We start from the raw sequence: 103,967 nt of genomic DNA, 5'->3' as shown, positions 1-103,967 counted from the left end.
CTGAGTTGAAATCAAGAGTTGGACACTTAACCATCTGAGCCACCAGGTGTCCCAAAAGTTAGAGGTTTAAAACAAAATACCGCATGGTGCCTGTTGGTCCAGTATCTGGGAGTAGCTTGAACTGAATGCTTCTAGCCCAGGTTCTCTCATGAGGTTATAGTCAAGCTATCAGCTGGTACTACTGTCATCTGAAGGCTGAACTAGAGCAGGAGGAATGATTTCCAAGGTGGGTTACTCACATGACTGACACATTTTGCTGGCTTTTTGACAGCCTTAGTTTCTCACCACATGGTTCTCTCTTCAGGGTTACTTGCTTTCCCTAGAGCAACTGAGCCAGAAGAACAACGTGGAAGCCACAATGATGTATACGATCTAGCTTGGAAGTTGCACACTGTCTTTTATGCAGTATTTTATTTGTTACAGAGTCAGCCCTATTCATTAGGAGTTTACACAAGGATTTGAATATTAGGAAATAAGGATCATTGGGAACCATCTTGGAGGCTAGCTACCATAGTGTTCATCCATCAAGAAGTTCACAAAGTTTGTTCCTCTCTTTGTAAAGTGAGAAACCATTGACACTTGGTGCCTAAGTTCAGTGCTTCATTAGGTTTTGCAAAATGGTTATATTCTATTTTTCCTTTTTCATATACTAGTTGAATACTTCTAAAAGTAGAGAAAAAAGAGTATAAGGAGGCAAGGGAAACTTGTCCCATCTACTCTCTGATTACCAGTAGCTCAGTTGCTATAGAAAAGTCAGGATAAATGCTTGATTCTTTCTCTTTATTTACCAGTTTTCAAAAGAGTTGACTTCTTAGCATCATCTAATGATTAATTAGGCTTTTTAAAAAATATTTATTTATTTTAATTTATTTATGATAGTCACACACAGAGAGAGAGAGGGGCAGAGACACAGGCAGAGGGAGAAGCAGGCTCCATGCACCGGGAGCCCGATGTGGGACTCGATCCCGGGTCTCCAGGATCCCGCCCTGGGCCAAAGGCAGGCGCCAAACCGCTGCACCACCCAGGGATCCCCGATTAATTAGGCTTTAAACAACTTTTGAGCCCAAGACACCTGGGTGGCTCAGTTGATTGAACGTCTGACTCTTGGTTTCAGCTCAGGTTGTGATCTCAGGGTTGTGAGACTGACCCCACATTGGGTTCCACACTCAGTGAAGAGTCTGCTAGAGATCCTCCCTCTTCTCCATCTCCCCCTTCCCTGGCTTGTGTTCATTCTCTCTAACTCTCTCTCTCTCTCTCTCTCCCTCTCTCTCTCTCTCTTTTAAATAAAGACTTTATTTATTCATGAGACACACACACACACACACACAGGCAGAGACAGGAGGCTCCATGCAGGGAGCCCAACGTGGGACTCAATCCCGGGACTCCAGGATTATGCCCTGAGCCGAAGGCAGATGCTTAACTGCTGAGCCATCCAGGCATCCCTCTCTCTCTCAAATAAATAAATAAAATCTTTTAAAAGATTATGACCTCATACTTTTGAATATATTTGGTGTATTTCAGTTCATTGTAGTTACTATCTGGATGTTTATATAGTCTATAGGTAGGCTGAATAATGATTCCTCAAGATGTTCATGCCTGGAAACTGTCACATTAAATGGCAAAAGGTATTTTATAGATAGATCTTGAGGAGATTATCTTGGATTAGCCCAATGGTTTTAGTGTAATCACAGAGTTCTTATAAGAAGGAGGCAGCAGGTCAGAAGAGAAGGTGATGTGCTGACGGAAGCAGAGATGGGAGTGCTGAACTTTGAAGATGGAGGAATACAAGTGTTGCAGCTCTCTAAGATGAAAAAGGAAACAGTTTCTTCCCCCAGAGTCTGCAGAAGGAACTGGCTCTGCCATTGATGATGTGATGCCATGCAATAAAATACAGTGAGTACACTGCAACATAATACAATATAATCCTCTAATTATTGGATGTAATTTCCTCCAAGAAGGCCTCCCTGACTCCTCACTGAATTAGTGGTTAGTCATTACAGCAGCCATAGGAAAGCCATCTTTGGTCAGTGGGGAATGTCTTCTTATTGGTTATCTAATATGCTAAGATGTTCCAGGCTCCATCCTGCACATTTTTCTGCCCCAGACCTGGAATCAGCAATTTCTCCAATCTTTCTTCCTTTTAGTGGGAAATAGTATTTTTGAGACCACTAGGGGCATTCATAGGCTTTCCTTCTTCTTTTTCACTTTTTAAATGTAAAAAATATATAAAATTCCCCATCTTAACGAGCCTCAAGCACAAGTTCAGTAGTGTTAACTATATATTTATGTTGCTGTGCAACATATCTTGAGAACTTTTCATCTTGCAGACCTAAAACTCAATACCCATTAACAACTTTCACTTCCCTATCCTCCCACAGACTTTTTTGCCTTTTTAAAAATGGGAAAGTAGCACAGTTCTTTAGTGGAAGCTTTCACCAACATATGATTATTTTCCTCTAAACTTGTAGATTTTTAAGCCCTGACTCCATGCTATTTTTATTTTTTGGCTACTAATCCTAAACTATGTCCTACAAAGGATTTTAAGTAGCAAAGTATCTAAAAGATGAGCTATTTTTCTAGAACAGAGTGAGAGTTTTGAAATACATGCCACATGCAAAATATTGATCATTTCCTTATCAAGGCTCAAAATATTCCCTGGAGAAACGAACTAGGGGTGGTGGAAGGGGAGGAGGACGGGGGATGGAGGTGAGTGGGTGACGGGCACTGAGGGGGATACTTGACGGGATGAGCACTGGGTGTTATTCTGTATGTTGGTAAATTGAACACCAATAAAAATTATTTTATTAAAAAAATATTCCCTGGAGCTGTACTGGTATGCTCCAGTATAATACTTAAGTATAATACTGGTATGCTCCCTCCCACAATGCAGAACTACAGCTAATATCCCATGTCTGTGGTCTCATCTCATCTGGCTCTGCCCTGTGGCTGCACCTTTTGCAGAGCAGAAATAGTTTGCATCAGACCATTCAGTTCAGACCTATAGGTCCAGCTCCCTGGGCCATGAGACGTTACTACATAAAGAAACCTGTGGGAGAGAATAACAATGCAGATACAGAAGGGCTGGCAGTCTGTTGGGATTCTAAAGGAGACCTACAGACTGGTTTTGTTACTATTGACCAGGAAGTACCTTGTCTTGCTTTTAAAGTTCTGTGCTCTCATTTGCATTAAGTGTTCTAGAAGAGTATATTCTAAATCATTTTCCTCTCCACTGGCCGGAAGTGCTCAAATACTAAATATACACGAAAGAGGAAACTCAGGAGAGAAACTCAGAAATCATGTGACCAATGACTAAGTTAAATTTTTCTGCTTACTGAAAGGGACGAGTCAGAGTCTCCCTGTATTTTTAAAGTTTTGAGGATACCAAATCATGTTTCCGTTTATGCTTTTTTCTACTCTGTTTTCTTCCATATTCACTGAACCTGGGGAGCAATATTGGATCTGCAACTCCTCTGATGCCAGTGTTTGGTATACCTATTGTGGTAAGTAAAACAGCAACAAGTGGTACAGGGGTTAAGTTTTCATAAGAACTCCCTGCTGCTGTCTCAGGGACACAGGAAACGACGGTGTATTCCAGCTGCTGTTTGCAGCAAAGGTGATGGCTGCCCTGTGTGGATTTTCTCAATCCTTCACAGACCTTACCAGTCTCTAAACTGTGTTGTACTTAACCTCCGGCTGCTTCTGTTGTTCCCTGTAGTCAACTCTCTCCACCTTGAGCCCAGTTTCAAATTCTTCCCAGTTTTGGCAGAACTCTTTGCTTCTGAGCTTTTTGCCTCAGCCTTGAGAAGGTAGCCTTTTGGAATTGATTATTGCTCTGGTATGTGATATTTTTTCTTCTTCAGTACAGCAGTAGGAACATTAACAGGTGCTTTATAAGTACTTGTTCGAGGCTGTGACTTTTTTTTTTTTTTAATTTTTATTTATTTATGATAGTCACACACAGAGAGAGAGAGGCAGAGACACAGGGAGAGGGAGAAGCAGGCTCCATGCACCGGGAGCCCGATGTGGGATTCGATCCCGGGTCTCCAGGATCGCGCCCTGGGCCAAAGGCAGGCGCTAAACCGCTGCGCCACCCAGGGATCCCGAGGCTGTGACTTTTGAGGAGTCTTGGAGTCACCTCCTAATTTGGATGTTAGCCTAGTTCTGTCAGTTACCAGCTGTGTGACCTCGAGTAAAAAATACTTAGTCTCTCTGTGTCCCAGCTTTTTTGACTGTAAAATGAAAGTGATTTTATAAGTTTTATTTATTTATTTATTTATTTATTTATTTGCTTATTTAAAGAGAGATTGTGGGGGGTGGGGCAGAGGGAGAGAAGAGAGGGGATCTCATGCAGGCTCCATGCCCAGTGTGGAGCCAAGGTGGGCCTTGATCTCATGACCCTGAGGTCATGACCTGAGCTGAAATCAAGAGTTGGATGCTTAACTGACTGAGCACCCAGGTGCCACCAAAAGTGATTTTTAAAATACAATTATTATTATTTTAAAAGATTTTATTTATTTATTCATGAGACACACAGAGAGAGAGGGAGAGAGAGAGAGAGAGAGGCAGAGACACAGGCAGAGGGAGAAGCAGGCTCCATGCAGGGAGCCCGACGTGGGATTCGATCCCAGGTCTTCAGGATCACACCCTGGGCTGAAGGTGGTGCTAAACCCCTGAGCCACCTGGGCTGCCCACCAAAAGTGATTTTAAAGCTGTTTTACGAGGATTGTTGAGTTTTCAGCACATAGCCACATACAAACAAGTATTGATTACTTAAAAAATCAGCCATACCCTAATGTTAACTAGCTGCATCATGGTTTTTTGTTTTTCCTCCCTATTTCTCTACAAATATCTGCCAGTCTGAAAGCACAGCATCAGGGCTAGACTGCAGTTTTGGTTTGGTATTTTCCACTGGTTTGCTCATCATGGGTTGACTGGTCTTTTCTACGCATTAGCCATATCAGGAAGGTTTGATGCTTCTGCAAATGCTGGTTCTTTGAAATTCTGTTGGGAAAAAGGATTGGTGGTCTAATCATTTGAGGGAGACTTACAAATGTACTTTGAGTTCTGAAAAATTCTGAACCCTATTTAATCCAGATTTTCAATTTTATTTTATTTTATTTTTTGAGCATGTGTTGATTGTCTTGAGAAACACAGTCTGGCAAATACTAATACAAAGCTACTTACAGAGAATTAGAGTAATTGCCAGGTGTGAGGACAAGATTTAACTGTGTGACCAATCTTTTATTGTGGCTTTTTTTCCTATGTGTGGATTGCACTAAATTCCCTTGCAACTTATCTCTGAAATTTTTCTTTTTCTTTTTTTTTTTTAAGACTTTATTTATTTATTCATGAGAGACACACAGAGAAAGAGAGGCAGAGACACAGGCAGAGGGAGAAGCAGGCTCCATGCTGGGAGCCCAATGTGGGACTCGATCCCCAGACTCTGGGATCATGCCCTGAGTCAAAGGCAGATGCTCAGCTGCTTGAGCCACCCAGGTGTCCCTATCTCTGAAATTTTTCCATCCTACAAAGTCAGTTTACCTCTCCGCCTCTGGAAAGCCCCCCTAGTCCACTCTACTGCCAAGTTTCTCCTCTCCTTTGGCTTCTGGGTATCACACGTTGATTATGTCACCTTTAAAAAAAAAAAAAAAGATTTTACTTTTAAGTAATTTCTACATCCAACATGGGGCTTGAACTTACAACCTCAAGGTCAAGAGTCACATGCTGGGGCACTAGGGTGGCTCAGTCAGTAGAGCATCTGACTCTTGATTTCGGCTCAGGTCATGTTATCATGGATCATGGGATCAAACCCCACATCTGGGTTCTGCATTCAGTGGGGAGTCTGCTTGAAGATTCTCTCCCTCTGCCCTTTCCACGAGTGCATCTTTGGACTACCTTCATTTATTTTTGTCCATGCCCATCTTCTACCTCAGGCAACCACCAATCTCTTCTCTATATCTATAAATTCAGTGTTTTATTTTGTAGATTCTGCATGTTACAGAGATTATACAGTATTTGTCTTTCTCTGCTCCTCATAGGCCATCCATGTTGTAAATTGGGCTTTTTTTCCTTGGTCATAAACTATTTAGTGATGAACATCTTTTGGTCAAATATTTGTGAACATCCGTGATTAAGTGAAATGACTGTTAATATAATTCATTCTATAAGAATTTTGTTGCAGGTAAACTCAATTAATTGAATGAGAGGTGTTAACATTAATTTTTTAAAGGTTATTAATTAATTACTTTATTTATTTATTTATAGAGTATGAGCAGGGGATAGGGGCAGAGGGAGAGGGAGAGACAATCTCAAGCAGATTCCACACTGACCCGGAAGCACATGGTGGGGCTAAATCCCATGGCCCTGAGATCACGACCTGAACCAAAACTGTTAGAATCTGATACTAACAGACTGAGTCAACCAGGTGCCCCTAACATTAATTTTAAGAGTTGCATTCAGGGGTAAATCCGCAAACCCTACTATCGTCTCTCTCCCCTACTTCTCAGTGCTTTTTATGAACTTCTCTTCTATACCTTTCTTGAAACTCTTTCTTCAGGAAGACTATTCATTAGCTTATTCATTCATTTATTTACCCATTTAACATTTACCATATCCCTAAGTACTTGATGTATATTTTCTATTTTGAACCAATGGAATATGCATAAAGTGAAGAGAGTGGAGAGCCATGTTGACAGGAAAAGGTTAAAACATTCCAAAATAGAACAAGTAATTTTTATGAAAAAATTTTTATGAATTTTTTTTGTTTTTTTTCCTCCACACAGTTTAAAGTAATTCAGTATCTTCAGCTTCCACTTTAACAATATTAGGGAATTAAAACAATATTTATGTTATGGGAAAGTTTCTTTTCTGTATTTGTACAGTATTTTAAAATCCATTTTATGGTAGTAGGAACACTCTACACGAGATCTCACCTCTTCAGTATTTAAGTATACAACACAATATTATTGACTATAGACACACTGTCATACAGCAGAGGTCTAGAACTTATTCATCTTGCTTGACTGAATCTTTATGCCTGTTGGTTAGTAATTCCCCATCTCCTCCTACCCCCAGGCCCTAGCAACCACTATTCTACTCTTTGATTCTATGAATTTGACTATTTTAGATACTTCTGTAAGTGGAATCTTGCAGTATTTGTCCTTATGACCAGCTTATTTCCCTTAGCAAAATGTTCATAGGATTCATACATGTTATAGCATATTGCAAAATTTCCTTTTTTAAAAAAATATTTTATTCATCTATTCATGAGAAACATACAGAGACAGGCAGAGACATAGAGGGAGAGGAAGGCTCCCTCCAGGGAGCTTGATGCAAGACTCGATCCCAGGACCTCGGGATCACGACCTGTGCCAGAGGCAGATGTTCAACCACTGAGTCACTCAGGTGTCCCCCAAATTTCCTTTTTTTCTTAAGGCTGAATAGTATTCCACTGTAAGTATAGACCACATTTTCTTTATCTATTCATCTATCTATAGACATTTAGGTTGCTTTCATATCTTGGGTATTGTGAATAGTGCTGCAGTGAACACAGAATATAGTTATCTCTTTGAGATCCTGATTGAAGTTCTTCTGGATAAATACCCAGAAATGGGATTGCTGGATCGTGTGGTAGTTCTATTTTTAATTTTGCATTCATTTTACACCATTTTACATTCCCTCCAATGGTGTATAAGTGTTCCAATTTCCCTATATCCTTGCCAGCACTTGCCTTTTGCTTTTTTGTTAATAGCTATCCTGACAGGTGTCAGGTGATATCTCATTGTGATTTTGGTTTGCATTACTCTGATACTTAGTGATGTTGAACATTTTTTCATATACCCATTGGCCATTTGATTGTCTTCTTTGGAAAAAATGTCTTCAGCCCATTTTTAAATCAGGTTATTGTTTTTTTTAAAAATAGTTGAATTGTTAGAATTCCTTATACATTTTGGAGATTAACCCCTTATTGTCTATCAGTTTGCAAATATATCCTCCCATTCCATATGTTGCCTTTTCACTCTGTTGATTGTTTGCTGTGCAGAAGCTTTAGAGTTTGATGTAGTTCCACTTATCTCTGTTTTTTCTGCCTGTGTTTTGGTGTCATATTTAGAAATCATGGTCAAGATTGATGTCTTGAAACTTTTCCTCTGTCTTCTTCTAGGGCTTTTACAGTTTTGAATCTTATATTTAAGTCTTTAATCCATTTCGTGCTGATTTTTGTATATGGCATATGATAAGGGTCCAATTGGATTCTTTTGCATGTAGAAATCTAGTTTTCCCAACACCATTTGTTCAAAGGACCATCCTTTCCCTATTATGCATTTTTGGCATCCTGTTAAAGATAATTTGACAATATATGCATGAATTTATTTCTGGATACTCTGTTCAGGTCCACTGGTCTCTATGTCTGTCTTTATGTCAGCATCACATTATTTTTTATTACTGTAGTTTTGTAATATAGTTTGAAATTAGGAAGTGTGATGCCTTCAGATTTGTTCCTCTTTCTCAAGTTTAATTTGGCTATTTTGTAGTTCCATATGAATTTTAGAGTGGTCTTTTCTATTTCTGTAAAAAAAAATGCTGCTGAGGGGTGTCTGGGTGGCTCAGTTGGTTGAGCCTCTGACTCTTGACTTCAGCTTAGGTTGTGATATTGGGGTTGTGAGATTGAGCCCTGCTTTGGGCTCCACATTCAGTGTAGAGTCTGCTGGAGATTCTCTCTCCCTCTCCCTCTGCACCCCCACCCCCCACCTGCATGCTCTCTCTCTCTAAAATAAATAAATACATATTTTAAAAAATGCCACTGAGGTTTTGGTAGGGAACACATTGAATCTGTAGATTGCTTTGGGTAATATGGACATTTTAAGAATTTTAATTCTTTTAGGGCATCTGGCTGGCTCAGTCGGTATAGCATATGATTCAGTCTCGGGGTTGTCGGGCAGCCCGGGTGGCTCAGCGGTTTAGCACCGCCTTCAGCCCAGGGCATGATCCTGGAGACTTGGGATCGAGTCCCACATCGGGCTCCCTACATGGAGCCTGCTTCTCCCTCTGCCTGTGTCTCTGCCTCTCTCTGTGTCTCTCATGAATAAAAAAAAAAAAAAAAAAAAAAAAAATCTCGGGGTTGTCAATTCAAACCACACACTGGGTGTAGAGAATACTTAAAAGTAAAATCTTAAAAAAAAGAAAGAATACTATCTTCCAGTGAATGAACACAAGATGTCTTTCCATTGTGTCTTGTTGAATCTCTTTCATCAGGTTTTGTTGCTTTCAGTATATAAATCTTTCCCCTCTTTTATCAAGTTTAATCCTAGGTATTTATACTTTCAGGTATTTATTCTTTTAGATTGTTTTCTTAATTTCCTTTCAGGTAGTTCATTGTTAGTATATAGAGATTTTGTATGTTGACTTGGATCCTGCAATTTTCCTGAATTTGTTGATTAGTTATAATAGTTTTTTAATGAAGTCTTTAGGATTTTCTGTGTATGAAATTGTGTCTTGGGGAGCCTGGCTAGCTTTATCAGTGGAGCATATGACTCTTGACCTTGGGATTGTGGGTGTAAGCCCCACATTGGGTGTAGAGATTACTTAAAGATAAGATTTTTTTTTTTAAGATTTTATTTGTTTATTAGAGAGAGCGAGAGAGAGAGAGAACACAGGTAGTGAGGAGTGGTAAGGGAGAAGTAGACCTCCCACTGAGCAGGGAGCCAGTTGCAAGGCTTGATTCTAGGACCCAGGGGACATGGCTTGAGCCAAAGGCAGATGCTTAACTGACTGAGCCACCCAGGTGCTTCAGAAATAAAATCTTTTAAAAAAAGAAATCATGTCTGCATACAAGGAAAATTTTACTTCTTTCTTTTCAATCTGGATGCTTTTTACTTATTTTTCTTGCCTAAGTGATCTGACCAGGTCCTCTGGTGCTATGTAAGAAGGGGCTATCCTTGCTTTCTTGCTTTCTTTCTAATCTTAGAGGAAAACTCAGTTTTTTGTCATTGAGTGTAATGTTAGCTATGGGATTTTCATAAATGGTATTTATTATGTTAAGGCCATTTCCCTAGTTTGTTGAGAGTTTTTATCACAAAAGAGTGTTAAATTTTGTCAAAAGCATTTTCTGCATCTGTTGAAATAATCATGTGATTTTTATACTTCATTCTATTAATGTGGTATATTGCATTAATTAATTTTCTTATGTTGAAAACTTGCATCTAAGGGATTAAATCCCATTTGGTCATGGTGTATGAACCTTTTAATTTGTTGTTGAATTTAGTTTGCTAGTAGTTTGTTGAGATTTTTTATATCTATATTCACTAGAGTTATTGGCCCATAGTTTTCTTTTTCTGCAGTGTCTTTGTCTGGTTTTAGTATCAGGGTAATGCTGGGCTCATAAAATAAGTTTGGAAATGGCTGAGAGCTTTCAATTTTTTGAGAGCTTGTGGATTGGTATTCATTTTTATTTAAATGTTTGGTGGTAGAATTTACCCATGAAGCCATCTGGTCCCAGGCTTTTCTTTTTTGGGAAATTTTTGATTACTTATTCAATCTCTTTATTAGTTATAGGTCTGTTCTGACTTTCTAATTTGTTATTCCTTTGGGTATTTTCCTTAGAAAACTTGGGGCTCTGAATATATGAATCAACCTCTTGCTTCCTGAGTGAAGCTAGGGACTATAGGGGATCTTTTCCTGATTGTGCTGTTCCAGATGCAGGGGTTCTGGTAAAAGGATGTCCTCTACTGATCTTGGTGAGTCTGATTTAACATTCTCCTGGAATACAGGAAATTTCAATTAATTTCTGATTTTTTGCAAAAGGAATTTGTCCATGGGTTGTTGCTAAATTGCTATGTTTGTGAGGAGAAGGAGGGTCTTGGACTTCTTACTCTGCCATTTTGCTGATGTCACTCCTCTAGGGAGTGAGATGTTTTTAACCACCCTCGATTTTTCTCATTACACAATTTTAATGGCATCTTTTGGAGAATGATGGTCAGAATACTCTGCTTACTAGGAATGATTTATAATATTTTATTGACATTATATTTATTCTTCCATTTAGATTACATGAAAGCCCCTATTTCAATAGATCTTAATCCCTGTATAGCAATGAAGGGAAGCAAGGGATATTTGCATCTTTACTACATTCCAAGTAAGTTCAATGTTTTGTTTTTGTAATTCAATGAAGAATGTTCAAGAAGTATTAATGATAAATTATTGTGTTCCAAATGTGCATGTATTAGTTTTCTATTTCTATGTGATAAATTACCACATTTTAGCGGCTTAAAACAGAACACATCTATTATCTTGCAGTCTTTGGGTGTCAGTAGTCTAGGCATGGCTACGTTTTGTCTGCTTCAGGATCTCCCACAAGGTTTCAATTAAGGTGTCAGCCAGGACTGGAGCCTTTTCTGAATGTTCAAGTAGGGAAGAAGCTAACAACCACTTCTAAGCTCATGTGGTTGTTGACAGTATTCAATTCCTGTCTGGCTGTTGGACAGCATTCTGTGCCTTGCCATATGGGCCTTTTCAACATGGCTTTTTGCTTCATCAAAGCCAGCAGGAAGGACAGTCAGCTAACAAGATAGAAGTCAAAATCTTCTTATGTAGCCTAATCATGGAAGTGTCACTCTATCACCTTTGCTGTATGCTATTTGTTAGAAGCAAGCCACGAGGCTAACTCACACTCATGGGGAAGGGGATTACATATGGCATGAGGGTAAAATGTAAATAACTCGAGACTCCTAATAATCTAATAGGTATATCCTTTGTCAACCATTAACTATTCAGCTCATTAATAAGTAAAGCCGGGTTTCCACTAATCAAAGATCTGTAATAAGCAAGCCACAACTTTTTTATTTTTTAATAATGATGATCTTTCTAAGAAAAACTATGATGATGATGGGATGAAAGAAGGCAATGATTTTTTGTTTTATTTTGTGGTGTGTCTTGTTTTTCCTCTCTATGATTTTATGTGTCATCATCAGCTTAGTAAAAATGAAACTGAGTGCTGGTTACAGCATTAGGATGGATGAGTATCTGTGGAAACATACAAAATGCTCTTCCTCTTTTCCTCGTCAGCTCTGTTGCCTCTAAGTCCTAGGATCCTAGGAAACTTCAGTTCTAACCATCATCATTATCATTATTGTCTTAATCATCACTAATATAATTTATATCCTAACTTATATTTATTTAATAAATTTCATTGCTGGTAATTTGTTCAAATTTTCTATTTCTCTGATTCAGTTTTGGAAGTTTACATGTTTCTAAAAATGTATCCATCCCTCTAGGTTGTCCAATTTGTTGGCATGTAATTTTTCATGATGTTCTCTTATAATCATTTGGATTTCTGTGGTATCGGTTGTTATTTCTCCTCTTTCATTTCTGAGTTTATTTATTTGAGTCCCTTCTCTCTCTCTCTCTCTCTCTCTCTCTCTAATGAGTCTAAGAGTCTGACTAAAGGTTTATCAATTTTGTCAAACTTTTCAAAGAATCAGCTCCTGGTTTCATTGATTATTTAGTCATATTTTCCCTGAGCTTCCCTAGAATGTATTGGAATGTCTGTATAAAATGTGGGGCCATATTCATAGAAATCAACCTTATTTTTATGGGCCTATAGCTACTTAAATTCAATAAGAGCTAAAACAACTTGAAGCAAAAATAAGTTGGGGATGGAAATTATTTATTTTGAGACTATAGCTTTGCTAGCAAATTATTTGTGTACTATTAACTGATTAATAAAAAAATAAATAAAGCTGGACTTTAACCCTCCTTCAAAGTTATATCTGAAAGTTCTTGGAGTTGTCTTAGCTGAGCTCAGAAACAGTCTTTTTTGTCACCGTGTAAAGCTACTGTGTTTCTTATTTCTCACTATGACACCTACATTGGTATCCCTGGCCTACTGAGCCATACACGTGGTATCTCACTTTGTCTATTGTTCGTGTGCCTAAAATGACCACAGTGATGCCCAGGAGCAAGGAGCTTCTCAAGATGTATACTGTTGAGATGTCAAAGCAGCATATCCTTTCTTGAATCATGCTGTGTTCCGTGCAGAAATGAAAGAAGTTTTATTGTCTTGAATCGTCATTGGTACCACAACAGTACCACCATCTACTCATGTCTCAAGGAATTCCCTGTGAGAACAGCCCATCAACTTCTACACATATTCCTGCTTTTGGAGTGGTGCAGGCCGTTCATGGAGTGAACCATGGAACTATTATTTAAAACAGATCCTATGATGTTCTTTTCTACACTTTGCCATGAAAGTAGAGATATAGAGACAAATTAGGTAGTTTGGTGATATTTTAGGCTCAGAGTAATGAGGGCCTGCATTAAGAGAGTGATGATGAGGATAAAAAGAAGACTAGTAAGATTTACTAGGACCGGGAATTCTAATGCCTATATAGTGATGAAGACAAAGAAGTCAATTTTGGATCTGTTCAGTGAGACAATGAGCAACATTTGAGTAGAGATACTGAACGCATATGTGGGACAGGTGCTCAGGAGAAAGGTTGAGACTAAAGATGATGAGTTGGGAATTAACACCCTATGTGGTACTTAAAGCCAGGGTGTATGTGCAACGTGAAAATTGAGAACCCAGGACGCAACTCTAAGAAAGAGAAGCCAATGAGGAGAAGGAATCAGAGAGGTTGGAGGATAACTAGAAGAGAATGGTAGCACCAAAGCCAAAGGAAGGAGTTTTGAGGAAGTAACTGGCATTTCTGTTAAGCATACCAAGTTCAGGTTAAAGATGGAAAAGTTTTCTTTTGATTTTGGCTCTAATGAGTCATGGGGACTTTATTAGGAAAATATTTTCAGAGAGGTAGTGGTTATAATAATTTTTTAAAAAGTAATCTTTATACCCAATATGGGACTCAAGGTCATGACCCTGAAATTGAGAGTTCCATGCTCTATCTACTGAGCCAGCCATGAGCCCCACAATAATTGTTTTTATCATAAAAAAAGATTGTACGTATTTTCCAGTTGGGCCAACTGAATAAATTAGAAGAGTTGAGCAAAATGCAGTGTTTAATGGAATTTTCCATGTTAAACGGTATTAGGGAGACCATGAGGAAATCATAAGATAACTTGTGTAATTTTTAATAAAAAGGTTGTTTTATTCTTCAAGAATTCTTTCATCAAAACTCCTAAAAAAGTGGGCATGAGTTGATTATTCTTATTTCTTTTCCTTCCCCTTTCTTTTTTCTTGAACCTCCTAGCACAACTGTAACTAGAACTGGAAATTTTACATCTCCGTTTGATAGTTTTCTCAGAAACATAGGCTCCTCTTTTCAGGCATAGCATACATAATTCTTCCTGTAGAATATTCTGTTTGGTTACAGTCTACTAATTATTCTCTTAGAACTTCAGTTTTCTCATGTGTTACACAGGAATAGCAAGAAGTTTTTGTGATGATTTAATGAAGTGATGTAGCAATGCCCACATGGTAAGTTGTTGTGATGATTAAATGAAACAAAGTGTCAGGCAAGTGTAAGTGTAAGGTACACATTAATTACTATTTATAAAAGAATCTATTATTTGAAGGACTAATGGTATTTTTTCTTTTTAAGGAAGAGATATTAAAAAACTATATTTCAATCTCTATATATCTTTTAACTCCATGAATTTACCAATGCGCAAAGAAGTTATTTGCCGAGGATCTGATGATGTTTATTCTTTTTGCAGAGCTCTGAAGGGAGGTAAGCATTTAATTCGTATTATTTTCATAATAGAACATAATAGTTTATGAGAATGTTCTGAATATTAAATGCACTGAAAATGTGCCATTCCTTTTCTGATAATTTTTTCATCCAAAGTTTTTACTTTAAACAGCTTAAGTATTTTACAATTATGTTACTGAATTATTATGAAGATGGTACTTATTTAAGTGTGTTTGAAGGTATATTAAAATTTTTACCTTGTTTAGTTTAATGTTGTACATTTGCCCTTGGTTATGGATCCCTTTTTCTAAACATTACGTTTGTTATAGAATCTCACTGAACCGCAGTCAAGGGAACAGGATTGGTGGAATCAGTAGGGAAAGAAAAAAAGGAATTAAAAAAAAAAGTTATTAAAAACAAACCTCACTAGATTTTTCTACCATGTTTTCTTCAATATCTTTCTCCACTTCTTTCCATCCTGTTGTTATTCACAGAATCACAAAATTTCAGAGCTTAGAACCTTAAAGGTCACTTACTGCAAACTCATGAATTTTTCCTTAATAATTTTTAACTAGTATTTTAAATAGCTTAAATGTTTATAAATATTATACTATCACATTTTACCAAAAATTGGGAAGTATAAACAAGAATGTCACAGAATAATATTTCTAAAAACATTTTGGAGTATTTCCTTCTGATTTTTCAATGAATGTACATTGCTGCTGTACTTTTAAGTATACCACACTATAATACTTTTCCTTTATGTTTTTTTTTAAAGATTTTATTTTTAATTAATCTCTACAGCCAACATGGGGCTTGAATTTACAACCCCAAGATTACGAGTCACATGTTCTACCAACTGAGACTGCCTGGTGTCCCAGTAATTTTCTTTTTAAAAATTATTGTATTTAATTTTTTGACTAGATAATCCATGTGATTCAAAAACCAAAGTATAAACATTACATGTGAAACATCTCCCTTAGTGGGTATGCTGTGGTTTTTTTAACCATAATCCATGGGGCACCTGGGTGGCTCAGTGGTTGAGCATCTGCCTTTGGCTCAGGTCCTGATCTCAGGATCCTGGGATTGAGTGCCACATCAGGCTCCCCTCAGGGAGCCTCCTTCTCCCTCTGCCTATGTCTCTTTCTCTCTCTCTGTGTCTCTTATGAATAAATAAATAAAATCTTAAAAAAAAAACCATGATCCTGTTGGATATTAGTTTCCTTCTGATATTTTTTACTATTATAAATAATATCGCAATAAATATATTTCTGTATATAATCTTCCTTATATTTTATATTTGAATATGTTTGCAAGAAGTTATATATAACTCCTAGGGAAGTATCTGAGCATAATTGGGTTAACTACATTAGTGGTTTTGTCTACGTAGGCCAAATCACTTTTCTAAAGGAATGTATCAACATATACCTTACATCACCAGAAATGTGTATGTACAGTAGTTTAATCTCTGTCTTGTTAATCTCTGTCTGTCTTGGACATCATCATCTAAAAAAGAAGAAGTTTAAAAAAACCTATTAGGTTAAAAAAAACAATTGTTTTATTGACATTTAAAAATTACTATTGCAGTTGAATATTTTCCTTTACAATTAGTTACCATTATAACCTGTGCCATCTCTTGTTTAAAAAAAAAGATTTTAGGTAGGGGCTCCTAGGTGGCTCAGTCAGTTAAGCGTCTGACTCTTGATTTTGGCTCAGGTCATGATCTCAGGGTTGTGAGATCAAGCCCTGTCTTAGGCTCCCTGCCCAGGGGGGAGTCTGCTTGGGATTCTCTCTCTCCCTTTCTCTCTACTCTCCCTACCCCCAGCTCTCTTTCTCTCTCTCTTAAAAAAAAAAAAAAAAAAAAAAAGGATTCTAGGTAGGTTACATGCATACATCAAATTTAGCAACATAGCATCAGTTAGATACAGATGGGACAAAAAATGATAAAGATTGGGAATTAATGGAATGAGGGTACTATAAAAATTCATAACAGGCTTATACTGGCTTTGACATTTACATCAATTTGATTATACATTTTCTAGCGGTCATTAAGAAAATTGTTTCTAAGTACATCAATTTTTTATTGTGTTAGTGAAGCTTTGAGATGTATCCCCTAGCCAACCATCTCTCCACAGTCCTGACTTGTCTGCCACCCCCAAAACATATGCAAATAATGGAGCTGGCATTGCTTCTAAGTCTGGGCTCAGAGTTGGAAAGACCGGAGTCTCTGTCCCACCTTTTCCACCTACCAGCAATGTGGCCTTGGGTGTGTTATTTAACCTTTATCAGCCTCATTTTCCTCATCTGTAAAATGGGGACAGTGAAGCCTATTGGACTCATGATTTTAAGGATATAATTAGAGAATGCATAAAGAAAGGGTTAGTACTGTGCTCAGAATAAGAATTCAAGATGTCTGGTTCTTGAATAATAAATATTCATATGGGTAATAGGAGGCCTTTTATTACTGATTTTATAGTCCTGTCATTTTTACAAGTAAGGAGGCCGATGCCTGGAGTGATTCAAAAATGTATCCTTGGCCATTTGGAGCTAGTAACAGAGTAGCCTCATGACTCTTAAGGCTCACTCTTCCACTGTACAATGCTTTCTCTTTGAAAGAAAAAAAACTCTTAGAAGATTATTGTTTTTTTTTTTTTAAACAACTGTTCCACAATCCCTCCTAATCTCTGCGAGATTATGTTGACATTTTATATGAATTTTTAAAGTTTCACTTTCTTGAGATTTAAGATGTGTCAGACTCAGCCCAGTCTGTTGGCTCTCCCTCCCTCCCTCATTTCCTTTCACAAACATCTGTTGAACCTAATTTGAGCAAGTCATGATTTAGGCTCTGGTGATCCAAAGTTGAATGATAGGTTCTCTCTCCTCAGAAGGTCCCTCTGTACTGGGAAAGACAGTCCCGGGAACAAAAATTATAATGAAATGTCATAAACGTTGATAGATTTATATGCTCCTGGTTTTAACTATATAGTTATCAATTTGCTGTGGTAGAACTCAGATACGGTTTCAGAGAGTTATTTTATTAAAGTCTTGAATCTGAGAACATCAGAGAGGAGGAGGAAGGACATTCCTTGGAGAGGAGACAGCATATGCAAACGCATCTAGCCATGAAAGAATATGGTTTGTTTGGAGAGTAGTTTTGTAGTTGGAGCAGAATGTGCTGTGGGCAATTGCTGGAGATGAGCCTGGGAAAGGGGGCAGAAGCACACATGTAAGTCATGCACAAAATATTGGCCTGCATCTTGTCATCAGTGGGTAGAGATGACCCACTGAGATTTTCAGTGTTGCAGCTAACTAGTGTCCATATGGAAGGAGGCGGGGGTTGGCTGAGACAGGAAAATGGGATGGAAGGAGGAGCAGCCAGGAGGCTGTGTGAGAGACTAGGACAGCTGAACAAAGATGGTGGCCTTGGAGCAGAGGGGAGGAGAAGAAAGAGGGCATATTTGGAGGTAGAATCGGCAGGACAATCGCCGATTGATTTGATGTGGCAGCCAGAAATTAGGTAAATTCAAGGACTAGTAGAGGGCCAGTGACGGGGATTAATGGAAGTGGTATTATCTGAAATGATGTGTACAGAAGAAGGGGCAGATTTTTAAAGAGAAAGCAATGGGTTCTGGTTTGGGCATATTGAGCTCAAGGTAATTTTGGAACACTCAAATAAACATGTCCATCTGGTAGCTGAGTATATGGGCTCAGAGCTCAGGGCATTCTGATTTAAGAAGCACTGATGCTATCAAGAGACCCTTGAAAATTTGGGAATCAAATTAGTAAGTACCATACGTATCTACTTTTAAAATAATTTTCCTTTTTGTATTTGTTACAGAAGTCATATATTTTTAGGATATGGTATTTAGAAAAAAATAGGCAAGCAAAAATAAAAATTACCCACAATTTTACGACTTCTTATAAGCACACGCGCACACACACACACACAGACACACACACACACACTGTTTCTTTTAAAAACATGTTTGAGGGGAACCTGGGTGGCTCAGTCAGTTAAGTGTCTGCTTTTGGCTCAGGTCATGATCTTCAGGTCCTAGGACTGAACCCCACATTGGGCTCCCTGCTTAGTGAGAGGTCTGCTTCTCTTTATCCCTCTCCCCACCACCCCTGCTCATGCTCATGCTCTCTCTCTCAAATAAAGACAATTGTATTTTATTTTTTCAGTAAGCTACACTCTCAGTGTGGGACTTGAACTCATAACCCTGAGATTTAGAGTCATATGCTCTATAGACTGAGCTTCTCTCTCTCTCAAATAAACAGATAAAATAAAATCTTAAAAAAACACATTTGAAAATAAATAAATGGATACTTCAAAGGCATCTTAAATTTAATTATCTGTTAGCCCTGTTTCCAGAATCTTCCAGAAAGGTTGCTGTAACAAAGTACCACAAACTGGCTGGCTAAGAACAACAGATATTTAATGTCTGACAGTCTGGAAACCAGAAGTCCAAAATCAAAGTATTGGTGGGGTTGTGCTCCCTCTGATGGGGTGAAGGACAGATCTACTCCAGGCCCATCTCCCAAGATTCTGAAGGCCCAGGTGCTTCTTGCCTTGTAAATGGCCATCTTCTTCCTGTGTCCCTTCACAGTCTTCTCTCCATGCATTTCTGTCTGTGTGTCTAAATTTCCCCTCTTTATAAAGACAGGCGTATGAGATTAAGGCCCACCTTAATGACCTCATCTTGACCATCCTGCAAAGGTGCTGTTTCCAAATAATGCCATGCCCACAGGTACTGGGGGTTAGGACTTCAACATCTTTTTGAGGGACACAATTCAACCCATAACACCATCTAAGGCTTAGGTCCTGTATTTTGCATGATTGTCACGAAAAGCGTGCTGGACCACAAGTGAGCTGCATGGGAAGAATAGAGAGGAAGCCTAAGCAGGGGTTCTATCTTCCTTTCCTCTGGCTCTGCCTCAATTCTCCCCTGGCTTCTTGAACGTGGGGAGAAGCTTCAAGCTAACCTCCCCTAAGAGTAGAATGGGCTATATGAGCAACATATGAGCTTTCTAAGAGAGACAAAACAACGGAAAAAGACTACCCCCTTCAGAGAAGGTTAGTGCCCCTTCTTCCCACCTGACCTGGTGAACATTTGGACAGTCTCCCCAGATAGAAATCTCAGAGTTACCCTTGATTTCTTTCTCAAATCCTCAAGTCTTGTCCATCTCCTTTCCTTTCTCTCTCATACAAAGTTTTCAGGATTGGCTTCACAACCAGGGCCTCATATTCAGAGGGCTTCATATTTAGAGTTTAATATGTTGTGATAATAGTCTTGAGATTCTTAATAATTTTATCTTTGAGTGTGTGTTTTGTAAGTGTAGTCTGATAGGACAATGAGGCATGCATGCAACTCCCCCAGATGGGTTCTTGGCTCCCTGCTACCCACTGCTCTGCTGGCACCCTGGGCCCTGCTTGATAACCCCTTCCCAGTTACAACCAGTGATCCCTGCCACCTGGTGGGGGCCTTGGATGCAAGGAGAGTCAGGATCAGGTGAAGGGGACCTGCAGTGTCTGAAGTGGGATGTGGCCACTCCACCAGGGCTGGCACTGTTCAATGGGTGACTAGTTGGGGGCAAGGCTGCCTCCCCACCAATGGGTAGCTCATGCAGGTATTACATGGAGGTTGCAAAACCCCTGAGGGTCACTCGTGGGACAGCAAGCCAGTGGGAAGGAAAGAAGTCTGATTTGTCTTCTCTGCTCCCATGTGAATCATGAGGCAAATGGCAGCATAGGGGAGGGGGACCTTAGGCAGCTGTCAGGCCCACACTTGGCACAGGTGCCCCGTCATGAAGCAAAGATACCCTGGGTATCTTTGAGCTTCTATACTCCCCTTTCACTCAGTGCCAAGAGAATATTCCCTTGGATCATTCCATGCCTGGGGAGATCTTCTCTTCCTTTTTTCAAATTTCCTGAGTCAAGCTTATATGAATTTTCTCTCTGGTCAGCTTGACATACCTTCTGGGGATGAGCTACCAAATACAAATTGTGTAAATCTGTGATTCTACCTCAGAGTTGAAAGCTCTGATATTTGTGTTTTAAGCTGTCATTGTGCAATATAAAGATGAATGGTAATTTAAAATTGTGTTTGACTTCAAATGATATTACATAGCAAATATATCATGGCAAGTCTAGAGAAAGACTGTGGAAGAAAGGAAAAAGCTTTATATTTCCATACCTTGAATAGGATGTCTCTCCTGCTTTTTGAATAAGAGGCCCCCATTTCCATTTTACACTTGGCCTTGCAAATTATGTAGCTGAGCTGGAGACTCAGGGACCAGATACTAGGGAGCTGGAGATTCAGAAGTGATCAAAGCAAAGCCCCTGTCCTCATGGAACTTGTAAACTAGTAACCAAGCTCATAACTTAGTCATGACGGATCCCTGGGTGGCGCAGCAGTTTGGCGCCTGCCTTTGGCCCAGGGTGCGATCCTGGAGACCCGGGATCGAGTCCCACGTCTGGCTCCCAGTGCATGGAGCCTGCTCCTCCCTCTGCCTGTGTCTCTGTTTCTCTCTCTCTGTGTGACTATCATAAATAAATAAAAATTTATAAACAAAACAAAACAAAACAAAACTTAGTCATGAAATTACATAAAAATGAAATAAGATTCGGTTTATGAAAAGTACTCTCAAGGAAAGCAGCAGGCTGATGAGATAGACCAGATTTATCCACACAGGAAGGCACCTGAATTGGTGGGCATGGAGGCATTTACTTCTTCTCCTCACCTCTGTCACTACCCCCTGGCCTTTCACTGGTCTCCCTGAGTCTTAGTGCCCCCTTAAACCCATATCCACAACATGGTAACCCATGTTTCTAATCACAATCTGACCATTTCACATCCTTGGATGTTCTTTCATTGCCTCCATTCTCTCAAATGGAACCTGAGCCCATTTATGTTTACTTCTTCAGATTTACTTCTAAGCATTCCTAGTCTTTGTTGCTTTAATAATGCTGAGCCACTTGCAGGGTGTATGTGTTAGTCACACTGATTTTCACTTTCCTGCCTTTGCTCCTCTTTTTCATCCCTTTGGAATGTCCTTCTGTTCCTTCCTCCCCATCCTTTAAGACAATTCAACTCACTTCCTTCTTTTTTCTAGAATCTCTTCCCACGCCATCTTGTGAATAACAGTAATTATAATATCAGTGGTAATATTAATGACATCATTATTATTCACAAGATGCCCCGGGAAGAAGGTCTAGAAAGGAGAAGGAATAACATTTAATGTTCTATTAAATAACATTTTCATGTTAATAAAATATAAGGAGTGCTACATTCCAGGCATTGTTCTGAGCACCTACAAGTGTTAAGTCGTAGAGCCTCATGTTATCCCTGTGAAGTAGGTGTTATTATCCATTGCCATTTTACTAAAGCACAGAGTAGTTAAATGACTTGCCTAAAGCCACACTCCAAGTAAGTAGAGGAGCTAGCTGGGATTCAGATCCAGAACCATCACTCTCATAAAAAAATGCTACACTGCCTTTATTCTTGCTACATCTTTTTATACCATTGTATCTGTATCTTTGTATCTTTACACGCCTATGTCCCCAATAGACTTCAACTATTTGAGAGAAGGAACAGTGTGTACTAGCCTATTGTCTCCTCAGTCCCTGGTACATAGTTTTTTTCAATAAATACTTGTTGAACTATTAAATTTGAAATGGAGTGGCCTTGAATAAAAAATCATGGCATCATGAAAATATGATCACTTGTGCTAAGCTCAAGAACTAATATCTCAGTGTCTTAATACCCTGAATAAGGATATACTCTGAAGCAAATAGATGTTTTTTTTATGAAAATAGAAGTACATATATGTAGAAAAAGTCTATTCATTTGCCATTAAGGATTGTCTTTAGCTAGTTAGGAGAATTATAGTTTGCGTTTGACTATATTACTTCAAAAGAGATTTTTGGCCACTATTGCTTTTGTTAGAGATTCAAAACATTTCTACTTTTCTTTTTTCTTTTTTCTTTTTTTCATTTCTACTTTTCTATCCTCATCCTGTAAATTCACTCCTTTGGAGTTCCTGATTAGGTCAGTGGAATGTGGTGTGTCCTGCACTCCCGACTCTGTGTTCCACAGCATCTGTGGGGCCAGGCCCATGGCCTTGCATTTCAACAGTGACTACTCACGCTTCTCAGTGGTGGAATTGGAAGGAGATTTGGTATCCTGGCTGCTTCCCAACTCTCTCCTCCACCTTTAGGAAGACCTATTATTTCTTTGCTGAAGGAGCAGCAGTATTAAATATGTACATATATAATTTGGAATGAAACATATGAACACTAGCTTGTTCATTCATTCACTATTGAGACCAGTAGGCCTTAAAATTTTGCATCTCTTGAGGGATGAAATTTGGGCTGATACTGAGAGATGCGTGGGGTGGCAGAGGAAGCCATAGGAGAATCATAGGATGTAAAATTCATTACTTCTACAGTTTGCTTGGGATTATCTCTGCCAGTAGAAATGTAAAAGGTGCAGTCCATACTACATTTAAAAAAGAAAATCACCTAATGATGACCAATGTAACTTTTTGTATTTTGTATTTTGCTTGTAGAGACTGTGGATACAAGAATACCCTTCTCCTTTAGGGGAATACGATTTTCTAAGGTATTGTTTAAGAGTCATTTGTACTGTCTTAAGAATCTTTTGCAGTAACGAATATGTTAAAAATTTGAAACAAGCCATTCACAACTTCAGGAATAGTTATTGAACATTAAGGTGTTTAAACTTGTGTTTTTCACTTTTATTTAGTTTTTTTTTTTTTTTTTTACTTTTATTTAGTTTTGAAGGTATTTTGCTATTCTTTCCATAGAATATGGAAATATGGAAAAGTAACACGAAATCTTTTTCACTTTATGTTTTTCCTCTAAACCTAAATGGCTAAAAGTAATATGAATGCTCATTATTAATATGTTGAATGATCTTTGGGTAAAAGCACTGTCCGACCGCTGTGTATAACTCAGTAACTGCCTCCATGAATAGTAATGATGTAATTTTAGATATTTGTATTTAGTTATCTGGCAATGAAATTTTGTACATGTTTCGCTTTGGATGACTATTTTATTTTTATTTATTTATTTTCTAAGATTTTATTTATTCATTCATGAGAGACACACACACACACACACACAGAGAGAGAGAGAGAGAGAGAGAGCGGGCAGAGACACAGGCAGAGGGAGAAGCAGGCTCCATGCAGGGAGCCCGATGTGGGACTGGATCCCAGGTCTCCAGGATCACGCCCTGGGTGAAGGCAGCCACTAAACCACTGAGCCACCCAGGGATCCCCCTGGATGACTATTTTAAAATAAACTTCAACAATGCATATTCCTTACCTATTTTGTTCTAAAGGATATTGATTATTTGAAAATCTCACAGGCTAATTGCAAAAAACATCCTTTTATAATTGGGAAATAAATAGGTTTATGTTTACTGAATTCAAAGGCATTCAAAATTTCATCCTATTAGATTACAGAGATAATGATAACCAATTTAATTTAAAGGGCTTCTTCCTACTAAGACAAAATTCTTATAAAAATCTTACAAAATGGGGGCACCTGAGTGACTCAGTCAGCTAAGCCTTAGGGGTCTGCCTTCCGCTCAGATCATGATCTCAGAATTCTGGGATTGAGCTCTGAGATTTGAGAGATTCCAACTCCCAGAAGGCAGTCTGCTTCTCCCTCTCCCTCTGTCCCTCCCTCCCGCTCACATGTGTGCCCGCTCTCTCTCTCTCTCAAATAAGTAAGTAAATAAATAAATAAATACAATCTTTTTCAAAAAAAAGTCTTACAAAATAGAAGCATCTAACATTTTATTTACTTCTATTTCTTATTTCTCATTTAGGGACAATACAATTGTGTTGCAGAAGCCATCTCTGGAGATACTGAAGAAAAGCTCTTTTGTTTGAATTTTACCGTCATACACCACCCTGATTTCAATTAGAATAAATAGAGTATATTTTTATTTTTCAGAGGTTTATTGTTCACTTAATTTTTTTTTCAGAGTGTATTAGTGTGCTAGGGCTGCTAGTGTATTAGTGTGCTAGTGTACAAAGTCAAATAGCACAGACTGGGTAGCCTGAACAATTAGAAATTTGTTTTCTCACAGTTTTGGAGGCTAAAAATCAGAGATAGAAGTGTGGGTGGGTTTGGTTCCTTTTGACTCCCTTCAGCTTGTAGATGGCTGCCTTGTAGATGGATGTGTCTTCACATGGACTTCCCTCTATGTGTGTATCTTAGTCTCTTCTTATAAGGATACCATCACATTGGTTTAGGGAACCACTCTAATGACCTCATTTTACCTTAACTACCTTTTTAAAGGCAATAACTACAAATCCAGTTACATTCTGAGGCGCTGGGGGTTAGGGTTTAAGCATATGAATTCTGGAGGAGCAAAATTCAACCCATAACACACAGGTAATGAAATCTCTTGAACTGGTTGACTCCTCCCCATTTCCTGCCTCTCTACCCGGGGGCAAGTTACCAGCATTGCTCTCCTGGACAGTGCTTGCTTCGGCAGCACATATACTAAAATCTCCTGGACTACTCCCCCTGCTTCCTGTCTCATCTTTCTGCACCTGGTCAGGTGCCTCTGGTAAAGTATTCTCCACAAAGGCAGTTTCAAAAATACTTTCAAAATACAGGTCCAGTAATGTCACCACAATGCAAATGAAACAAAATGAAGTGAAGCCAAACAAGGTCCTGTCTCTTTTGATTTCTTTTAGAATAAAGTTGGAGTCTTTTTGAGAACCTGCCAGACCTTGGTCACTCTTTCCCCTTCCAGGCCCTTCTCCCTGCACCCTCCCTTTGCTTTTTGTGTTCCAGAATGTGCCATAGTCCTTCCCCTCTAGAATCTTTAGCCATAGTTTTCTCTGCCTCTACACTACTCCTCTACTCTGCCCTGCCCTTACCCCTTCACCTCTGTAATGGGTGTGGCTCTTTCTTGGCTCAGGTGCTACTTCCTCAGGGAATCATCAATGAGTAGTATGGAGTGCAACTTTTGCACTTTTGATGCTAAACAGTGGCACTCCTGAGTGAAATCACAGAGAAATCATGTAACAGAGAGCCTAGCTACCAGTCTCCTATGGTTTTCTCTCTCCTCCCAGTTCCTTTCGCTCCACCCACTTTTATCTGGTCTAGATAGGGCTAACTTTCTTCGTGATATGCTTTTGTAGACTTGTGGCCCTTCCTTCCAGTACTTAACACTCATTTGTTATTATTTCAAAAATCTATCACTAGATTAACCTCCATGAGCCCAGGTAGTGTAGTCAGCCTAGGTATGCTCATTACTCTTGACCCAGCATCTAGCATAGTGCCTGGGCTTGGGTTTTTTCTGAATCTATATTTGTTGAATGAATAAGTGAACATTTTATTCTTGTAAAATATTCAAACAATGCATAACTATAGAAAGCAAATACTAACACAATCATTTGGCTGATATTTATTGAGTACCTGTCATATATCAGGCTCTGTTCTAGATGCTGGGGATATAGCATTTAACCCAGACCCCCCCCACCCCCAAAAAAAAAAATCCTTGCCCTCATGGAGCTTGTATTTTTGTGGGATGAGACTGGCAAATAAGTAAATGATAGACTACCATAGAAACAGACATGCCATGTGTGTGCTATGAAGAACAAAACAGGGGAGGGGGGGAGGGCCTGCTGAAAGCGGTGAGAATTGCTGTTTTAAATGGGGTGGTCAGGGGACACCTGGGTGGCTCAGTGGTTGGGTGTCTGCTTTTGGCTCAGGGAATGATCCTGGGGTTCTGGGATCAAGTCCCACTTCGGGTTCCCTGTATGGAGTCTGCTTCTCCCTCCGCCTACGTCTCTGCCCCTCTCTGTGTGTCTCTCATGAATAAACAAATGGGGTGGTCGGGAATAGCTTCACTGAGAAGATGATATTTGAAAGAATTGAGGGAGCAAGCCATGCAGCTTGTTGGGAATAAAGGCATTAGAGGTTGAAGGAATAGCTCGTCTCAAGGCCCTGGGGTCAGAGTGTGTCTGGTGTGTTTAAGGAAGAACAGGGAGCTGTTCAAATGAAGTAAGTGAGGGGAGACATGGTCAGGGGGGTATGTATATGCATTGGGGGGGGGTTAAGTATGTGTGTGCATTGGGGGTTAGGTAGGTGTGTGCTGATGAATATGATAGGCCACTATTAGGACTTTGGCTTTTGCTCTGAATGGGATGGAGGGTTCTATGTAGGAGAATGACACCAGCTCATATTTTAAAAAGGATTATTCTGGTAGCCAACTGGTCATGCATGGAAAAAAACCAGGGAACTTCTTGTGATAATCTAGGTAGAAAAGGAAGGAGAAAGTTGGGAGGCATTTAAAGTAATCAGGTAAAAGATTATGGAGGAGATGGTGAGAAGTAATCTATGCTGAATATATTTTGAAAGCAGAGACAATGGCAAAAGTACCTTTGCTGATGGGTTGCAAGTAGAATATGAGATAGAGAAAGGAGTCAGGGATGATTCCAACTGCTTGAGCAGATGGAAGGATGGAGTTGCCATTACTTGAGATGAGACAGTCAAGGAAGAGCAGGTTTATATGGAAAAATTGGAACTTGTATTTGCACATGTTGAGATATCTATTAGATATCTAAGTGGAGGCTTTGAAAAGGTAGTGGATATATTAGTCTGAAGAGAGTTCTGGGCTGGAGGTGAACATTTGGAAGCTGTTAACATATAGAGAGGATAAGTGTAGGTAAAAAAAAAAAAAAAAAAAGAGGTTCAAGGAATACTGGAGGTTTCAGAGCCCTGGAGTACTCTGTCATCAAGGAGTTGGTGGGTCAGGAGGAGCCAGGAATAGAGGAGTGACTATGAGGGTTGGGGGAAAACCTGGAATGTTGGTTTATGAGAAGGGAGGTGAAGAAACTGTTTCAACTGCTGATATGTTAAGTAAGGTGAAGATTGAGTATTGATGTTTGATGAGCGGAGGTCATTTATGATTTGATGTTACCAATAAAGAGACTTCTAGGGCAGCCCTGGTGGCTCAGCGGTTTAGCGCCGCCTGCAGCCCAGGGCCTGATCCTGGAGACCCAGGATCGAATCCCATGTCGGGCTCCCTGCGTGAAGCCTGCTTCTCCCTCTGCCTGTGTCTCTGCCTCTCTCTCTCCTCTCTGTGTATTCTCATGAATAAATAAATAAAATCTTTAAAAAAAAAAAAAAGAGACTTCTACATTTTGTAAGCTTCCAAGTTTTGTTGGCCACCCAAATGTAGAGGTGATATATTAAGCACCTTGAGTAGCCCCGTGGAATCCCTCCTCACTAAGGTTTGAAGTAGGAGGGCAAGTCCTTAGCAGCTCCATTTCACCCTTTAAGGGGAGGAGTTTGGGGAGGCAGCTCACAACACAGCTTTCTCCTAAAGCACCCTCTATAAATCTTTTCCCTTAAGATATTCCTTTGGGTTAAATGGTCTCTTGACCTTTTAATTTACTTGATGCAGATAATTTTTCCTACTTGTTGTAAACACATTATATGTCTAATGTAAATACCATTTATGTACTCAATGTCTGATAACCCATTCCACATCTCTTGAATTCTTGCAGGGGTTCTTCCTATTTCCTGATTTTGTTCTGGTGTATGCTGCATCCCTCACTCTAGGAAAGGATCCTGACTTGCTAGATTAGCCAGTGTGAGGTATTCCCCAGGGGATTGTTATTGATCCAGATTGGATGCATGCCTAATGCCGGCTTACTCAGACTACCATGTAGGACTGAAATTTTCTGGTTGTCTCACTGGATGTAATCAAAGAGCGATGTTGCCTCCATTTCTGCTGACAGTCATCTGATGACAGGAAGGGGAACTGGATTTGGGATGAATCTGATGCTGTGGACAGAAGAATAGAGAATTAGGGCAGCCTGGGTGGCTCAGCGGTTTAGCACCACCTTCAGCCCAGGGCGTGATCCTGGGGACCCAGGATTGAGTCCCACGTCGGGCTCCCTGCATGGACCCTGCTTCTCCCTCTGCCTGTGTCTCTGCCTCTCTCTTTCTCTGTGTCTCTCATGAATAAATAAATAAAATCTTTAAAAAAAAAAAAAGAATAGAGAATTAGAAAGAACCTGAAATTTGCAGACAGTGTTGAGTTATTGAATCAACTAAGCCCAGCCCTTGCCATATCTCTGTGCTTTCCTGTTATGGTTTAGGGAATTGGACTCAGGAATCCATTACTTATAGATAAAAGCCTTATAGTTGAATCACAGTTACATTGTCTACTGCATCTCAGAAGTCAAGCTAATTTCCGATTCTGGCCCTCTCTCTACTCCCTTCTGACTTTTTCTGTTGCTTTTAACTCTTCTGTTGCTGATGCTTGTGGGCTGACTTACTTATTATGCACAGTGGACACAGTGCTTATATTTATAAATGTATATATTTATGCAGGATAGGGCCCATGAAAGTCATAATGTGGCCCTGGGAGCTCGGTTACTACATTTTCTTATTTTTGCTAATATTACAAATTTGCTAGGTGAACTGATTTCTTTAATATCTATTTAATGTCTACCTGTTTTCCAGGTACAATGGTAGGCCTTGAGGATACAGGGGTGAACAAAACAAACAACTGTTCTTTTCTTCAGGTTTTGATCTAGTAGGAAAATCAAACAAAACAAGTGATTATTGGAAATTATGATGGGGGTAACTACTGGAGGTAAGTATGGAGTGGTGGGTCAAGAGACAAGAAGAGAATTGAATCTCATTTATGGGATCAGAAAAGGCCCCCTAGAGGCGGTAACATTAAGGTAGGGAGTTGGAGGGTGAGTTTGGAATTAATTAAACAACATACATTCCAGGTGTAGTAAGAACAGGTGCCAAATTTAGAGGTGAGAGAGAGAGAGATACAACATTTTAAGATGTTGAAAACATTTGCAATGATGTGAATGGAACTAGAGAATACAATGCTAAGTGAAATAAGTCAATCAGAGAAAGACAAGTATATGATCTCACTCATATGTGGAATTTAAGAAACAAAATAGGGTCATAGGGGAAGGGAGGGAAAAATAAAACAAGATAAAATCAGAGAGGGAGACAAACCATAAGAGACTTTTAAAAAAGATTTTATTTTATTATTATTTTTTAAAGATTTTATTTATTTATGCATGAGAGACAGAGAGAGAGACAGGGACAGGAGAAGCAGGCTCCATACAAGGAGCCTGATATGGGACTTAATCCCAGGAGTCCGTGATCACGCCCTGAGCCGGAGGCAGATGCCCAAACGCTGAGCCACCCAGACATCCCAAGAGACTCTTAATCATAAGAAACAAACAGGGTTGCTGGAGGAGAGGTGGGTGAGGGATGGGGTAACTGGATGATGGACATTAAGGAGGGTGTGGGAGGTAATGAGCACTGGATGTTATGTAAGACTGATGAATCACTGACCTCTACCTCTGAAACCAATAATACATTATATGTTAATTAATTGAATTTAAATTTTTAAAAGGGAAAAATAAAATAGATTTTAACAACAAGAAAAGAGGACATCACTAGATTACTGATAAAATTGGAACATGGATAGCAGTTGAAAGGAAAGCCTTGTATCAATTAAAGAAGTAAATGACTGTATGGTAGGCATTCATAGGAAAACCACTAAAGAATTTAGGTGCAAAGGGCCATAATGTTTGTAACTTACCCTTAAATAATTCAGGAAAAAATACAGAGAGAGAGAGAGATCAAGGAGTACAAATTATAAAGCAAATGGTGTAAATGTTAAATATAAGCGAATCTGGATAAAAGATCGAAGATTATTCCTTACAACTCTTATTTACTTTGCAAACCTTTTTGTAAGTTTGAAACTATTTCCTTTTTTTTTTTAATTTTTTTTTAAATTTTTATTTATTTATGATAGTCACAGAGAGAAAGAGAGAGAGGCAGAGACATAGGCAGAGGGAGAAGCAGGCTCCATGCACCAGGAGCCTGATGTGGGATTCGATCCCAGGTCTCCAGGATCGCGCCCTGGGCCAAAGGCAGGCGCCAAACCGCTGCGCCACCCAGGGATCCGAAACTATTTCCAAATAAAAGCTTTAAAAAAGAAAAAAAAGGATGTTGAAAACATCTAGTAATATTATTAGGTATCATTTATTGATACTTATGTCAGGTGGTGGATACTATTCTAGGCACTTTGCATGTCAAAAATCTAAGTGATAAATACTATTATTTATTATTATTATTCCCATTTTATAGATAATGAAGATAGAGAAGATGAAACACAGAAAATTAACTTATTCAAGTTCATATTACACAAGCAAGTGGCAGAACTAGGGTTAGATCTTGACAGTCAGGTTCCAGGCTTAGATATTTCATGTTCTTTTCAGGTACAGGTGGAAGGCAGAGGTGAGAGAGTTTTTGGAAGTGAGGCAGGGAACAGAGCTGCATTGCTGGGTACTCTTACTCCTGAAATCCAGCCTCTGAGTGTGAGCCTTGATTCTTGACCTTCACATTCATCGCACCATATTCACCATACCCTCTCTTCCTGGACCACTGCAATTGCTCTCTTAGTGACATCTACTCTTCTACTTTTACCTCTCATTCCCCAAACCCTCCATTGGCCTAGGTAATCATCTTAGAATGAAATCTCTCAGTCTGGTCCATTAGACCTGACACCACCTAGTCCCAAAAGACAACTTTTCAACCTTATGTCTATTTCTCTTGACATCTGTTATTTGGTTCCAACCACATGATCTCTCTTCTCCTCCGTCAGTATGTTTAGTATATTCTTATGTACTAAAGACTCTTGCAGTAGTCTTACCTTGAGCATGGAAGGTGCATCTTCCAGATATTTTACATAATTTGTTTCTTTTTCATTCAAGTTTCTGCTCAGATATAAGCTCTTCAGAAAATCCTTCCCTGATAGTCTACATAAAGTAGAATTCTTTTTACTTTGTCACTTTCTCTAGTTTATGTACCTATTTATTTGTTTATTTTCTAATCCCCTCATTAAAATGCATTCCCTGAGAGCAGGGACTTTACTTTGTTTATTGTTCTATGCCCTGAGATTATATCACTGAATAAAGCATTAGTACTTCTACCTTGCTTCAGGTTCTGTTTCCTAGGCTAAGGCAAACACAAAAGGTGTCAGAGAGGAGGCACCATCTTTCAAGCTCTATGAAAATCACGTGCTAAGATTGGTAGAAGTGAGAACTAGGGGCCTCTCTGATATTGTTTTGAATTGGATGCCATTCCAGCTCTAAATTGCCTACTACTGTCTTCTGGTTTTGAGGGAAAATATACTTTTATTTAGTTAAGCTGCCTTACAGTTGGGTTCCTCTTACATGCAGCCAAACACAGTCCCAACAAATGTAGCCACTGCTTATTATAGCAGGTAAGGAGAAGAATTCAAAGATAACTCAGATTTCAAGACTATATAGAGGAAGGATCACGGTACCACAAACACAAATGGGACATTCTGAAGGAGGAGCTAACTTTGAAGGAATAGTAAGGAATTTTATGATGTATAGTAGTCCCTTTTATCTGTAGTTTTACTTTCTATGGTTTCAGTTACCCACAATCAACCATTGTCCAGAAGCAGTTGATCTTCCTAATATATGGTCAGAAGATCAACAGTAGCCCACCACTATGTCATGACGTCATGATGTTTAAGTCATTCCCCTCACTTCATGTCATCACTTAGGCATTTTATCACCTCACATTGTCACAAGAAGGGTGAGTATAATACAATACAATATTTTGAGAGACGAGGAGAGAGAGAGATCACATTCACATAACTTTTATTACAGTATATTGTTATAATTATTATATTTTATTATTAGTTCTGGTTAATATCTTATTGTGCCTAATTTGTAAATTAAACTTTATTATAAGTATGTATGTGTAGGAAAATACATAGTATATATATAGGGTTTGATACTATCTACAGTTTCATGTGTCCACTGGGAATTTTAGAAGGTATCCCCCACAGATAAGTGGGGACTATTATACATATAAATGCTATTTCTCATTAGCTATATTTTAGTTTGATTTTTGAATGCTGGGATCCATCCTAATTTCATTTGACAGCACACTTACAAGCATTTCTTGCAGTGTGGGAGATGACTTCAGAAAGAAAAACATCCAAGCAGAAGGATACCACTTGACTGGATTGTAATGTCTTGATGGGATTACCACATTCTAGGGGTATGAGCTTTCATTTAGTAGATAAAAAAGCCAAACCAAACTAAACCAAACAAACCCCCCCAAAATGAACAAAAACCTCAATTTTTTTTTCATTTCAATCAGACTTCAATATTTGTTAGGACACCAAATTTGGCAACTAAGGCAAAGACCCTATATAGTGGTGACAAATAAAATAGAAGCTTATTTCTCTCTCATCTGGGACGGATATGGTACCTTGAAGATCCAGGAACCTTTTACCTGGGCTTGCTCGGACGGGTCCAAAATGGTCCTATGCTTCACTGGAGATGCCCCACTCATCCAAGTTGTGGGTGGGTGGACTTCCAGCAAGGCTGTGCTAAGACTTTGTACCACTCAGTCCATGAAAAGATCTTCACACTTCCAGAAGAATGTCTGATCTACCCTGCTCATGATTACCTTGGGCTCAAGTGTCCACTGTGGAGAAGGAGTGGACTTTGAACCCATGGCTCACTCTCAGCTGTGAGGAGTTTGTCAAGGTCATGGACAACCTGAATTTGCCAAAGCCTCAGCAGATAGAGTTTGCTGTTCCAGCTGACGTGTGCCCTGGGATCCAGACTCCCCCTTCCTGACCTGGCTTTACGTTAAGAAGGCACTAGGTGGGGTAAAGAGAGAGGTGCCACCGCCAAGCCTCTCTTCCCCTCCCTCACCAGTTCCTGAGCTTCATAAACAAACAAACAAACAAACAAACAAACAAACAAATAAATAATTGGGAGAAAAAATCCATGACCCAGATAGCACTTTTCCGTTAACAATATCACTTAATAGACAATTTTACAAAATTATCAGACACCACGCTTATTCATTCTTGTTTATTACTGGTCTTTGCTTGTTCAAAAAGAGTTAACTTATAAAAATATTGCTTAGATGTTGATCTTGTACCTTTCTCTTGGAGTTACTTTTAGGATTTTCAGCATAATCACACATTGAATTTCTTCACAGTATATTACAATATCCTAACTGGTTTAGTTTATCCTAGATATAAATTCATCTCATAATGTCTCATTATTAAGGAGAAAAAGTTTATGGAGCTGGACATTTCCTTTGGCCTGATCTATTTTATGATCTTGTATCTCTCCCATCAGTCTGTTTCCCTGCCCCACCCCCAACCCTCAAATAACTGGTTTCACCCTTCAGTGAATTCCTCAACTGAACTTTATGAGAATTGTTCCTAGAGACATCTGCATTGACATGGGAAATTTCATTTGTGGAGGTATAAAGTAGTTTGTGGCTATCACATTATGCTAGCTTTCTGAAGCTATTTTAAAATTACACCTTTTGTTCTTCCTGGTTCTCATCTCTTTTAAATATGTTTACAGAAATTATTATAGTAAATGTGTTTTTATTTTTTTTATTTTTTAATTTTTTGTAAACGTGTTTTTAAAAAGTTCTTGCGGCACCTGGGTGGCTCAGTGGTTGAGCGTCTATCTTCCGCTCAAGTCATGATCCCGGGATTCTGGGATCAAGTCTCTCATCAGACTCTTCACAGGGAGCCTAGCAGGCTCCCTCTACCTATGTCTTTGCCTCTCTACGTCTCTTATAAATAAATAAATGAAATCTTAAAAAAAAAATAAAATAAAAAGTTCTTCTTGATCTACAAACATGATTCAAGGATATCCTGAAAATAGCAAATCTTATATTTTGATTAGTTTATGACATCATCATGAGTATATAATGTAAAGCCCCACAGTTTGTGGAAATAGGCTTTTCCCTCACTGTTGATTTCCTTTGGGAATTAAGAAAAGACCATGGTTGTAATGGTTTACTTGTATGGCCCTGGGCAGCTGAGGCTAAAAGATTTATATGGATTGCTATTCTGTGTAAAGAAAGCTGGTGTGGCCAATTTTCAAATGAGCTAGGAGGCTTAGATTAATGAAAGCCAGGGGAGACCTAAAATATGCTTATTTTATCTGAGAGTGATCCTTTGAGGCCAGAAGGTTCAGATTGATCTCACAAGTCCTGCAGAACTGCACTAATGTAAACCTTTCCTGATATGTTTTCAAGATGAACATAGTTGGAAGGTTTTAGGTGACCTATTTGCTTTCGCTATTTTTAATTTGAAATTATTCCTCACAAGGTGTTAGGTTTAAAAAAAAAAAACAGGTGGAAGTTTCTGTAAAGTAGTTCTGTAATTTAAAGTTATTTTTCCTTTTAAAAAATTCAAATTTCTTTTTAGATTAAAAAAAATCTTTGCTAGCCTCTTAATTACAAAATGATGCATTTCATTTTAAAGATTTCACACAGTGATTATATGCAAAAAGCAAATGAAATGCTTTTCATTTTTTTTTTTTCTACCCTGCTCCTCAAAACCATTTTAACAGTTTGGTATGTGACTGTTCAGACTTTTGTTTCATAGGTATGTCATGCTATACATGCTATTTTTATGCACATGTATATGCAAATGTACATGAACATTTTTTAAATGTGAAAATACTTGTATTGCTTTTTAATTTAAATCTGACAAATATTTCCAAGTGAGTGCATATCGATCTACCTCATTATTTTTAATGGCTATATAAATTTTTATTGTTTGATGACACTATAATTTAGTTACCCATTTCCCTGGAGAATCTGTAGCATAGGTATAGAATATAGTGCTACACACTATCCTAAGTATTATCTCATTTGATTCTCACAAAACCTCCAAGAAGTAGATATTATTGTCTTTATTTTTTAGGTGAGAAAACTAAAGTTAGTGAAATGAAGTAACTTGCCTAGGGTCACACAGTTAGTGGAGGACCCAGGAGTTAATTTCTGTAATATATATACCCCCCTAATCTGTATATGTTGCCTATCATTTTGGCAGGATCATAGAGATTTTAGATTTAGTCCTTGTATTTTTCTGCATTGGCTTTTTTACAATTAATGTGTATTGATTTTTATAGTCCACTAAAATGACATTAAAAAGACTGCTCTCAAAAAAACCCCCAAAGAAACCACACAAAAAAAAACAAAACGTTTTTGGGGCAGCCTGGGTGGCTCAGTGGTTTAGCGCCACCTTCAGCCCAGGGAGTGATCCTAGACATCTGGGATGGAGTCCCACATCTGGATCCCTGCATGGAGCCTGCTTCGTCCTCTGCCTGTGTGTCTCTGCCTCTCTCTCTCTGTGTCTCTCATGAATAAATAAATAAAATCTTATAAAATCTTATAAAATAAAATAAAAAAGTAAAATAAAATAAAATAAAAAGACTGCTTTCATTATTAATCATTTAGAGGAACATTTAAGCAATCCCAATCAAGATCAGTGAAAATTGGGAACAATGTAAGAGATAATCATTTTGGATAATGTTCAAGGGAAATTGTAGTACTGTTAATACACATTATTCAGCAGTTTAAAAGAATGAGGTAGATGTAGATGTATTTGTACTAATATGGATAAATAAAGCAATATTACTGAGTTAAAAAGTTACACTACGAAATTCATCCTAATATTAAATGGCATCTCAAGGGACCTTGGATTGCTAAAACAATTTTGAGAAAGAACAAAGTTAGAGAACTCACAGTTCCTGGTTTCAAAACATATTACAAAGCTACAGTAATCAAAGCAGCGTGGTATTGGGAAAAAGACAAACAAATAAACCAGTGGAATGAAATAGCCTAAGGAATAAATCTTTGTGTATATGGTCAAATAATCTGCAACAAGGGTGATGAGATCACTCAATGGGGAAAGGACAGTATTTTCAACAAATAGTGCTGGGAAAACTGGATATCCACATGCAAAAGAATTAAATAAGACACTTACTTTACACCATATACAAAAATTAATTCAAAAATATATTAAAGACTTAAATGTAAGACCTAAACTATAAAGCTCCTAGAAGAAAACATATAGGAAAAGCTTCATGACATTGGATTTGGCAATGATTTATTTGGAATGATCCCAAAAACCCAGGCAACAAAAGCAAAAATAGACAAATGAAACTATATCAAACTTAAAAACTTTTTTCCATCAAAGGATATAATGCACAGAGTGAAAAAGCAACCTAAGGAATGGTAAGAACTATTTGTAAATCACTCATCAGATAATAGGTTAATATCCAGAATATATAAAGAACTACTACATCTCAATGACAAAAACAACCAATAATCCAATTTAAAAATGAGCAAAGGATTTGAATAGACATTTCTCCAATGATGATATGTGAATAGCCAATAAGCACTTGAAAAGATTCTCAACATCACTAATCTTTAGGGAAATGCAAATAAAAAACCATCATGAAATATCATCTCATACTCATTAGGATGCCTACTATCAAAAAAATAACAAGTGTTATTTGTGGATGAGGAGAAACTGGAATCCTTGTGCACTATTGTTGGGATTGTAAAATGATACAACTGCTATGGAAAACAGGAACTTCCTTTAAAAAAATTAAAAAATAAAACTACCATATAATCCAGTAATCCTACTACTGGGTATCTATCCAAAAGAATTGAAAGCAAGGCTTCAAAGAGACATTTGCATACCATATTTATAGCAGCATTATTCAGAATAGTCAAGAGGTGGAAGCAACGAAATGTCCATCAACAGACGAATGGATAAACAAAATGTGATGTATACATACAGTGGCGATTATTCAGCCTCAAAAATGAAAGAAATTCTGCCAAATACTACACTGATGAAACTTGAGGACAAGCTATGTGAAATAAGGTACACAAAAGGACAAATATTATATGATTCTGCTGTAGAAGGTATCTAAAGTAGTCAAGAAACAGAAAGTAGAACAGTGGTTACTAGGAGCTTGGTGGGAGGAAAGGGGAATTGCTTAATGCATAGAGTTTCAGATTTATAAAATGAAAGTTCTGGAGATCTATTTCACAACAGTGTGAATATACTTAACTGTACTCTTTTTTAAAAAATATTTTGTTTATTAGAGAGAGAGAGAGAGAGAGCACAAGCAGGAGGAGTGGCAGAGGGAGAGGGAGAAGCAGGCTCCCTGCTGATCAGGACGCCCCATGTGGGGCTGGATCCCAGGACCCTGGGATCATGACCTCAGCCAAAGGCAGATGCTTAACTCACTAAGCCCCTTAACCGTACTCTTAAAAATGGTTAAAATGATACATTTTATGTTTTGTGAGTTTTGCCACAATAACAAGTTTTTAATCAAAACATTAAAAACTCTGTTGATTCTAAGTGTATAGGGAAATGGAAAGCTTTAAAACTAATATTTAGGGCAGCCCTGATGGCTCAGTGGTTTGGCGCCACCTTGGGCCCAGGGCCTGATCCTGGAGTCCTGGGATCCAGTCCCACATAGGGCTCCCTGCATGGAGCCTGCTTCTCCCTCTGCCTGTGTCTCTGCCTCTCTCTCTCTCTATGTCTCTCATGAATAAAAATTTTAAAAATTAAAAAAACCCTAATATTTATTTAGTATACTGTAATTTAAAAAGCTAGAAACAAGGACGCCTGGGTGGCTCGGTGGTTCAGCATCTGCCTTTGGCTCAGGGCGTGATCCTGGGATCCAGGGATTGACTCCCACATCAGGCTTCCTGCATGGAGCCTGCTTCTCCCTCTGTCTATGTCTCTGCCTGTCTCTGTCTCGCATAAATAAATAAAAATCTTAAAAAAAAACAATAAAAAACTACTGGAAACATTGAGGCATTAAAGTGTTTTACTTCTTTGTAAAAAAAAGACAAAAAATAAATGTTAAGCCATAGATATACATAATATGATATACTGGAAAAAAATAAAAGTAAAAAATCAAAACATACCAAAGCATATACTATGTGTTCTACAGGGACATGTATTCATATATCAAGACATTAGTTAAGAACTAGAAGGATAGGGACGCCCGGGTGGCTCAGGGGTTGAGCATCTGCCTTCCGCCCAGGGCATGATCCTGGAGACCTGGGATGGAGTCCCACATCGGGCTCCCTGCATGGAGCCTGCTTCTCCCTCTGCCTGAGTCTCTGCCTCTCTCTCTCTGTGTGTCTCTCATGAATAAATAAATAAAATCTTAAAAAAAAAACTGGAAGGATATACATCAAATTGATTACAGTAGTTATTCTTGGGTATGGGAAAAGGGAACCAGATGGTGAGTGATGGTTAAAAGGGACTTATACATAGTGCTTCAAGTTTTTATGAAGAGAATCAATTCATAAATTTAAAATAGCCTCTAAACATATAAAAAGATGTTCGGCCTCACTCATAAGAAAAATTCAAATTAAAACTACAATGAAGTTTCATTTCTCTTCTTTCAAATTGGCAAAGATTTGAAAGCTTGATGATATATCCTGTTGGCAAGGCTGTGAGGAAACATTGCTGCTGGGAAAGCAAGTGATACCATGACTACAAAGGGGAATTTGGCAATATCAACCCCAGCACTCTACTTCTAGAAATTCACCAGGAACATACGCCTCTAACAATACAAAAATAAAAGCCCAAGGTGATTCATTGCAGCATTACTTATAATTGCAAAATATTGGAAAGTACCTTAATGGCCAAACATAGAAGACTGGTTGAATAAATTTTATCACATACATAGTATCAGGTTCTAGGTAGAATGATCTCTATGAACTGGTAGGAGTGATTTCTAGAACATAGTAAGTGATAAAAGGAGTTTGCAAAAGTATATATGCAGTGTGCTACCTTTGTAAGACAGGAGAAATTTAAGAAAAATGCATATAGCTGCTTATTTCACAAACCAAAATTTAATAACTTAGTGACCAACTGAGCCACCCTGGCGCCCCATTATTTAAAATAATTAAATGTAATATTTTCACAAAGTAAAAAAAAATTCACAGCATACAAAGTAAATTAGGTGTAAAGCTATTTACCTCACAAAAGTGGTGCAAAGGTGAGATGAGAGAACTCAGAATGTGGCAGGTTTGCCATAAATGACATTTATCTCCCCTGACCTTGCTTTTCTATATTTTCTTTTCATGCTAAACTGTTCAAAGATGGAGATTTCCAATGCTTTTGAATAAATATGAGGGCCTGGCCCTCCATGCCCCTTCTTTATCTTGGTGGCCTTTGACTGTCACTAACTAATCACAACTGCTTCTTTTGTGGCAGCTTTACTTGTCATTCTCCAGAGTTTGGCCAGTCTCTGTCAGCCAGTTGGGTGGACTTTAGAAGATGACTGGAGAGTGCCTACCTAGGCACTGGACTCTATCACTCTATCACTGGACTAGTCTAGGTGCCAAGAACCCTCCTTTTGTAGTTGTTTTTCTGGTGGAAAGCCAGGGAACATTGGTCCCAGACCTAGATCTATCACCAATCTGACCTCAGGCTTTACTGTCCTTATCTGCCAAGGGAAGGGTTTGGACTGGATCATCTCTAATGGCCATGGCTTGACGAAACAGGAAAACCTACACATAATTTATTCTGTCACAGAATTCTAGTATTTTCTAATTTGGCCTTGAGTGTTATATGCCCTAACAACCTAGTTAGAGGTAGGTTGTATAATGTGAGTTAAAAATTAGGGATGAATTCAAATCCTCACTTTCCATCTTGAAGTAAATTTTTGTTCCTAGAGAATAGTGGATTATTAGGAATGTAAAAAGAAATCTTTCAACTTGACAACTCCCTGAGTACAAGATAGCTGAAATGTATGAGACAGAAACCATTACTCTTTTTGTTAGAAGTAAGTTGGTGTGGCTAATTCATGAATGTTTAAATGGGATAATTTGCTCAGAGAAAAGGAATTGGTCATCTCTGATTTTCTGAAGAAGAGAATTATAAGACAGTGTAAGTGGGTGAACTACTCAGCTGCTGATTGCATGCTCCTAACTAAGATTTCCATATGCTTTGCCCTCACTGCAGACACAGCTCTCTGACTTGATTACCAAGTGTTGTTTACTTTTCTCATGTTTGCTTTCTCAGGAGACTGCTGTCTGATGATTATGTTCCCTAATAACTGAGATCCAGAAGTGACATCATTCTCCATTCATTCAAAATGTCTGTCCTGAGTTCCATTCTATGCCAGGCTCTGTGAATGATGCAGAGGATACAAATAGAAAAACACTTCCCTGTCTTTGAGGCCTTCACAGGCTTCTGAGTCCAGAGGTGAGAGGATAAAAAGCGAATCAAGCAAAGATCAAATGAGAGGGAGCAGTTTCATGTCTTGGCATTATATAAGTATAAAGACTTCTCAGGGAACAACAGATGGAAATAAAAACACAAAGGCTATAAATGCCTGTGACAAGAACAAAGAGATCGTTCAGTTCTACTTACAGCAGAGTGACTAAGAATCAAACATGGACACTTGCATTTCTAGGTCTGTTGTTTAAAAAAAACTTGAAAAAGTGCTATCCAAGTACAAATAAATTAATGAGAAACTGTAAAAGCCTTTAGCTGTAAGGTATTATTACTGTGTCGGTCAGGGTCTCAGCAGAAAACAGATGACACATTGAAAGTAGGATAATTTAAGGTGAGTTTAATAGAGAACTGTTTGCAGAGGACCAAATGTAGGGAAACCATGCAAAATAGTGCAATACCCAGGGCTAGTGTCAGTGGGCTCCAGATTGCTCCAGAGTAAGGGTAAGGGGCCACGTACAGGAACTGGAGACAGAGAGGGTCTATCTGAGAGACACTGAGACCCCCAACCTCCTTTATGCAACTAGACCAGCTGGAAGTAACCTCACAGCTTGCCCTCTGCTACCTCTCTCAGATCTCCTGCTGGGCTCCTTGCAGGCTGAACCCAGTGAAACCTGAAGGTGAGGAGTTAGCTGTCCTAGTTTCTACCATTCAACCTTCCAGGGCATAGAGGAGGGTAGAGAAGACAGGGGTGAATGGAAGATGTCCAGAAAAACTATATAACCAGGAACTTGAAAGTCAGTGTTCACAATGACATTGGTGTCACCTTCCCAGCCAATGTTTGACAAGCATCCTACAACTGGTCACTTAGTGGTTACACTATGGATGACTAAACTTGGTAGCACGTCTACAAAAATGTTTGCAATTTGTGAGGGAAATATTTTCCAAGTAGGTAAGGCAGTGTAATCTGAAGAAAAAGGAGCTTCTGCACATGAGAAAGAATACTTCTTTACTAACAATAGACAGAAAGTTGGCCTAATGTATTTTTGGGGAGTATATGATCAATAATAAAGACAAAGCTTTACCAGGAAAGTCAGGCTCTTCTTAAAGAAGGCTCTGCAAAATTGTGAAGGGAAAATTATGAATTTGTCTTCACAATCCTTCGCCTTTTCTTCCAGCAATCCCCCTACTATTTTTTTTTTTAAAGATTTTATTTATTCATGAGAGACACAGAAAGAGAGGCAGAGAGAGGAACAGGCTTCCTGTGAGGAGCCTGATTCAGGACTCGATCCCAGGACCCCAGGATCATGACCTAAGCCAAAGACAGAAGCTCAACCACTGAGCTACCTAGGTGCCCCCCCTTCTACTTCTTATATACTTGTTTTTGTTTGTTTATCCTTTATTAGAATTTATCTCTTAAGGTCTTTTTGGGGGAGATGAGCATATTTCCTGACGCACTCATTCTATATGGATTTTCTACAGGAAATATTTGGTTCTCATTTCATAGAAGAACCAGTTCCTCACATCATTTCCTTCTTAATGAGCCTCCTGGATCAATAGCACAGAATCAGAAAGTTCAAACACCATTTGACTTCAGGGTAGAGTGACTGAAGGATAGAAGATCTCAGAGCATTAAGTTGCTTGCTTCACTTTGAAAGTTGGGTAAAACATAGTGCCCAGTAACACAATCTTTGTGCACACGACACAAGTGAAAAGCTACTCTGCTATTTGAGTCCAGTGATAGGGGACTGGTAAATAAATGGTGGGAGTGCTGGTCAGGTCTGGCTTTGTATCCTGGCTCAGCCACTAACCGTGTGACTTAAGCTCAGTTTTCATCTTTCAAATACTGTTGACAATAATATTTAACACTTCAGATGGTTGTGAAGATTAAGATCACAGCATGTGCAAAATGCCAGTGCCTGAAATGTAGTAGTAAGCTCTCCCCAGATGATGGTATGAAGATGGTAAGGATAATCAAGATTATGCCAATGTAACCATCATCCAATCAACGAATATATCTAGTCAGTTCCAAGACCATGTTATTTTAAATTCCAAGCATCTTTCTCCCTTTTGCTCCCTTTCTTCAATACTCATGCTGCTACCTTGGTCAGGCTTACATACCTCTTGACTGGTCTTCATGCTTGCAGCCTTGTTCTCCCTTATCTGTCCTTCATTCTGCAGCCTCAGGTCTTTTGTCCTCACACCCTCCCTTAGCACATCTGAATCAGCCAGTCCCTCACAATCCTCAGTATGGCATGCAGAAAAGTGTACAAAACCTGCAAGCACAGTTTAGGGAATAATCATAAACTACTTACTCTCTAAGTTAAGAAATTAAACCCTGCTGTTCTCCAGAAACCTCTCCACTCCTGTGTGCCCTTTCTTGATTACACAACCATCCTCTCTCCAAGAAGTAACCACTTACCTGATTTTTGTAACAGTGTTTTTGCTTTAAAATTTTACCTGCTATGTATGAATCTCTAAGCCATATGCCTCATTTTACCAAATCCAAGAAATACTCTTTTTCATATTTTAGCATATCTTTTTTTAAAAAAGATTTTATTTATTTATTCATGAGAGACACAGAGAGAGAGAGAGAGGCAGAGGGAGAAGCAGGCTCCTTGCAGGGAGCCCAACGTGGGACTTGATCCCGGGTCTCCAGGATCATGCCCTGGGCTGAAGGCAGCGCTAAACCGCTGAGCCACCCGGGCTATATTTTAGCATATCTAAAGTTGAGATATGCTTATGATGATGGCTTGCTACGGTTTAATTTGCAGCATTTTTCTTTATTATAAAAAATATAAATACAGAAATATAAGATAATGATGTGTTTTGCAATCAATGGCACCTTAGATTTGATGCAGGCTAGTTTTGATTGTTTCTGAACCATATGAATAGAATTATACTGCATCTATAGTGCAGAAGAGGAGCACCTTCTATAGAGGTGTTCTTTTACCTCTGTCTTTTTTCTGGTCAACACAATGTTTGTGAGACTCATTCATTTTGCAGTCACACGCAATTGTTCATATTGCCTACTATAAACAATGTTGCCGCAAACAATCTTTTATGTATACCCTGTGTGCACAAGGCCTGCAACAGTAGACTGAGGCATTGTAAATTTCTCTGGACTTCTACAATATTATCCAAATACCAACCCTAGCCTTAATCAAAAGTAGAGCAATGTATTTAAAACACAAACCTGGTCATCTTATTTCTCTGGGTAAAACATTTGAATAGTTTCCTGCTGTTCTCAGAATGAAGATCCACATCTCTCATAAAGTCTTTGAGCTCTTCAAATCCAGCCATCAGATCCCACAATTATTTTTACATATTCTTTCTCTAGGCTGATTAACCACAGAGCCCTTCTTTTCAGTTCTTTAAACAACTTCCCTGCAGGACTCCTATCCATCCACCTCAACCTCCAGCCTGGTTAAATCCACCCATCCATCAATCCAAACTCTAGCTTCAACTACTCAGATAAGCCCACCTTCTTGCAGATATGTGTCATGACTCTTCAGTATGTCTTCCTAAAGAATGCTCTTCTTTTTAGAACATAGATCTGCTGCTGAAACAGAGACCCTGGTGACTTTAGTAAGACAGAAATTTATCTTTTGCTTACAACACAGTGTTGGCCTAAGCAGCCCAGGACTTGTCTGGAATCTCTCTGATGTCGGGAGCCCTGAATCCTTCTGCCTTATTGTGTGGACATCTCTAAGATGTTACCCTCACCAGTATGCTCTAAGACAATTCACCACCATATTCCTATTTCAGTCAGTAGAAGGGGAACAATCTTGTATGTGTACCCTATGTGCACAAGGCCCACAACAGTAGACTGACACTATAATTTCTCTGGACTTCTACAATATTATCCAAATACCAACCCTAATCCTAATCCCAACTAGAGCAATGGGAGGGAGGAAAGGGAAGGCATAACCACTCCTTCTAAGGGCATGATTCAGGAATTGCACTGACTACTTTTACTCACCCCTCACTGATCAGAACTTGGTCACATGGCCACATCTTACTGCCAGGGAAGCTAGGAAAAGTAGTCATTATTTTGGGTGCCATATGCCTAGCTTTGAATCTGATCATTTCTATAGATGGAGAGAATGGATATGGGGACACCTAGTGGTCTCTGTAGCAGTAAATCCAACCCAGATTGCAACGAAACATTAATTAGTATGATTATTTGATGGATGTTTTCCCCACTAGACTGTAATGTCTACAAGCACAGGTAGCATATCTGTTTTTACTCACCAATATGTCTTCATCATCTATCCCAGTGCCTGGTACATAGTGTGTATGCATGAATATTTGTTGAAAGTATGAATGATTAGATTGGGTCTTCGACTACGTCCTATTATCCTGACTCATGCTTGACCTAGACCTCCACCTAGACCAAACCACTTGTGGTTACCTAGTAATGTGTTTCTTATCCGTTAAAAAAAAATCATCTCATTATTTAAATTTCTTTGATGACTTTTGAGATTACACAAATTTTCACATATTTCCATTTATACTTCTTGTTTTGAGATGTGTTTGGTATGACCAATTCTATCAACATCCCTAAGAACACAACATAGTAGATTTCAGTCAAAGTCCAAGTTAAGCAGCATGCTTAGGGACTTGCTTGATGGAGGAGAAAAATATAAAATAATGCTGGAATTAGGGCATTCATGCAATTTTATGTGAACACTATTTCTCAGACTTGATCTTTCCATAAGGTTTGGGAAGTAAAGAGTTAAAGGTTATATGCTCTCTTTAGATCTACAGGGACGGTATGATATTGTGATTTGTAATGAGAAATATATATTTGGTCTCTGTCCCTATTTCTGGTACAGAACTCCTAAAAGTCTTGGAATTTCCTAAATGATAAGAACAGTAAAGTTTCTTGATTTCCTAATAAGAATCTTTCAACCACACCAGAGATTATGATAATGAATGACTTTGGAAAGCACTTAAAGATGGGGATGGTTGCCAGGGGAACCAAACTTGTGATTGGTTCAGTACCACCCCCTGACCTCTGGGGAAGGGAGAGGGTTTTGAGGTCAAATCAATTGCCAATGGCTAATAATTTAACCAATCACACCTGTGTAATGAAGCCTCCATAAAACCCCAAAAGGCCAGGGTTCCAAGAGCTTCCAGGTTGGTAAACCAAAATACGTCTACATATCAGGTCTCAAACTCCACAGGGACAGAAGCTCCTGCATTTGGGACCTCTTGCTACATATCTCTTCATTTGGCTGTTCATTTGTATCCTTTGTAGTAAACCAGTAATCTGGTAAGTAAAGGATTTTCCTGAGTTCTGTGAGCTATTTTAGCAAATTAATTGAACTTGAAGAGGGAGTTGTGGAACTTCCGATTTAAAGACAGTGGGTCAGAAGAATAGGAGATAACTTGGATTTTTGATTGGCATCTGAAGGTGGAGCAGCCTTGTGGGACTGAGATAGTAACCTGTGGAACTGGTACTATCTCTATGTAGATAGTGCCAGAATTGAGTCAGATTTGTGGGACACCAATCAGTGTCCTTGGAAAATTGAATTAGTGTGGAAAAACACATCTGAGGTATTTTTAAAAATTGCCGTTTAAGTAAACGTCCATAAGGTTTAGCAGCCAATAAATATTTATGTTGTACTGATAAATGATTAAGTGTAATTGAGACTTGGTGAGAATGATGACCATCCTACCCACAAGCACCCAATATACAACCACCACCTTGCATATTGTATATTAAACCTTGCATATTGTATATTAAATGACAAGAATACAAAAAGCATAAAATAATATACTTAACATGGACACACTGAATGAAGCTGTATGAAAAACCAGAAATATGTGAGGATGGTGGCATTTAGACGTTATTACTATTTTAACATTTAAAATTGTTGCTAATTAAACTAAATCACAGCACCTGCACCATCACTAAAACATAACCACCACCAATAATTCTGTTTGCGATGCCCTTTTAAAAATACATAAGATCTAGGAGATATAACTGGTAAATGAGGAAAATAGAGGGTGCTATTGGCCAGTGTGCAGAAGACACATTTTCCTGTATAAGATTCAATTTACAATTCTGAAAGCCAAGAGAGGAAGCAATAATTCAAGGCAAAGGAAGTCAAGAGCTTCTGTTTCCTTAGTTTTCATGAGCAGGCCCGATATGGACATGACTGCTGATGAGAACAGCATGCTTTCAGACAAAGAACACATGCCAGGCTTCCATGCATAGGTAAACCCAGGATCAGCAGAATATCAGCAACAGGGAACACAGCTGTTTTCCTCTTGGCATGAGTTGCGCGTAACTGAGAATAGCTTCATAACCTCTTAACTGTAGATGCTCCAATGTATACAACTTCCCGTGAATCATGTAGGTTAGGATTTCTCTTTCCTAATGCCAGAATCTTTAGCAGCATTCAGTTTTACTCACTTCTCAATTCAAATTACTGAGCTATCAAGTCCAACTATTGTCTGAGTTAAGTTTACTCATATAGATGTTTAGAGATGCTAAGTGTGCAAAAAAGTGAAAAGAAAGGAAAAAGAAGTACTTGGTAATATGGTTGAGGAGGGAAGGGGTTATTTTGGAGAAAGGGAGGAGATTTTGGTGAATGGGTAATTTTGGCCACAAGAGGGTACCATGTGAGCATATTCATGTGAGTGTGTATGGGGGTGTAGATACTAGGAGCAAAGAAAAAGTAGAAGTGTGACATAACTGCCTCCATTGCCATTTCAGTTAAAGTGGCAGCCTGGGTACTTTAGCATGTGAACCTGGAAGGCTGTAACCTTTAGCTTCCTCCAGTTTAGCTCAGTTTGTCCTGACCAGGCTGATCCATTTCTGACTCTTCCTTCTCTATGCTGACAGAGGTTTACTCCTCTGTTATTGAAAGGAAGAAGAGCTAAAAGGACAAAGGCAGGGGAAAATGCTAGATGGGAGCTTAGAGCTTAGGGACCATGGGACCTGGAACCAGACACTCTTTGAGACAGAGTTGTAGCAGCAAACCCAACTATAGAAGAAGGTGATGGAGTATGATAACCAGAGAGTTTGTTGCTAGAAGGGCTTCAGATGCTACTAGAAATGTACCTACAATGTGAGGTACATGAGAGTGATGGGAACTTGATTTAGGGTTATACTCATTCCCATGACATTAATGGCATCAGTATCAGGGATTGCAAATTCAGATCCCTATGGGAGCCAGATAGAAGAGGCTGGGTGTAAGACAATGGGGAAGTGTACTATTATAGTGAGTGGAAGGGCACATGCATGATTTAAATCTACTGTGTGGGAAAACTGGTCCAGTATGGTTAGATCTTCTGATTTTTCAAGAGAAGGCATAAATTTGGATTTTTATGTAAAAAATGTAATCACAAAATGTTGGCAATTGATTTTAAAAACCTAAAAGTGCCATGCAGGACATTATTGTACCTGTTAAACGACACTTGCATATCTGAAACTCAGTCTGTCAAAAATGGAACTCATTAGTTTGTATTCCTCATTTCAGTGAATGATGCCACCAACTGCCAGGAAACTCAAGCTAGAAAGGTGAACATAAGCCCTGATTCCTCCCTTTCCTTTACTCCTCACATCCATTAGGTGACCTAACTATGTGGGTTAAGCCTTCTGAATTCTTAGATTAGTTATCCCAATTTGTGTCTTTCCTCTGTCTTTGTTTAGGTTCTTATAATTTCTTTCCTGGCTAAGCCATTTTGAATCTACTGGTGACCTGTCTAAAATAAAAACTGAAGCAACTGCCTTGCCCCCTCAAGTTTAATTTTAGCCCACTACCTGTAGGATAAAATCAATGTGTTTTGGGATGGCACACATTTAGTCTCCTATTCTGAACCCTGTCCACATCTTCAGCCTCATTCTGTCTATGCCTTCCTCCTTTTCTATGCTCAGATACTGCAACGCCTGTAGTTCCCCTAAGTGTTAGGCTGTTCTACTCCTCTCTACCTTTGCTCTTACTAATCCTCTTACCTATAGTGAATGCCCTTGCCTTTTTGTACCAGGGTGTATTCAGTTCTAAGAAACACAAAACCCAACTCAAACTGGCTTAAAAGATAAAGATTTATTGACTTGTGTAAGTAGTAGGTCAGGCTTCAGGGTTGGTCTGATTCAGCGGCTCAGCGATGTCACAAAAAACCTGTATTTCTCCTTTGCCATGTTCTATTGTGTCATCTCCATTCCAAGGCTGACATTACAAGAGAGCTGCTGACAACCCCTGGGATATCTGCTTCCTTGTCCACATCTGAGGTGAAGGTGGTTGTACAGTGGAGAGAGGAACAGATGGTTTCCAAAAGAGTTCTCGAAAGAGCAAGAAAACCTCTGAAGGATTCAGTTAGTGTTTCCCTCAATCTCACTAGCTGACACTGGGTTAAAATAGCTATGGCCAGAAGATAGGATCATATGGTTGAGATTACGCAGCCTGACCTCACCTTCAGAGGGGTGCTTCACCTTGACAGGGTACCTTACCTTGAGAAGGGTGGAATTGGATTCTTCAGTAGTTCATAGGCTTCACTGGGTACATGTGGATACTGAATCTGAAATTGGGATGGTTTCAGATACAGGGGATTAGATGTGAGGAAGGAAATTGTAATATTCTTAGTACTTTTTTAAGACAAAGTATTAGAATTATTTTTTTTATTGAGGTATAATCGACATTACATTATTTTAGGTGTACAATATAATGATTCATATTTGTATATATTGCAAAATGACCACAGTAAGTCTGGTTAACATCTATCATCATAGTTATAATTCTTTTCTTGTGATGAGAACTTTAAAGACTTACTCTTGGCAATTTCCAAATATGTAATGTAGTACTATTTTTTTCCCTGAATAATAAAAGCTGACATTTGTTGAACATGTGCTATATTCCAGGCATTATCCAACATACTTTATTTTAATAAATTTAAATTCAAGTTAGTTAGCATAGTGTAGTATTAGTTGCAGGAGTAGAATTTAGTGATTTAGCACATATAATACCCAGTGCTCATCCCAACAGGTGCCCTCCTTAATGCCCATCAACCATTTAGCCCATCCCCCCACCCATATCTTCTTCAGCAACCCTCAGGCTATTCTCTATAGTTAAGAGTTTCTTATGGTTTGCCTTCCTCTCTGTTTTTATATTTTTTCTCCCTTCTCTTTCTCTATGTTCACCTGTTTTGTTTCTTAAATTCCACATATGAGTGAAATCATATCATATTTGTCTTTTTCTGACTGACTTATTTTACTTAGCATAATAAATTCTAATTCCACATCATTGCAATGGCAAGATTTCATTCTTTCTGATAGCTGAATAATATTCCATTGTGTATATATACCACATCTCCTTTATCCTTTCATCAGCCAATAGCATGATGTATTGACTATAGTCATCATTCTGTACATTAAACCCTCAGGACTTATTTTATAATTGGAAGTTTATACATTTTGACTCTTTTGATCTATTTTGTCCACCCCTACCCCACCCATGTCTGATAACTATCACCTTATTCTCTGTATCTCTGAGCTTAGACTTTTCTTTTTCTAGGTTCCACATTGAAGTGAGATAATATGCTATTTGTTTTTCTCTGGTTGATTTCACTTAGCATAATACCCTCAAGTTCATCCATATTGTTACAAGTGGTGAGATTTCCTTCTTTTTTATGGCTGAAAAAATATAAAACCTATATACATACTACATCTCCTTTACCCGTTGATGTACCCTTAGATTGTTTTTATATCTTGGCTATTGTAAATAATGCTGCATTGAGCATGGGTGTGTGCCTATCTTTTCAAATTAGTGTTTTCATTTTCTTTTATTTTTTAAAAGATTTCATTTATATATTTGAGAGAGAGAATACAAGTAAGGTGAAGGGGAAGGGCAGAGGGAGATCTATTCCAGGACCCTGGGATCATGACCTGAGCTAAAGGCAGATGGTTAACTGACTGAGCCACCCAAGCACCTCTGTTTTCATTTTCTTTAGGTGTATACCTGGAAGCAGAATTGCTGGATCATATGGTAGTTCTATTTTTAATTTTTGGAGGAAACTCCACACTATCTTCCATAGTAGCTGTGCCAATTGATATTCCCACCCACAATGCACAAATTTCCCTTTTTTTCACATCTTCACAAGCACTTCTTATTTTTAGTCATTTTGATGGCAGCCATTCTAAGAGGTGTGAGGTGGTATCTCATTATGGTTTTGATTTGCATTTCCCTGATGATGAGTGATGCTGAGCATCTTTTCATGTAACTGATATTTCTTTTTAATCTTCCTTTATTTTACAAGTGTTTATTAAGCACCTCTATGTGTCAGGGATTCATTCTAGGCACTTGAGATTCAATGTTGAATACAACAAAGAACTTGGTTCTACTGAGAACAGGTAGAAATTAAGCAAGTAAAATTAACTTATAAGCAAGATAACTTGAATTCAAAGGAAGGAGTTTATAGACTAGTAGATTTAGGACCCGTTATGAGTGAGGTGTATTGAGGTTCCCTAGGCAGCAAGTTTATGACTCAGTAGGTGTGAACCAAGTGTTCATTTTGCTGAGTAAGTTTTGATTAGCTATTATCTTGTAGAGCAGGAACGAAGGGATTTTTTTAGTGAAAGTGTGGGGGAGAAGTAGAAAAAAATTTTATATTTAGTTTTATCTTTATGTGAAGACATAGGAGAAGAAAAAAATGAAGCAACTGTCATGAGAAGAAAGAAAAAAGATATTTAAGAAGGATTCCTTTGGGGGGAGGGTTCACTTTATGTTACATAAGAGCTTACATCTTTCTTTCTTTTTTATTTATTTATTTTTAAAGATTTTATTTTATTTTAAGATTTTATTTATTTATTCATGAGACACACACACACACACACACACACACACACACACACACAGAGGCAGAGACAGAGGCAGAGGGAGAAGTAGGCTCCATGCAGAGAGCCTGACCTGGGACTTGATCCTGGGTCTCCAGGATCACCCCAGGCTAAAGGCGGCGCTAAACCACTAAGCCACCTGGGCTGCCCTAAAGATTTTATTTTAGAGGGAGAATGTGTGAACAGGGGCAGGGGCAGACAAAGAGAGAGAGAATCTTAAGTGGACTCTGCACTGCGAGTGCAGCCCCACATGGGGTTTAATCTCACAGCCCTGAGATCATGACCTAAGTCAAAGTCAAGAGTTGAATGCTTCACCAACTGAGCCACTCAGATTTATTTTTTAAGAAATAAATACCTTTATTTCTTAAAAAAAACCTTGGGTGAAGTCTTCATTCCATGAACAGGCACTTTATTTACAAAAGGGCATAACTTAATGGCAAAGTAAAACAAAAAAATGCTCTACATCATCATGAAAAATGGAAATTAAAACCAGAACAAGGCATTACAATATCTCTACCAGAATGGTTAAAATGAAAAGACTGACAATAACAAGTGTTTGGGAACCATGTGGAACAATTGCAGTTGGAATTCTCCTGTATTGCTGATGGGAGTGTAAATTGGTAGAACACATTTAAAACTTACTATGCATCATTTATAACCCAACTCTACTCCTAGGTATATGCCCAACAAGAATAAACAGTGTACATCAAAAGGCATGTGGAAGAATGTTCATTGCTAATTTATAATAGTTCCAAACTGGAAATAATCCAAATACTCATCAACAGCTGAATGGAAGAATTAATTATGACATTCATATTATAAATACATACTCATACAATGGAATAATACCTCACAACAATAAAAAACTACTTGTAACTACATAGGTGAATCTCATAGGTGAATCTCACAATCTCACTTGTAAACATAAGTGAAAGAAGACACAAATTATATGAACTTCAAGAATAAATAAATATAATCTGTGGTGATATAAGTCAGAATACTGGGTTTCGTGTTTTGAGGAGGGAAAGGATTAACTAGGGTATATGAAAACTTTTGGGATATTGAAATTGTTCTGTATTTTGATCTGGGTAGTGTTTATAAGGGAGTTAACATATAAAATCTTTTGAGCTATACCATTAAGATATGTGCCCTTCATGATATATGTTATAACAATAAAGTAATTTAAAGAAATTCTCTATTACATATCAATACCTTCTTAATTAAATTTGTGTTGGTGCTTTTGATTAGATACTCCTGAGACTAAGCAGATGTAGCCTAATAAGGCAGAGTCATATGTGCATTTTATACATAATTATAATAAAATTACCTTTCCAGGTTTATCTCTAGCACTTCCTGACATATACATTATATTCCAGCCAAATTGGGTTACTCATTCTTCCATGAACACCCTATCCTTTTCACTTTGTCTTTGCTCATGTTCTCTGTATATTAATTTTTCATAAGTGAAATCACATTTTAAATGAACCAGAAGAGTTTTCTTTTGAAAGGAATCAAGTCGTGCTAGACCTTTTGCAAAATGAAGAATCTCAAAATCTTATACCATTTATTTTTTGAAAAAACTCAGATTTTCATATATTGAGCTTATATAAAATGCAAATCACATGATCCACAAATATTCACTAAAAATCGCTAGTAAAAGTTATTTGTAACAATGAAAACAGTTAAAAACAATAATTCTGTGAGGCAGTGTGAGGTTGAGGAGTGAACATGGTCTTTGATGTCAGTGGATAAGATTTTGATTTGTTTTTGCCACTTGTGAGATGTGAATTCACTTATGTCAGTTAGGTCTTTTTTTTTTTTTTTTTTTAAGATTTTATTTATTTATTCATGAGAGAGAGAGAGAGAGAGAGAGGCAGAGGGAGAAGCAGGCCCCATGCAGGCAGCCCGACATGGGGTTTGATCCGGGGACTCCAGGATCACGCCCTGGGTGGAAGGCAGGCACTAAACCACTGAGCCACCCAGGGTTCCCCTAGTTAGGTTCTTTATGATAAATAGCGGTAGCTTCTAAAAATTAATGGTAGTAATGGTTTTATGTCTCCTTTCAACGCTTCTCTCAGTTTACAATGATAATAAATTTTAGACCAATTTCAATCACAGAGAAGAGAGTTACTTTGTTCTAAGGACAGGCAAGCAGCTCTGTGGAGAGGCCTATATGGTGAGGAGCAGAGGCCTCCTAGAACTGCCTTGTGAATGAGCCATCTTGGGAAATGTTCCTTCAGCACTGGTCAAACCTTCGGATAACTGAAACCCAGGCTGTCCCTCAACACCAACCTCATGAAAAACTGAGCCAGAACCACCAAGTTAAGCCTCTCCTGGATTCATGACCCATAGAAAAAATAAATGTATATATTTTAAAGCTGCTAAATTTTAGGGTTATTTGTTACTCAGAAATAGATAACTAAAGCAACTAGACTAATATTCCACTAAAAAGACATCTAGTAATCTCTTTTAACTATATATAAATCTTGGACACTAGAAACAGATTCTTTAACTTTTGGGGAGTCATATTACAGACAATATATATAATGTTTTTAAAAGCCAAATTTTATAATCTCTTTACAATCAACACATTGAAATATATTTCTTAGCAAATTGCTTTTTTATTTAGGTAAATGGTTGACTTTAATTTTTAATAAATGCCCTCCTGGGCAAGTTGGTTATTCTCAAATGTAAGATTGATATAGGTTTAGTTAAGTATTCGGAAGAATTTTGTGGAAAATGTAGTTTTGTTGAATATAAAAAGAAAAAACAGCCAAGCATTTATATTGGCTGAGCCTGGGATAATTTTGACAATCTGAACCATCCACGTGTTCCTCTGACATTTTGTGACAACACATATTCTTGGCTGCAGAAACAGTCCTATAGAGGGACTATGGTGTACCAGTAAAGAGCACAGATGTGGGAGCCAGAGCCCCTGGGTTACAAGCTGTGAAATTTTGGAAAGCTTATTTCACCTTTTTTGTTTTGGTTCCCATCTGCAAAAAAAGTTATGATATTTGAAGTACCAAATCAGATTTTTGTGAAAATTAAATCAGTTGATGTAAAGCACCCAGGACAGTGTGTTGCATGAGTATAAAACACACCATACATGGTAGGCAGATGATCCTCCCAAAGATGTTCACACCCTAATCCCTGGAGCACATGAATAAGTTATATTACATGGCAGAAGGGGCTTGGCAGATATAATTAAGATGTCAGACCATAAAATAGGGGAAATTACCCTGGATTGTCCATATGGGTCCAAACTAATTATATGAACTCTTAAAAGCAAAAGGCTTTCTCTGGCTGGAGGCAGAAGAGATGCAGAAGAATGAGAAGTCAGAGCATTCCCAAGCATGAGGACTAATGGTACTGCACTGTTGATCCTGAGAGGTAAGGGGCCATATGACCATGTACAAGAACTAGAGAGAGGCCCCTAGGAGCTAAAAGGTAACACTGGCTGACAGCCAGGAAGGAAATAAGAATAAGCTTAGAAGCAGATTTGCCCCCAGAATTTACAGATAAGAGCACAGGCTGGTTGGCAACTTGATTTTAACCTTGCGAGACCAGAGTAAGGGAACAGTTGAGCTCACCAGACTTCTTTGACTTCCAGAACTGAGAGGGGATACATTTGTGGTACTAGAGCAAAATGTTCTTTATATTAAGCAACGGAAATTTGGCATCTGTTTGTAACCACATCCTAGCTTACCATAACTAACATAGCAGTTCTGTAAATATAAATAGTTACAAATTGGGAGAAAAATAATGCATGCCTCAAAATGCCATCTACTTTTTTTCTTCCCATGAAAACATAAATGAACGTGTGTGGGAAATGTTCTTGGCAGAAATACATGGAAATCAGTATGTGTTCATCATTTCAATTCTTTAAACATATATTGAATATCTGACAAAAATGTGTTGGGCACACTGGATAGAGAAATACATTGTGTAGTTCCTACTCTTTTTTAAATTTTTTTTTTAAAGATTTATTGCTTTGAGACAGAGTGTGTACCTGCATGGGCAGGGGAGGAGCAGAGGGAGAAAGAGAATCTCAAGCAGACTATCGGCTGAGCGGGAAGCCCATGTGTCCCATGGAGTCCTTACTCTTGATGAGCTTGTGGCTAATGGCGAGGCATAAAAGCAAGGGTGAACTGACATCTGGGCTATGTTTATAGATAAGAGAGTGGCATAAAACCTATAACAGAATGCTGGATTTTGTGATACCAATCACCTGTGCTATCAGTATTTAGAGAAGAGAACTATTCAGTGCTGGTGGTATTGCAAAGATTTATGGAGAAAGTACAGAGGTATAGACAGGAGGAATGTGTTCTTGGCTCCTCCTTCTCGTTTCTACTTCTCTCTCTTCCCGGTTTTTATTTCTGGGTTTAATATTCGTATCATCACAGAATTATGAAGTCATAAAGGAACTTAGAGATTACCTAATTAAGGATAAGGAAACAAGGTAGGTGTATAAACACAGCTAACTTCAGTAGGTGCATAGTGAAAAATATTGATCATTTGGAGGTCAGCTATGTGAAAATATAGGGGTGCCTGGATGGCTTGGCCAGCTAAGCATCTGACTCTTGATCTCAGGTCTTGATCTCAGGGATGTAAATTCAAGCCCTGAATTGGACTCTATGCTGGTTGTGAAGCCTACTTTAAAAAGATGTGATAATATATATTAATAAAAATGTAATTATTGATTAATAACTATAAAAATTAAATTTATTGTTGATTAGTAGTTTCAGTCCAGTAAATCATCAGTTTCTTAAATATTTTCTGTCCCAAAAGATGTGAAGGAGTACATGTATGTCATGGGCTTGTCTAGTAAACACCTAGAACATTCTTCATTTTGACCGTGTCAAAACTTTCCATTCTCCTCCAGCCTGACCCAAATCCCATACTGTGGACTCAAAATCACTGGAGGTCCCAGCAGGAAACAGACAGTACTCTGAAACTGACTAATTTGAGGAGAGTTTAATAAGAGGATTATTTTACAAAGAGATGCGCAAGATTTAAGGAAGCCAAAGGTATCCTAGAGGTAGTGACAACACGGGGGGCTATTACCACCTTCATCCTGAAGACACACAGGAAGGGATGCTTAGCAGAACACCCGGAGGGTAGTAACATGAAGACCTGACCTGGAAGCACCTGTGATCTCGGGTATTAATCAGCACATAGCCAAGCTGTGGTTTTTAATAGCGACTTTGGGAAAAACACCCAACCTCAATCTCCTCCATGCCCTGATCTATCAAGGTCTCCCAATGGTGAATCTCCTCCTGATTTGGAGGCAAGGGTCTTATTGGCTCATCAGTTCAGCTTCTCAGGCTCAGAGAAGGATAAAGTTTGGGGGTCCAATAAGATATCCAGGATACTTTCTCTTGATACAAAGATACCTATTATTTAAAAAGATTAAGACTTCTTAAATTTGTATGTTTCAAATTCTTTCTTCAATTCTTTGGGTATTTTTGTCCATCCTTTTCTCTTTCACTCCTATCTAGCAGGAAGGGTTTCTTTTCTCAAAGCTAAAATAATTCCCTTCATCTAATCTCTTATATAGTATGGAAGATGGGAGGGTAAATAGTGGCTGCAGAAATTTTCAGTGTTCTTCTAGTAAATCCTAAAACTCAAAAAAGAATCCCAGAATGTAAATGTCCCAGATAGCATTATTGGGACAAATTTGGATATATTCTAATTTATGTTAAATAATAACATCTATGATGCTCATCTCAAGTGATTAATGACACAAGATTGAGATTGGTGGCCTCCAGCAGTGATTTATTTATTTATTTTTAATTTTTAAAAATTTATTTATTCATAGAGACAGAGAGAGAGAGAGAGAGAGAGAGAAGCAGGCACCATCAAGGGAGCCCAATGTGGGACACTATCCCCGGTCTCTAGGATCACACCCTGGGCTGAATGAAGGCAGTGCTAAACTGCTGCGCCACCAGGGCTGCCCTCCAGCAGTGATTTAGAGGAGAGTGATAGTCTGAGAAGACTTTCATTTTAGAGCAGTTTCTGGCCGTGTTAGTGCAGATTAAACATCAGTAAATTAATTGGAGGAGCACCTGGGTGGCTCAGTTAAGTATCTGACTCTTGGTTTCAGCTCAGGTCATGATCTCAGGGTTGTGGGATTGAGCCTTGTGTCTGCTTGTCCTTCTTCTGCTTCTCTCTCTCTCTCTCTCATAAATAATAAATAAATAAATAATAAAAACCTTAAAAAAAGATCAGTGAGTTGAAGAGGTAGGGCAATCTGAGGCTACTTTTGGTCATCCGGGTGAAGGCCTTGGCAGTAGGGGTGAAGTGAGGGACACAATGTGGAGATTTCAAAGAGGCACAAGGATAGGCCTAAGGGAGTGAAGGATGAGAGTGAGTGCAGGACGGCCCTTGGGTTTTTAGGCTGGGGGGCCGAGTGGGCCGTGTGTTAACTTAGTTATCAGCCAGATAGTTGGATGCTTTCAGCTACAAAGAACAAAAGGCCCAACTAAGTGTGGCTTTAGCCAGCATTTCCCAGCCAGTGTGCCTAGGCACAAAATAGTGTGCAGCAGGTTGGTTGCAAGTGCTCTGCGATATTGGTCTCCTCAGACCCTGGGGCAACCAAATAAGAGCCTGGTGTGGTCTGGAGCCCCTGGGAGCTACCCCTGAACATCCTCAACTGCTTACCCAGTGTGTCATATAAATATCATTTTTTAAATATGTGGTATAAAATGAAAAGGTTCACTTGGCTTAAACAATAAACCGTGTAGATTCTGGTGGAAGTTAGATCTACGACTGATTAATTCAGTGGTAAAATATAATTGTCAGGGACCCAGGTGATCTCCATCGTTATGCTGCCTTCCTCAGCATGTCAGCTTTCATCTTCATGCCTGTTCCAGATGATTCCTGGGTATAGGTCAGTTGTTTCCTGTCCCTCAGTTTGGGCTTTCCTGATGTTCTTCATGATTGGATTCAGGTAATGAATTTTGGTAGGAATGTGTACTCCTCCCCTCGTTCTCCCCAGTGAAAGGAAATTTTCCTCAGAAGCTCCCCATGAGATTGCCTTATGTCTCCTTGGCCAGAACTTAGTCACACATCCATTGCCAGACCAGTCCTGGCAAAGGGGAATGAGATCACCATGACTGCTTGCCAAACCAAATGTGTGGCTACGTCTTCTTCATCTTAGAAGCCAGAGTCCTTTCTACATTTGAAATCAGGTTCTCATTTTCCTACCTTAAAGCCCTTTAATGTTTTCCCATTTGCCAAGCCAAACATTTTAGTCTGACACCTGTGTTACTGAAAACTTTTTTTAAAAAGATTTTATTTATTTATTTATTCATGAGAGACACACGACAGAGAGAGGCAGAGACGTAGGCAGAGGGAGAAGCAGGCTCCTTGGGGAGCCCGATGCGGGACTCAATCCTAGGACCCCAGGATCATGATCTGAGCCAAAGGTAGACGCTCAACCACTGAGGTAGGTTCCACCCAGGTGCCCCTGAAATCTTTTCTGTTGCTGTTCTTCATACTCAGTGTTCTAGTCATGGTGAGCTTTTTTCTTCTTATTTAAAAAATTTTTTTAATGTAACTTTTCTTTCTTTTATTTTTTGGTATTGGTGTGTTTTTTTCCTCTTTTTATTTTTAATTGAAGGATGGCTGACATATTAGTTTCAAGTATACAGTGTAGTGATTTAGCAATTATATATGTTACAAAATGCTCACTACAATGAGTGTGCCATCTGTCACCACCGAAGTTATTATAATATTATTGACTATATTCCCTATAGTACTTTTTATCCTCATGACTTATTATAAAATAATAAGTTTCTCTTTTTGTTGTTTTTTGTTTCTTCCTTTGCTTTTTTAGATTCCACATATAAGTGAAATCATATGGTATTTTTCTTTCTCAGTCTGACTTATTTCACTTAGTATAATACCCTCTAGATCCATCCATGTTGTCACAAATGGCAAGATTTCCTTCTTTTTTAATGGCTGAGTAATATTCCTGCGCATGTGTGTGCGTGTCTGTGTGTGTGTGTGATCTCTCAATGGGCAGAGTTTACTTCCATATCTTATTATTGTAAATAATGCTGCAATAAACAGAGGAGTGCACATCTTTTCAAAGTGTGTTAATACCCAGAAGTGAAATTATTGGATTGTATTGTATCTTTAGTTTTTGAGGAACATCCATACTATTTTTCAAAGTGGCTACACCAATTTACGTTCCCAATAGTGTACAAAGGTTTTCTTTTCTCTACATTCTTGTCAACATGTGTTATTTCTTGTCTTTTTAATCCTAGATATTCTAATTGGTGTGAGGTGATATCCTATCGTGGTTTTGATTTGCCTTTTTCTGATGATTAGTGATGTCAAGCATTTTTTCATGTGTCTGACCATCTGGATGTCTTCTTTGGAAAAATATATATCCAGATCTTCTGCCTGTTTCAAAATCAGACTATTTGTCTTTTTGGTGTTGAAACATGCTTGCATGAGTTCTTTATATATTTTGGATATTAACCCCTTATTGGATATGCCATTTGCAGTTATCTTCTCCCATTTATAGGTTGTGTTTTCATTTTGTTGATGGTTTCCTTCATTGTGCAAAAGCTTTTTAGTTTAATGTTGTCTTTAAAAAAAAACATTTAATTTATTTATTCATGAGAGACACAGAGAGAGGCAGAAACATAGGCAGAGGGAGAAGCAGGCTCCTCACAGGGAGCCCAATGCGGGACTTGATCCCAGACCCTGGGATCACACCCTGAGCCAAAGGCAAACACTTAACCGCTGAGCCACCCAGGCATTCCAGTTTAATGTAGTCTTAATTGTTTATTTTTGATTTGTTTCTCTTGCCTGAAAAGATAATATCCAGAAAAATATTGTTAAGGTTGATGTCCAAGAAATTACTGCCATGTTTTCTTTTGGGACTTAACAGTTAATGGTTTCAGGTCTAACATTTAGGTCTTTAATTCATTTTGAGTTTATTTTTGTGTATGGTGTAAGACAGTGGTCCAGTTTCATTGTTTTGCATGGAGACATCCAGTTTTCCCAGCACCATTTATTGAAGAGATTGTCTTTCCACCATTGCATATTTTGTCACATGTGTCACTGATTAATTGACCATATAAGTGTTAATTTACTTCTGGGCTTGTAATAATTATATTCCATTGATTTATGTGTCTATTTTTGTGCTAGCCATACTATTTTGATTACTATAGCTTTGTAGGATAGTTTGATTTATTTTTTTTTTTTTTTAAATTTATTTATTTTTATGATAGGCACACAGTGAGAGAGAGAGAGGCAGAGACACAGGCAGAGGGAGAAGCAGGCTCCATGCACCGGGAGCCCGATGTGGGATTCGATCCCGGGTCTCCAGGATCGCGCCCTGGGCCAAAGGCAGGCGCCAAACCGCTGCGCCACCCAGGGATCCCTGTAGGATAGTTTGAAATGTGGAATTGTGATACGTCCTGCTTTGTTCTTTAAATTAAGATTGCTTTGGCTATTCAGGGTCTTTGGTAGTTCCACAAAAATTTTAGAATATTTTGTGCTAGTTCTTTGAAAAATATTATTGTTATTTTGATAAGGATTGCATTGCATCTATAGATTGCTTTGAATATTTTAGCTATTTTAATAATATTAACCTTCCAATCCATAGCATGGTATATTTTTCCATCTGTTTGTGTTGTATTTAATTTCTTTCATTAATCTTTTACGCTTTATAGAATATAAGTCTTTTACATCTTTCATCACATTTTTAAACCTTTGGTTAAATTTATTCCTAAGTATTTCATTCTTTTTTGATGCAATTGTAAATGAGATTTTTTTTTTTTTGGTGAGATTGTTTTCTTAATTTGCCTTTCTGCTATTTCAGTAGTACTGTATAGAAATACAACAGATTTCTATAAGTTGATTTTTGTATACTGCAACTTTACTACATTAATTTATTTGTTCTAATATTTTTTAATGGAATATTTAGGGTTTTCTATATATAGTAGCATGTTATCTGCAAAAAAGTGACCATTTTACTTCTTCCTTACCAATTTGGATGCCTCTTATTTCTTTTTCTTGTCTATTTGCCATGGCAAAGACTACTAGTACTATGTTGAATAAAAGTGGTGAGACTATCCTTGTCTTGTTCCTGATCTTAGGAAAAATACTTTTAGTTTCTCATCATTGAATATGATATTATCTGTGTGTTTGTCATATATGCCCTTTATTGTGTTGAAGTATGTTTCTTCTACATCCACTTTGTTGAGAGGTTTTATCATGAATTGATGTTGAATTTTGTAAAATACTTTTCCTGCATGTTTGAGACAATCATACAATTTTTATCTTTCATGTTGTTAATGTGATGTATCACATTGATTTATTTGTGTATTTCAAACCATCCTCGCATCCCTAGGATAAATTTTACTTGATAATGGTGAAGTATCCTTTTAATGTATTTTTGTTTTTGTTTTGTTTTGTTTTTTAAAGATTTTATTTATTAATCATGAAAGACACACAGAGAGAGGCAGAGGGAGAAGCAGGCTCCATGCAGGGAGCCCGACATGGGATTCGATCCTGGGTCTTCAGGATCATGCCCTGGGCAGATGGGCGCTAAACCACTGGGCCACCCAGGGATCCCTTAATGTATTTTTGATTTAGTTTGCTAATATTTTGTTGAGATTTTTTGCATCTACATTCATCAGGGATACTGGTCTATAATTTTCCTTTTTCTTCCTTTCGGTTTGGGAATCTATGCTGGATTCATAGAATGAACTTGGAAGCATTCCTTCCTCTTCTACTTTTTTGGGATAGTTTGAGGACAGGTATTAACTATTCTTCAAATATTTAGTAGGATTCACCTGTGAATCCCTCTGGTCCTGTACTTTTGTTTGTTTGGAGTTTTACTGGTTTTTGATACAATTTTATTACTAATTATTTGGTCTGTTCAGATTTTCTATTTTTTTTATTCAGTCTTGGAAGATTGAATGTTTCTAGGAGTTTATCCATTTCTTCTAGGTTTTTCAATTTTTTGGCACGTTTTTCATGGTAGTCTCATAATCCTTTATATTTCTATGTTTTCAGTTGTAACTTCTTTTCATTTCTGATTTTGGGTACTTTCTTTTTCTTGGTGAGTCTGGCTAAAGGTTTATCAATTTTGTTTATTTTTTTTAAAGAACTGGATCTTAGTCTTATTCATCGTTTCTATTGTTTTTTCATCTCCATTTCATTTATTTCTACTCTAATCTTTATTATTTCCACCTTTCTCCTAACTTTGGTCTTTTTTTGTTCTTATTTTTCCAGTTCATCAGGTGTTAGATTATTTGAGATTTTTCTTGTTTCTTGAGGTAGGCATGTATTGCTATAAACTTCCCTCTCAGAACTGCTTTTGCTGTGTCCTAAAGATTTTGAATTGCAGTGTTTCTATTTTCATTTGTTTTCAGATATTTTTTGATTTCCTCTTTGATTTCTTCATTGACTCATGGGTTGTTTGGAAACATGTAAGAAAAAAAAAGAAACATGTTATTTAGTGTCCACTTGCTTGTATTTCTTCTTATTTTTTTCTTATAATTGATTTCTAGTTTTATATTATTGTAGTCAAAAAGATACTTGATTTCAATATTCTTAAATTTATTAAGACTTGTTTTGTGGCCTAATGTGATCTATCCTGGAGAATGTTCCATGTGTACTTGCAAAGAATGTGTATTTTGCCATTGTGGGGTGGAGTGTTCTGTTAAGTCCACTGGTCTAATGTGTTATTTAAAGCCACTGCCCCCTTTTTTTTCTTAAATTTTCTATCTGGATGATCTATCCATTGATGTTAGTGGGGACTTAAAGTCTGTTACTATTATTGTGTTACTGTCAATTTCTCTCTTTATGTCTGTTAATATTTGCTTTATGTATTCAGGTGCATCTGTGTTGGATACATAGATATTTATTATAACCTGTATCATTATGTGATGACGTTTCTTGTTTCTTGTTACAATATTTGTTCTAAATTTTATTTAATCTAATATGAGTATTGCTAACCCAGTGGATTTTTTTGTTTCTTTTTATTTTAGTTTAGTTTTTTTACACTTTAATTTGCATGGAATGTATTTTCTCATCCTTTCACTTTCAGACTGTAAGTGTCTACATTTGAAGGATTCTCTTATAGGCAGCATATAGATAGGTCTTTTTTTTTTCATTTATTGTATTTTATTTTCATATTACCAACTACCTTGCATGAACAGACAACCTTCTCTAATATCAACTTTTGATGGTGGACAGGTTTTCTTTTCCCCCTTATTTTAGATTTATTGAGGTATAATTGATATTTTAAAATCGGAGAAGGACAAACATTATATGTTCTCATTCATTTGGGGAATATAAATAATAGTGAAAGGGAATATAAGGGAAGGGAGAGGAAATGTGTGGGAAATATCAGAAAGGGAGACAGAACATAAAGACTCCTAACTCTGGGAAACGAACTAGGGGTGGTGGAAGGGGAGGAGGGCGGCGATGGGGGTGAATGGGTGATGGGCACTGAGGGGGTCACTTGACGGGATGAGCACTGGGTGTTATTCTGTATGTTGGTAAATTGAACACCAATAAAAAATAAATTTATTATAAAAATTTTTGTATATTAATGATGTACATCTAGAAGAGTTCATACATCATACATATCCATGATACACCATCACTATGGCCAAGACAATAAACATACCAATGACCTAAAATAATTTCCTTGTGTTCTTTTGTTTTTGTTTGTACTTTCCTTGTAAGAACATTTTACATGGTATCTATCCTCTGACATAAAGTCCACAGCATCATATTGTTACCTATAGATGCTTTGTTGTACAATAAGATCTCTAGAAATAGATGGGTCTTATTTTTTTTATCCAGTCTTTTACTCTGTCTTTTTATTGGATTATTTAGTCCATTTGCATTTAAAGTAATTACTGATAAGTATGTACTTATGCCATATTGTTACTTGTTTTCTGGTTGTCTTTGAAGTTCTTTTCTTCCTTTCTTTTTCTTTTTGCTCTGTTCCCTTGTGGTTTAATGACTTTCTTTAGTGTTATGCTTGGATTTCTTTCTCTTTATTTTTTATGTACCAATTGTAACTTTTTGGTTTGTGGTTATTATGGGGTTCATATATAACATCCTATGAGCATAGCAGTCTATATTGAGTTGATGGTTGCTTAATTTGGAATACATTATGAAAGCACTAAAGTTTTACTTCCTCAGTTTTTATGCATATGATATCATGTTTTACACTTTTAAATTTTGTGTATTTCTTCACTAATTTTTGTGATAATAATTGAGTTAACTATTTTTGTGTTTTAGTCTCCTTACTAGTTATGTAAGTTATTCATCTATTACCTTTACTCTGTGTTTAGTTTTTCCAGTAAAGTTTTTACTTTTCATAATTTTCTTACTTCTAGTTATGGCCTTTTCTTTCTACTTAAAGAATTCCCTTTAACATTTCTTTTAAGTCTGGCTTAGTGGTGATGAACTGTTTAACTTTTGTTTGGGTAACATTTTATCTGTCCTTCAATTTTGAATGATAATCTTATTGGGTAGATTATTGTTGTTTGTAGGTTTTTTCCTTTCAGCCCTTTGAATGTATCATGCCAGTTTCTTCTGGCCTATAAAGTTTATGGTGAAAAATCAGCTAATAGCCTTATTGGTTTCCCTTGTATGTAACTATTTATTCTTTTCTTGCTACTTTTAAGATTCTCTTTAATTTTTGCCATTTAAACTGTTATGTATCTTGGTGTGGACCTTCTTGGGTTCATCTTTTTTGGGGCTTTCTGTGATTTCTGGACCTGAATATCTGTTTCCTTCATTAGTTAGGGAAATTTTTAGGTGTTATTCTTTCAAGTAAGTTTTCTGCCCCCTTATCTCTCTTTCCTCCTTCTGGGACCTCTTTAATGTAAATGTTACCTTGTTTAAGAGGCCCCTTAACCTATCCTCATTTTTATTATTCTTTGCTTTTTGCTATTTTGCTTGGTAATTTTCCATTACCCTGTCCTCCAGATTGCTGATCTGTTCTTCTGTATCCTCTAATATGCTGTTAGTTACCTCTACTGTATTTTTCTTTAAAAAAAAATATTTTATTTATGTATTCATTAGAGAGAGAGAGAGACAGACAGACAGAGGGAGAAGGAGGTTCCATGCAGGGAGCCCGGCGGGGACTTGATTCCGGGACTCCAGGATCACACCCAGGGCTGAAGGCAGTGCTAAAGTGCTGAGCCACCCAGGCTGCCCTCTACTGTATTTTTCATAGCAGTTATTATATTCAGCAATCTGATTGGTTATTTTTTATATTTTCTATTTCTTTGTTGAAGTTCTCACTGAGTTCACCCACTTGTCTCTCAAGTTTGGTGAGTATTTTTATCATTACCTTGAACTCTTGATTAAGAATACTGCTTATCTCTATTTTGTTTAGCTCTTTTTCTGTGATTTTTGTCTTATACTTTCATTTAGGACATATTCGTCTGTATCTTCATTTCATATTACACTTTGTGTTTGTTTCTAAGTATTAGGTAGGTTAACTATGTTTCCTGATCTTGAAATTAGTGGCATTATGTAGAAGTCCTGTAGTGCCTCTGGTAGTACAATCCTCCTGGTCATCAGAACCAGATGCTTCAAGGGTGTTCCCTGTGTGTGTTGTATATTTGTGCCCATTGTGAGTGAGCTGTGATTACTGTGGGTACAGCAGTGTGCAAGACTAGCTTCCTGTGTGGCTGGCTGTGAGGACCAATTGCAGCTAGTGTGGGCATGCTGATGGGCAGGGTTTGCTTTTCTTGCTGCTGACTTAGAGGTCTGCCTATACCTGCCTTGGGATCATTAGTGGATAGGGTAAGCACTTAGCTAATTTGTCTGCAATTAGTCTCTGTGATTGCTATGGTTATAACTGGTGAGCAGGGTTTGTTTCCTTCTTCAACAGGGCAGGAGTCACTTTGGAGGTGTTCTGATCCTGGCTGCTGCTGCCCACTGAGGATGGTGATGTGGGATCTGCTTTGTAGAGGCATGGGTATGGTGGTGAAGGTAGAGATGATAGTGGTGGGTGATGGTTTGGCTAGGATTGGTTTGTAGGGGAATGTCAGGGTGGGGCTGGGGTACCACTGAGATAGATGAAGAATGTTAGAATTGGCAGGACCAGCCAGCCCTTTTGTTCCCAGAGAGATGTGCAGATCCCTGCTTCTCTGGTATACATGCAAAATTAGTAATAAATCCCTTTCAAGTATACCATAGATGCTTTTCAAACTGTTTTGTGCTGTGTCTCTGGCCAATTTAGTGTGCTGGTTCTTTAAGGACAGAGACTCAGTTTCCTAAACCGCAGTGGACTTTTCAAAGCTAGACATCATGTGGACTTGCCTTCCCAGGGCCAGGTGGGAGTGGGGGAGTGGTGCCTCATGGGGGGTCTGATCTCCTCTCTCTTTTGTGCTTGTGATGTCCTTTCCATTTGTTGTTAGTTATGCTGGGGGTTTGATTCCTGATCTCATCTCTGCCTCTTCTATCCTTTTTGGTGTGTGCTTCTTTCTAGGACCAGCTGTGGAAGGTCTTCCCTGACAGTCTCAGATCATTTTCAGAGTAAGATACATGTAGTTGTTGTCTCAGCATGTCCATGAAAGGAAGTGGGCTCAGGATCCTCCTACTCTGCCATCTTCCTCTGCGATTTCTCCCATGGTGAGCTTTCGAATATTGTTCTGAAGAACCATTCTCCCTTTAAAATCTAGTTCATATGATATTCTTATTGTCCAAAAACACTCTCTACTTCCCTTGGCTATCTTTGTCCTTTCTCAGTTTTCATGTCTTGGCTTAAACTTCACTATCTATGGGAACTCTGAAGCTCAATTTGGGTTATTATATCACAACAATTCACTCTTAAACCATCTTTCCTTGTTAAACAACTAGACAATAAGCTCATTGAGAGGGAGGGGACACATCTAGGGTGTTTCTTGCAATGAGATGCTCAATAAATTTTGTTGCAAGACTGACCAACTAAATGAATATGTCCAAATCCCTCCTTGATTCTGGATCTTAGACTTCCCAATCTCCAGAACTAAGAGGAATAAAATTCAGTTGTTTATAAGCTTCCAAGTCAATGATATTTTGTTATAGCAGCATGAACAGACTAAGAGTGTCTAAAAGATGATATCATCTAAACACTAACAATATCTTAGTTCCTGAAAATAAGATGTGAGCGCAAGTAAAGACAGAGCAATATTTTTATGTATCTTCTCAACAGTTTCTAACAAATGAGGAAACTGAGGCTTACGAAGTTTTAAGAACCCCCTAATGCCCCAAAAGTGGCATCTTCTGATATCTAGTGCCATCCTCACAACATTTGTCTTAACTCTTGTGGTTGGCAAGTTTTATCTAAACACATTTATTCAGGGATCCCTGGGTGGCTCAGCGGTTTAGCGTCTGCCTTCAGCCCAGGGCATGATCCTGGAGACCCGGGATTGAGTCCCACGTCAGGCCCCCTGTGTGGAGCCTGCTTCTCCCTCTGCCTGTGTCTCTGCCTCTCTGTTTCTTTCTGTGTCTCTCATGAATAAGTAATAAATAAATCTTAAAAAAAATAAACACATTTATTCACTACTTTTTAGAAATTATAGTAAGACTCTGGTTGGGTCATTGGTTCTTGAAGTAAAAGTAATTACCTATTCCAAATGGATCTTATTTAAAGTAAGTGCTCTTTCAAATGGTATGAAAGCCAAAAGATTTTGGCCGCCATATGGGCCAGTTATCAGCCAGCAGTGCCCAAGATCTTTTTATAGTTTTTATAAATGACTTTTCCCATTGATTCTTCCCTTAGGGTGTGGCTCTCATTAGATTGCATGTGGTCACTGCTGCAAATGTTTAGTCAGGAGAGAAGACTATTGAGACTAGAAGATTCACAACTATTCCACTCTATTTTAAATTTTCTTTCAAATGATTTTAGATAGTTTATATGATTTCCCTGTGACTTTACAAGGGAGATTTTATTTTTATCCACCGAAAGTACTGGATGGATCGATGGCCTAAATATATGAGTTAAAATGATAAAACTCTTGGAAGAAAATTTAGAGGTAAGTCTTTATGACTTTGGATTTGACAATAGAATCTTAAACACCAAAGCATAAACAACAAAATAAAAAAATAGATTAGGGACTCCCGGGTGGCTCAGCAATTGAGCATCTGCCTTTGGCTCAGGGCATGATCCTGGTCCGGGGATCTAGTTCCACATCAGGCTCCCTGTGAGGAACCTGCTTCTCCCTCTGCTATGTCTCTGCCTCTCTCTCTGTGTGTCTCTCATGAATAAATAAATAAAATCTTTTTAAAAAATAGATTAATTTGACTTCATCAAAATGAAAAATAAAACTTCTATACATCAAAAAACATTATCAAGAAAGAGAAATGACAACTTACAGAGTGTGAGAAAATATTCACAACTCATATATATGATAAGGCTTTAATATCAGGAGTATATAAAGATCTCTTAAAAGTAAACAACAAAAGACAACCCAATTAAAGAGTAGGCCAAAGACCTGAATACACAGACATTTCCCCAAAGAAGATCTACAAATTGCCAATAGGTACTTGAGAAATATTCAGTGTCACTAATTATTAGAAAAATGCAAATCAAAAACCAAAATAAGATACCACTTAACACACGCTAGAATGGCTATTTTAAGAAAAGGAAAATAACAAGTGTCAGCAAGGTTTAATAAAGAGAACCCTAGTATATTATTGGTAGGGAAAAAATGGTGTATTCACTGTGGAAAACAGTTTGGTTGTTCCTCACAAAGCTGAATATGAGTTACTATATGACCCAGCGATTTCACTCTGATGTGTATACCTTAGAGAATTGAAAACAGGGACTCACACTTATACTTAAATATCAAGCATTGCAGCATTATTCATGATAATCCAAAGATAGAAGCAACCCAAGTGTTCATCAGCTGATGAGTGGAGAAACAAAATATGGCATATACATATAATGAAATATTATTCAACCATAAACAGGAATGAAATTCTAATACATGCTACAACATGGATGAACCTTGACAATATTATGCTAAGTGAAATAAGCCAGGCAACAAAGGGACAAATATTGTAGGAATGCACTTATTTGAGGTACCTAGAGTGGTCTAATTCATAGAGCCAGAAGGTAGAACAGAGGTTACCTTCCAGAGACTAGGGCAGGGAAGAGTTATTGTTTAATGGCTATTGTTTAAGAGTTTCTATTTGGGGTGATGAAAAAGTTTGGGAATAGATAGTGGTAATGGTTGCACAATATTGTGAACATAATGCCACTGAGCTGTACACTTGAAAATGGATAAAATGGCTAAATTTTATGTTATATATATGTTACTATAATTAAAGAGTACAAAAGAAAGTATTACATTAATTGTAAGGCAGTCCCCTCTCCCACTCTCTTTGCTTGCTGCCCCTAAGTATAACTCATTCTTAAATCCTTTTTAGGATTTTAGTCTTTCTGCTTTTTTAAAGTCCTGACTGCTGTTTTATCTAGGAATTCTTCCTTTCAGAGGCACATCCAGAGTGCTCAGCATGCCAGGCATGTTTTACATGCTGTTTCTGAGTCAGTAAGCAGAATGATCATTTCTCTCTTGTTATGGGAGACTTTTTAAGAGTATAAATGTGTCAAGGGTCACAGAATTTTAAAGCAGTCATTGAATGCTTTGCCTCTTTCTTACCTCAACATCTTAACAGGAATGAAAGTTTAAAGAAGATACAGAAAAATGGGTAGTGCAAATTGATGCATTATTGGGCAGGTAAAATATTACTTGTGCATTTTCAACTTTGCTAATATTTCCAAATTGTTCTCCACAATAGCCGTATCAATTTATACTCCTACCAGCAAGATATGAGTTCTTCTGTTCCACATCTTTTCCATATTTGATATTGACAGAGTGTTTTCTCGGGTAAGGGTAGAGTGAGGGAGAGGATTGGATTTCTGTGTATATTGTGTTATTTATTTTTTTGAAATTACTTTCAAATTGAAGTATAACCTACACACAAAAAAGTGCTCATGTCACACACATACATCATGGTAAATAATCACACAGTGAGCATACCTACATTAATCATCATTCAAACAAACTATACTTTTTGCTAGTTTTAGGGAGACCAAATGGTGTCGCATTGTGGTTTTGTTTCCCTAATTTCTAATGAGGTTGAGCATCTAAATTTCCATTCACATTTACTCTTTTGTGATTTATTTTTTATTTTTTTAAATCTTTTTATTTATTCATGAGAGACACACAGAGAGAGAGAGAGAGGCAGAGACACAGGCAGAGGGAGAAGCAGGCTCCATGCAGGGAGCCTGAGGTGGGACTCGATCCTCGGTCTCCAGGATCACGCCCTGGGCTGAGGGTGGCGCTAAACCGCTGAGCCACCCAGGTTGCCCATGAGCCACCCAGGTTGCCCTGAGCCACCCAGGTTGCCCTCTTTTGTGATTTAATAACAGTGGCTAACACTTCTTGAATGCTTCTTGTGGACCAGATATTCTCCTTGGTGCTTTATTTGTATCAACTCTTATTTACTCCCCATAGTGGTCCTATATGAGTAAACGAATATCCTATATGATATTCGCATGGTTCCTCACTTGAAGTCACATGATTAGTTAGCAGTGAAGCCAGAATTTGAATCTGGACAGTTTGGCTCAGCATTTGTGCTCTTAGTCACTATGCTGTTAAGGTATAACTGCCTGTATTTATTATCTTTTATTAATTATTATAACACATTACTCCTATACTAGCAGCTTAAAGGAGCAAAAATTTACTATCTCATAATTTCTGAGCATTAGAAAATCTGAGAGTGGCTTAGCTGTATTATTCTGTATCAGGATCTTTCATAACATCCCACAGCTGGGACTGTGGTCATCTGAAGATTTGACCAGGGCTGGAGAACTGCTCCCAATAGAGGTCACTCATATGGTTATTTAGTCGAGTCCTCAATTCCTTACGATGAGACCTCAGTTCCTTGCTATTTGGACCATTCCACAGGACTGCTTGAGTGTCCTCATGACATGGCACTTAGTGTTTTTCAGAGCAAGTAATCCAAGATTGAGCAAAGATGAAGTCATAATGCATTTTATGACTTAGTCTTAAAAGCCACATACATACTCTCATTTCCATCTTATTCTATTGTTGGACATGAGTTAACCAACCCAGCTCACTCTGAAGGAGAGGGGAATTAACTCTACCTTTTGAAAGGACTATGGACAGATTTTATGATGTATTTTAAACCACCACATTTATACTGCCTATATTCCTATATTATTTTGTTTGCTTTTATTTTGTCTTGTATTTTTCAAGTTTTTGTTATTATTCAAGTTAATTAACATACAGTGTTATATTAGTTGCAGGTATACAGTATAATAATTCAGCAGTTCCATACATCACCCAGTGTTCATCACAAGTGTACTCTGTAATCCCCAACACCTATTTAACACATCCCTCTCCCCCTTCCCCTCTGGTAGCCGTCAGAATGTTCTCTATGGTTAAGAGTCTGTTTCTTAGTTTGCTTCTCTTTTTTTCCCTTTGCTTTTTATTTTGTTTCCTAAATTCCACATATGAGTGAAATCATATGGTATTTGCCTTTCTCTGACTTATTTCTCTTAGCTTGTATGATTCTTTTTATAGCTAAGATACACATTCTTTGTTGGGTATACTCATTACAAATATCTTCTCCCAGTTTGTGGTGATCTTTTAGGGATTATGTTTAGAATTGCAATGAATTTACAGGCTACTTTGAGGGAAACTGACATTCTTATGATATTGAGTCTTTCTATTCATGAGTATAGAATGTCTATTTAGGTCTATAATGAATCTTATAATTTTTAATGATTTTCTTCATAAAGACCCTATATATCTTTCGTAAAATTTATTCCTATTCTTAAACTTTATATTTTCTAACTATTTTGTTGTTACGGCATAAGAATGTAACAGATTTTTTAGCATTAAGTGTATAGCCACTTTTATTGAGCTCTCATAAAAATTTTGGCTTATTAAATTTTGGATTTTTATTTTTATTTTTATTTATTCATGAGAGACACACACAGAGGGCGAGAGAGAGAGAGAGAGAGAGAGAGAGAGAGAGAGAGGCAGAGACAGGGAGAGGGAGAAGCAGGCTCCATACAAGGAGCACGATGTGGGTCTCGATCCTGAGTCTCCAGGATCACGCCCTGGGCTGAGGGTGGCGCTAAACCGCCGGGCCACAGGGGCTGCCCCTGGATTTTTAATATAGTCAATAAAACTAAGTACTGGAAGTTTAGTTTCTTTCTAATTCTTGTGACTACTTATTTTTTTGTCTTACTCTGTTGTCTAGGACCTCCAATATAATAATGTACATACTCAAGAGAAATCCCTCTCTTGTATACTTACTAAAGAGAAATTCTTACACATGTGCACGAGGAGCTATATACAAAAATTTTATAGTAGCCTTTATTTCTAGCCAATAAAAAACAAAACTGGCCAAGCAAAACAACAACAAAATAAAATGAAAGTTAAAGCAAGGAACAAAAATCCAGAAATGGCAACAATATTCATTAACAAGAGAATGAATGGATAAATTGCAATACGATCATTAAATGAAGAATTATACAGCAGTGAAAATGAACGACCAGGATGGCATGTACCAACATTGATTAAGTCTAAAAAAATACAGTAGGAGAGAAAAATATAGGCTGCTGACAAATACATACAGTATGGTAACAGTATATTAAATATATAAAATATTACACATTGTATACTACACATGCAGGAATTAGAAAGATAAACACCAATTGAAAATGGTGTTTACTGGGAAGGGAATGTTACTGGGGTTTTGGCTTTATTTGTGTTGTATGTCTTGTGGATGGTGGTACATGAGTCTTGGTCTTGGTCATAGTATTCTTATACATTTTCCTAAGATATCACATGATGAAAAGGAAAAAACAGCTTCATAAATTGCAAAGTACTATGCAAACTTAAGTTAGTTATCAAAACGCAAAGACGAATCATGTGGGCTCTGCATAAGGTTATTTGGGTTTAAATTCTGGTGCTTCCCCACTTAATAACTTTCACCAATTTCTCTATCTTCTCCATGCTTTGGTTTTCTAATTTATAAAATGAAAATTAGTAATGTTACCCGTCTTATAGGTGATGATAAACAAGGTATAATGTATATGAATCCGTTAGCTTAGTCTTAGCACTGATTAACAGGAGCTAGTAAAACAACATCCACAGCTGAAATAGATGCATTCCTGTGACATTTAAAGCAAGAGGCTGCATTCTGGCCATGCTCTGGTGAGGGAAGAATGTTTTTAGATTTGAATGCCAACCCCTGAATTTTACTGGTGACTGAAAGGTAAAAATGTTAACATAGTATATGAAATATAATTCAGACCATATAGGATAATTCAAATCCAAATGGGCAACCTATGTTTTTATTTGCTAAATCTGGCAATCCTGGATGTGAGAGAAGGGCACCCCAAGCAGAGGACTCATGTGTGCGAAGGCAAGGAAACGTGAAAAAGAAAGGTGTTGGGCACCTGGGTGTCTCAGTGGTTGAGCATCTGCCTTTGGTTCAGGTTGTGATCTCGGGGTCCTGGGATTGAGTCCCACATCGAGCTCCCCACAGGAAGTCTGGTTCTCCCTCTGCCTATTTCTCTGGCTCTCATGAATAAATAAATAAAATCTTAAAAAAAAAAAAAAGAAAGAGAAAGGCATCGAGAAGTACCACTTCAGTATGACTGAGCATAATGTGAGTGTGGGAGAACAGGTGTGCCTATGTATTTTGCGTAGGGGTGCAGTGTGGAGAAAAGTATTAAATAAAGCTGAAAAAATAGGTAGAATCCAGGTTTTTAAAGGCTTACATCTTATCCTAAGTAATTAGCACCTTAGCCTGTTGACACTAGAGAAACATTGAGCCATTCAAACAGGCAGGGAAGTAACATAAGCAGATTGTGTTTTAAAATATCACTCTGGAGACAGAATGGAGTGAAGACAAGAGACTGGAGGCAGGTGGACCAGCAGCCACAGTCTAGGCAAGAGAGGATGAAGGCTTAACCAGAGTAGTTGGAGATGAGGAGTGCCCAGAGGTAGCTGATGCTCAGGAGCAGACTTGGCCAAACTGGACCCTTTGGACATGGTGGTGGTGAGGGAGATGAAGGCACTGATTCTGAGGTTAGGACAAACACTGGAGCAGATTAATAATGTGGTTATTCATGACACCAGAGCTAGCAACTTTCTTCAATTTAAGTCATGCCCTGGTATGAGATGCTGACTTGTATTTAGCCAGTCCTCCCTGCCCCTGCCCCGCCCCTCTTTTTGTTACAAAATCAATCTTTCTTTTCCCCTTGCCATGGTTCTCTTGAAAAAATTTTATGAGTCTTTATTAATAATTAATTTTATACCCTAAACCAGAAATATGATGTTTCTTAGTTTTGCTGTGTAAATTCCCAGTCCTTAATAAGCTGTTGAATTTTTCATAAGACCCGTGCATTGGGAAACCTATTCAATAATATAATTCTTGAATGACAAACACAAAGTATAGAGAATAAAACATAAGTGAGGAGACAATTTTACCTCTCCTGTATGACAAAATAAATCTCTAGAGCAGGACATGATTTCATTAAAAAAAAAAAAGTCTCCCAAGTCTGGCTCATTATTGTGTCTCATGTCCAGTCATGGTGACTTGCGCTCAATAAATATTTGTCAGTGAATTAAAGACATCACCCATTTATTTTTAATCACATGTTGGTTTGCATTTAAGATGAATGTTTAAATCATACTTTGTTTCTTAAATGCCTATGTTTAAAACTCCAGCAACAGACTTTTTTGTGTCCTTGAGGTCAGGATTTATAAATTATGTCTCTTTGCAGGTCAGATCTGGAGTTTACTAGGTTCAGCAATGCTTTTTGAATTGTAGAGCAAATTACATTAGCAATTAAATGGTAGCACCTAAACTTCCTGCAGGTTTTTTATGGATCCACTTTTTCAAACCTTATCCACTTTATCCTTTGGTCATAGATTGCCAAAGTAATGAATCCTTGATAAATTTTATTTTGTGATCTTTCTATAATTGTTCATCTAATACTAAACTAATTTTTATTTACAGAATAAAACTAATTTGGTCATGAGAGGGTTTTTTTTTTTTTCTTTTTTTTTGGTGGGGGATGAGTTTGTTTCATTTTTTTGTAGTGCTGGATTCTGTTTGCTAATATTTTAATTTTATTTTCATTTTTAAAAGATTTTATTATTTATTGATGAGAGGCATTGGGGGAGGGAGGGAGAGAGAGAGAGAAAGGCAGAGACACAGGCAGAGGGAGAAGCAGGTTTCCTGCAAGGAGCCTGATGGGGGACTTGATCCCAGATGCCAGTATCATGCCCTGAGCCAAAGGCAGATGTTCAACCGCTGAGCCACCCAGGCATCCCTGCTAATATTTTAAAAATTTATATCAACTTTATGAGGAATAGTTTACATAAAATACAGTCATTTTACAGCATATAGTTTGGGGACTTTTGACTAATGCATACATCTGTGTAACCAACACCACAATTAAGATATAAAACATTTCCATTACCTCCCAAAAGGTTTTCCTTCCAGTCAGTGTTCTCCATCCCTGGGTCTGAGAATCCAGTGATCTGTTTTCTGTCATTATAAATGATATTTTCCTTTCTAGACTTCATATAAGTGAAGTCAACTAGAACATACTCGTCTGAGATCCAGCCATGTTGTATGTTTCAGGAGTTTGTTTCTTTTTACTGATGAGTAGTATGCCACTGTAAAGATTCACTACAATTTGTTTATACATTGAAGGGGTTCAGAACATTCTACCTCAAAATATGGCATTTTGGCATGAAAATTATTTTGATACAATTGAGAAACAGAAACTGGGAAATAGCAGGTGCAGAAAGAACTTTTGCCTCCCCTGCATCTGCCTAAAAGCAGGGCAAAATTTCCCTTAGTGAAGGTGTTCCCCTGCCCTCTCCTGTACCAAGAGGGGAAAACAACCCTTATCACTGAAGACAGGAAATACCAACATGGGTCTGCATAACAAATCTTACTAAAATAATCTTCATCTTCTATTATTTCCCCCCACATGTTTACCTTCTCACAATTTATCAACCCTAGAAGCCTAATCCCTATTTTCTTTGTCTTGCCACTTCTCTGCAATTTATGACCTTTGTTAAAGTGGTATATAAGCCTCAAATTCTGACCACCTCTTTGACTTACCACTGAGTTTTCCTGTGTGTATATACATAACACATGTGAATAAATTGTTTTCCCCCCTCCTGTTAATCTGCCTTTTTTTTTTCAGTTTAATTTGCAGGCCCCAGTCCCTGAATCTAAGATGATAGAGCAAAAGTACATTTCCTCTCCTATACCATTTATCTTTTGACAGACACTTGGTTTGTTTTAGCCTTTAGCTAGTAAAAATAAAGCTGCTATGAATATTTATGTACCTATATCTATGTGAACAAATCATTTATTTTGGGTAAATACCTAGGAATAGAGTTACTGGCAAATAGGGTGAGTATGTGTCTAACTTTCTAAAAAACTACCAAAATGAATGCTAATGTTTGGACTAATGTTCCAAATTAGTCATGTCTTACATTCTCACCTGCAGTGTTTAAGAGGTCCAGTTGCTCCACATCCTCTCTAACACTTAATATTGCCAGTCTTTAGTTTAGCCATTAGTGGGTATGCAATAGTATCTAATTGTGTTTTTTTTTTAAGATTTTATTTATTTATTCATGAGACACACACACAGGGAGAGAGAGAGAGAGAGAGAGAGAGAGAGAGGGAGGCAGAGACTTGGGCAGAGGGAGAAGCAGGCTCCATGCAGGGAGCCCAACATGGGACTCGATCCCAGGACTCCAGGATCACGCCCTGGGCCAAAGGCAGGCGTTAAACCGCTGAGCCACCCAGGGATCCTTCTAATTGTGGTTTTAATTTGCAGTGACATTGAGCATTTTTTCATTGGTGCTTATTGATCATTTGTGTATCTTCTTCTTATGAAGGCTCAGTTCAAATCTTTTGCCTATTTAAAAAATTAGGTATTTTTTGTTACTGACTTTTAAGAATTCTTTAGATATTCTGGATACAAGTCATTTGTCATATAAGTGTATAGTGAATATTTTCTCCATGTGACTTCTTTTCTTTTAATGATGTCCTCTGAAGAGCGTACATTTTAAATTTTCATGAGGTCCAGTTTAATATTTTTAAAAGTAGTTTGTAGCTTTTGTCTTCCTCCAAAAGTGTTCTCCAATGTTTTATGGAAGTTTTATAATTTTAGGTTTAGGTCTGGAATTTATTTCAAATTAAAGATGTGAAGTGAACATTTTGTGGCTTCCCTGTGTGAGAGGTGTTGTGCACTTTGTCTACATATCATCAGGAAACACTGGGGGATGGCATCCTGATCTCTTGGATGAACAGTGACATTCCTCAGCTTGTGACCAAAAAGAATCCATGTGCTCCTTTAGTACCAGATGAATGTCTAGTTCTCACCAACCATTCACCTAATTCTTTTAGCCTTCACCAATCAATAATCCATTCATTTGTTAAAAAAAAACAAACAGATAAATAATTTCATTAAGAACTGTGAAATGAAGGGTTTAAATTAATCCTATTATTCCTTCTATATTTGTTAGTAATCTTCTGTATAATACAGCCATTTGGCTTTCTTGAAATATATTTTACACTAGAAAGACAGATAAATGCTTCTTTCCCTTTACCAATTTTCAAAATAAGAATTTGGTTTAATAGCTTCTTTTTGATGGGGACAAAACTCCTTCAGCTATTTATTTTTTCCAATATAATGAATTTTTTTTTATATATTCAATGTATGTCATTCAACTATAATCATTATTCTTTCTGATGCTTGTATTATCACCATTAGGCCACTTAGATCTCCTTTGACTGAGTCCTGGGTCCTTTTGTTATGAATCCATTTGTCTTTGAAAGTTTCCTTGTTTTTAAGCACTACCAAAATGTCCCAGGCTCCTGTTTGTATTTTTCCTATCCTACCTCTGGAATTAGCTCTTTCTCCAGGGAGTCCTGGTTTCTTTTTGTAGGGAAGGGTGCTAGAAACCAAAATCAGGATATAAGTAGTCCTTATTTTCTTGCAAATTTAGGATGCATTTTTTAATTTAAAATATTTTATGTGGTGTATTTTTTAGTGTGTTTTTTTTGCAGAAGTGTTGTTGAATGTCCTTAGTGTACTATATTGCCAGAAAATTTTGCTACTGAATATCCAGTGTCAAGCATTTTACTGCAAATTAAATAATTTAATTCTCACATCAGTGAAATATGGCAGGGCTCTCATTATCATCTTCATTGTAAAGATTACAAAAGTGAGACCAAGTCACTTGCCTGAGGTATGGCAATTGGTATTGCAGCTAGCAATTGGTATGGCAGCTTTGGAGGCAGGCAGTTGAACTCTGGAATATGAGCTCATTACCACTATACTATGATGCTATTCAGCTGCTCAGAAACATTACTCAGAGACTTGGCAGGAAGTAACTTAAATGGCATCAATTGCCTTGTAAGGACTTTTTTTTTTGAGAAGCAGAGCTTATGAAGTATGCAGAAACAGGGTTAGAAGAGATTAAAATCTCTTTTTGTAGAAACAAAAAGTAGTCCTAAATTGTCCTTCTTTCAGTATTTTATGTTGCCAACAGAGTTAACTCTTCAGTGTGCAATACTCCAACCAGTCTTCCTCTATTATCCTCAAAATTGACTTCACTTGACTTTTGTAATTAAATGTCTTTGGTAATTAAAAAAAGATATATACAAAATATTACATGTAACATCACTTAGTTACTTGTCACCCTGAGGCCCACCTTTTCAAGTGAAAATAGGGTTTTAGCTCTAATCTATGTCTGCTTAAGTATTGTGTTGATTGTCTTTACTTTTTTAGTGTACTGTACAAATGATATGTAGTCACTCACTTGCTTTTCCCTTGACATTATGCTTCTAATATTTACTCGTGTTATGTCTAGCAGCAGTTAATTTTGTCTGCAGTCACATGTTGCATTGTGTGGATATAGCACAGTTCACTCACCTATTTACCTGTTGGTGGCCACCAGAGTTATTGTTGGTTTTTTGCTATTGCAGACATTGCCAGTGATCTTACATATATCTCCCATACACAAGCATCAAGTGCAGACATTTCTTTGGGATATACAGTCAGGAATGAGATTACTGAGTTGGGAGGTATGTGAATGTTCAACTTTGCCAGAAAAAAAAAAAAAAAGGTAAACAATTTTCCAAAGTGGTTGTACCAGTTTATACTCTACGAGCTATTGAGTCATATTATCTCTAATAGGTGATTTTGCCAAACCAATGGGTATAAAATAGTATCTTGTAATCCTTCTTTGTATTTCTTTAAATTTTAGTGAAGTTAGCATTTTTCATATTTTTAAGGCTATATATGTTTGTTCTGTAAAATACCTGCTCCTTGCAATTTATTTGTTCCTTTATCTCTCTCTCTTTTTTAAAGATTTTATTTGAGAGAGAATGTGCATTCAAGTGTGTGTAAGAGACAGTACGAGTGAGAGTCGGGGAGGAGCAGAGAGGGAGAGAAAATCTGAAGCAGACTCTGCTGAGTGCGGAGCCTTACTCAGAGCTCGATCATACAATCTGGAGATCATGACCTGAGCCTAAACCAAGAGTCAAATGCTAACCAACTGAGCCACCCAAATGCCCCAGTTTGTTCCCTTACCTCTTCTAATGGATGCATAATTATTACCATATGGCTAAAATATAATTTATTTTACTTTTTTTTAAAGATTTATTTATTTATTTATTCCTGATAGACACAGAGATTGAGAGAGAGGCAGAGACACAGGAAGAGGGAGAAGCGGGCTCCATTCTGGGAGCCCGACGTGGGACTCAATCCCGGGACTCCAGGATCGCGCCCTGGGCCAAAGGCAGGCGCCAAACCGCTGAGCCACCCAGGGATCCCCTAAAATATAATTTAATAAGCCCTCTGATTAACATTTTTTCAATATTTTGCCATTATAAACTGACATGATAATCTTTTGCATACATCCAAGGTCTTTTATTTCAAATCTTAAAAGTAGAGTAGGCTGAGGCAGCAGATATAATCATTTTGGAAGAGTTTTAATATACACTGGCAAATTACCTCCTGAAATGATTCCAATCTACGCGGAGGGGCTTCTTTCAAACCCATGGAAAATCTGAGCAGGTTTATGGCCTTTGACAAAGTTGCTTTCAAAGAGGAAAAACTCAAAGATCTAAGGAGGTCTTGAGGAAGGTGGGGAGCATGTGTGAGTTTAGAATGAGTGTAGGGTGTGTCAGTCAACGTCCAGCCAGAGAAGCAGAACCATTCCAGATGTATACAAAGGGATTTGGCCTTATGCAGCATGGGAACAGGGTAAATGATCATCCCTATAAGGCTATGATCCCAGTGTCTGTTTGATGCTGGAGCTTGAAGTTCATGGGGCAGTCAGAAACGAGAGGTGGAAAGTTGCAGAGAGCAAAGGCTGCTGGACCCCATAAGCACAAGTTAGAGCCCACAGGACAGTGTCGAAACCTGTGTTGGTTCTTGTTGTCTCTGTCTTTGATGATGTGGGCATTTTGTGGGAGCCCAGGGCTTTTGTCAAGGATCTAAACATACACACCTGGCTCAGGAGACAGAGATACTGGAGGAGAGGAGGTGGAGTAGTTGTAGGTACAGTTGCAGCTTCCCACAAACAAGCTGAGTTAGCAGCCTGGCACCACGTGTGTGAGAGCAGGAGATTTGCAGCTGTGGGCAGTAGCGGCATCAAAGTTGCTTTCTTTGTATTATCTCAGTCAGGCCTCACAACAGCCCTGCGAAGTTGGAAGTGTAATGTTTTCTCATTTATTGGTGAGTAAGATGAGATCCTAGAAGGAAAGTGGCTTGCTCAAATCATTTATCCAGGGAGTTGGAGTTGAAATTACTTTGGGTCAGCCAATCTTTCATTTCTGTGACCAAGTACTCCAGGACCGGTTTTAAGTTCTAACTCAAATGGTTTCTCCACAATGTGTGGTTACTTAGGCTGGCCCTTGTATATTAGGAAAGAAAGGAATCAATGAATTTATTGTAAGTTAAGGATGATAATACTCTTTGGATAGGAATTTAGAGATCTTTCATGACTTATTTTGGTGATGTCAGCAAATTAATGTTAATATATATGAAACAGTTTAGTTTTTATAGAAAATAAAATGGGAATATTAAGGTATGTTGTATTTCTTTGATTTCTTCTGATTTTAGTTGATCAGAAATTTCTTTTAGTGGAAAAGAGAATGTTTGTCTTATTTTTGCTTTTGAGACATGAATGCGGGGATGCTGAAAAGAATATTTTAAAATATAAGGTCAGCTTTTTTCAATGAATTCTTAAAGACAGAGCCTAAAAACTGTGTGTTGTGGGGAAGAGGAGGAGCTGATTCTTATCCTTCCATTAGGCTGCAAAATATGCATTGAGGGCAAAGAGGAAGAGAAGAATCAGGTGAGGGCAAGTTTCTTCCTCAAGTTCCCATTGAATGCCGTCGTGATGAGAGGAGATGTGTACCTGAATTGAAGGGAAGGTGCATCTCTGTAGATGGTATTAGCAGTGTTGTTCTAGATCTTTGGAAGGCCAGCAAGGCCTTCCCTGAGCAGTAGAGCCAACTATCTGTCAGTCTGGGGCATTAAGTAGAGCTTGGAAGCAAGCTACAGGAAAATCTATGCTTAATTTATGCTTAAATAAGTTCTGTATTTAGTCAAATCAATTTTGATTTCTTCCCAAGATCTTGGTGTCTCATCAAAAGGTCTTTTTGCTGCTCATGGCCTTGTTGGGGAAAACCATCAACGAATCCAAAGGGGAGAATGGCAGTGAAATACACGGACTCCTAAAATGCTTTCAGGTGGTTTTGCTTTGAGTTGTGGAGGTGCTGGGAAGCAGGCTTTGAAATGTACTTACGAGGCTGTGTGCATACATGGAGAGGGGAAATTTGCAGAACAACCTGGAAATGAGATTTAGATAAGTGCAGGTTTTCAGGATGTTTGTACGAAAAGCTTTCCACACTCTATGCCTTCCCTACTATCATTTTGTCCCAGTAATTTTTATTCCTCCCACACTGCTGACCAGTTTCCTGCTTCCCAACATTCCTCCAAAAAGCTCCTTATACACTTCTTGCCTGGTGAGAGAGGTAAACGTTGATATAAAGCATGGAAGTTTTCAGCAGTAAGTGCAGAGGTCCTACCTTGAGGATGTGGTTTCAGCTTCTCTTAGGACTTTAGTTCTCTGCAGGCCCCTGTGGGTGAAGGCAGGATTTCCTTCAAGGTGCTTTGGTTTCCAGATTCACGTCAGGGTGCCAGACTCATTGAGCAGAGGAGAGATTAAAGTTACAAACCACATCCTTGGTTATTGACTTTCTGACTTTTTTGGTTTTCTTGTGTTGGTTATTATTATTTTACTTTAGGTAGATTGAGTGAAGTCTTGTATCTTCACTGCTTCCTGCCAAGTCCAAGCAGATTGGCCTCTACTTCCTTCTCCCTGCTCTAAGATATCAGAATCTCTCCCTCCTTCCTCACTCCTCATCTGGGATGCTGATGGGTACCAGGCTTCATTGTAAAACTGGGAATACGGAGGTGAATACAACCTGGTTCCCTGTCTTCAGCAGCTCGTGGTGAACTGGGGGGAGACAGTAATGCCAGGAACTCATGAATGACTCATCTTTGGCTTTTTCAGTGTGATTGCACTAGCTTTCTGGCCAAGCATATTTTTGGACTGGCTTTAGTCCAACATATAGGTTATCAGTAAATGTTACTACTCATTGTTATTATCATGTCTCTTGTCAAAGGCTTTTAATGCCTCCAACTCATGAAGCCCTTGGTAACCAGTGAAATGAGTGTAAAGCACTAATCTTAAGGAAAACTATAAAGTTATTTTAAGACATTTGATTTTTTTTTAGTTCTTGTCTTATTAAAAACACCCTTCATCTCTCTACTAGATTAACTTGAAGCAAATCCCAGGTATTATATATATTTTATATAAACTGATATATATAAATCTCTATAAACAGATGTATGTAGGCATTTCAGTATATATTTCTAAAGGATAAGGACTCTTTAAAAAGTAGCCACAAGGGACACCTGGGTGGCTCAAGGTTTGAGTGTCTGCCTTTGGCTCAGGGCATGATCCCCTTAGGGACCCTGCTTCTCCCACTGTCTCTGCCTCTCTCTGTCTCTCTCATGAATAAATAAATCTTGAAAAAAAATCCTCAAAAAGAAATAACCACAATACCATCATCACACCTAAACAGTAGCAATTCCTTAATATTATCAAATGTTTGATCAAGTTTCACCGTTTATAAACTTTTTATTTATTTTTTAAAGATTTTATTCATTTATTAGAGAGCACGAGAGTGCATGCACACACATGAGCAGGGGGAGAGGGAGAAGCAGAGTTCATGCTGAGCAGGGAGCCCAACTCGGGCCTCAGTCCCAAGACTGAGATCATGACCTGAGCCGAAGGCAGATGCTTAACCGACTGAGCCACTTAGTTGCCCCATAAACTTTTAATTTTATAATTGATTTGAGTTAGGGTCTATTGGTAGGTCCATATTTTGCAATTGATTGAGGTACCTCTTATTAAATACTCTCAATCTACGGGTTTCCCCTCACACTATTTTTCCTTGCAATGTATTTGTTGAAGAAACTGGGTGATTTGTCCAAGAGATTTCCTCATGGTCTGGATTTTGCTGAGTATTTCCCCGTGATGTTTATCATGTTCCTCTGTTCTCTATAGTTCCATAAAGCTTATAGTTCAAGCTAAAGAATTAGGGTTGTTTCAGGTTGAAATGCTTCACAGGAGATGGTACTATACTTGTATCAGGAGATGCAAAATGCTTGGTTTTCTCTTTGTGATATGAGCAACACTTGACAATCATTACCTCCATCTATTCATTATGTTGCTGAATGGTAAATTTTAATTCTATCATTGCCTTTTTTTTTTTTTTTTTAAGATTTTGAGAGAGGAAGCACAAGCGTGGGTGGGTGGGTAGGGGCAACAGGATAGGGAGAAGCAGATTCCCTGCTGAGCAGGGAGCCCAACATAGGGCTCCATCCCAGAACCACAGGATCATGACCTGAGCTGAAGGCAGATGCTTAATCAACTGAGCCACCCAGATGCCCCTCTATCATTGCTTTTTTTTTTTTTTTTAGATTTTGTTTTATTCATTCCCAAGAGAGAGAGAGAGAGAAAGAGAGAGGCAGAGACACAGGCAGAGGGAGAAGTAGGCTCCATGCAGGGAGCCCGATGTGGGACTCGATCCTGGGACCCCAGGAGCAAACCCTGGGCCAAAGGCAGGCGCCAAACCACTGAGCCCCCTGGGCTGCCCTATCATTGCTTTTTATGGCTTAGCTAGAATGCTTTAAAAATTTTTTTTTAGAGTAGGGGAGGGAGGAGAGGGAAGGGAGAGAGAATCTTAAGCAAGGTCCATCCCAGCATGGAGCCTGACTAGGGGCTCTGTCTCACAACCCTGAGCTCATGACCTGAGCTGATATCAAGAGTTTGACGCTTAATTGAGCTACCCAGGCACCCTAGAATGCTTTTTATAAAGAGAAACTTCTCTCATCAACGTTTAGTTACCCTGAAATGCAGTGTGTACTGGAAAAGCAGAATAGGGATGCTTGGGTGGCTCAGCCGTTGAGCACCTGCCTTTAGCCCAGGGTGTGATCCTGGAGTCCCGGGATTGAGTCCCATGTCGGGCTCCCTGCATGGAGCCTGCTCCTCCCTCTGCCTGCCTCTGCCCCCTACCCCTCTCTGTCTCTCAAGAATAAATAAAATCTAAAAAAAAAAAAAGGTAGAATAAAGTCTTGATTCTTTCCCTGTATTAACAGTTTTTCAAGAATTTAAACACTGTGAAGATTTAAGGCTATAGTTCTCCTCTCCCATCTAGTCTTCTGCTTTCCTTTGGTTCCTCTGAAATCTAGAAGTTCTCTCCCACCACCACTGCCCACCTCTCCTCTCCACCTCTCTACTCAAATCCAACTTTGTGGGGTTTGGAGAAAGAATTGCAGACTCATTCACACTGAAGTGCAAATGACTAATACCAACTTACAGTGTGAGATTTTGTTTAATTTGTGTCAATGTCTTAAATTAGAGAAACTGAAATGAAGCTTCTGGGTAAAGAAGAGCATTTATATGCACTTACTATTATGTGCCAGCTGCTGTAGTCAATGATTTACATATATTATCTCATAGAATGCCTACAACCTTATGAGTAAGGTACTTGTTATCCTCTACAGATGTGGAAAATGAGGCTCAGGTTGTTAAAATAACTTGCCAGCTAAAAAGTGGGAAAGGTGAAACTAAAACCTGGATTGTCTGCCTTCAAGGCCAGGGCACTGAGTCTACCTTTTTGATATAATTTCAGGCGTCTTGAGCAAGGAGAGGAGGGCGTGGGAGAGGGGATGGCTTCTCAAGCATGAAATCACCTACCTGACAGACGGAAGTTATTCATTGTATCCTATGTAAGGCGGGGGCTGGCAGTCACCCACAGAACCAGAGCTCTGTCACCAGGAGTGTACGTGGTGGAACTGTTTTCTACCACCAGAGCAACCGTGGTGCCTTTGCTCCGTCAGGATCCTGTTTTCTTTTCCAGCTCTTTCCCCCGTCTTGGTCACGTGTTTCAGCCACACTGGAATATTTCTTTGTCCCTCAAACCTGCCTCAGTCTCAGGGATTTGCATCTACTCTTGTTCCCCTGGATCTTTACATACTCGGTTCCTTCTTGACATTCAGATCTTAGCTTAAATGTCCGTCTCACAGAGGTCTTCCCCCTGACCACCTGCCTAAAATAGGTACTTCCTTCCTCCAGATCTCTCTTTCCCAATTTCCAAGTGTTCATTACCATCTTTCCATCTTTTCCTACAAAACATAGGGAGAACACGGCCAATCTTTTCAGTGCTGGGAGCCTAGCAGGCAGCAAGCGCTCAGGAAGGGCTTGTTGAATCAATCAGCTTAGGCATCCTTTGCTCATTGCTCTACAGGGGGCCTGCCTGCCCAGCCCAAATCTATCACTGCTGGTTCCAGTTAACCAGGGGCACTGCTACGGCTGCTACGTATCTGCCCATCCGTCTATTAAAGTCAAAGTTTCCTGCCTTTTGTATTTATAAACCAAAGCTTAAAATGGTCAGATTTAGTTCTAGTAAAGAAATAGGCTGAGGTCCAAGATGATTAATATTTTAATTAGAACCTGTGTGCTCAAGCTGAGTCTGTTTCCTCAGACATAAGATGGATGGTTCTGGGGAAAGAAGAGGTAGGGATGTATTTTTAGGCGACCTCTCAGAGCAGATCCACTCTTCAGTGTCATACTGCGGCATCTTCGCGTGGGCTGCTGTAACAAAGCACCACAGACTGGTGGTTTAAATAACAGACATTTGTTTCTCACGGTTCTGGAGACTGGGAAGTCTAAGGTCAAGGTTATGGTAGGTTTGGCTGTTGGTGTGAGCTGTCTTCTTGACTTGCCATTGGCTGCCGCCTTGCTGTGTCCTCATGTGGCAGAGAGAAGAAGCGCTCTGAGCTCTCTTCCTTTTCTTATAAGGTGAGTTAATGTTGTCATGTGGCTCCCAGACTCATGACTTCATCTAAACCTAATTACCTTCTAAAGGCCACACTTCTAAATATTATCACCTTGGGGGTTAGAAAGTCAACATATGAAATTTGGCGGGACATAAACATTCAGTTTATAATAGTATCTCTCAAATTTTCCCTTCTTGGTATGAACATTGAATGCTTTCAGGGAAAAGACAATCATGACAGATATGGAAGCCTCTCAGACATTCTTCCAAAGTTGGATGGCAAGAGCTGCCAACATCCTAGAAAGCTCAGCCTGAAGCTTGTGGGTTTGCTTGGGAGAACATTCATAGGGCAGGACGAAATACAGGCCTAGAATTACCTGTATAAGAATCACCTAGGGGAGAGGTTATTTAAAATGCATGCTGCCAAACCACAGTCATATCTGCTGAATCTACATCTTGGAGGGTGGGGCCTGCTGGTCCACGTTTTGACAAGTGCCCAACTGTATCTTATGCTCCCTAAAATTTGAGAACCACTGTCATTAAGAAATGAGTTTGTACTTTATCACAATCCACTTATTCTAAGAAGCCTGAGGTAAGTTGCCAGAAAGTGGTCAGTACTCAAGTGTCATTGGCTTTGGTATCCCCTGGGCCCCACCCTAGAGATTCTGATGTCTGCCTAGACAGAGTTTTACAAACTTACGGGTGGCCAAGGTTAACCATTTCTTTAAAAGGCCTGAATTGGGGTTGTTGGGTGGCTCAGTTGGCTTAGCATCTGCCTTTGGCTCAAGTCATGATCCTGGAGTCCCAGGATGGAGCCCCACAGCAGGCTCCCTGCTCAGGGGGGAGTCTGCTTCTCCCTCTAACCCTCACCCTCCTTGATATCTCTCTCTTCCTCTCGTGTGTGCACACATACATAGTCTCTCTCAAATAAGTCAAAACCTTGAGAAAAAAAAAGGCCTGAATCATATCATGTTTCACTCAGGGGGTTTTGTTTCTGGCCTGTCAACTTTCTATTTCACAGGGGTGTGAAAAGTGAGACTTCCTAACCGTCTAACAAAAGATGCTTCTCCTGCCACAAGAATTTTCCTTTTATTATAATTTTTTTTACTGGAAGAAAGGCATAGTTTGGCCTCACCTTGGTATAAGATGTGTTTCATATTCACAGTATGAGTTGGCGTCAAGCATATATTGTCTCTGTAGGTCTTTCTCTGAATGCCTCTCCCCCTGCCTCTAATTCCTTTCTCTTCTTTCTCCACCCCCCCTACTCTGAATCTATCCTGTCCTTCAAGAACAAATTCATGTCTGTCTTTATCCATTAAACTCCCACCCACTTCAGCCTTTTTCCTCCTTTGAATTATCAAAGGAGTTACACCGTATTGTTTAGTTCTTAATTGTGTTCTCACTGTGCTATAAATGTGAAAGACCAAGAGCCTCAACCATACTTTTGTTAAGTGCCTTGTAAGCACCTAATAAGTTCAGGTGTGTTGATTGGGTGTTAGGTGAGCATCCCAGAAGAACTGGGATGGATGCAGCTGGGTTAATTATAATCACTACAGCTCATGAAGGAGGGAAGTTCAAAAGTTTCCAGTAGCTGTTTATACTATTGATGGAGAATGGATTTCTGGCAGTTATAGACCTGTTACTCTTCCCAATATATTGAAAAGCAGGTCTTGATCTAGAAGCATTACTCCTTATGCCTTAAAATTTCCTCAAGTTTTACAGTGAGGCAATATCAGTTTGTATTTATGAAACTGTGTTTTTTAGACATAAAGGAGACAAACCCTTATAGAAAACTTTAGAAAGGAAATGAAAATGAAACCCTGCATCATAGGTAAGGTTATATAAATTTTCTTGTTCCATCTTAAGGAGTTTTAAACAGTTTTATGCAAGGTTCTGTCCAGATAAATTTCTTTGGATTGAATGAAAATGACATCTAATTTTCATCCTACATTTAATATTTTGAGGGAGTGACTAGAGAATTTACTGGTAACTACTTTGATTGTAAAAAGTGCCTTTTGTCTGCCAACTTCTCATGACTGCCTTCACTCAGGGTGGGAGGAGAGCAGCAAACTGAGAGGCAAAGCAAACATCTTAAAAGTTTTGTGTTTTTCTGTTCCGTGACTCCAGACTGGAGCCTTCTAGCCTGTACTTAAGGATCTCAAAGGATCTCAAAAAGATGATACTGCCTATGGTATCATTCTAGGCCCTGTCTAAAAACATGAGCTGTTCTGTTCGTCTTTATGTTTCTATGTGGATCACCAAGTCATCACTCAGTTAAGTGAAATAGGTGTGAAAGGGTGTTTTAGCACATCTTACTGCTTCCCTCACTCCCGGGAATCTTGCTTGTTTTGTGTGATCCACCATTCTGGAAAAACCCTGTGAGGGCTTGCCAGCACCACATACGTGGACGCTTCCTTGCAGAGCCAGCAGGGGTCAGCTGGAACACCGGCTGCACTGGCTTATTCTGTTCACATCTCTTGCCAAGACTAGGACAGCACCAGGAGCCATTTGTTGGTCTCCTGAGCTGAGACAAAGCAGTTGCTAAGTCTTCAAAGATGTTTTATGTTCCTTCCTTACCTTTCCACACAAATCCCTTCTTTGCATCATGCACCCTTAAGCACTCACTCTTCCTGGGCTCAGTACACTTCCTTCCTGTCAGCATCTAAGTGAAGACCACAGACCATTGATTTTTTTTTTTTTTTTCCCCTACTGGAATGAAACTCTCCTGTCTATTTTAGGTTTAAACTTCACCGTAGTTAGTTTTACAAATTTATCTATGTTAACATGCCGTTGCCTCTCTTGCCATTCATCGACATTGACTCTGGTAGTGGGGAATTCCAGCTTGTGCCTGGTGAGAGGGGGATGGAGATGGGGTGGGAAAGGTGCTGGGAGAGAATTGCCGGGAACAGTCCCGTGACTCATTAAAGGGTTTAGCTGTCCTAGACTGAAAAGAGTGAAAATCCTATATGCCTTAGGAGCCACGCTCCCTTCCTTGAATTAGTGGCTCTAACTTACCAAAAGGGTCATGCACTGTGAGGACTGTTCATCTTTCTGTGAATGTTCTCAGTGAGCAATTTTTCTCCTATATCTCTTATCCTGAACCCTCCAAACAGGACCAGCTACATAATTTGTGAGGTCCAGTGCAAGATGAAATCATAGGTCCCCTTGTTCAAAAGCTCTTAAGAATTTTGAGTTGGTGACTACAGAGCCTTAAACCAAGTGTGGGGCTTCTCTGTGTGGAGTTCTGTGACCCCATGGATTATACACTCATGAAGCTGGCCTTGCCCCAAAACATGTAGGACAAGCTCTTTGTCTTGGACCAGGGGAATAATGTAAGGGCTTTCCATATCAGACTTCTTCCTGTCCTTGGGAACCATGGTCCTGGAGAGTAAGAGAAAGATACACAGGGAAGTGAGTGAGATTTTATTTAACAAATACAAGCCATATGCTGTTTTAGGCTCTGAAGACACTGGGGGTGGGAGGTGGGTTGGAAGGGGTGGAGAAAACGAAATTTTTGCCTTTGTTGAGTTTGCAATCTCCTTAGGAAAGACAACAACAAATTAAAAGGCAGGGAGCAGCACCTGGGAGGCCAGATGGTAAGTACTATGGAGAGAGGTAGAGCAGGGCAAAGAGGGATAGGAGTGCTAACACGGAGGGTGGGGGAAGGGGGCTTGATTTTTGTGACAGGTGGTCAAGATGGGCAGGCTATTGGAGCAGACTTGGAGAGAGTAAGGGAGTGAGTCATGCAAGTATCTGAGGGATGAGCATTCAGGCATAGGGACTAGCAGGTACAGGAGGCCCTGGGGTTGTCAGGTTTGAGGAGGAGGGGGGCTGATGAGGCTAACGAGGGTTGCAAGGGGATAGAGGTGGAGAAGGAGGCTATATCTCCAGCTGTGTGGACTCTGGATTCTAATCTGATGAGATGGAAAGTTTGGAAGGTTTGGAGCAGAGCAGGCTTGTCATCTGACTTAGGTTTTAAAGGGTTCCTTCTCAGCTGAGGAGGGATTGCAGAGACAGAACCAGCGAGGAGATGTTTTCATGGTGGGGGTGATGAGAAAGGGTCAGACTCGAGAGATACAGTTGGCTCTGGAACGACATGGGTTTGAACTGTGCAGGTCCACTTAGCTGCAATTTATTTTGGATAAATATAGTACAGTACTGCAAACTTATTTTCTCTTCTGATTTTCTTTTCATTAGCTTACTTTAAAAAATACAGTATATAATATATACAACATACAAAATATGCGTTAACCAGTTCTGTTACCAGGAAGGGTCTGGTCAGTAGTAAGCTATTAGTAGTTAAATTTTGGGGAAGTCAAAAGTTAAACATGGGTTTTTGACTGCATGGACTAGGGGTTATCTGTGCCCCTGACCCCCCTGATTTTCAAAGGTCTACTGTAGTATAGTCTTCAAAAGGACAAGGGGCTGGGTCAGTCTTGTTAACCACTATAATCCTCTTGCCAGATATACGTGGTCTGACACCTGTAAGTACCCAATAAATATATACTTAATGAACCAGTGAGGGAATACAAATATTCAACGAGATGTTCTGTAATAGAGGTGTAAGAAATGGTATTAAAAAAATGAAACTTGCATTTTATAGCTTTTACCTCTACCTTGCTTTATTAAATCTGTAAAAATGTTAAAGGTCAGTTCATATGAAATTATGTGACTCAGTGATATAGCCTGTCAGTCATGCGTGTGGCCAATGGGTGGTGCTGTCCTTTGTTGGGGGTATCATCTCCACTAGGTCATGTGTGCGGAGGCCTCCTAACAAGGATCAAAACGTTAAATGCAGTTGTAACTGGAGTCTATACTTGGGCTATTAAAAATTAGATGATCTTCTCCAGTAATTTGGTAAGACTCTCTTGGAATTACACGTAGGAAACTAACATTTGGACATATCATTCTTCCTTAACTGGAGCACATAGATATTATTTAAATGATAAGAAATACATCTCAATATTGGAAATAGAGCAGAGCTCACATACTACAGATGCCTTCAGTGCTTGATGAAAACTTTGTTTTCTTCTCCACATGATTCTGGTATATATTTTATACATGTGCATATGTGCACATATACTTTTTGGCTGCTATTTTTTTTTAAAGATTTGTATATTTGAGATGGGGGAAGGGGCAGAAAGAGAGGGAGAGAGAGAACCCCAAGCAGATTCTACAGTCAGCACAGAGCCTGACACAGGGCTCAGTCTCATGACCCTGAGATCATGACCTGAGCCAAAATCAAGAGTCAGCCACTTAACCAACTGAGCCACCCAGGCAAGTGCTTTGACTGCTATTTGTAAAAAGACCACAGAAGGTATGATTAGATTTATTTTCCTTATTGAATTTGTGCAGGGAGGTGGAAGTGTACGGGAAGGGGTGTATAGGAAGGGGGATGTTCAAAGGGGAAATGAGGCTGTGGTAAAATTTAGGGTGCTGTGTGGTTTTGTGGGAAGTTCTGTGAACACTTCTCAGGTGGCAAATCTTTTCTCCAGCTGCTGGACCATCTTTCTCTACCCAGAAAGCTTGCTGCAGTAGCATCACCTTCAAGATTGCTTCACCTGGAAGCCTACAGCAGGCTAGTTCAGTCCTATCCAATGCCCACCTCCCTACCATTGGACTTGGTCCTTGTAGATGAAGTGGAGCTGTAGTCAGGCACTCTGAGACTCCTGTATTGTCAAATAGCCAATACTGGAGAAGCTGATCGGCAAAGATTCTGGGGAATGCATGGTTCTCCCCTGAGTCAGAGTAAATACTATCTTACAAGATGACTTGTGCCCCTGCATGGAGCTTTGCCATGAGCCTCAGAGGATGAGCCTGTTCTTTCAGTCTTAAGGATGCTGAGCTCCCAAACAAGGCCTTCAGAACTGCCTCTGCCATTTGGCCTAAAAATAAGTGCCCAGCCAATATTTTGGCTCAGATGGTTTTCTCTCCAAGTTGTACTTCTGTCTTTCTCTGGAATTTGGGATCTGAAACCACAGACAACACAATTAGCCTGCTTTCTACTCCTTACCTTCAGCCGGTATCTCCTCCTTCCCTCCTCGCTGTGATCAGAGGCCTCCATCTAAGGGACAAACTACTCTAATTGATAATCTTAGTATATCCTCATCCTGTTCCTCTTTTTCCTTTTATGGAGGCCACCTTGCTTTGCTAGCCTTCCTTCAAGCCCTTCCCCTAATCTATCCCCTCAATATTTATGGATTCAGCAAATGTGTGGTGGGTGCTGGGGAAGCAGCAGGGCGCAATTCCTATCCTCAAACTTTCCTTAGAATATATTTCCCTCTTCTTTGACCTATTCAAAGCCTGATTTTTCCCTAATGATACTCCTTTTCTTTGGTCTTTGCCTAAAAGTTTCCTATATCCCAGAGCTGGACAGTGGGGCTCCCTAATTTTTACCTCATCATCATTAATGTATTGGCTTTTTGTCATCTCGTAGTGACAAGATAGTTCCAGAACCTCTAAGCATCATTTCCTCATTCAAGGTAGACCAGTTGTGTCTGTTTCTTTTATCAGAGAAGTGAAAATTTTCCCACTGGCTCCCATCTCAGTTCCTTTCTTACTGCTTTGCCACCTCTAAATAAACAACTGGGAAAACAAGTGTCTAGCTTTAGGAAGAAGAGGTTTGGGAATGGCTTTTGAGTTAAGCAGCTGAAGACACCCACTCCTGATGTACACTCCATCCAGCTGGATTATTGTCTTCCATACATGTTGCCGTGACATCTCACATCCAGGTCATTCTGTCAAATCCCTTCACTTTGGGGCATTCTTTTTCTCTCCTGCTTTTGTCTTTTGATTTCACACTGGATGACTTCAGCATTGATGACTCTTGGCCTTAGGGTTGTTTGACTTCCACCCCTCTCCTCCTGCACTCTTAGACATCCCACCTAATAGCCAATGCTAAACTCATTTCTTCACCTAAACTTGCTTCTCTTGCTGCATTTCTGCTTTTGGATCATGAAAGTCCATCTCATCTGTCCTTGTCATTAGGATCACTAGATCTACTCTATGTTCCTGCTTCTTTACTCTGCTATCCAAAGATCCCTGAGTCCTGTTTATCTTACCTCTGGACGAGCTCTTGCCTCCTCTTCCTTTGCTCTGTCACAATTGCACTTCTAGACCCAATTTCCTCATTCTGTTTCAGTCCATCCTTCAAACTGCCACAATTATCTTTATATAATTTGAGTAAATTCTTCTTTCTTGGTTAAAATGCATTCCTGTTTTCTTATTGTTTCTGAATAAAATAAAAACATAGCATTAAAAACCCATCCAGCGCAACCTGTCATACTAGCTTTATCTCCTCTACAGCCCTTCCCCTTGTCATTCTAGGTTTCATATTCCCAAGTAGATCTCAGAGCTTTGCTGTGTCTGGAACTCTCTTTCTGTCCTACCTCAGTGAACTCCTGCTCATCCTTACTAACCAAGCTCAAATATAATCTCGTCAATGTGTCTTTCCTCAATCTCCCAGGCAGAATGAGTCACACTACCTTCTTTTCTCTTATTGTGCTGTTAGTGTCCTATTTGTGATTTTTTTTTTTTCCCCACATACATATCCATCTCCTTTAAGAGAGAACCAGTCTTAGACTTAGCTTTACATTTTTAATAGCTGTTAAAGTGCCTGGCACATAGCAGGTGCTTAATAGATGGTTGTTGAACAAATATTTTTGAACTATTGTGGATAGAAGTGAGGAAATTTTCTGAATGTTGTACATTTGGTACATTCTTAACATGTGGTAGATTTGAATCCTAAAAGTTTAGTTAAGAAAACTTCAGAGAACAAATGTTTACTGCAGTGTAGAGTTCTTCAGTTTCCAGGATCGGAGGTGGTGTATGTGTGGTTGATGTTTTTAGAACAAGGCAATGGCTCAGCCCCGTGGGAGCAGATTGCATGAGACAAGCACCCAGAATGGGGGAGATAATGCCAGCCAATCTGTCAGATTTCATCATCTGCTGGTCTTGGGCTGGGAAGATTCTTAATATATGCCTCTCAAACTTACATCTTATGAGGAGCTGCCTTCAATTTTCATCTTCTGCAGGTTACTTATACAACCCATCTAAAAATAATATTTTAAGAAAGCATATTTATTTTGAGTCTAGTAAATGAATGTTGGTATAATTATTAAGCACAGATTCTGATTATTTTTGCTCTGTGATGAGTTCTACAGGCATAGAGAAGAGGCAAATCTTTTTAGGTTACTTCTTAGTCAACCAAGAAATAACATTTTTTCTTTTAATTTTACACTGCTAAAATTGTAATTATATAATTATGAAAATGCATTTTGGGGAGTAGTCCATTTACGACTCAAGTATAGAGAGAGGAGGGTTGTTATTATGGACAAAAAGAAGGGACCAGTGATTTTATTTTTTTAATCTGGGAAACCTACTTGCTGGCTGGTAGGGTGTGGGCGATGGCAAATAAAATGTGTGGGGTTGGTAAGTTGTTTGTATAATACTTGCATGAATGTTGGCAAGTGTGTGTGTGTGCGTGTGTGTAGAACATAATTACAACAAAAACAGTGGGAATGACCTAGTGAATTCTTGACTGCCTATCCATCATATGTAAAATATATACTGTCTTTCTGTGCTGATAGCATACAGATAGCTTTCTTATAACAAATACATAATATTTGAAACATTTTAAGTGGGTTAAATACCTTTCTTGAACACTATTGATATGTTAATTAATTTTCTTTACAGTGTCCTCTTTTCAATCATGCTACAAAAGGAATCTTCAATCAAGGTTAAATTACTGTTATTTTCATAGTAGTGTCTAAAATGAGATTTTTATTGAAATTCCCCACTTTTTTTAGCCATAGAAGTTAATGATAGTTCTTTTCATCAAGTGAAACCAAGCAGAAGGTAAGCAGTATAATGTCTTAGGTACTTTCTTAGGAATATATTTATCTTCTGATTTAACTGGGGAAATAAGCAGTTGGTAAATTGCTAATGAGGTAGAAGGTACTGTTCAGGAATTTTTGAGGCAGATCTTCCATATTTGAAATAAAGAAATTCTGATGGGTTTAAGTATATCATCTCTTCTGCATTCCACATATGGCTTTGTGCGAAAAAGAAAGAGACAGTTCTAAATGGGTAACTTGGCAGGAATACTGGTGACAGGAGATGATTTTACGGGAGATGGGGTGTGTGATGATGGAAAGAGCAAGCTTGGCCTTGAACATAGAAGTCTGGCCTCGTTGGATGGAATACTGAGAAAGGATAGCATGCATTTCTCAATATTGTTGTTCCAGAGGTGTGGCAACAATATCAAAAGCAAAAATCCATTGCTGGAGAAATGCATCTCCAGTTGAAGGAGAATGTTGCAAGCATCCCTTTTATGTAATGAATTAAGTCCAGGTTTCATATGAGTGATGGCTTAATTGCTGGTAGGTGACCTTTTATTATTTTTTTCTTCCACTTAAAAGATTAAGCTTATTCAGGACAGAGTTGAAGAGAGAACAAAGAGTCAGTAAATTAGCATCATAATCTGTTGAGTCATGAGAAAATGAAGGTTTATACACAGAACATCTCTTCTTGGCTTACAAACAAGTCTGTCTCTTAAATGCCAAAGACACAGTCACTTCTCTCTCCTTCCTTCCCTAAAGGTTTAATGCCAGGTATTGTGCCCCTCTCCTTTTTAATTAATTAATTAATTAATTATCATCAGTGAAGTTTTCCTGTCCTTTCTGAGGATAAAAAATTTCCTCTCCTTACTCCCCTGAAACTGCTTGCGAAGGTTTCCCATGGCCTCTGCCTTCCTAAAACCAAAGATCAGTTCTCAGTTTTTGCCTTACTTGACCTTTCAGCAGTCTTGACGTGGTTGACCCTGGCCCCTCCTCTTTTAGCAAAAGCTTCTCTTGACTCCCAAGACATCCCAGTTTCCTGGTTTTCCTTCTATCTTACTGGCCACTTCTTTTCAGATCCTTGCTACTTCCTTCTCTTCGCATTGATACATCCAGGGCTCAGATCTCAGATCTTAGATCTCTTGTTTTCCTCAACCTAATTTAGTCCCTTGGAAATTCCATCTGGTTTGTATGCTAACAGCAGTCCCTGATTCCAGACTCCTGTAGCCAGCCATCTACTCAATGTCTGCATTTCCACCCTCATGTGTCTGAAACCCAACTCTGTATCTTCAGGTTAACTTCCCTTGGAGCCTTATGTTTATCAGTTAAGGACAACTTTATTCTTCTAAGTGCAGAAAGCACCCCTGACTCATCTCTTTCTCACAGTCTACATCTAATCCTTCAAGAAATCATGATATCCAGAATCATATTACCACTTCTCACCACCTCACTGTTACTACTTCAGTTGGAATCACCAACATCCCTTCCACAGATGCTTGCAATTGCCTTTTAACCTGTCTCCAGACTTTTATCCTGGTTTTCCCAAGGAGCCAGCTGTGTTGTTCTTCAGTACATCAGTGAGATGTTGCTTCTCTGCCCCAACCCTCAGTGACTCCCTCTTTGCCTCAGAGTGAAAGCCAAAGTCCTGTAAGGCTCTGCAAGATCTTCCCCTTCCCTGTCTCTGCTATGGACCCTTGTTACATTTCATGGTGGGTACAGTAGCTTCTGCTTTCCCTGAAACATTCCAGATGTGTTTCCATTTGCAGGTCTTTGCACCTGGTATTCCATCTGCCTAGAATGTTCTTCCGTGCATGTCTGTAACTTTTCATTTCAATCCTTTTCTCCAATGTCTTCCAGATGACCCCAATTACCATTGCAGTCATGCTCTCTGCCCCCAGCACTCCTGATCCCTCTGCTCCTATGATAGGTATACCCTGGAGGAATTGTGGATTTGGTTCCAGACCACTGTGATAAACCAAATATTGCAATACAGAAAGTCAAATGAATTTTTTTGGTTTCTGATGACTGTAAAAGTTCTATTTATATTATGTGGTAGTCTATTAAGTGTGCAATAACATTATGTGTAAAAAAGTACATACCTTAATTAAATGGTACTTCACTGCTAAAGAAGGCTAACCATCATCTGAGGTTTCAGTGAGTTGTAGATCACTATAATAAATATGATAATGAAATAATTTGAATATTGTAAGAATTACCAAAATGACACAGGGACACAAAGTGAGCAAATGCTGTTGGAAAAATGGTGCCAATAGACTTGCTTGACACAGGGTTGCCACAAACCTTCAATTTGTCAAAAAAAGGGATCCCTGGGTGGCGCAGCGGTTTGGCGCCTGCCTTTGGCCCAGGGCACGATCCTGGAGACCCGGGATCGAATCCCACATCAGGCTCCCAGTGCATGGAGCCTGCTTCTCCCTCTGCCTATGTCTCTGCTTCTCTCTCTCTCTCTCTCTCTCTCTCTCTCTCTGTGACTATCATAAATAAATAAAAAAAAATTAATTTGTCAAAAAAAAATCTGTGAAACACAATATAGCTAAGTGCAAAGTGCAATAAAGTGAGATACGCTGGTATTTTCCCACATTTTACTTATTCGGTAAGAAGACTATATACTATGCTTATTTATTCTCGTTCATAGTTTTTTTATTGTCTGTTTTTCTCACTAGAATGTAATCTTCATGAAGGCATCCCAGCACTTGGTCTGTTAGGTAGCACACATTCTCAGTGAGTGTGTTGAATGAATGAAAGCCTTGGATGCTGCAGGCTGTAGGCTGGCTTCCTCCCACATGCTGCACTTGTTGTCTCTCAAGTCTTTGTTCCATCAAGACCCATTTTCTAAGTGTTTGTTTTAGGGGTAAGAGCAAGAGTGCAATTTCCCATGGGATGATTTTTGGGAAAGGGAAGAAAAAGAAGGAAAAATCTGTCCTGCTATTGTGGTAATGAGTTGGCTTGTTCCTGCTCAAGTGATGGGGCCTAGTAATCAGAGGGCCTGGCCTAGTTTTATGTATTTGTATTCTGCTATTTTTACTTAGCATACTTGAGCACTTCCTTCACTTTTTCTTTCATAGTTTTCATTATTATTCTAATGGATACATATTTAAAATGTACTCCTAATGACTCAGTCTTGAAAGCTGACGTTTGTAAGCAGGGAGATTATCTTGAATCGCTTCTACAAATGTAAGGGCAAGGTAGTCATTAAGAGTACAGGCTAGAGTTTGGCTATCTGGGTGCAAATCCTGGCTCTGGCCATTTCCAAATGTGTGATCTTAGACAATTCATTTTAATTGTGCCTTAGTTTCCTCTTCTCTAAAAATTATGATAGTAACAGTATTTGTACATATCTAGATCTGTAATAGTAACAGGGTTATCTTTTGGAGAATAAAAGAGTTAATATTTGCAAAGCACTTATAGCCTTGCTATTCAAAGGGTAGTCTTCAGTCCAGGATGATCAGCAATACCTGGGGGCTGGTTAGAAATGCAGACTCTCAGGCCCCACCCCAGACCTTCTGACTCAGAATTTTCATTCTGACAAGCTCCTCAGGTGCTTCTCATGCATGTTAATATCTGAGAAACATTGACTTCAAGCAGTGGTTGGGACATATCAAATACTAAATAATGTTGATTCAATTTTAAAGTAGTTTCAATATTTTACTAGTCAAGACCTCTGAAACTTATTTCTTATCTGTGTTAGGCAAGATTTCTACTAAGCAGCTCAACCACTGTATATCTCAGCTTCAGCTTCCTCATCTGATGTGAAAGAGTCTGAAATGAATAATTTCAGAAGTATCCTGCTATCTCTCTTTCTCAGGGATTCACTGCTGCTTATCATTTCACATTTTACTGAGCAAGGAGTTTTAAAAGACCAGAATCTCCTTTGGAAACTGGATAAGAGTAAGGCTTTGGAAAAATGTTTGCAAATATTCCTTGTGGTGCAAGCTACCCATACCAGGGTAACTTACTCTCTTTGCAGATGATGTAATACCCTGTACGGAAAATCCAAACAACTCCACCCCAGATTTGCTAGAACTCCTATTAGAATTCAGCAAAGTGGCAAAATATTAAATCAATGTACAGAAATCAGTTGCATTTCTATATGCTAACAATGAGAAGAAAGAGAAATTAAGGAATCAATCCCATTTACAACTGCATCAATACCTAGGAATGAACCTAGGAATACCTAGGATATAAGATACCTAGGAATGAACCTAACCAAAGAGGCAAACAATCTGTACTCAGGACATTATAGAACACTCATGAAAGAGAATGAGGAAGACCCAAAGAAATGGAAAAACATTCCATGCTCATAGATTGGAAGAACAAATATTGTTAAAATGTCTATGATATCTAGAGCAATCTATACATTCAATGCAATCCCTATCAAAGTACTATCAACTTATTTCAGAGTTAGAATTCTAAAATTTGTGTGGAACCAGAAAAGACCCCGAATAGCCGAAGAATGTTGAAAAAGAAAACCAAAACTAGTAACATCACAATGTCTGACTTTAAGCTATGTTACAAAGCTGTAATCAAGACAATATGGTACTGGCACAAAACAGACACATAGGTAAATGGAACAGAATACAGAACCCAGAAATGGACCCTCAACTCTATGGTCAACTAATCTTTGACAAAGCAGGAAAGAATATCCAATAGAAAAATGACAGTCTCTTCAACAAATGGGGTTGGGAAAATTGGACACCGACATGCAGAAGAATGAAACTAGACCATCTCCTTGCACCATACACAAAAAATACTCAAAATGGATGAAAGACCTAAATATTAGACAGGAATCCAGCAAAATCCCAGAGGAGAACATAGGCAGCAACTTTGTGACCTTAGCCACCTCAACTTTTTACTAGACAAGTCTCCAAAGGCAACAGAATTATTATTTTTTAAATCTCACAGGTACATCTTATTTTGTCTTCATGTCTATTTGTTGGAGCAAAGATCTAGCAGAATCTTGGTGCTCTTGGTAGAAGCTATCTCTACATGACCATTGATCCTTTTAGAATAAAGAACAATAGTCCTTAAAATTACCAATTTTTTTGGTGATGTAATTGCTTCATAAGTTGTACATCAGAGAGAGCAAGAAATTCTAAGTGATTAATCTTCTAAAATGTCAGTAATCACACAGTATATTAGTCTGGAAGGACTTCTGGAAAATAGCTCTTGTTTTATAGACCAGGAAAATGAAAAGAGTGGTGCTTCCCTTGAAAACATTTTCATAACCACTTTCAGATTTCTAACATCTTTTTACCATTGACAGAATAGAAGTCAAACTCCTTGGCCTAGTTAGTAATCTTGACCTCTCTTGATTTGGCCCCAGATCATTTGTTATGGCCTGAATTGTGTTGTTCCCCCCACCCCCAATTTCATATATTAAAGCCCTAACCCTGTTAGGGGTTTAATGCAACTATTTTTGGAGCCTTTAGGGAGATAATTAAGGTTAAATGAGGTCATTAAGCAGGGGTGGGGGGTGCTGAAACCTGTAGGAAGCCAGCCAGGCACCCCTGTCCTCATAAGCAGGGGAAGAAACACCAGAGAGCTTGCTCAAGAAATGCCATGTGAGAATATTGTGAGAAGGTGGCCGCCTGCAAGCCAGGAAGAGAGGTCTCTCTAGAAACTAACCTCAATGACACCTTAATCTTGGAATTCTAGCCTCCAGAACTCTGAGAAAAAATAAGTGTTTAACCTAGTAGTCTGTGACATTTTGTTATGACAGCCTGTGCAGACCAATACATTATCCTTCTAACTTTCTTATAGCTCCTCTTGGGTGCTTCTCACCTCCTAGATGACCGAGACTTGCCTGCTTTATATCTTTGCTCCTGAATCCTCTCTGGATGGCTTTCTTCTCCATCGCTGATTTCAAAATCTTAGTGGGTTCTTGGCAGGTGTAATTAGTTAAGTATATGAAATGAAATCATCCTCTATTTAGGGTGGACCCTAAATCCAACAACTAATGTCCTCATAAAAAAAAAAAAAGGAGGGGGCACAGATCCAAGGGAAAAGACAATGTGAAGATGGAGATGGAGGTTGCAGTTATAGTGCCACAAACCAAGAAATTTCAGGAGCTCAAATGGGTAAGGAAGATCCTCCTCTAGAGCCTTCAGAGGGAGCACAGGCCTGCGATACCAATTTTGGCCTTTTGACCTCTAGAACTGTAAGAGATTAAATTCCTGCTGCTTTAAGCCACTGAGTTCATGGTGATTTATTAGTCTCAGGAAACTAATATACCTTTTATGATCTTTCCAGGGGAAAGTTCTCAGGGGCCCTCTACCACTTACTTGGACTTTCTACCTTCTGATATAGATTAAGTACATTCCATCATTTCACCAAGAGTTCCCTGGAGGGGATAATCTTTGGGCCAACAAAGTGCTCATTACACAGTCTTGGATGTCACAGTGTTTGTCCACACAAAAATCTTAGTGCAGGACTGTCAAATTTCCTAAGGAAAATGTTAACTGCCCAGGACAAAAATCTCAGAGTGATGACACTTGCATGTGATACTCTCCAGATTAATTTACATGGAAGCATTTGGTAGAGAACAAGAATTTCCTATACAATTAATTTAGTGGTGGCTTATTGAAACTTTGTGAGCAATATTATTTTTTTTAAAGTAATCTCTATGTCCAACCCCAAGATCAAGAATCATATGCTCTACCGACTAAGCCAGCCAGGCACCCTTGTGAGGAATATTGTATAGTAGAAAGGAACCAGAATGGGAATTGAAAACTCTGAGTTGAAGTTTGAGTCAAGGTCCTGCTTATTCCTGGCTGTGATATCGTGGGCAAGTGACTTACTGAAGTTCATATTAAAAAAGTGAGAATAAAAGTGACAATGCTACCTCTCTTATGGGGCTGTTATGAAACTTCTATGAGGTAGACTGAGAGAGGGTTCTGGAAGCTGAAGTGCCTATAAGAATGTGATGTGAGTTGACCATTATCTAGGTGACCTCATGGAGTCAGGGAGACACAGAATTTAGCCCTATAAGGTAATTAAGGGGTCATGTAATGAGCTCCCCTATTTCATATGAGGAAGCTGGTGCCAAAAGAAATTGTTCTTAGTTTGAATCAAGGGGACCCACAGTGGGAGCCTGTGTCCCGCCTCACTGAGCTGAGATGCTACATATATATAGCAGAGGGCCACAGTGAGCAGGGAAGTTGCAAAGTTTTTAAAGAAACTTTGTAAATAATGTTATATAATTATGTAATGTTAGGTATGTAATAACTCGTTTTGTGAATGATTCTTTGGAATTCATTTTGAAGAATGTGATAAAAGCTTTAGCAGTCACTGGTATGGGCACACTTTATAATGGCATTTGTTCAGAACTTAGTTTATAGTATAATATGACCTAGGTTATTTGACAGAGAGGGGTATGGATTTTTAAGGCGAGTGGACTAGATGTAGATGCCTACTGGCAAGTCAGCTGTTCTCAATGAAAGAGTAAAATGAACATTGTCAATAATATGATGTAGAGATTGATAGCCTAGTTCTTGAAACTGAAATTATTAAAATGCAAATTCTGGTAATCTCAGCTGCTTGTTGAGGGAGGGAAGATAGAAACATACTATACTATAGTTGCAAGTGATTTCTTAATTTTAAAATAGCCTTTACTGTGAAAAGGAAATGACAAAAGAGCAGAAATAAAAACTAAAAAGACAATGGAAAAGATTAATGAAACCAAAATCTGGTTCTTTGAGAAGATAAACAAAACTGACAAAGCTTTAGCTAGACTCACCAAGAAAGGAAGAGGACTCAAATCATAAATGAAAGAGATGTCATAACAGATACCACACCCAAGGTCATAAGAAACCACTATGAACAATTATGCACCAACACATTTGACAACCTAGAAGAAACAGATAAACCCCTAAAAACATACAGTGTACCTAGAGTGAATCATGAAGTAGTAGAATGTCTAACAGACTGGTTACTAGTGAGGAAATTGAATCGATAATCAAAAATCTTTCAACAAAGTCCAGGACCAGATGGTGTAACTGTGAACTCTACCAAACAT

The 103,967-nt window shown here is 38.6% G+C and overlaps 1 protein-coding gene and 1 long non-coding RNA gene across 5 annotated transcripts; one reads left to right on the top strand and one right to left on the bottom strand.

The window, feature by feature from the left end:
- The first annotated feature begins 3,251 nt into the window (after nucleotides 1-3,251).
- Nucleotides 3,252-24,623, top strand: LY96 (lymphocyte antigen 96). Of its 3 annotated transcripts, none has more exons than XM_072804189.1 (5): nucleotides 3,267-3,500; nucleotides 11,042-11,131; nucleotides 14,622-14,678; nucleotides 23,211-23,263; nucleotides 24,497-24,623. In XM_072804189.1, exons 1-5 carry the CDS (start codon nucleotides 3,389-3,391, stop codon nucleotides 24,593-24,595), a joined length of 411 nt encoding a protein of 136 aa, XP_072660290.1. In that variant the 5' UTR covers nucleotides 3,267-3,388; the 3' UTR covers nucleotides 24,596-24,623. The 3 variants fall into 3 exon arrangements, with proteins under 3 accessions (XP_072660291.1, XP_072660290.1, XP_072660288.1); XM_072804187.1 differs by having other exon boundaries at nucleotides 3,275-3,500; nucleotides 14,550-14,678; XM_072804190.1 differs by lacking the exon at nucleotides 11,042-11,131 and having other exon boundaries at nucleotides 3,252-3,500; nucleotides 14,550-14,678.
- LOC140620252 (uncharacterized) lies at nucleotides 5,345-71,613 on the bottom strand. Of its 2 annotated transcripts, XR_012020037.1 has the most exons (8): nucleotides 71,524-71,613; nucleotides 49,227-49,294; nucleotides 42,884-43,038; nucleotides 29,153-29,233; nucleotides 28,349-28,479; nucleotides 16,068-16,145; nucleotides 14,897-14,975; nucleotides 5,345-5,632 (listed from the first exon to the last, which is right to left on the bottom strand). It is a non-coding gene; the product is annotated as an uncharacterized lncRNA (long non-coding RNA). The 2 variants fall into 2 exon arrangements; XR_012020038.1 differs by lacking the exon at nucleotides 14,897-14,975.
- Between the last annotated feature and the right edge of the window lie 32,354 nt (nucleotides 71,614-103,967).

Source organism: Canis lupus, chromosome 28 (genome assembly GCF_048164855.1).
Source record: "Canis lupus baileyi chromosome 28, mCanLup2.hap1, whole genome shotgun sequence".
In the NCBI taxonomy this organism is placed as follows: Eukaryota; Metazoa; Chordata; class Mammalia; order Carnivora; family Canidae; genus Canis; species Canis lupus.
The sequence above is the reverse complement of the archived record's forward strand: the minus strand, read 5'-3'. Positions and strand labels throughout refer to the sequence as shown.

Excerpts from the sequence above, each read along its gene's own strand:
- LY96 (XM_072804187.1), top strand. The coding sequence starts at position 3,389 with ATGTTTCCGTTTATGCTTTTTTCTACTCTGTTTTCTTCCATATTCACT. Across the intron at positions 11,132-14,549 it reads GCATCTTTACTACATTCCAA|GAAGAGATATTAAAAAACTA; the intron begins GTAAGTTCAATG and ends TTTCTTTTTAAG. Across the intron at positions 14,679-23,210 it reads TTGCAGAGCTCTGAAGGGAG|AGACTGTGGATACAAGAATA; the intron begins GTAAGCATTTAA and ends TTTTGCTTGTAG.